Source organism: Chrysemys picta, chromosome 13 (assembly GCF_011386835.1).
Source record: "Chrysemys picta bellii isolate R12L10 chromosome 13, ASM1138683v2, whole genome shotgun sequence".
In the NCBI taxonomy this organism is placed as follows: domain Eukaryota; kingdom Metazoa; phylum Chordata; order Testudines; family Emydidae; genus Chrysemys; species Chrysemys picta.
The window spans coordinates 51,289,831-51,431,977 of record NC_088803.1 but is presented as its reverse complement, the minus strand read 5'-3'; the positions used below and the strand labels follow the sequence as shown (position 1 = coordinate 51,431,977).

The following is a 142,147-nucleotide window of genomic DNA, read 5'->3' as shown; positions in this document are numbered from 1 at the left end:
TCCTCTGGGTGGGTCAGGACACTGCTGAAGGGAAACAGTTGTGGATGACATTCTGGCTTGCCCAGAGAGACTGTGCTAGCGGCAGACAGGGCCACACAGAGATGGCCGGTTACCTGGCAGGCAGAGAGTTCTGGGAGCCCGTATGCCTAGAAGGTGGTGCACTCCCCACAATGAAACGGCTGCAGATAAATGCAATTTTCAGAAATGCCTTAGGCCAGTACTGAGTCTAGTGCTGGGAGTTCTCCTTTGCCCAGAAATGCTTTAGGAAGTCCTGCTGGAACAGAGACAAACATCTGCTGGGAAATTCAGAACAGGCCACAAGGCGTGCCAGGGACAGGGTAACTCCAGAGGAAAGGGACTGTTTGGAACTTTCTCTTATGTGGAGTGTTTCAGGCACTAGTAATGGCTAGAGAAACATTCTTTGCAGCTACAGAGTTCTTTTCAGCCACAGTCCTCCAAGAGCTTTCCTAAGGCGGGTAACTATGATTCCCCCCACTCCAGTGTCAGGAACGAACCCCAGGAGTCCCTGACTTTAACAGGTAGAAGATGCTCGTTTCCCTTTGGGAGGAGTTTGCATGGTGAAATTAGAAAAAAAAAATGGAAGTGTTTTTAAAGGGCCTGGAGAAAAGAGTGCTTCAGACTCTAAGGGTTTGTCTACACGGTGCATTAGCCCGGCACAGAGGGAAACGGAACTGCATTAACGGGTTGGAAACAGGACTTCCCTAGTTCACACTAGGGAGTTTTTAATGCATGCCAGCGAGGGGCACATGGGCTCATTAGTGTGTGACATGCTAGTGTGGGCTAAAATGCACACCCCCTCAGTGGGGTTCACGTATGCCCTTTGGCATCTGCAGTTTGTGTCCGCGATGCCCCTCTCCACTGCTGCCCCAGGAGGAGTTGTGCTGATGGAAATGCAATGGCAGGAGATGTCCTGAAATGAGAGCTGAGATTATGGAGAGCAGCAGTCACTGACCCGGCCCGATGTGAGTCCTGACCCGGCCCGATGTGAGTCCTGGTACCGTGCCTTAGGAAAGATGATTATCAGTTGTCATCGCCCTGCAGCCTGTCCAAATGAGATGGACTCTAACAGGGCACTATTTGGACCCAGTTTAGATTTTGAAAGGGGATCAGGTTCAGGGCTGAAATCTCTCAATGGGTTCCTGTAAGATTTCAGCCCTGGTTAGTGGAAAGCCCATGAGATTGGATGACCTTTTCCCCACCAACTGTGATCACACGTGAATCGGGTCAGGAAAATAACTCCCTCCTGATTCTGGAGCTCACCCAAACCTGATAGGGGAGATGGGGACCTGGGGACTCTACCCGGAACGCTGCTGAAGTGCAGGCCCATCTCTAGTCCTCTTAGAAAGCCCCTGATTGTGGCTCCATTGTGTCCATTGACATTGCATTCCCTTGTCTAGCTGAGGTTTTATGGGATGCTGAGGCTGGGGGACTAGGAACCCAGGATGGACGGAAGGGGACCCCACCCCTGCAGGAACAATGGCGTGCTGGCTGAGAGGACAAGGGAACGCTGTGCTAGAGTTTATGGAGGAGGGGTGGGCAGGCTGGAGTCTATTTGGAAGGCAGCAGAGAGGAAGGAAGAGGCAGCTAAAATAAGCAGATGGGTGGACAGGGAGGAAATTATACTAGTGAAACCGATAAGGGCCAGGGGTGCGGGGGGGAATCTGCTAAGGGGGGAGGGGCAGGCCTCTACAGGAAATAGGAACAAAACCCCAGAAAGACATAGGAAGGTCACTCAGGGGGTATCTAAAGGCAAGGAGGAGGACGTCAAAAAACAGGGGGAAACTCAGACCATCTGCTCACAAAGGGCATTTCAATATCATGCACTCGGCTGGAACGTGGCGGGAATGCAGAGAGCGGCGGGATCTCAGAGTCGAGGGGGCTTGACAGTGACTGGAGAAAGCAGGCAGCCTAGTAGTGCTTGGGGGAGATCTTGGAGGCGAGCAGACAAGTGTAATGGGGCCGAGTCCCTGTTCCACTGACGGCCCTTTAAGCTGCTCTGGTGGGGGCAGAACGAGCCCTGTAACAACGGGGCTTGCCCCTGAACGGCTGGCGTGCTTGGGGCCAGCCAACAGGATTGCTGAAGGAACTGTCCTGTGAGAACAGCCCGTGAGGGGGCCTGAGGGAAGACAGCCGATTGCCCTATGAAGGGCAGCAGGACGTTAGACGGGGATGGGGAGTTTGGGCAGAGGCTAAGGAAAGACTCCGAGATTAGGGGAGTTGCCCCAGTTCAGAGGATTGAGAGTAACCTGCTAGGGCAGGAGGGAGTCAGAAGGCTGAGGTCCAGCCAGGGGATGCCCAGGAGTGGTGAATGCTGCTCTGGGAAGGAGGGCTGGGGACTCCCTCCCTGAGGGGCGAGAGACACTGAGCTGGGCTTGGAGGGCCCCTGTGTTTGCCAGAGGACTGAATAAACTGCACCTGGGAACAGGGCCGGCTCTGGCTTTTTGGCCGCCCCAAGCAAAAAAAAAAAAAAAAACGGGGCGGCCAGAACGGCAAAGCAAAAAACAAAACAAAAAACAAACAAACAAACAAAAACCACCTGCGGCCCGGCCGGAGCGCGGGTGCAGGGGGACCGGCTGGGGGGGGCGGGAGAGAGAGAGAAGGGGGCGGCCAGGGCTACAGCAGGGGCGCTGCCACGCGGCCCCTCCCGCTGCGCCGCTCCTGCCGCCTGCCGCGAGGGCTCCGCTCCGGTCGGCGGGGAGGGAAGGAAGAGGACTGCCCTACAGGGCGCTCTGGTTCTCCGCACCGCCACCCCCTACAGGGCGGCCGGAGCGGAACAACAACAACAACAACAACAAAGCGGCCGTGCCGCCCTAGGATTGGGCAGAATGCCACCTCCAACCATCGGCCGCCCCAAGCACCAGCTTGCTCAGCTGGTGCCCGGAGCCGGCCCTGGGAAGGGGAGTGTTTTAAATAATGTGGGCTGGCCCCTTGTGAAGGGGCCCTGCTGAGGGGGAAACAGAGGGAGGGTGCTGCAGGATGGCCCCTGGCTAGGCCGGGGCGGGAGGGGGGGCAGCTGCCCCTGCTCCAAGCCCCAGGGAATACTCCCTGCAGAAGGGGACAAGTCCAGCCAAACTCGACCCCTGCCCTGGGTTGGGGAGCAATGGGGGGGGGGGGGTAGCTGCAGCTCATTATGCTCCAGCTAGTCTCTGCTTCCCATGGCCCACAGGTGGTCCGTGGGAAGCGGAGGGTAAGTTACAGGACACTAGGGGCTGCATCATCCTTCGACTAGCCCCGAATGTGGCGGGGGGGACGCTGGGCGGAATGAGCTGAGGATCGGGGCTTCTGTCTCACAATGGAGGACAATACAGGCAGTGAGCGGGTGATGGGAATCCGCTGGCAGGGGGAGGTTGGTGCGGGGGAAATGATCCCGAAAGACAAACTCAGGGAGGAGCACAGGGGGGGGGGCGGGAAGGAGTTGTGTGTCCCACACTGCCAGCAGAACCCCCACCCCATTAGGCAAGCTGGAGTGGCTGTAACTGAGGGTGAAATTCTCAGCACAGAGGAGATCACGCAGGGGGGACGATGGATAAGGAGTCTCTCTTCCAAGTGCAGGTAAATGCCCATTTTGTGGAAATCTTATGGTGTGTGTGGGGGGAGCGGTCCCTAAAACACTGCTAGAACGGGGGCCGGGTACAATACAGGCAGGCATTTCAGATTCCGGGGACTTGGGAAGGAGAGGCCAGGGAAAGAGGCAGTGACGTCTCCAGGCAGGAGATTGGGAGTGATTTATGGGCAGGAGAGGGAGATATTAGCTCCCTCCGGTGAGTTATTGGTCTCATTGTTCGCTAAAGGAATGGGGGTGAAGGCCAGCAATTCTCTGGGGCAGGAAGGAGAAATTGGGACCAGACCAGGAGAAATAAATAAGGCACTAAAATAACTCCAGTGCAGCGTGCACATGGCGCTTGATGGGGGGCTGTCCCCCCATGCCAATCTCTTACACCCAGGGAAGAACAGACTGGGGAGACTGCAGGGGTAGCAGGGTCAGCGCTTAGGGGCAGGGTCTTGGGTCCTTGATGACCAACCCTCTGGGCCAGTTAAAGGAGTGGTCCTATTTGCTGCTGAGACACTGAGTCGCTGACCTTGAGCAACAGCATTTCACCTCGTCGTGTCTCTGTTTCCCCATCTTTGTAACAGGGACAACGATACTCTCCTTTGTGGAAAAACAAACAAACAAACAAACAAACACACAAAAAAACCAGAAGAAACCCTTTGAGAGATCCTGTGATTTGTGACTGCTTGGCAAATTGGAACAGTTTCATGTGGCTGCCACCTTGTGCTTCAGAATCACTGTTTTATTAATTCTTTAACATGTATGATTACAAAGAAATCCTTCAAAATGTGAACCAAATATAAACCAGTGCAGTAGTGTCTGCTTGAGTCTGCAACCAGCCTGAAACAACAGCTCTGAAAGGTGTGGGAAAACGCTCCCTATCATCTCAATGGCTGGGTGTAGGCTCCGCTGGCTAACTGTGACCATTTAAATATTGTTAATTATTTCACTGCGATCAAAGCACCCAAGAAAGAAGACAGAGAATCTTGTTATCAAGAGCTGCATCTTCTGCGGGTAGCAACTCTTTGGGTGTCACAAGTGGGTAGGAGCTTGGTTTGTGGGCGGAGAGAGGAAGCGTGACACTACTTATTTTTGTCCCGTTTGCTCCCTGCCTTAAGTACTTGGCGCTATCAGAGTTGGTGGAGGCCCTACAGTCCGCTTCCTGGCATTTCTGTTTGGATGTAACATGGTAACTTTTGAATGTCACATCCTGTCAATTCCAAAATCTCAGGGAATGTTCTAGGCACCAATGGGCAAAGCCCTGTAGATTTTGGTGAACATCGGAAAAGTGGAAGGGGGAAAAGGGGGACCCACGCAGCCCTTTGCATCTGGCTAGCAGACCCAGCAGCTTCAACCACCTCTGGAATTCTTTCCAGATCAAAGAACAGGTCCGTGGTGGCCATTAGCACCCTTCAGCACAGCACCACCCCATCTCAGCACGGTGCATCCTCCCAACAGCGTTTAGCATGGTGACCCCCTGACTGACTTCTCTCTCAGACAGAAAAGAAAGGAGAATGGGGGTGGCACATAGAGTTCTCGCCCTTCTCCCTCCCAAGCCAGCACCCAGACCCATGGGGGAGAATTGGAGGGGAGCACACAGCACAAAGGGAAGGAGATGGGCACACAGAACCCCTGCCATGGGGGATATGCTGGGGGCACACAGAGCTTCTGGCCCATGGTAGAGGGGGAGCCCCTGGCATAGGGGGTGGATGGGAAATGGAGGACCCTGGTATGGAGGAGGGAAAATGGGGGACACACAGAGCCCCTACCGTGAGGGAGGGTGTGTGTGTGTAGTGGGGGACGGTTTGCGGGAGTCCCAGAAACAGAGGGGCATGGGAGGGGGGTACACAAGGAGCCCGGGACGGGGACAGGTGGCAGGGAATGGAGGGAGACAAGGAGCCCCTGCTGTATGCAAGGAGCTCGGCCTGCAGAAGCAACAAAGTGTGTGACCTGCTAGTTATTAAAGAGCACCAGACCTACTCTAGCCCTCCTCCCCCCGAAATACTCAGGGGGGGGTTGTATCCAGAGCATTAACCTGAGTGGGGGAGGAGGAGAGAGAAATGGGGCCAGCAAGCGTGCGCCGTGCAAAGGGAAGGAGGGGGGCAGAGGCTGCGAAGGAAAAGAAGGGGGGCCAGCCGGCTAGCCAAGCCCAGAGGTGCGTGTGAGCGCCAAGGCAGCCTGCTCTCCTAGCGTGTGCAGGTGGAGGCTGCCCGTGTCGCCTGGCTTGGGCAGGGCCTCTGCTCCTGGGTCTTGGAGCGGGCCCAGTGCAGGAAGAGGCTGTTTCGCTGGACAGCAGGATACACAAGGCCACTCTGTCTCTGCCCTGGGAGTTTCCACATTAACCACATACTGTTTGCATTTGAGCATTTTCCCCTCTACAGGCCTGCTGCTGCCGGGGGGTTATTTCCTGCCCTTTTCGCTCTCCCCCCACCCCCCACCTTCCCCGGCTTGCAGAAGCCTGTCTGCTTCCTCTCTTACGCCCCGGGGGCTTTCCATGCTGCCAGAAAATAAATCTCAAGCTATTTTTAACAGAGGGGAAAATGCGAAGGTCTCCTGCAGCCTGGGTCTGCTGTGCTGATAACTGCAGCCAGGCTCCCCTGGTGAGATGAAGGAGGGAGAGGAATTCACAGGGAAGGATGTGGGAGGCAGGCAGGCCGGGCATGCTGCAAACTGAGCTTTAATCTCTCTGCCTTTGGGCAGGATATTCAGGGGAGGGGCAAGGCAGGAGGGCACAGAGGGTTTCTCACGCTCAGATGGGGGCCGGAGGCGTGTGGGGCTGTTGAAATGAGAGCCCTGGGGGATGGGGAGATGAAAGGGAGACGGGAGCAAGGGGAGGCTGGGGCAATGCCAGTTGCGGGGGGGTGGGTGGGGGACAATTCTTTGGAGAGCTCCAGTTACACCGAGGCAAACATGCAAAAGGCCTCTGAGGAATTTGCCCAGAGCATTAACCCGTTTGCATCCGCAGGCGTGGAGCGCACCGGTCTCCCTGCCTGGCTCATCGGGCCCCCTTGCACGGCCACAGCACGAGGGCCTCCGGGGCGGATGAGTTGGAACCCAGCCCCAGCATCCAAACAGCCCAGAGCGCTGAGCCGGACCCATGATCCCGGGGTCAAGCGTGGGGCCTGCACTTCTGGTGTGCAAAGCCCCAAGCTCAGGGGGGACGGGGGGGAGTTGCGTCCAGGTGATGCTAATCCTACATCCCCCCGCTCAGCTCTCCACAGCGGCGATGGCCGTGGCACAAGTGAGGCCGTTTTCCTGCTGGATGACGGCGACGGAGAAGCCCCCAGCAAGACACCAGGCTCAGTCCCCGTGATGCCACCTCCGGCCCTGCCCCTTATGGCCCCTTGCTATTTTTGGCTGCCGTCAGAAGCTGAGCACCGTTGAGAGCAGGCTGGGCGCGGGGTGCGGCAGGGCCCAGTGTGCTCAGGTCTGTCTGGCGCATGGGTTAGCAGCTCCTGCTGCCCAGGCACATCAAAGCAGCCCAGGGCCCCTTCTGCCTTTGTGGTCGCTTGGCTAGTTCCTCTGCAGGGAGCTGGGGCGGGCGCCTCGTGAGCGCCAGTCTGCACACAGGCAGCTGCAAGCGGTGCTCCCTCCTGGGCCCTGACTTACAGGCGAGGGGCCCCAGCTCATCCAGGAGTCCCACCCTGGATGGGGCTTGAATCCCGCTCAGTGGGGAACAAAGTGGGGGAAGGCCTCTTGTGCTAGAGGAAATTTACCCAGCCCCCCTGAGGCTGCTTCCTTGGGGCCTGATTCTGTAGCCCATGTTCACTCTGCGTGGTGCTTGGAATTAGATGGGACTGTTCCCACCTAGCAGGGCCAAGCCTTGGTCAGAGCCAGCATGGCCTAGTGGAGTGGGTGCCAAGCAGGCAGGATCCCAGCTCCGAGCACCCATGGCAGAGTCACCTCTGTGTCTCAAAGACTAACAGATTTATTTGGGCATAAGCTTTCGTGAGTAAAAACCTCACTTCTTCGGATGCATAGGAAGAAGTGAGGTTTTTACTCACGAAAGCTTATGCCCAAATAAATCTGTTAGTCTTTAAGGTGCCACCAGACTCCTTGTTGTTTTTGTAGATACAGACTAACACGGCTACCCCCTGATACTTGACACTCTGTGTCTCGTCTCCCTGCTCTGTGTGTCATGGTGCTGGGATCCCGGGGGATGGGTGGAGTTAATGCATGGTGCTGTTCATTATCTGCGATGCTGCCCCTCCTGAACCAGACTCCAGCAAACCAACCACAGGGGTCAGGGGGAGGGAGGGAGTTACCATGGCTACCACAGCGATGAACTCTCTGGAAATACCCAGTATAGAAAACTCCAGGTTCCTCTGAATCCTGCCCTCCTCTCCATGGGAAAAGCAGAGGGCCCCCCCCAAGCAACAGCCCCCCCCAACATCGGTGCAGAGCCCTGGGATCTGCCGGAGCTGAGAAGTTGCCAACTCCCCTCCCATGGGTGCCCAACCTGAGGCTACAACTGGAGCCACCTTAAAATGTTTTCTGCTGGCAGAGGCTGGGGGCTCTGCAGCCCTAAGTATTCCCTGCAAGGGGGGTGGGAGGAGGCTGCTCTTCCCCAGGCACAGAGGGCAGCTTCTGGGGGCAGCCTATGGTGTCCCAAAGGGGTCACGGTGCTGGAGAGATGGCTGTCCGTGGGGGCCTGGAGAGATCCAGGCATACAGGGTCCACCCAGCCTCCATTGTTCTTGGGGGGCGCTGCCAGCAATGAGTGGACCATGGGTCCCACTCCTCTCTCCTGCCGCCCCCATCTAAATATCACATCTCAGCACCCACAGCGTGTAGCTGCTGACAGAGCTTGCGAATGCTGCTTTCCTGGTCTTCAGTCAGTTGCCTTCAATATATTTGTATCACAGCCACGCTTCGCCTGTCCCCAGGTGGCTCTGAGAGCTGTGGAGACATGGTACAGCACCTCCCAACACCCCAGGGAGGTGGGTGAGGTCATTCTGGCCACCACTGAAATGCACCCATGTCTGGGGTGGCACAGACCAACTGTTTAACAGTACATCAATACTGTATCCATTTGAGGGTTTAGGGCGGGAGGTGATTGTCTGAACAATGTACGTGTCCCTGGCCATGCACAGGGCACTCGGTCAGTTTCTCCTGACACAGGGATCATCACGTGTCTGTCCCCTGCGGTTAACTAGAGAAGGGGCTGAACCTAGCCCCGGATCCCAACCCATTCCTTCCCCCATCTCGGTGGGGAGCGAGAGTTCAGTCTGCAAGTCTGGCTCAGAGCTTCAGTGGGCCAAATCAAGCCAACCCCAGATCCACCCCCACCCCCCCAGTTTTGGGAGGCTCCCAGTCCAGCTCTGGCTGCGAGAGAGAGAGTGAGACTTAGGCCCCTTTCTGGCTCTGATGCTGGCAGGTGGATCAGGTGCCGAGAGCCCGCAGGTCACGCCCATGGCTGGGATATGTGGGCGCAGCTCACAGCAAAGCCCTTAGGAGCTGCCCCCACTTATGCCACAGCTGAAGCTGTTCTGGGCCGTCTGCTCTTCTGTGCTGGGGCTGGATCTGGGATGGGCTGCAGAATGTAGCCTGGCCAGAGCTTGCAAATCCCCCCCCCTCCGCCCCCATAAATAGCCTCCCACTTCTGCAATTCCTCTGCCCCCTCCTCCAGAAACCACAAGGAGGAAGACGATAAGGGTGGGGTCAGCTTGGCTTCCATGGGCGGGGATGGCTTTGAACACAGATAATGCTTGAGGCAGACCCCTCCCCACCCTCCAGCCCCAGGCGCTGTGTGGGGCGGCAGGATGGATTGGGGGGGGAGGGGTGCTGAGTGGGATGGCCACAGTAGCCCCCAGCTTAAACTAGAGAACAGAGAGTACTTGTGAGAGGAGCTGGGGAGGAAGCCTTGAATGGGGTCTCCTGGGGTCAGGGCTGGGACAGTTGCTGTTTTTAATCTGGGTAAGTGACTTAGAAAGAGGCGGCAAACTAGACCAGCTGGATGATGCCAAGGCTGGGGAAAGGGGAGCCCTGGCTGTGGGCGTGGCTGGGGCCTGGATCCTCCGGCGGTGGGAGGAGGTGACAGATAAAATGGGAGCGGGATGATCCCTCTAGGAGCCTGTCTGTTCCGGCTTGATACCGCAGGGGCCATGGGAACCGGAGACTCCTTGCACCTCTTTATTTCAGAGCAGGAATTGTGAGCACTGGTGATCAGCCTTTGTGGGGGGGGGCGGGGGAGGGATTCAGTATGGGCATGGGATGTTCCTAGGGGTACAACACAGGAATGACCTTGGACAAGTCACCGTCCCTCTCAAGGGGCCTCAGCTCGCCATCTGTACCACAGGGACAGAGCTACTTCACCCACAGGGAACGGCGGGAGGACCCATCTGCGATGCCTGGGAGGCTCAGGGTCCCGAGAGCGGGCTGGATTTTGTCCTGGTCCCCGCAGAGCTGGGGCTGGCAGCATTGCCTGGGATCTCTAGCTCTGACACCCGGTGCCTGACCCATGGGCTGGCTCCTTCCCAGGATTTTCCCTAGCACCGAGTCCCCTCGGGGGGTGAGGCCATCTGGTGAGCTGCCTACCCTCCCAGCATCCCAGACACCCTGGGATTTGCAAGCACACATCATCCCTGTGGCAGCTACTGTCACTACCCGCTCCTCCCCTCCCTCTCAGAACCAACCCCGCCCCCCCCTTTCCACTCACTAGCAGCCCCCCTTCCCCAAAGCCAATTATCATCTGGCCCCTCAGTCCATTCCCTCCCCAGGCCAAATCAATTCTCCCCATTCCCCCCATTTAAAAAAAAATTATTCCTTGCACACTCACAATCAGCATGCCCACACTCCTATCCCCCCATAACCAGCCACTCCTCCCAGATACATCAACCTGAACTTCCTCTCCACCTTCAAAACCTGCCCCCGCCTGACATTCCGGTCTCTTCTCTCCCGCAGCAGAGGGGGTGCTCACAATTCCCTCATCGCACACTGGTGGCCCTTGGCAAGGGCAAGGAGCCCTCACTCATTTACTGACTTAGAAATATCTGGGGATTGTATTTTTTAAAAAACCTCTTTCCTTCTTTTCTCCCACTTCTGGGCTGCAGCCCCCTGAGGTGGAGACCAGCCCCTGCTAGGAGATGGCAGCTGACAGCACTGTGGGGGAGGAGATCTGCCGCCCACCAGCAGGGGATCCTGGCCCTGTCAAGGCTGAGAGATGGCTGCTTTCCCAGGTCTGGAGGTGGACACTGGCAGCGGCTGCTACAGCTGGCAGGTCCCTATGTGTACGGTGAGAAGAAGGACTGGAGGCTCCTCAGAGTGGAGAACTAAAGAGGGTGGGGCTCTGCCATGCTCTGGCCACAAAATAAGCTGTTTTCCCATGACTCCAGGAGCTGGGGCTTTGAGGAAAACACTTTTTTTTTGCAAGACTTATAATAAAATCAGTAGAATTGCCAGCACTGCTAGAGAGGTAAAGAAACAGCTCTCTCTTCCTGACACTCGCCCCACAATACCTCCCCTTTGTTATCATTGACACCTGACACTGCCCTTTGTCTTTCATGATATTCTTCTGGGGAGCATTTGGGCCATTCTAGTTCTTCTGGAAGATGCTGCACAAAGTCAAGGGCTGTGGTACGGTTCAGTTGCTGCCACTGTGACTCAGGTCAGTGCAGGAAGAAAGGGGAAGAATAGACGGGGAATGTTACAAAGAAAAGCTGTTTCCAAGCATTGACTGGGGTGGGGGGAGCAGAAAACTGGAATTGGTGGAAACATCTCTAGTCTAATACAGTTTCAACTGCTGGCCCGGCCGTGGCTCCCTACCTCCCCAGGGCAGAGCGCCACTTTCCTCTAGAGAGCCAGCACTTGCGATCAATTCATCCTCATGGGCTGGGGAAAGAGGAGCCGTGCTGCTCTGCCCCTATTACTAATTTTTCACTGCAGGTTCTTTTGCCTCTGGCCTGGGAATCTCTCGGGACAACGAAGGTCTGGTTTGTGGCTCACCTTTCACCAACCCCGGCTGGATTTCAGGGCTGGCCCACCCCCACTGCTCTGACATTGAGTCACCCTTTAGGTGATGCTCTCAACAGAGAGTGACCATCTGGCTCCCGGCCTCTCCTATGTCAAGCCAACGGGCTGCAGCCGCTTCTACTGTTTGTCCAATGCCAAAGGTTTCTGGGTGAGCTACGCTTTGAATTGACACCTCCTGGTGATCCCTTCTTTAATCCTATCCTTCACGGCTCTTTCTGTTCCGGTGATACAGAAAGTCACGGCTGCCCTGCAGGTGACTTGGGATTATTAGTGGTGATGGTGATGCTTTGTACTTAGCCCAGTACCCTCCAAGGAGTTTTGCGGGCCAGAACTCTCCTCCCACCTCCCAGAGGATGGTGAGAATCACTCTGATCATGTCAAAGATGGAAGAACTGAAGCCCAGAGAGACTCTCCCTGCCTGAGGTCCCTTTGGGGCCAGGATTGGCCTGGGTTTCTGAACCCCTTCCTGGGTGTTTGTAGCCTTGGGGAACTGGCTCCTTTTGGGGACTCCTTTCAAAGCCAGAACACAGGGACTGGTTCAGGCATGTTATTAGCTGCTGTGAGAAAGAGGAAGCTGTTTCCCAGACACTCACTGGGGTAGTATTCCCCCCACCCACCTGAGCCATCCTTCTGACATTGTCGGAAAGGACCTGGGCAGGGCCGCCCAGAGGATTCAGGGGGCCTGGGGCAAAGCAATTTCGGGGGCCCCTTCCATACAAAAAAGTTGCAATACTCTAGTAACATGTATTTGGAAATGTAAAAAATAACCAGTGAAATACATTCAAAAATTAATTTGTAATAATTTGAAAATACACAAAATACATTATTGAAAAACATTAAATGCTTTAATGGTATGTATACATTTGCAATTACATAATGGGCTGTCGCTGGGTGATGGTGATGGTTGGTGCCAATGGGCTGTCGCTGCCTCGGGGTGGCGCTGCTGTTGCCCAGGGGTGGGTGGGGAGCTGGGCTCTGGGTTGGGGGGTGCCTGGCTCACAGGGGCTGGGCTCAGGGCTGTGGCGGGGGGGAGGTAAGGGGGTGCCTGGCTCAGAGGGGATGAGCTCGGAGCTGGGGGTCAGGGCTGTGGGGGGATGGGGTCAGGGGGGTGCTCGGCTCAGAGGGGCTGGGCTCGGAGCTGGGGGTCAGGGCTGTGGGGGGGAAGGGGTGTCCGGCTCAGAGGGGCTGGGCTCGGAGCTGGGGGTCAGGACTGTGGGGGGATGGGGTCAGGGGGGTGCCCGGCTCAGAGGGGCTGGGCTCGGAGCTAGGGGTCAGGGCTGTGGGGGGGAAGGGGTGTCTGGCTCAGAGGGGCTTACCATGCTGCTTACTCCCACCTCCCCCCTCTCCCGGAGCCTCAGCGCGCCGCGTCCAGGAGCGGCCCTGGCCAGCGCTGCAGCGGTGTGGTGGCTCCACGGGACCTGAGCTCCCGCTGCTCAGCCCGGAGCTCGGAGCCCCGCCCCCTTACCACGCGGCTCTGAGCGGGAGGAGCTCAGGCCCCGCCCGAACCATGCGGCTGCAGCGCTGTCCAGGGCCACTCCTGGATGCGGCGTGCTGAGGCGCCGGGGGATGGGGGAAGGTGGAGGTGGAGGCGAAACTTCCACCTTGTGCCCCACTCTCCCTGAGCCCTGTGGCAGCTCTCCACCCCACCCTCCTCCCTGAGGCGCCCCCCCCCCGCAGCAGATCCCCCCATCCGCCCTGAGGCGACCCCCTCCCGCAGCAGCTGCCCCCAGCCAGGGAAGCCGTGTGGCAGCTCCCCGTCCCAGCTCACCTCTGCTCCGCCTCCTCCCCGAGCACGCTGCCACCGCTCCACTTCTCCCGCCTCCCAGGCTTGCGGCGCCAATCAGCTGTTTGGCACCGCAAGCCTGGGAGGGAGAGAAGCAAAGCGGGGCGGCGTGCTCAGGGGAGGAGGCGGAGCAGAGGTGAGCTGGGGTGGGGAGTTCCCCTGCGTGCCACCCCCACCTCTTACTTGCTGCAGGTGGCCCTCCCCGTGCCCCCCTGCCCCAGCTCCCTCCGCCTAAATGCTGACGACGACCGGAGCGGCCGAAGATCCGGCCGCTGCGGTCGCCGCCGAAGGACCTGAAATGCCGCCCCCCAAATGCTAGTGCCCTAGGCGACCGCCTAGGTCGCCTAATGGGTTGCACCGGCCCTGCCTGCACCCCAACTCCGCAGTGAGACGTGACTCTCAGCCAGCCAGTAAAACAGGTTTATTAGTCGACAGGGAACACCGCGTAGAACAGAACTTGTTAACACAGAAATCAGTGACTTTCCGCCAAGTCCATCTTGGGGAGTCCTGGGCCAGAAGCCCTGGACTTCCCCTCTTCCAGTCCCCACAAGCAGACTGCCAGCTTCCAGCCACCTGACCTCCGACATCCCCGTTGCTCTTCCTCCTTGTCTGTGTGTCCCTTCCTGGGCAAAGAGTCACCTGGTTGTCACCTGGTTGCATCCCCCTCCTGGGTCTCAGGTTACGAAGGGCACCGGCCATAGCATATGTGCAGACAGCTGGAGCAGCCTCACCTGCCCCAGAGGTCTCAGCCAAAGTCACATACCCCTCTTCCCCCCACCGAGGCATTGGTGCAGCACACAGGGAAACTGAGGCACACGCCGTATTCATGCAAAACAGTAAAACTCACATAGGCTCAACAGTAAGACTCACATACAACGTAACAAGAGAAAATCCCCACTTCGTCTCATAAGATAAAACCCCACTGTCCTTCAGGCTGGCGGTTCCTGTGGGGGACTGTTCTGAGTGTGTGTGGGATGTGTGTGTGTGCAGGGGGGATTTTTTTATCAAAGTGAAATGTTGATTGATGACCTAGCAAGATGGGATCTGGCTGTTTTCATTCTTTGGTTACTCTTTGCATCACTGTAGATCCCAACAGCCCCAGTCAGCGTGCTGGACTCTGTGCCAACAGCCCAGGCCCCAAAGGGCTTCCAATCTACTATAAGAGGAGATGTGACATAGACTCAGGGGAAGGTGACACTGACAAGAACATTCACAAGACAGGCCACCTCTGGATGTGATCCAAATGCCACTGGCAGCAATTGGACTAGGAGGAGAGGGTGCTGGCTTCCTGGACCTGTGTGGGGAGGGTGTTCCATGAACACGGGACAGCATGGAGGAAAAGTGCCTGGTGGAGAAGCAGCTGGATGTAATTGCATCACCTTGGGCCCCGCCTACGGCCCTGCTCCTGCGCTGAGTGCCTCGTGAGCAGAGAGTTTGCCCAGGCCAAGCTCAGTGCAGCGATGGGGCCTGGTTCTGCCTGCATCTGGGCTTTTAGCACTGCCCGGGAGCTGTGGGGGAAAAGACCCTCCTGCTGTGAGAGGCTGAGGGACGTCAGTCTAGCCCCAGAGACGTTCTCCAGCTATTGGGGGTGGGGAGGAAGCCTGAGGCTACACATGTCCCCGCAAAGCTGCCATAGGGAGCTGGGTTGGGGAAGGAGCATGTGCCCTTTATTGGCGTGGGAGGGAGGGGGGCAGAGCACACTTTTCTCCCCCAGCCGCTGCAAAAAGAAACTGAGGAAAGCGCCATGGTCCTGCCTCCCATGGCGTGTGGCCACCTGGGCCCCGGCGGAAGGAGCAGCGTGACTGAGCGTGTTCCCATAACCTACCACCTCTCTACTTTCATCAGCCTGCTCTGCTCCAGCAACCCAAACCCTGCCCTTCCTCCCGGCCTGCAGGAGCCTGAACTGTCAAAGGGGAAATGGCCTGTGAGTCATTGTGTCTGCTGCCAAGGAGCAGGGGTTTGCCTTGCTTGTGTCTGAGGCCAGCTCTGCTGGGTTGGAGAATGTAGGGCCGAGCCCTGGACTTAAGCTCAGATCCCGCATCCTTTGTTTGTCTGAGCTCGGCCCACATACCGGGGCTCTCCCAAGCTGCAGACACCCCACCATTGACTCAAAATACAACCCAGGAGAGTAAAACCAGAACAGCAGAAACTCCCACCCCCGTCCACCCCAGTCAGCCAATCAGCCAGGGAAACACTGCAGCACAAACTCTCCCGACCCCTTGGGTTTCCACCAAGGTACGTCCACACTGGAGCTGGAGGTGGGATTTCCATATCTGCGCTAGCGCCGATTCAAAGCGTGCACTACAAAGAGCAGTGCAGGTGGCGGGAGGGGCGAGTTGCCCAGCGCACAATCCCGTCTGAAGCCCTCCACCGCCGGTGTAGACATTCCCCGAGCACGCTCAGCCCCCGCCCCAACGACACTGGTTCACAACGGTGAGCGCTGAAGGGCAGCAGGTTCCATCTCCGCAGGATCAAGGGAGGGGAAGTGAATGCCAAAGTCAAGGTGCCTGGAGAACCCTCTGCCGTCAGCCCCCTCTCCCTGGAAGTTCCAGCGTGAGTGCCTCTGCTGACCTCAAACAGTGCTAGATGGGGTGATGGGGGACATGGTCTCGCAGGCAGGATGGCCCCAGGCCACTTAGGGCTATATAGATCAACACCAACACTTCAAGCTTCACTTGGAGCCAATCGGCAGCCAGCGCAGATCCGAGGACATGGTTGTCACCTGCCCCCGGCCAGATACGCCTCTTAACCAGCGAGTCTCCACATTCTCCACCAGCTTCCACATGGATTTCAGGTGCAGCCCCAGGCAGAACGCATTGCAGTGATACGGCCTAGAGGCGATAAAGATACGGAGCATGGGCCCATCCAGGAAGAAAGGACACAGCTTCCTGGCTGGACGAGGATGGATAGAAGCTGTGCTGGTCAGTGCTGGTATTTGATGGGAATCTAACCGGACCCCCCAAACGGTGAACCTTGATGGTGATGGATGAGTGAATGCCCTCAGTCAGCGGCTGACAGAGCCTAACCCAGGACTCTGCTGTCGTTGCAAAATCAGGGCCCTCACCCTGTATGGAATCACGGGTGGCTTATTTTTTATTTACCACTCACCTTGCGCGTGACAACACGAACCAAAGACCAGAATCCTTGCCTGTCACCTGACAGATACATATGGAACCGGGGCACCTAGACTGGATCTCTTGCCCTGGGTTTCTGCCCCCCACACAACTGTCTCCTGCCTTTCCCCTCCCCTGCCCACCACCACAGGAACTGAGAGCCCCAAACTGCCACAGTCAGGGCTCCCCCAGTCCAGGACTCAAAACCCCCCACTTTATCCTACCCTCTATGCCACCCTAAAGTGACCATCAGAGCGAGGCAGCTGCCATACGCCATCTGTCGGCCTTTTGCGTGAGGGGAGGCAGCTGATTGCGAGGCGAGTCTTCATCCCAGGGACCCAACTAGGCCTGTGTGTATGTGAAAGCCTCTGGGAATGATAGGGACATGAACCAGGAGCCCCTGCTTCCTGTGACTTAGGGAAATTCATCTCTCCTGCCTCACATGGGATCAAGGGAAGATCAAGTCCGAGCTGTGAACAGTAGGAAAATTGGGGCTAATCGGTTTTAGGGTCAGTGCTGATGAGCGAACGCATCAAGGATTAAGGCCACGCCAAGCATTCTGGGTGAAATCAAAAACCAGCTAAAGCTGGAGACTCTTAAGGGCTGTGAAGGAAGGTTAGACGCCCTACAGAAATCCCTGCGTCGTTTGTGTTCCTCCCGAATCTTTCCCTCACTGCTGGGCCTGGATTAAGATTTCAGCTAGGAAGTGACAATGAATATGAGATGCAATTTGCCTACAGACAAATCCTGCTAGGATTGTTCTCTAGGTGAATGTTCAGCTGCTTCCCCCTGTTGCATCCCCGGGATTAGAGAATAGATGTTTTTAATTTAATTGTATTCCTCTGACTTTTCTCCCTATTTCTTGCCTTCGGAGCTACTATCGCTCTTGCAGTGACCCGACGCGAAACTCCCGGGGAGCTGAGCCAACAGGACAGAGTACAGATCGGAGCAGTACATTTGCTAAAGGAATCTTAAATACTGATCCAGAAAAAGAGGAAGCATTCCCCGAGAGGGCCTGGCCCTTCACATGAAAATTACCCCAAGCAGGGTTTTTCCACTGGCAGCAGAACCACCAAGGAGAAGGGGACAGTCCCCTGGCGGCGGGGGTGTACCAGCAAATGTCCATGCAGAATGGCAAAGATAGATAGGCGGGGGAGCAGCTCGAATCTCTTTCAGGGAAACCTGCACATCTCCAGGCTGGGATTTACCTTTGACTAGGGCGACCAGACAGCAAATGTGAAAAATCGGGACGGGGGTGGAGGGTAATAGGAGCCTATATAAGAAAAAGACCCAAAAATCGGGACTGTCCCTATAAAATCAGGACATCGAGTCACCCTACCTTTGACTGTCCTGTGGGAAGCACCGTTGGTTAAGTCTTGCATTAGGGTTAAGGGAGGTAGAGGACTCTCGCAGCCTGTTTCTCCATATGGATTGAGGTGGGGAAAGTCCTGCCCTGGATTTCTGGGACAATCTGAAATGGCCTCTAGGGACTGCTCTAGGGTGAAGAATAACTGGATTTCGGAGGCCATCTGGAACTTTGACTCTGTTTACAGCCTAGAGAGGAAAGTAACCTGAACTGGACTATGGGCCCGTCTGGAATGGACTGTGTGCTCACCCTTGGTTAAAGGTTGTACGGATGCCCTAGACTGATGGGAAACCCGGGTTAAATGAACACCTGATAAAACAAACGGATTGGACACTAAGGAGTAAATGCTCAGCAGAGCGAGGGGATTTAGTTTGCATTACTCCCATTAACACAGTCTCCCAGGAGCACAGGACCGGCCCTGCTGGGACAGGCCAATGAGCCAGCTAGCCCGGTATTCGGTCTTAGACAGTGGCCCGTGCCAGATGGCTCAGAGGAAGACATAAGCTCCCCATAATGCACCTAATTGTGCAATACTGTAGGGGGAAGAGTGTCCTGATCCCAGCTGCTGATCAGTTTAGTCCCTGAATCATTAGCTGTGGGATATTTTGTTTTCTGAGCTCGTTGAAGGAAAGAGGCTACTTTTAATTTGTGTGTCTAATCCTTCAACAAAAAAATCTTACCAAGCTGTTCGCTGCAATAATCATGTGGCAGTGAGTTCCATGGGATTACTACCCCTTGTGATAAAAGGCATTTCCTCATATGTGTTTTAAATCCACAGCCTTTTCATTTCAATCAATGTTCTTTCTCCTTTACCCTGTTCTCCATAATACAGGGGCAGCATCCGACTGGCCTTGTGACCTGATTTCATCCACTACCAAAATGAATTCCTTGTGGGGTGGGAAACAGCTGTCATTTCATAGCACTTGGCAGCACTAAGCAGCCGGTCAGATCTGGGAGCTAACAATACTGTATCCAACTGAACCAACAAGACAGAGTATAAGTAGGCCATGACAGCATCCAACTCTACAGACACTAACTACTGTGTAATGCTTACTGGCTTGCGTTAGTGCTCGCTACGGAGTGTAATCCCTTCCCCATCGCAGGGAAGGGATATATCCCACAGTCAGTGGTTCCAGGACTGGACCCTTAGGCTATGCACATCTCTGCAAGACAGCACTTCCAACAGCACAGTCCCACCCCCAGAAGACCCTGCTTGGGGTGCTAGCTGAGCTCCAGGTGGAGATCAGGGCCGTGCCCAGCGAGGAACCTTGAACCAGAGCTCACACGGTGTGCTGGGGGGCGGGAGGGAGTGGGGTTCAGCAGCAGACCATTCCCAAGGCCCATAACGGCCCAAAGGCTCCTAAGCAGATAAACCTTTGTTACCCAGAACCAACAGGAGGCAACGAAACTGGGCTGCTGCCCGAGATCATTTGGCAGTGGGGGTTTGGTTATTAGTCTGGAGTACTAGGAGAACAGCTGGAGCGTGACTGTTACCGGGGCAATGGAGAGAGGGGTGTTTCACCCAAAGTTGTGGGGCAGGTAATGGAGGCAGCGGGGGGCTGTTACACCATGGTGGCTAATGGAGGGGAGGTTCACTTTGGGGTTATGGTGGCAGGGGGAGTGATTCTCCTTGGGGAAAATGGGGTGGGGGAGGCTCCCTGGGATAGAGACAGTGGAGGCTGTTTTACCCTGGGGCGATGGGGGGAGTGTTTCACTCTAGGGTGATTGCATCCGCTGGGATTACAAATGGAGGCTGGTGCTAGGCAAGTGTTTGGAGGCAAACAGACGGCTGGGTGGAACTATTGACTCAGCATGAGGAAGGATGCACCAAGAGGGGCCATCTGGCCTCGTCCCAGCCCCTGACCGTGCCCCTCCCCACGCCCTTTGACAGCCCTCCCCAGAGTAGCACTGGGGAATCTCCTGCCCCACCTTCAACATGAAGGGGCTGGGGGCTGGGGAACGAACAGGATGAATGGAGAGAAACATCTGGTAAACAAGGACCGCGCAGGAAGCGGAGAGCTGGCGGGATCCACCCTGCTCTGCCTGCCTGCCAGTCACACTGTCCTCTGGAGTCCCTGGGGAGTTCTTTCTGCTGCCAGATGTTCTGCAGCTGCCTCAGCTGTTTCCTCTTCAGCCCCCACCAGCCCAGCATCCTCTAGGAAGATCTCCCCACCTTTCCTCCAGCCCCCGCTTCCTGAGTGGCACAGTTTGCACAATAATTCAGCTCTTGCCCCTCTCTCTGTGCTCCTCTCTCCCTCTGTCTGGCTCGCACCTCTCTTTCTAATTCCTCCCCCCTCTTCCTTTCCCGTTCCGGCTGCATTTTGCTCCCCATTTCCCTCTATCTATCCCTTTCTCTCGCTCTGCCGTGTCCCGCCTCTCTCCTGACCCTTCTGTTCCCCTCTCTCCTTGGCTGGTTCTCTCAAGGGGCCAATCCTGCACTCTGGACGCGAGGTGGCTGAGGGTTTTGCCTGTGGAAGCGCTGCAGGCTCAGGCCTGTGTCTTTGCTCTTGCATGATACATTTCCAGTGAGGTGCTCTGGAAAATGGACCCACGTGAGCCAGCAGCTCTTTGCAGGCCTCATGTTTGAGGCAGATGGAGGGAGGGGGGAATCTGATATTCACAACAGACTCCGGCAGAATTGGGAAGCAGGGTCCAGAGCCTTCGTTCAAAGTCAGCCTTGTAAAAGGGGACGCTATCCTGCAAGCAATGTGGGGGGATGGGAGAGGGTCATCTGGCAAGGCAGTGGGAGGCCCCATATGCCTCCATAATTACAGGGATCATTAGGGGATTAGAAGTGACACTAACTAACCCTGGGTGTTGGGAATCACGGACTCATTTGCAGAAGTAGCAAAGGGAGATAGAATGCAAGCAAAGGTCATCCACCATTAACTCAGCACAGCCAAGGCTCCCCCAAAGCAGCTCTCTCCTGACAGCCTTGCTTGGAAAATCCTTTTGATGGGGAATCAGCAGAGGTGGCAGATTGGGGGGGCGGCGGAGACTGATGATGCTCCAAATGCTGGTACCCAGTCGGGGCTGGCATTAGACACCTACTTGGAAAATAAAGGGCTGGTTGGTTTAAAACTGAACCTGGCTGAGAAAGAATCGACTCGGGGAGGAATTCAACCGCCCAAATTCTCTCCAGACTGCATGGGCTTAAGCTGAGCTCCCTAAAGCACAAGCAAGCGTGATTAGCTGTCTCTGCTGGAGCTCTGACTAGCGGGAGGTGCTGTGGGTCAGGTCTGAGGTGCATCTGCAGAGCGGTGGGAGGCTAGGGCTGGAGCTGCGGGAGGCGCTGCAGAATCAGCAAGGCAGTGCACAGGAAAAAGGGCCTGTCGTGCCATATCGAGCCATTTTCAATGTGATATTAATGCAGGGAACTAGCCTTCAGCAGCTGATTTTCAAACGCCAGGGTAGGATTCTCCTCTGTGACCAGGATGTCAATCCAGAGTGACTCTAGGGTCCAGGGAGAATCAGGCCTTAGATTAGTTATAATGACTGCTCAGCCTGCTTTAAGCACAAAGGGACAAACAGCCTCGCAGCCCCTTTGCTCTGGTGAGGCTGCAAAGGGAAGGTGCCACAAAGCCCCTAGAACGATGCTTAAGGATCGGCCCTGGCGTAGAGCAGAGCCTGGCACGTGCATAGCGCGTGATAGCCGGCCTTGTGCCATCCCACGTGGGAGTCCTGGGGCACGAGGCAGGGAGGGAGGACACATGACTGGGGCATTCCTACGCCCTGGCGGTTCCCCACTGTTGGAACAGCCCATCGGGGGTATTGCAGCTAGGGTGTAATTCAGGGCAGCTCCTGGCATGTCCCAGAATAGGAGATCAGAGCCTCGCTCTGGGGAAGGGATGAACTGGCCCATAACCGTTTACGAGACAGTCATTGATTCCCATCCGGGGCAAGGGTGCGAGGGCTGAAATCCAGAGCTGCGTTTCCTGCTCTCAGAAAATGTCTGCAGAATTGAGGTCCAGTTTTTATTTTTTTACATTCAAGCGAAAGATGCAGGCTGGCAGCCTGCGGGCTGGGTGTCCGCGAGCTGCAGATTGGGATGCCCGAGGTAGTAAAATAAAACAAGCTGCCCCTCTCCCTACACCATCCCATTTATAATGGAAATGCCAACGGAACCTTAATTACAGCTGACACTGCAGAGCCCAGCAGCAACGGCAGACACTCCACCTGCGCTCCCCGGGGATGGCTTTGAAGAGCTGTGGCTGTCACTGTTCATATATCCCAGGAAACCTGGGTGATAGCTACATTTACTTCCATCCAACTGCCCGGCAGACCGTACAGACTGGAGGAGCAGATAGGATTCAGCGAGCTTAGAGCAGATTAGCAGACAGGGTTTTTCCAAGTGGCAGATGGTGCTGGATGGCTCCAAAGGTGAGGTGAGCTGGATGGGGGAGAAGGCTGGAGGCCAACCATTGCGCTAGATCAAAAAAGAGGAAAATAAATAAATAAATGAAAGAGAAGGGAAATGGATTTAAATCGAACAAGTTCTACAACAGGACCCGCAAATGACGGTTTATAGGGTATTTCCCTGAACCTCCTGCAGTGGGTGCAGATGTTTTGATACCTGGAGGACCTCCAGACGCTAAGGGTCACATTTCAAAACAGCCTCAAAGTGACATAGCACTAACTTCCTAGTGCCTAGGGCCAGGTTTTCAAAGATAGATAGATTCAGATAGGTGCCCTGAGGGAGTTTCAAAAGCACCTTGAGGCCTAACGCCAACTGATTTCATCGGCATCTTTAGGTTCCCTAAATTCTTTTGAAAATCTGACCCCAAATCACTTCTGGAAATGCGACACAGGCTCCTAAATCTCGCAGGTGCTTTTGAAAATTTTACCCTATTTACCTTATTAGGCCAAATTTCCAAACAGGCTTCATTTGGCCTCGATTTTTGCACTCCCAGCCACTGATGATACAGCACATGCATGCCGTAGCATGGCTGGAACCACCTGTGCAGAATTAGAGGCTCTGGTCTGAAAATGTGGTCATGGGTTCTCTGACTCTCATACCATGACTCAGATTCCGCTGCTTACCACCTGAACTCATCAGATGCTCCCCAAAATCCCTGCGGCAGTGCCTGACCCGGTGGCTTCTGGTACCTGAGACTGGCCAGGGACAAATCAGCTGTAGATCTCAAAGAGCTTTACAACAATGAGCATCACCTCCATTTTATAGAGGCACAAGGGAGATGAGTCATGTGCCCAAAATCACACAGCTTGTGGGGGTAAAGTCAATACGAGCACCCAGCCTCCCCATCTCATGGCCTGTCTGCAGAGTCACACCGCTTTGGGTTTAGGAGTATATCATTTATTTCAATAGCATCTAGGGGCTCCCACCAAAAGCGGGGTCCTTGCTGGGCTAGGTGAGAACCAGTCCCTGCACCTGGAGCTGATGGTTTTACTAGACAAGACAGACCAAGGGTGGGAGAAAGGAAATGTTGTTGTCCTCTCCCTGTTTACAGGCATGGGGAACTGAGCCCCAGGACCGAAGGACATTTAGGCCTGCAAATAAGGAGTCACATTTTCAAAAACACGGGAGGCCCTGTAGAAAACCCAGTCCCAACAGGGGGTGCGGAGTTCTTGGAAACTTGGTCCCATGTGACTTGCCCAAGGGAGGCTGGGTCTGAGCCAGAAATTGACTCCAGCTGTCCCACAGCTCAGGCCCGAATCTTGACCCTGCCACCATCCTTCTTCCTTTTTCACATTCTTAAGTTTAACTGGTTTTAGTTTCTCCTGCCTGCCACCCTCCGTGCCCCCCGCTCCCTGGCCTCGCAAGAGCCGTGCGGCTGGGGAAGAATGGTCAGTCCAGGATGGTTTACGTTTTATTTTTTCCTGTAGCGAGAGGTAACTCGGCTCATTCCTTTAGGAAAACATGTTTTTGTTGCATGCGAAGTAATTTCTCCAGGGGCAGAAACAAGGGCTGGTGATAAAGCTCTAAAGATTTCAGGAAGCCCCAGCCAGCCTCCGTTCCCAGCCCCGTCCCTGGGGAGAATCACTCAAGGCACTGCTATTTTCTTACATCATTTCACTAAGTAACAGTGACCTCGGTGACCTCTCAGGGTCCAGCCTCAAAGAATGATTTCGGGGAACCCAGTACCACGGACAAGCCTGAGAACAGGGTTTAGGGGAGACCTCTCCTCCCTTCCCCTCCCCACTGAACTCTTGTTTCTTTACTTTTTCAGGTCAGATCTCTCATTTTCCTGCTAACTTCCCATCCCACTCCCTTCCCAGCTGTTACCGTGAGCCCTGCTGACCCTTCCCTCTCCCTTTCTCTTTCGCCCCCATCAATTATCCCTCCCTCCCCTTGATGAATTTGATCCACCCATTGGCTTTTTACCCTTTGATCCCATTTTGCTCTGTTCCCCTCCTGGCCCGGTCACCCCCACAGCTTCTCAAACGACCCCGATTTCTCTAGCTAGACAGATTTCCGTGCTTTGCTTTGCTCCAGGGAAGCTCTCTCTGGTCCCAGCAGCTGCCCCTCTGTGGAGGTGGAAGGTTCCCAAAGGTCGCAGGACGGACACAGTTCCACTGCATGGAGGGTGTGGGGGGCTGATGTGTGGAGATCACACGGGGGGGGGGGTTCCCCAAGCCATTCGCTCTGTGGATGTGCTTCTGCTCACAGCTGCCGAGGGACATGGCAGAGAGGGGTGAGGGGAAGTTGCTAGTGGATCCACTGCCATAACCATACCTGCCTGTGCTAACAGAGCAGCTGCCTCGTTATTAATTATGATTATTTATTAGTTGTATTATTGTAGAACCCAGGAGTCCTAGTCATGGACCAGGGCCCTATTGGTGCTAGGGGCTGTACAAAAGTGGCCAGTGCTATGCTGTGGGGGGGATTCCTTCCTAGGCCCAGCCCATCTTAGATCCTCCGTTCAAAGCCGGTTGGCACAGGAGCAGGGAGGGGATAGCAACATTTGTCCCTGTGTTTTAATCATGCTTTGAGGGCAGAGGCTCTGGGGTTGACATTAGGCTGCCAACCTCCCATTCTGTGAGAGAAACACTTTGATGCTCAGTTGCTCAGTGGCACCGCCCCGCTGGTGTCGGTGAGGGAGGTTGTGGGTGGAGCTGTGAATGGGATACGACCCAGCATGCTCCTGGCCTGTGCTTTGGGAGCCCCCCCCAGACTGCGGCCTGCAGTTCAGATGCCAGCATTCGAACACAGCCTGGGTTCAGCCTTTGAAAGGGAGAGTTCTTCTTCCGCTTGGTTACTTTACCCTTAACCCACAAACGGTGAAGTAAAAACCATTCCCAGGTCTGGACAGCGACGTTTGTGAAATTCCTCCGGTGGGAGGAGGGAAGCGACAAAAGTCTCAAAGCTGGGGAGAGCGGTAAGTAGCATCCGCGCCTATGTAGATTGTATAGAATTGGCACGGATGTATGTGCACCATCGCCATCTACTGGAGGGAATTAGAACTGCTCAGCTGTGTGTCATAGTCCCTATACTGCTAACAGCTAATGCATGTTCTCCTTTCACTCAAGATTTCTGTCTCTGCAGCAGGAAGATCTGAATTCTGTTCCCGCTGATGCCATGACTACGGTGTGCAGTGTAGTACCAATTGTGAATTCCTTTGGAGGCATATTTCAGAGTGGTAGCCGTGTTAGTCTGTATCAGCAAAAAGAATGAGGAGTCCTTGTGGCACCTTAGAGACTAACACATTTATTTGGGCATAAGCTTTCATGGACTAAAGCCCACTTCATCAGATGCATGGAGTGGAAAATACAGTAGGAAGATATATATATACAGAGAACATGAAAAGATGGGGGTTGCCATACCAACTCTAATGAGACAAATCAATTAAGGTGGACTATTATCAGCAGGAGCAAAAAAACTTTTGGAGTGATAATCAGGATGGCCCATTTCAAAGAGCTGACAAGAAGGTGTGAGCTCCGCCCCAGGCCCCGCCCCCAGTCCATCTCTTCCCCCAAGCCTCCACACCCGCCTCGCCGGAGTTGGCGCTTCTGTTTGGAGGTCAGGAAATCGTTACAGTATTCACAAGCCTGGCAGGATTCTATTTAAACCGGTCAATTTCTGTGTCAACCTCCCTTTGAAAACTGATGGGAAAAAAATACCTCATGGCTATGAATGGAAATGCGCAGCCATCAAATGGTTAAAACCATTGAAAGGCGGCAAAACAAAGTAAACTAAAAGCAGGAGAAGCGCAACCCCCAGACAGGGGCAGGACGCAGGAGAGATGTGAGCAGATAGGCTGGTGACAGAGAGAGGGGCCGGCAAACGCTTCTTCCAGCAGAAGTAGATTTGTTTGCAGCTGAGAACCACTGAAAAATTTGTCTTGGACACAGGGCTAAAAATAGTTGTGATAATCAAGGAGAAATTAGGGCCAACACCTGCAAAGTTGGCAGACTAAAGTTAGACTCCTGAATTGCCCCTCAATAAAGGTGGCCTGGTTTTCTGAGGTACAGGAGCACCTGCTGAGGGGAGGAGCCTATATCTGGTTTTTGGAGCCTGACTTCAGGCGCCCTGATTTGAAAGTACCCCTCATGAGCGCCAATATTATCCACGCCAAATGAAATAAGAACAGAATCCTGCCCAGGGCTGGTAGTTAGCAAAGGATAACACAAGCTACTGACAAATCTCCTGGGGCTGGGAAAACACATGGTCCGTGCTGGGGAGTTATTGAATCTTTCCAGGGAAGAGATGGTTTCACCGAGGGAATGTCTCCTGCTTCTTGCTGTTCCCCAGGGTGGGGGTGATGGTGGTTTTTGCTGTCTGCCTTGAGCATGGTTTGGAATGGGTATGAGGTCTCAGTAGGGCCCTGACCCTGGGGATATTGCATTTGCATGAGTCACAAACTGGAGATCTGATAGAAACTGGGCAAGACCCCAGTTGCCTGCTGCGCAGAGACATCCCTCTTAAGAAGCCAGTAACCCACAGATCCTGCTGCAGGAAGGTTTGCCATGTTCCACCTGACCTCGGACGCTGGAGCTACATGTTGTTTTCTAGCCCCCTGTCCCTCCCAGTGCACCCCTTCGCAACCCAACTGGAATCACAAGGGTCCCTATCAATGGTCCCCTACATTATTCCCCATCCCCCCATGAGGACCCGTGTCTCAGGCAATACTGTTTGATGGAGGAAGCTGTAAGGCATCCTGTGTCGGCTCTGGGTTAGCTCCTTCCCTCCCACGTTGTTCTGGGCCCACTTGATGATCCTGCTCTCTTCCCCCAGGCTGGGTGTGCCGAAAGAGGAACCATGACCCCCAGCTGTCTCCCCGGTGGGGCTTGGGGTTATTTTAGGTTTTGAGAAAAGAGGAAGATTGCGTCTGGTGAGCGGCTGTTCTGACGAGTAGGAAGGCGATACCCTTGCAGTGGAGTGGTGAGGGGTGTCAGGAGGTCTGAGAAAGAGGAACGCCTCTTGCAGTCACAGGGGCACTTCCCTCTTGCCTCCTGTCTGAAAGGTACTGAGGCTACAGCCTCCCGGCATGAGGCAGAGAGAAGTCCAGGCGCTAAACAAAGAAAAGAGGATCTGGCTCACCTGATGCACAAGGGGGGTTTTCCAGCCAGTAAAACCTGTGACTTCCCAATAGATCCAGCTCGTGTCATCTCTGCTCAGTGTGAAGGCTCTTGACCCAGGGTGACACAGGGATCTAGGCATCAGGCAAGAAATGCCTAGAACCTTTAGCATCTCTGGTTGAATGCCGAGGAGGGGTCTCTCCTCCTCCAAAGGGAACTAAATTGAGTACCAGGCTGGATGAGCAATTAAAAACCCAGCTTCTGTTTGCTTACTGTGACCTTTAAAGATATCAAGGTTTTGAAGAGTGGGGTTCGCTCCCATGTCCTTGGGCAAAATGTTTCCTTGTGTGCTGGCTGCTACCCACCACCCCAGAGAGGCTGCATTTCAGTGGCACTTCCTGAACATAGGGTCTGATCTTGAGAGATGCCAGGCGTTAATTCCAGTTGAAATTGGGGGTGATCCGTATGTCTGAGGATCATGCCCTTTATCTGAGCACAAATAACAAAGTAGTTTCAAAAAGTGATGCTTTCTTTTCTTTTCTTTTCTTTTCTTTTCTGAGCTGTCTCTTTGGACATCACAGCAGCAGGCACCAAAGCAGCTATGAGGAGGGGGGAACAATAAACATTTTTTTAAAAATCCATTTTTAACATTACTCTTGTTTTCCTGTTGAGTCTAATAATGCCTTCGTTACTGATGCACAGAGGTACATGTGGTTCTGTGCAGCAGCATTACATAGGTTACAGAAGGTGAATGCTCTCTTACACTCGACGGGTTATTGGAGATCAAAGAAAGGGGTATGGTTTTTAAAAATAATGGGCTTCTTTTGTCATTAAAACTGTCTCTGATCTGCCAGGGATGTGCCAGGAGCTGCTGTTAGGCTGTTAGGGGCAGTTTTGCATTTTGTTGTGATAGATAGATAGATAGATAGATAGATAGATAGATAGATAGATAGATAGATAGATAGATAGAGGGGGTATATGGGGATGGATAGATAGAGGGGGGCGTATGGAGATAGATAGATAGATAGATAGATAGATAGATAGATAGATAGATAGATAGATAAAGGGGGTGTATAGGGATAGATAGATATATAGATAGATAGAGGGGGCATATGGAGATAGATAGATAGATAGATAGATAGATAGATAGATAGATAGATAGAGGGGGTGTATAGGGATAGATAGATAGATAAAGGGGGTGTATAGGGATAGATAGATATATAGATAGATAGAGGGGGTGTATGGGGATAGATAGATAGATAGATAGATAGATAGATAGATAGATAGATAAAGGGGGTGTATAGGGATAGATATATATATATATAGATAGAGGGGGTGTATGGAGATAGATAGATAGATAGATAGATAGATAGATAGATAGATAGAGGGGGTGTATGGGGATAGATAGATAGATAGATAGATAGATAGATAGATAGATAGATAGATAGAGGGGGTGTATAGGGATAGATAGATAAAGGGGGTGTATAGGGATAGATAGATATATAGATAGATAGAGGGGGTGTATGGGGATAGATAGATAGATAGATAGATAGATAGATAGATAGATGGGGTGTATAGGGATAGATAGATAGATAGATAGATAGATAGATAGATAGATAGATAGATAGATGGGGTGTATAGGGATAGATAGATAGATAATCTCCTTTATAGTAACTCTCGTGTATCCACACCCCACATGGTAGTTCCTTTAGAAGACACCTAGTGGTGTTCAGTGAAAACTGCACCCTGGTTTGCCTGTTGCTAGCTGACCCTAGCACTCAGTGAAGTGCTTGCTCATAATGGAGACTGACCCCACGCATTATTACGCTGCCTTGATGACCTGGCCTGTGGAGACCATGCAGGAAGTGCCCTGTGCATTTCTCAGGGACGTTGCTGGGATTACATCGGCTTAAGAGCACGTCATGGCGGAAGGGCTGTAACCCAGCTAATTAACCTGAAGCTGCCGCTGACATCTGCGGGGGAACCTCTCCAATGGAGGCCCTCGGCAGCAACGTGTCCTGTGATTTCTAGCTTTCCTGGAGTGCCTCTCCTTGTGCCCTTTCTATTTCCTTCTTGCATGAACGAGGTCCTCAGCTCCCCCTATGTGCATTATATGCTTCACTAAAGCTCTTGGCCACGTGTTTAAAACATATTTGACGGCCAGCTACAACTTTGAGTTCAGGAGCTGGCCTGTGGACTTCCGATGGGATGAGGCAGGCGGCAAGGACAGCAGGCCTGGCTCCCGGGCTGCGTCCCAGACCACAGCCAGAGAGGGTCTGCTGAGATCAGCTCGGCACGGAGGGCCTAGGACCACCCAGTGTAACTACCTCCGCAAGATGAAGCAGTTGCCTGGCCAGCTGGTCTGTTACATGGTGGCTCACTCCTTAGGCCGATGGCTGCTTTACCCGGGCTCCCTTTACCTCATGCAGAAAGCCCTGCTGCCTTTACTGGTGAAGGGGCAGGCTCGCCTGCTGGAGGAGTTTCACGGGAAGCGGGCCAAGCTGGTGGCTCGCGATGGGAACGAGATCGACACCATGTTTGTGGACAGGAGAAAGAGCTCGGGGATGGAGGAGGAGCAGCGAGGGAAGCAGCTGGTGATCTGCTGCGAGGGGAATGTTGGTTTCTATGAAGTGGGGTGTCTCTCCACCCCACTGGAGGCTGGCTACTCGGCCCTGGGGTGGAACCACCCTGGCTATGCTGGGAGCACGGGCCTGCCCTTCCCACAGAATGACGCCAACGCCGTGGACGTGGTGATCCAGTATGCCATCTGTCGCCTGGGTTTCCGGGTGCAAGACATCATCCTCTATGGCTGGTCCCTGGGGGGCTACACAGCCACCTGGGCCGCCAAGACCTACCCGGAGCTGGGGGCCCTAGTGCTGGACGCCACCTTCGACGACCTGCTCCCCCTGGCCCTAAAGGTCATGCCCAAGAGCTGGAACAAGCTGGTGGTCCGGACGGTGAGGCAGCATTTCAACCTCAATGTGGCCGAGCAGCTCTGCAGCTACCCGGGGCCGGTGCTGCTGATCCGGAGGACTGAGGATGAAGTCACCACCACCCGCATCAGCGCCGCGGACCAGCTCGCTGACATCAGGTCCAACAGAGGCAATGAACTGCTCCTGCAGCTTCTGAAGTTCCGCTATCCCGAGGTCATATCCTGGGAAGGGGAGGCGGCCGTCCGTCACTGGCTGCGAGCCTCCAACCCGAGGCAGGAAGAGGCCGTCTGCAGACGCTTCGAGGTGGATGATGACTGGTGTGTCAGCAAGTTGCAAGGCTACAAATCCCGTCTCGGAAGTGAAGACAGCTTCCCCTGGAGGGTCGGGAAGGACGTGACCCCCAGGAGAAGGCAGCAGCTGGCCTTGTTTCTGGCCAGGAAGCACATGAAGAATGTGAAGGCCACACACTGGTCTCTCTTACTGCCCAATGAGTTCCAGATGCCCTGGAAGCTGTAGGTGGGGAGTGGTGGGGAGATTATCCCAGGAGAGAGAAAGAGGCAGAGGCCAGGACTTAACAAGACGGGTTTCCCTCTTCAATATGCTCATTGTGTGCGTTTCCAATCATTCCCAGCTGAGCGCCCAGTAAAGGTGAAGTGACAAGCTCTACAGGCTTCGAGGGGCTTTATTTCACCTAGGGGGGAGTGGATGGATGCAAAATAAAGTGGGTCAAAGATTACACGACATGGAAAATGATGAGCAAATAGTAGCGGGTCTCTAGGAACGTGTCACAGGCCGGGGAGGAGAAGCTGACTGGTTTTTCATCCCGTCCACCTACCCACCTTGTCCACCTCCCGCCCTCTCAGCTGCTGCCCTGCGGCAGGGCGTTGTTGAGCATGGAGCTGTGACTCATAGACCCGAGAGGTGGGATTGTGACATCACTATGCTAAGTAGTGGGACAGCAGTGGTGAATTACCCCACCCACTCTGTCATCCATCTGCCATTCCCCTGCTTGTCCCTTCTCCCAGTGGGCATGTGGGCTCCTGGGAGTGGGACAGCAGAGATACATCATCACCCCGCCTTTCTTCTTCTCCCCGCCTGCTCATTTGCATGCTGCAATCTCATCGGGTGAGTCAACACACCGCAGGCGGATCAGCTCTGGCTCTTAGACATAGATCACAAGGTGTGAGGGGTCTACGCTGTATGGGACGCCCATTGTGGTTGGAATATTTCGCAGCTAAATGTCACATTGCATTCGAAGCACCAGATTTTGTATAAGCCGGTCAACATTTAGTATAGATGGGAAAGAGATGAGTTTGTCCTCACACTAGGGCCTGTCATTTGCTTAACGGCACCTGCAACGTTGGTGTGGGACAGTGGGAGGTGTTTGCAGGTGGTGGGGGGTGGCAAGTTTTAAAGACTTGATAGGTGGGGTGAGTTTCTGTGCTCAGCACAGGGCTCTAGGAGAGAGGAGCAAGAACGCTGATCTAGGGGGATTAGAGAATCTCTGTAGGGAGAGGAGTGGATGATCTCTCTGGGGAGAGATGGGGAAAACTGGGGCTCTCTAAGGAATGGGATGAAGGTCTCAGGGAGGTGGGGGGAGGATTTAGCTTTTTAAGACCAGACAGGGTGACATCAAAAGTCACGTTCATGTAAAACTGCTCAGTAATGCTAGACATAATTGACGGGTCACCCCAGGCACGACCCACACCCTGGCAGCCTCTGCAGGGCCTGAGGGAGGGAGTGAGTATAGGAGGCACCTTATAGGAGCTGCTGCTGTCACAAAGGACATGGTGAGTCTCCATGGGGGCTGGCTGGCCCCCAATGGGAGGCGGTGGGGTAGAGGCAGCTGGGGTTGCCAGAGGGGAGAGCAGCGTGGACCGAGAGCAGCCTGCCACATCTTTGCCCTCACTGCAGAAATCTCGTGCTGCAGCCAGCGAGTGGGTACAGGCGGCGGGCAGCTCCTTGGAACCTACCAACCCATCTTGCTGCCTCTTCTGGGGAGCAAGAGCTACTCATGTGGGGAATCACGCCCCTGCCCCCACTGGGCAGTAGCAGGCAGCTGCGCTTGCTTGCCACCACCAGGAGCAGCAGACGTGGTAAGTGTCCGAGACTGGGGCTTTGGATGGAAGAGGGCAGGGCCACTAGAGACCCGGGGGTGGAACAGAAGGGAAGCACCACTGGAAGGCAGGGTAAAGAGAGTGTGACTTGGGTTGGAGAAGGCATTTGGGGTTCCTGGCTGGAGGGCAGGGTGCGGGGAAGTCTGCAGGGGACAGAGGATTGGGTCCAGCAGGCCTTGGTGGCAGGGACTGCTGAGTTCCGCTCCTAGTGCTGGGCAAATTACTTAGGGCCAAGTCCTGTGCCCAGCAGGTCCAGAATGCAGCAAACGTGAACCGTGCAGATCTCCCAGCCAAACCATCCCCTGGGGGAAAGGGACAGAAGCCTTAGTGGTGGCTGGGGAGTGGCTCTGCTGCCTTGATGGGGAAATTGTGATCTCCCCAGCATGCAACCCCTTCCCCTGGACTTTGCGCTAGTGAGAAGATATGGCCGTCCTCCACGGTGTGCCTCAGTTTCCCCATCCCAGGTGGGGATAATAATACTTGCTCCCCCACCTCATGCTGGTGTTTTAGAGATGTCGAGTTAATTGTTAGATGCTTTGGAAACGTGCAGTGCCAGGCAACAGTGATATGGCCCTATCAGCCGACACGACTTGCTCTATTTGCTTTTATGAGTGCAGGCCAGGATGGCTTTAGAGGGCCCCTGATCAGGCCCCCGCCCTTTCCAGCAGAGGCGGAAGGATGGGGGAGAGCGGCGAGTGGGCAGTGAAATCTAGGTCAGGGTTTTCTTTTAGAGGGGCACTGAGCCCAATTCATTTCTGATTCCAAGGGACTCAACAGACTAGAGGGAGTCTGTCTGAGCGCAGAGAAATGACAGACTGGAAAGGGTTGTGCCCACCTGGAATGGATTCTGGGTCTGTCCCATGTTCCGGAAGCAGCTGGTGCCAACAGGAGCCTGAGCCCTGGGCAAACGCTGGCTTCTGATTTCAGAGACGGGCAGCAGCAGCAGCAGCGCACCTGTACTCCTAGGGCTACGGGTTTCATTTGCTGCAGCTAGTGCGGCTAGAAAACAAACAGGTCTCACATCTGAGGAAGAAGGAAGTTTTGTGGCTAGACTCTGGCTGAGCAGGTCTGGCATAAGGTGTGCCGCCCTGTGGTGCCCCCTGCTTTCTCTAGACATGTGGCAGGCCCATGGGACGTGGGCTAGATTCCACCTGCCTCTCAGAAAGCAATGGGACGTTCCCTTTGCCCTTCAAGGCTTGCCTTCCCCCCCCCCCCCTTCTCCCTCTCTTCATTTCCAGCTGCTCTTGTAGCGCACTGCATGGTTGGGAAGCACTGTGTGTGCATGTGTGTGTCGGGGATTAGATGTGTGGAAGGGGAGAGTACATGCCGCTCCTGTAGGGGCGTAGGAATAAATCTATCAATTATACATGCTCTGCTCATGGCCCCATGCGCAGGGAACTGAAAGACAACAGGGTCCCGGCCTGATGCAAATGTCACAGTTTGCTGTTGAATAACAGAAAAGGTGACAAACCCACACAGATGACAAATGCCACAGCAGTAAAAAGGGAACTCTGGGACGGTATGTAGCGAACTGGTCTGTGGTGGCGAGAGTGAGCTAAATGCTTCTGCAAAGGGCTGTCTGGAAGTTTAGAAATGAACACATCCGAAAGGGGAGGCACGCATGCTGCCCAGCGCTCGCTGCCCTGCGTCCTGGGCGCTGCTGGAGTAAACTCTGCTCTTAGGAACCAGCTTTAAAGGGACCCTGTCAGGTTATGTGGTTACAGCTCTAGCTGTCAATATCAATATCCATCCCAGCTGCGGAGGTGAGCCAGACAGTAAAGCCATGGGATGCATTGTAGTTACTAGGCAACTTGGTCGGGTCCCCTGCACTCTGCCCACAAATTCATTTCCAGCCCATCTAGCAGCTTCGGACAGACAACATTTCAAATACAAAAAATCAGCCTGGCACAAAAATGGTTTCTTCCTCCCCCCCAGCTGTGGAGTTGCACCTTCCCTCCCTCAAATCTTCACCATCTAGTGGGGCAGAACAGGGACTAATTAGTGCAGCACCAGCACCATTTAAAGCCCAATGTCTTGAGATCCTGCTTTATACCATTGGGAGAGAGCCCCAGCTTCCCAATGGGGGACACACAGCTCTTGCGCCTACCTCTGGAAGGTCTGGAGATATTGGACTTTCAAGTCATATATTTATGTACAGCAAAACTATCTGAGGTTATGGTTCCTCCTGAGCCTTGTACATGTGTGTTCATGTGGCCAGATTTCCAAAAGAGCTCAGTTCCTGACTAGGCACCTCAATGAAGTGGCCAGATTTTCAATATGGCTCAGCCTCGGTGGCCCCCACCCATTGTTTTCATTGGGAGCTTTTGGGTGCGGGGCTGTTTTAAAATCTGGACCATACTAACTCAGGCACATACCTACATCGATGGAGGGATGCAAAAAATAGTCCCAATACAAAATGTTAAAAAAAGTTTTCTGTAAACTATCTGGCATGGACAGGATATGTGATGATGTGGCATAAAGGAGTTTTGAGCATGCATTTGGGATGACCGTCATAAATTCTTGGTAAGCTCACCTCTTGTGAATAATGGGGTTATTACAAACTCATCCTGAGAAAACTTTTATACTCCACGGCACCATACTGTAGCCTTGCATGTGTTACTATTGGAAATAATTTTGGAAAACGAATGCACTTTCCACCTTTTCTATTTGTTTGCCTTTTTACATGTGCCTTATCTTGGGCAATGAAAATAGACTAATGGCAGAAAATCAGAAAGTGAAACTGACTAAAAACAAAACTACAACTGACTAGATATTTCAACAAACCAAACTGCAAAATAAAGAAAAATGCAACCGACAAGGCTTTTCCTGATAACCTTTCGACTGTTCTCAGGCTCTTTTCAGCAAAGGAGAAACTGACTGAGGCACTGATCCTGCAAACACGTAGGCACATATTCAAGTTTAAGTTTGTGAGCAATCCTATGGAAATCGAAGTTAAACATATGCAGGTTTGCAGCCTACCCGTTTGTACAGGGAAACAGTGAAACCGAGTATAAGCAAAGTGCTGCCAACAGCATAAAGGGTACACAATGAAAACAGAGAACAGTGTTCTTTTCCTACTAACTTCTTTCAGTTACCAGCAAGGTGGCGTTACTTCGAACCAGAATAGAGTATTTTTAGATAGAAGTGGGATTTTCACGGCAATGATGCCCCTTTAATGTTTGTGAAGAGCACTGAAATGCTCGGCTGGGAAGTTCTATAGGTATTATCATTTATAACAAAACCGAAATGTCTGACCTGGCAGTGGCCCCTTGGTATGATACAGAAGAGCATGTTGCTATATATTCTGTGCTCTGCTTCTCGGTAACTGGGGTATTTCCTACATTTAGAGTCTCTGCACACGTCACACACAAACGCACATACAAACATGGAGCAAAAACCTCATTTTTCGGAGAGATTTTTTTCTCTTGTTGGATGTTTGTGTGTCCTTAAGACATGGAAGGTTAGCAAAGGGATCTGCATTTCTTAGGGTGGTCCTGATCACTATGGGAGTTCTAAATCCTCTGGCGACTAATGGGCAGGAGACTGGAAATGTTTCATTGTGAATTAATCAGCCTCCTGAGAGTTCATTCCCTCTTGGGAAGGAAATGTAGAATTCCCCTTGGCAGGAAAGAAGTTTGTCTCCTTGTGGTCACATGGTATGGAAGCCATATGGTTGCTAACAGCAGAGTTGTCTTGAAATGACCTTTGTGATCCTGCATAAAGGCTGATAATGAAGGCACAAGATGTGAAGCCAACAGCCAGATGTGGGTTCTCCTTGTGGCAAGTGAAGTCCTAGACAAAGAGAGCTTTGCTATTTTCTGCTCTGCTGGGATATGACTCCTTTGTGAAGGGGTCTTACAGAGGAAGAGATGTTGCAATGACTAACCTGGTGTGAGGGGCCCCTTTGAAAACAGAGAAGGAAATATGGATCAGAGTCAAATGGATTTTCCTATTAATTCTTTTTCGGGTGGTGGAAGAAGGGGGTATTTCCAATGACGAAGGACATGGTGGGGATTTTTTAAACAGAATCACATCATGGCTTTGGCTCATGCCTAGGTCACAATTGGGGTGGAATAATAATAAAAATAACATAAATAGGACTTGTCCTGGCTGCTGTGGGCAGAGAGGATTCTCGTGCTGGTGCTGCCACCTTCCCTTCAAACAAGGATATAACAAGCAAGAATTAGAAAAGGCTGACAGAAAAACAGCCGTGGCCAGTTCTTGTTGCTTTGCCCTTTCTTCTCCGCCTCCCAATTCTCAGACAGACCTGGCTGGAGGGGTGGATGAATGTGTTTTCTGGATGAAATGTATCTCCTAAAAATGCAAAGAAAATTACGCACTGGGTGTAAAAACAACGTTTAATGGATTTGGGAAGAGTATTTTTTAATTATTGTATCGTCTTTAATGAATGTATATGTTGCCCTGTGGGGAACCTCCTTATTCAGAAGATGAAGTCCCAGTTCTTTAGACATTGTATGTCTAGCCTGGACAAAGGATTAAATAATCTATTGACTGGAACTATCTTTTACTGCCCAGAGGAAGAACTAAATGGCATAATGAATCTCTTCCATCTCAAACTTCTTTGATAGGGTGTTTTTCATAATCAGTGCCAGTTTGGGGCTCTAGAATAGCAAACGGATATGTTAGGTGTCCCAACTGTGTTATAGGGTTGTTGCTGTTAGGTTTGTTTCATAATCCGGGAAATTGGCATAATTACTCAGACAGCATATCGTGGGAGTTGTCGATTCCCCTCTCCCTGTACCACCCTGACAAGCTGCAGGCTCACAGAAAGCTGACTGTATTTCTGATGGCACTGCCCTTCCATTGGAAACCTGAAACAGAAGTCCAAGGGAGGTGCTACATGGCTACTGCTCAGGTTGCGAGCCAGCAGAACATGTTTATATTTTGCCACTAGGCACTCCTCAGCATAATGTATCTGAGTTAAGCCTTATAGCTGAGGTAGAGAAGCATCAGCACTATTCCGGAGATGGAGAAACGGAGGCAAAGACGGCTAGATTCAGCTATAGCGCAAGTGACTTTAGTGGGCTGAATTTGGTCTGCAGAGGTGAAGAGACTTGCCAAAGATCCTGCAGAGCTAGGAACAGAACCCAAGAGTTGTGCTAATTCCCCATCCACTGTTGCCCCTATTCAGCTCTGTAGTGGGGTTTGGAGTGGCATATTGTTCTGGTTCAATGTGGCCTACTCAGCTGCAGAAGGGAGCAGCCCGTGCAGGGCTGGAGCCCAACTCGAAGGCACTGTGGGACAAGTTAATGGGTCTACTAGCAGGAAAGCCATGGCCTGCAGAGGCTGAAGAATGCTACAGATGTGCACAGTATTCACACAAGGAATCAAAAAGCTCCCCAGGGTACGTCAACTATCCAGAGGTATCCCCGTGCTGGGCACCAGCACAGCCACAAAATAACCGCTTGCGTGGCACGGGAGCATGAGCATCCTTTGCTCCAAGTCCCCCAAGTTCCCAGCAACCCCTAGCCCATCCAGACCCCCCCAGTTCCCAGCAACCCCTAGCCCATCCAGATCCAAGTTCCCAGCAACCCCTAGCCCATCCAGACCCCCCCAAGTTCCCAGCAATCCCTAGCCCATCCAGACCCCCCCCAGTTCCCAGCAACCCCTAGCCCATCCAGACCCCCCCAAGTTCCCAGCAACCAATTCTCTGCCCTCACGTTCTCATTATCCCCTCAGCCTAGGATGACCAGACAGGAAATGTGAAAAATCGGGACAGGGGATGGGGGGTAATAGGAGCCTATATAAGAAAAAGACCCCAAAATCAGGACTGTCCCTATAAAATCGGGACATCTGGTCACTCTACCTCAGCCCCAGTCCCTGGCCCCCCAAGTTCCCAGCTCCCTCTCAGCCCCCAATTCTCTGCCCTCACGTTCCCATTATCCCCTCAGCCCCTGCCCCCCCCAAGTTCCCATTATCCCCTCAGCCCCCCCAGTCCCTGGCTCCCCAAGTTCCCATTATCCCCCCAGTCCCTGGCCCCCCAAGTTCCCAGCCCCCTCACAGCCCCCCAAGTTCCCATTATCCCCTCAGCCCCCCCAGTCCCTGGCCCCCCAAGTTCCCATTATCCCCCCAGTCCCTGGCCCCCCAAGTTCCCAGCCCCCTCACAGCCCCCCAAGTTCCCATTATCCCCTCAGCCCCCCCAGTCCCTGGCCCCCCAAGTTCCCATTATCCCCCCAGTCCCTGGCCCCCCAAGTTCCCAGCCCTCTCACAGCCCCCCAAGTTCCCATTATCCCCCCAGTCCCTGGCCCCCCAAGTTCCCAGCCCTCTCACAGCCCCCTAAGTTCCCATTATCCCCCCAGTCCCTGGCCCCCCAAGTTCCCCTCATTCCCCTCTCAACCTACCCACGGTCCCTTCACCCCCCGCCAACCACCACCTTAAATCTGTGTTCACGTCTCCCTCGCCCTGACGTCATCGGGTTCCTTCTGACCCCGCCCCCTACCCATGACGTATGCCGGCTCCTCGTTTCGTGCCCCGCCCAACGCCCGCCCTGTCGTGGCCCCACCCACTCAGCGGCTGTTTCCGGTCCGGGGACGTGGCGTCGCTGATGACGTGTTCTGCCCGCGCCTCCCCGGAAGCGGGCGGGTGAGGGGTCGCGCGGCGGGTCGCGTTGTGGGTGTCGGCGGCGGCGCAGGTCCGGGTCCGGGTCCGAGATGGAGAGCGCGAGCCAGGGTACTGCGCCGGGGCTGCCGGGGCTGCCGTGCCCTGAGGGGAGGGGCCGGAGCTGTCGCTGCGGTGGGTGGGTGGGAAGGGGCTCAGGGGGCCCAGCTCCGCCCCGGTCCGGCCGGGTGCTGCAGGGGCGGGGGGTGGGCCCGGCTGAGCCGCCCCTGGCTGAGCTGAGGCGGCGGCTGCTCTCAGGGTTAGAGGCTGGGCCGGGTCTCTCGGTGTGGCGGGCGGGGGGGCAGGTGCCCTGCCGCCGCCCTCTGCCCGGGTCAGGGTGCCTGGGCGCTGGCTGCGGAGGCCTGGCCTGGCTCCCTACCTGCCGTCTGGGGGGCGCTGAGTGAGGAAGGGCGGGACGCTCTCGTTCTCAGGGCTGCTCTGCCCGCAGCACGGTGCGCTGAGAAACTTACAGCCGTGGTCCCTCTGGAGAGCCGCCCCCTCTCTAGGCAGTAGGGATAGGTGGAGAAGGCCTCTCTGGGGAAGCCCATCCCTGTGCATGGCTGAGGGAGGATGTGTCTGTTAGTACCTTGATTATGTTGTCTGGCCTTAGGCAGAAACCCAAGAGATACAATCTAGAAGATGGGTTTCAGAGTAGCCGCCGTGTTAGTCTGAATCCGCAAAAAGAACAGGCGTACGTGGGGCACCTTAGAGACTAAGCGAAAGCTTATGCTCAAATACATTTGTTAGTCTCTAAGGTGCCCCAAGTACTCCTGTTCTTATCTAGAAGATACTAGATCGGAAGAATCAGAGCTGAACTCTGTTTGGAAGAGGAAATGTCTTAACTTCTACGATTTCTCATATATTTGAAAACTCCTCTGGAGCTGGAGCCACGCCTATTTTTAATAGAATGAGAACTGGAGGATGAGGCTGTAAACAAATGTATTTGCAATTATAGGAATGAGGGCATCTGACTCCATTCTTTGACAGAATCAAACCATAATTATTATAATCTGTAGATACTGTGCTGCTCTAGAGCACACTTGCTGGGATGACTTCAAAGCTTTCTTGCTTCTGCAGTGCTAGTGGTATCATCTGTAGTGTAGTGCATGTAATTCACTAAACTAGTAGTTGAGGTCATGACACTTGTTAATTAAATGGAAGCTGTATTGTTGGCTTCCCTTATACACATTCTGTAAATGAGAGATGCACTTCAAGCTAGTTCAGGGGATCTACTGGCACAGATGTTCCCTGCAGGACAGTCTCTCTCTGAAGTGTTACAGGTTCCGATGGATTGCCCAGTTTATAGTTAACTTCCGATCCAGGTCTGATCACTCCTGTGTAGAGAGATGCACCTTGTTTACCCTGCCTTGTATATTAGTAATGCATGTACTCAGTGATTAATGTGTTACTTTAGGCCAAGGAGCTGTTAAAATATTTTTGACTAGTACATTTTTCTTCCGATACTTCTGAAAGATGCTATGTCTATTGTTAGATGCGAACTTTCTCTTCCTCTTTTTTTCTCCCCGGGACTCCCTCTGTATGTACTGTGGAGCACATCTGCTTGCATAACATGCTTTGCTTGCTAGCGGCTTATTTTTTCCGCATTCTGCTTCTTGTCTGTGACAGATATCAACCTTAACTCTCCCAACAAAGGTCTGTTGTCGGATACCATGACAGACGTACCTGTGGATAATACTGCTAGTGCAAGGACCTCTGCACCTGAGGGGCTGACTGAGGCTGAGGAAGAGGAGTTAAGATCTGAGCTTGCCAAGGTAAAATGGCGCTACCATTTCTGTTTAGACTGTACCTCTATATCTGTGAGAAGTAAGAGAGACAAGTGGTAATTTCATTTGCTATAAGAAAGCTTAAGGGACACTAAATGTTTTAGCCTTCAGCAATGGAGTAATGTTAGTCTCTCCTCTGGAATCTAAATCCATCATTCCGCTACTGAAGAATAAAAGTAACTACTAACTTTGTAGACTTTAACAATATGCTTTATTTCATGTTCCCCCTTCTGGTTTTGCTGCAGCAGTTAGCACCTTTATCAGAGTTTTCCTGACATCAAAGTTACAAGGAAAATGGTTTTCCACAAACTGAGGGTAAACAAAAAGCCATTTAATTTCAGGCTCCATTCAGAATGAGAAAACAGGTGGAGTATGGGGGAGAAACTACTCTTGAATTATGAGAACATGGAGTTCCTTTTAATGTTTTTTCCCATCATAGGCAATGGCTTTAGATCTAAAAGCTTTTAAGATATTGCGGGTTTGCAAATTTACATGCAAATAGGCAAATAATGAAGGTGACCTCTTTAAATGTCAGTCTATAACTTGCACCTGAAACAAAACAGGAAGTGAGAGCTACAGCTGTTTTCTTGTAGTTTCTGAACTCACTGTAGAAATCTATTCTGATTGTTTGACTTGAATGCAATTTCAGTAATGCAAAGCAGTCCAGATGTACTGCGTTGTGGCTTGTTAAGATTTGTTTCCTTCTGCCTCCACCTATTTTCTGACACTTACAGTTCTGATGACAAACAGGATTGAAACCAGAAAATAAGCCACAGAAATAGATGGATCTTAGCTTCGTAATAAAAACAAAGGAACAGAATTATAAAAATAAACCATTTCCTTGTATGCAGGATTCTGCAGTTTTTCAGATCTGTTAATAGAATCTACAGTTAACGGAGGATCCAGCCCTAGAAAAGGCTTCTGTGATTTTTTTTTTTGTGACATTAAGTGGCCAGTGGGGTTATTTTTCTGGAAATTTTCCTAACTTAACCTCAATTTTTTTTTTATTGGTGGCATACTAAAGTTAATCTGTCTAAATCTTTTAAATCAAATTTAATTGGTGTCTGTGGAATTTAGATTTCATCTCACTTTTTTGTTAGCAGAGCTTCAGTGTATAAATATATCAGATTTATATTGAGGGAGCTGTGAAAAGTTATTGCCTACTTTTCTGTTTAACCACTTTATTAAAAGTTGTGATCAAACTGAATTTCTGTAACACTAAGGCATGCTTCTAACTGGGAACCTGTCTTGTAGGTGGAAGAGGAAATTGGTACCTTGCGTCAGGTATTGGCTGCCAAAGAGAAGCACTGTGGAGAACTGAAGAGAAAGCTGGGTTTGACCACTTTTGATGGGCTGAAGCAGAACCTGTCGAAGAGCTGGCATGATGTCCAAGGCTCCAATGCGTAGGTGTTCCCTGTGCCATAGATTTCAAATATATATAAAAACACTTTGTAAAAAGCAGTTCCTTCCTCTGTAAAAAGTGAGGTTCCTCTGTGACTTTCTTAGTGGAGAGAGGATAAAGAAACTCACAATATTTGCTTGTCATAGTAAAATGTGACTACCAAGCAAAAAGTACCAGAAATCTAGCACTTGATTGTCTGGGAAATGATTTGGGTAAAGCATCTTCTAACAAATGCATGTCATAGTTCAGAGGCTTGATCGTTTGGAATGGTCCTGGAGTAAGTACTTTCTTTTTAAAGGTTGAAATGCTAACTATTATTCAGTGTTTGTAATGAAAACCAGAATGTTGGCTCAATGGGGATCTGTGTTCCATTGCTCAAGCTTAATGCTCTGAATTTCATATTTTAGCAGGGATTGGAATTAGTTTTATAGTGCATATGGCCCAGTGCATGTAATACTCAGTACAGCTCACCTGATGACACAGAGGTGAAGAGAAAGAAAGAAACTGTAATTGAGCTCTAAATCGTAATGCCACAACTGCCCCATTTATTTTATCCTAAATGGAATATCCCTCCTGTGAGCTCAGGTGAATCATTACTTAATCGTTTTTCTATTAGAGAAGTTGCAGAGATCTCGCCTTTATTAAACAGAACAGTCTAATCTCTTTATATTTTTACACCTCTTGGAGTGCCTCTCCTGCCGACATGCACTTTTGCTGGTTGAATTTGTTGGTTGGGGGTGTTGTTTTTTCTCTCTCTCCCCCCCCATCCCATCCCATCCCTGACCAACAAAAATGTTACCGACAAAAGTGATAGTGTAGACAAAGCCTCACTGTTCAGAGGGAAGGGCACAAGGTGTTTCTAATGTGTAGAAAACCACAGTTTGCTCAATCCCTGCTTCAGGTCACCAGGTTGAGTTCTATAGCTAGGGCCCCTACCAAATTCACGGTCCATTTTGGTCAATTTCACAGTCGAAGGATTTTAAAAATAATAAATTTCATGATTTCAGCTATTTAAACATGACATTTTACAGTATTGTAATTGTAGGTATCCTGACCTAAAAAGGAGTTGTGGGGGCTGCAAGGTTATTGTAGGGGGCCTTCCAGTATTGCTATCCTTACTTTTGCGCTGCTGCTGGCGCCGGCACTGCCTTCAGAGCTGGGCAGCTGGAGAGCGGTGGCTGCTGGCCAGGAACCCAGCTCTAAAGACGGAGCAGCTGCCAGCAGCACAGAAGTAAGGATGGTATGGTATGGTATTGCCACCCTTACTTCTGCGCTGCTGCTGCCAGGGCGCTGCCTTCAGAGCTGGGCACTTAGCCAACAGCTGCCACTCTCCGGCCGCCCAGCTCTGAAGGCAACGCAGAAGTAAGGGTGGCAATACCGTGACACCCCTAAAATAACCTGGTGACCCCCTGCTTTAACTCCCCTTTTCGGTCAGGACCCCCCAATTTGAGAAACACTGGTCTCCTCTGTGAAATCTGAGTAGTATCGTGTAAAAGCACACACAAGACCAGATATCATGGGGGGCGACCAGATTTCATGGTCCTTGACGTGTGTTTTGTGGTCATGAATTTAGTAGGGCCCTACCTATAGCAGACTGCACCCAGGAACAGAATGTAGTGAAGCACCTAAACTTCATGAAAAGGTGTGAGGTCATGGTTTAGACTGGCCAATGAGTCATTCCAGACTGTCAGTATCCCTGACTGGTACTATAGTGGTGAGACTGAGATTTTTTTTCCTGTGTCCGGCAGTATGAAGCATATGCAAACAAGGTGAGTTAAGAGCACCGCCATTGACTGCCATAGGAATATGATCAAGAGGGAAGGGAGGTGTTGCAACCCAAGGAACGCTATCTAATATAAGTGTTCTCATGTTGACTATAATTAGAATCTGAACTGACTGACAATGCCATCATGTGGGGGAAGGACTTTCTTGCTCTACATCTTGCTACCCATTTCTTCTCCCCTCAGTCTCTGATCGTTGGCTGGTTTCAACATGTAACTTACATCTCAGAAGTGTTGACTTCTCCTTATTAAATGTTCCCATTTTAAAATATGATTAATCATCAGATTTTTTTTGTTTCTAGTTATATGAAAACATCTGAGAAACTTGGAGAATGGAATGAGAAAGTGACACAGTCTGAACTGTGAGTTCCTCTGGTCATCAGCATCACCTACTTGCTCCTCACTCTATTCTCCAATTTGTATTGCTCGTTCTTTTAGGCATTAGGGATTGATCGTATGCTTGGGGCACAGTGAAGCCATATTCAAAGCTCTTGCTTATTAACAAGGTACCTGACTTTCAACGGCTGCAGAGGTGATGGAAGCAAAAGATATTGCTATCACCACTTTAGCTGTCTGTTGCCATAGCTGAAGGAAAATTCCAATCAGTTACCAGGCCACACTTTACATAAAATGAAGCATGAAATGTTAAGAATTACTGTTGCCTGTCAGCTAGCCCTTGTTAGGCAAAGTGTGAATGAAGTCCCATGCCGTATCAGAGTGAACCTTGCGTTTCCTGTTTTAAAGCTAATCTGTGCTTTCTCCCCTTCACTCCATAAAAATCATAGCAAACACTTTGGGGTCCAGCTGACTGACTCCATTCTTCTGTGCACAAAGGTAGACAAGATGATTGGATGTGTTCAGTGCTAGGAGGAATGAGGGCCAAACAAACTTGGGCATATATGTGTCAGCTACTGGTAACTGCTACCATGTTAGTGTGACTTTGACAATTTACAAATAAGGGCCTATTGTTAATCTGTTGGATGCCAATATAGGTTAGAATTCTGTGAATTTTAGTTGGCGTGGTGTTGAGTAGAACTTCAATTACTAGCAGACAGTATCAGAGGGGTAGCCGTGTTAGTCTGAATCTGTAAAAAGCAACAGAGGGTCCTGTGGCACCTTTGAGACTAACAGAAGTACTGGGAGCATAAGCTTTCGTGGGTAAGAACCTCACTTCTTCAGATCTGAAGAAGTGAGGTTCTTACCCACGAAAGCTTATGCTCCCAGTACTTCTGTTAGTCTCAAAGGTGCCACAGGACCCTCTGTTGCTTTTAGCAGACAGTAGTTATTACAATGCATTTCTTGTTACCTGGTCATCTGTCTTTAGAATATTTTCATTAGTTAGTATTAGGCATTCATTGATCTTAGTTCTAAAATAATGTAGGTTCTGCCATGTAGTAGAACTTCTAGCAATTGAGATCTTGTACGTTTTTTGGACTTATGTAATTTTCTGTTAAAGATGAGGAAATGGAGATGAAAGTTACATGACTTGCACAGGGTCATGCAAGGCAGTATCAGAGCTGGAAATAGAACTCCAATTCCTGGTTCCTATGCTCAGTCCTATACCAGGCTGCAGTGTAGCTGCTAAATAGAGAGTAGAGGGGAGGGAGTGGTTCCCCACAGGAGGCAAAGTGGGAGACTTTACAACTTTGTTTGAACTGGCCTGATAACTTCTGTACTCCTAGCTTAAATCTGTGCAATTTCTTTGGCCAGCCACCATTATCTGAATAAAGAGGAAACCTGGGCTTGGATGTTTGCCCACATCTAAAAGAACAAAGTGTTTTATAATTCTTTCCTCTAATAGCCATTCCCTCTCCTCCCCCCCCACATCTATCACATGGGAATAGAACTTGTTTCCTTAAACATCTAGAGGCATTAGTGATGTGGATGGTCCAGGAAGGAGAGCATCTGTCTTGAAAGCATTGGCACCTTTTCTAATTTCCGTTGTATTTGTAGATATCTTTCAGCCAGCAGCACACTGGAGGACTGGAATGAAAAATTAACCCAATCAGAAGCGTGAGTGTTTTAACCTTTAGCGTAAACCAACTTTCAAAAAAACACATTGTCACTAACACACTCTGCCCCAAGCTAACAATTTTCTGCTTTGACTAGTCCCATAAAGTACTACCGATAAAACCCTTTTATGTTTACCCAATAAATACACATTTCATATTCAAGTCACTGATGTGACTCCAACTGTGGTCAGTAGTGACATCTTTACCCGCCAACAGCTGTCTACTGACCTGGGAGAAATGAGTTGATTCATTCCAATTTTTGGTGGACGGGGTCCATATCACTCTGACCGTATTCAGAGTTGGCACTGGGTTTGTCAGTGTGACCTGACAAGCCATGAATTGAATAGACAGACTGAGCTATCTAATACCTAGATATGGTGAGGGAAAGTAATGGGTCATTGTGATGCAGCCTGCACTTTTTTCCTATTTGGTGTCTGATCTCAGAATCAATATGGCTTCAGTTTCCAAGGCAGTCAGTTTACCGTTTTAGAGCACCGAGTAAATGTTAAAAACTTACGAACCCCACAGCTATTGTATTCTGCCCGTCAGTCTCAAATAGTCACTCTTCTGATGTTAAGCAATCCCTTCTTTGGGTGGAGGTTCCTCCTTTTCATGCTGTTTTTAGGGTGTTAGCACTGCTGCAGTAAAATCTAGGTCTAACCTGTGATCTTAACTCATGTTAAAGCAGATGGTTAAATCTCTCTCCTCAGGAATCCTAGTAGCTACTGTCTTCTAAAGATAAACTTTGCTTAGCTTGCATAATAGCCTTGCTTCCTGTCATAGTATGGCTAAAATTGCCTGCTTGCGTAGTAGCTTGACTGCGGGATTTCTTATATAATTTGTTTCCTTGTTTGGAGCTGGATTTTTGTTGTTGCTTACCTGACTGAATGAAGTCTTCTCTGGAGTAAATGCTACCAGTATATTATAAAAATTATTCCTAGCCCTCAAACTGCTCATTACATTTTTAATGCAGTCTCCATTTGTAATGGATTGTAGCTGAGTGGATTATGAGAGGCAGATAGGAGCTCCTTAACTTTCCAATTTTGCTTAGATAACGGCAAATGTAGGTTTAGGTCACTTGTAGCTGAACTCCCTTCTGTAAATCGTGGTATGGAATTCAGTTTCTTTTCTGGTAACTTGAATTATATTATCTGCTAGTGTGTGTGTCAACATAAAGGTGGCTTCCTGTCACGAGAGCAAATGAAAGATGTTTTTTATTGTGTAACACGGGGGGGGGGGGGGGAGAGGGGGAAGAGGGGAGGGACATCAGAACTTACCAGAGTGTGGGGTTCTCAAGTAGACTACACTTGCGTTACAAAATGAGAGTAAACCCTGGCTGTTTCGTTACTTGGTGATATTGAGCACTGTTCTTTAAACCCTAGTTATTACCTAAGTCAGTAGTATTTAATCAGAGTTCAGTCCATGGACGTGTTCTCATACAATAAGAAACTTCCTGTTAGATCTGTTTCCTTGCAGTCATTGATAATAAATTGCCAGAAAACAGCAGTAGGGAAGCCTGCCTATGTAGCTTGTTCAAGAGCTGTTTTTTTTTTACACCTAGAATAGTTTTTCATGCCAGTCTTCCTGCTTGGATTGGCACTAGAAAGAATGTTATCCAGCAGTTGGAATGCTAGCAAGCTAGACAATGTTGTTGTCATGTTGGTCACAGTATAGTAGAGAGATAAGGTGACAGAGGTAATATTTTCTTTATAAGACTAACTACTGTTGGTGAGAGACAAGTTTTTGCTTCTCTCTCCAGCCAAAGTTAGTCCAATTAAAAATATTACCTCATCTGCCTTGTCTCTCTCTAGCAAGCTAAACACAAATTTAAAATAAAGTGGGAAGGGATGAAAAGTGAAATTCCTAGGGCATTTTGGGAAACAAGTGCAGAATTCCCATTTCCTTGATCTAGGATTAAATAAATGCCAGTAGTCATATTCAGGAAATACAAGGTTGTTTTTCCTGCCAGGTTTCTTGGGACTCTTCTGCTGAGTAAGTAGTCATCTTCTGTTGTTCCACTGCGTGAGCTGTTAGACGGCATAACTTACAAGCTTCCTGACTGAACTGAAAACAAAGGCCTAACCTATGACACTTGTAGCGCTTTCGAAGAGAAATCCTTTGTGCATTGTTGAGAGGCTTCTCTTGGCTTCCAGTCCTTGATCAAGAGCGTGGTTTGCCACCTAATCAAAGCATGTAATGTGGAGGGAGGGTAGAAGCTGGTGCAATTGCCCAATGTGTACAGGAGGTGGCTGGAGGAGATTGCAGAATCATTTAGTCAGATGAGAGAACTGTCGGTGTCAGATGTTCTGTGATTTCTGTTTTCTCTGTGTCTGACACTGGCAGCTGGATGAGAGCAAGCAAGAGGGAGGTGAGGCTAGTGGGAGAGGGGAGAATTTTATGGGTCTAGGTGTAGGCCTTTGCCATGTTGAAGGGATTTGTCCAATGTTTGGGGTTCCTAATGCTGCAGTGTTGGAACCCCAAACATTGTAGCATTACTTTAAAAAAGGGAGTTTACATTTTAAACATGTGGAATGCCCCTAGTGCCCTCAATTTCATAAAAAATTAAATATGGGGCCAATTTAAGTTTGTGTAATATTGCATATGTGTCCACTGCCATAGTACTGGTCTGTATTAATATGTGCAACCTGCTGTCCTAACTTGCATTGGAGCCTGAGGCTTCTCAATTTATGGGCATTACTGGAGTACAAAAATGTATGTGTAGTGTGATTCAGTTCTTGTCACAGTTCTGTTGGGTAGCACTACTGAACAGTGTGACAGCCTGCTCTGGGGAGATGCCCAGTACCCAGGAGGGATGGGGCCTGAATTCCTTGTATTCCAAGGAAGTTTTGACTCTGCAGGTCAGGTGTAAATTCATTAGCTGCAATATTGCCCGAAAGCCTGTTTTAAAGCAAACAGCATTCAATACCAATCCCTCACCCTTAAATCATATAATTACCACCACGTCTTACAAAACAAGTTGGGCTGTGGAGAAGGATCAGGAATGACACTGGAAGACCTGGATGTTAGACATCCAATATCCTGCGGATTTTAAGTCTTTGTTATCTGAATTTGATGGGCATGAATTTGGCAAATGACTAGATTACACAATATGAATGGTCATTTTTGTTGGGACTGGGGGTGAGGAAATAAAGCTGATTCATTACTGAGCTTTGTGAAGTTCTAGGCATGTGCAGTAACTAGTGTAGTTGAGCCAAGAGGCCTGTTCACGTTATAGAATGTGGGTTGTTGGGCTTAAAAAAGCATAATTTCAGAGGACTTCTTGGAATCTGGCTCAAAGTGCCATTGTGTTATCTCCCACACTCCCATCTGGAGAGTGAGAGAGAGAAATAACTGTCAGCCTAAATTGTCTACTTGAACTTGTTGCTTCTTGCTTTGGTATTTGAGGGATGAGAGAGTAGTGGGTGACTCTTACATGTCCTGTTCCAAAATACTCTAGCACAGTTTATGTAAGAAGGATAACTTCAGACGTAAATACTCAGGTACCAGAAAACCCAGATTTAATTTACCCCAAATTTGGTGTTCCCTTGTTGGTGTATGTAGCTGATTTTTTTTTTCCTCACAAGTTGAAGTTGCTGTAGATATAGATGCTAATTGCCAACCCAAGAGTAGCTTGGGTAGGATGCAGTTGTGCAAGTGGCTTAGCATGTATTTGTTCACCTGTGGTCCCAGAGCATGGCTTGAAATAAAAAGGCTTTGGAGTGCCTATTCTCTCCAACCCTCTTACGAACTTTTCAAGTATGTGTAAAATCAAACTCCTGTAGAGCTGTCCAAGACTTCATTTACCTGTGGTTAAAGGTAACTGATGGGAAACTTTTCTAGCTATTGGTTCTAAGCTGCAATTGCAAAGGTGATGCTCGCTCATTCTTGCAATTCTTATCTATTTCGTAACATGTCAGTATTACCAGTTTCTTCTTCCATCCTGAACTCTGCGACAAAAATGCTTTCTCCTCCCTCAGGGCTGAAAGTTTGTTTGAGAACAATTACTCAATACTGAAAGGGGCAATTTTTTTCTGAAAAGGAAGAGTGGGGAGCTGTAAGCACTTTAAAAAAAACAAAACAAAACCCCAAACTGGAAATTTTGAAATGTTCACTGAAATATCCGCTAATCAGATTTAATGATTAGAGGAAACTAAAATATCAACATGGACTAAATGTGAAGAAATAAATTGACTTGCATTTTCTTGCTAAGATTCAAAGCCGTAAGTACACACGAGACCAGAAGAGTAGCTTTCAGCCATGTCAGTGCAACCTGCTAACCTAGTGCCCCGCTCTCTTTGCCTTGGAATCTTTTCCAAAATGCTGGCAGGTGCTTCTCACTTGGCTGCTTGTAATATTTCCCCCTACTAACCTTCAGTTGTTCAACTTCTTTCTGTTTAGTTATAAGAAGACTCAGGAAACCCTGTCCCAGGCAGGACAGAAAACTTCAGCTGCCCTTTCCAACGTGGGCTCTGTTATCAGCAGGAAACTTGGTGACATGAGGTAAGAGCTCTGTTCCACTTTCACTGTAGCACTGGAGTCCAGGATTCCCACAGTGTTGAGGTTTGGGCATCTGGAATTCATGACTAGTTTTTTTCCCATGTTAGTTCTGTGCACTGCATGAATCTGATACAGCTATTTCATGTAACCCAGTATATGTCGCTCAGGTTTTAATACATATTTTTCTAAGCTATTTCTGGTAAGAGCTCCATTCTCAGGAATCCTTTCTTCATTTCCCCCAGCAGTGTTCTTAGAGGTCTGTCTTTGGTGATAACTCTTATCGCTTTAATTTTCAACACTTCCCAGAACATATAAATATGTTAATATAAACATAAAATTCTCTTGTTCCACAAATTGATAAAATATTGTAGTCTCCCCCATACCGGGAAAAAGTACCATATTGTTCCACTGCAGCTCATTCATCCTGTTTTGAATAGTGGTGTTGAAAAGATTTGAGGGGAGCCCCTTTTTGTTCTTCTGCAGGAAGATGGAACTCTATTTTAACACCAGCATAAAAAGTGAGAAAATGGAGTCTAGCTCTTTGGCTCCATCAGAGATGTAGAGAACCTCAAGGTGGAGAAAACTGAACATGTAATATTATGCAACAAAAATAATGTGCATCGGTTCTCTGATGTATGGAAAGTTAATATTCCTTGCTGATGGGCACAACTACCTAGCACAGTGGGGAATGGGTATTGTGGGGAAGGGGGGTTTAATAAAGGAAGTGACTCAGTCCAGATGTTTGTTACTAATATAGACTAGAACTTTTCCTTTCCATGTTCAGTGACTACAGAGGCTTATAAACCCACTAATCTGGTGAAAGGGAACAGGAGGAATTGTTTAAAGATCTAGAATCAATGTCATGTATCCCAAATTCTTATATCTTTAGATGTAAAAGCTAATATTAGATTATTGCATAGGTTTTAGAGACTTGTATTAGCTACTGTACCAGGAAGGCTGCTAATGTCTCACTGTGTAGCGGAGGAGGTAGCTCCCTGGGACAGCAGAAGGTGGCTTTAGAAACGATGGATAAGCCAGTGTTATATTAGCCATTGGAGCACAAAACCAACTATATTTCGGCTGTCTTACACTTAGATATAGCAGATATTTAACCTCATAAATATCTCTAGTGACTTGAGGTTGCTATAATCAATGAAATAATGCAAGTTAGGAAATTAGGCATTCCCAGGCATTCATGTGCGATCAACTGAGGGTTTCAGTAAGCACCATCTAGTATTGGTTTGACCTAATTTTGAGGGCAGGAAGTATCCGTCAATACAACACCTATCTCAAAGGGATACTGACAAAGTAATTTAATTTCTTTATGAATTTCTTCTACTGAGCTATGAAAATGTGGTGATTCACTTTCTGCTAAATCTTTTCTAGCATTTCATTTGGCGTGGATGGCTAAACTAGTCAATTTCTAGTTCTCTTGTACTAGTCCAATGCTTTTTGGGTTCATAGCTTTGCAAAGGGAAGTTCCAAGTTAAAACAGTCTTCACTGAACTAAGAGAACTCCTAGGCAACTTAAGTTGACAATATCTCTAACTGAGGGCTGGTTTTCACTACCCGCCCGGATCGGCGGTAGAAAATCGATCTCTTGGGGATCGATTTATCGCGTCTTGTTGGGACGCAATAATCGATCCCCGAATCGACGCGCGTACTCCACCAGCCCAGGTAGGAGTAAGTGCCGTCGATGGGGGAGCCGCGGCGGTCGATTTGCCACCGTCCTCACAGCGGGGTAAGTTGGATCAGATACATCAAATTCAGCTACGCTATTTGTGTAGCTGAATTTGCGTATCTGAAATTGATCCCCCCCACCCCCCCGGTAGTGTAGACGTAGCCTCAGATGCCTCAGAGGTAGTGTTCAGATCTGTATAAGATTTAGCCTTCCCTGCAGGTTCAAGGTCAGCTTAGAACTAGGGTTCAGACTGGTTTTAAAAAAAATCCTCTAGATTTTAGCCACACTTTAATTGAAAAATTATCCATTTGGCTTTGGGTGTGGTGCTTGCTCTGATCTAAGTGCTCATATTGCACCCATCAGTATGGTATCTAACAGGGAAACCAAACCATAAGGGCAGATTTGTGTGAGTGGTTCAAATGGAAATAATTCAAAGGTCTTCAGATGAACAATTGCAGTTTTAGCTCATCTCTAAATATTATTATTGCCTGTGCTTGAGTATTAGTTGCCTTGGTCTTCTGTGATCATATTTAGTCCAGAACCTTCAAGCAAAACTAGTATCTAGTAATTGTAGAGTGTAATCCCCTCTGGGAAGGAAGGGGGAAAAGAGTCTCAGGATGACTTCAGCCATTCTTCTTAAACTCCGTTACGTGTGTATTAGTCCTAAGGGAGTTAAATGGTGCATTTTTTGTAAAGCTGTACTTTGCATACAGGTTCAGTGCAAAAGCATTGTGATCATGGTGTTTGCACTAAGGTGTTAGAACAGCAGAAACCCACTTACTCCATTCTGTGCCAGAACTATCTTGCATGGGCCAAACGTAATGGGGAAAGAAGATCTGTTAGAAGTCTTCCAGACAGTTAATGACAGTGTTCAGAAAAGATATTCTGTAAATTACAGTATTTAACTTTTTCTCTAGAGTTTTTTGCAGGATATCAACTCTTCCCTAGACTCTGCATACGTAGCTGCCTAATTTATTAAAATAGTCTTTTTTTTTTTTTAACCAAAAAAGTTATCTTTAAACATGACATTTGACAAAATTCAGATTGGGCAGTTTCTTCATCACAGCTCTCATTCTTCCCAGAGATTCTCCTTTTCCTCTGTGGCTTGGAGTACCCAGGTGGTAAGCATTTGATGTAATCTCTGATCACATAGTACTGGATAATCCGAATTTACTCACTGAGTTGTACGTGGCATTCCTGGAGTAGCAGATATTGGTGCACATCTTCAGTAGCACCCAGGTTATGTGAATTGGGCAGAGAATTAGTCCAGTTTCTAACCTTTCTAGTGTGCATTTGACTCCTCTTCCCTACTAATGACCCGGCAATTTGTATAAATCTTTTCTTTCTCCCATTTATTTTAAGGCAGTAGCAGACTGAAATGGGCAAAATATGGTTCCTTTTGCCAATGTCATAAGTGCATAGTAAATATGGGGATCTACCTACCAAACATGAAGCCGTGGCAAAAGTGTGAATTCTGTGCCTTGTAAGCCCAATCACTTCACAGTCTGATTGGGAGCATTTGTGCTACCACTAACCTGCCATGACGAAACCATGCACAAATATTGTTTGTTCAGCAATGTGAACTTGTTAGTTCTCAATTTAACTCTGTAACCTTAAATTTCCTAGAGCAATGCCAGTGTGTCCATATCAAAATATATAGGCTGTGTAGTATGAATTCAGCAAAAAAAAAGTGAATAGAAAAAGGTACACGTTAATTGTAATTTACATAGAAGAAACTCCCGAATTTCCTGTCTAAACATGCAGCACTAATGTGAAAACACCCTACATTAATGCAATTAACACTTTCTTCTTGGAAGACAAAGTGGTGGGTCTGTGGGCAGCTTCTCCGTCAGAAATATATAACATCAGTCACAGCATTACTAAATAACTCAGTGGGATTTGCTGTGGATTTATGGCCCTATAGTGGAAAACAAATGAAAGTAACCTTTGCTTCTTTCCCATGAAGATTTAATAACACTACACACACAACAGAGGAAGACTGGAAGTAAACCTATATTGCTCTCTGTCTGTACTTCTCTGCTGTCTTAAAAGGAAAAAATCCTGAGACTTTCAATACAGATTCAATTGATATTTTTGGAGCAAAGTCTTCAGCAGCAACATTCCCTCCAAATAGAACTGTAAACTGTTGGTGGTCGTGATGTGATCAGAGATTACAGTGAGTGAGGTTGGTTTCTTGTAGTGAGCAGTTTTCCTCTGAATGGGTGAGATGTTACTTGTTTTCAATGAATCTCAGTGCTAGCCTTTAACTGTAATTGCTTGTTAGAATGCTCCTGGGGCTTTATCTCTGATTGTCCATTCAGCCTGCATTTTTATAAGAAAAGGATCCAGACATTTATTTTCCCATCTGCCACAAGGATTGAGATAACAGAAGGGGACACTGCAGACTGTTTGTCAGCCTTAGTTAGCTGCTGAAAAATGCTAGGAAGGGGGTAATGACAACATAAATGTGCAGAATGGTTGGTCACGATTCCCTTGTAAAACACAGTGCCACTATAGAATCAAAATAACTTGTGTTGAGAAACCTCTTCAGTACATCAGTTAGTTGCCATGCATTGCTGGAGTGTCTGAAATGTAATAGCTTTAGAATTCATCATGTTCAATAGTTAACTTCTGGTACTTGAAGTTGTCTATGATTAAGAGGACTGATGCTGCTCGTTACTCTGCTACATCTTCTCCAGCCGCCTAACCTCTGAGACTAGTCCAGGGGTTCTCAAACTGGGGGTCAGGACCTATCAGGGAGTCGTGAGGTTATTACCTGGGGAGGTCGTGAACTGCCAGCCACCACCCCAAACCCCGCTTTGCCTCCAGTATTTATAATGGTGTTAAATATATAAAAAAGTGTTTTTAATTTATAAGGGGGGGTTGCACTCAGAGGCTCGCTATGTGAAAAGGGTCACCAATACAAAAGTTTGAGAACCACTGGACTAGTCCATATGGTGGCTAGCTTAACTAATGCGAATGGCTGTTCTGCAAGTCCTGTGCAGCGTTGCTATTAAAGCTACAAAAGTCTTAGCCAGTTTAGCTTTCTCTGTTATCTCGGCATTCTCCGTTGATGCAGGTCTCAGGCATTCTTGCCTTGCAGCATTTTACTGTAGTGTATGATTTCAGTAAGATAATCTTAATGGAATGCCCTCTTCATCATTAGAAAGGACAACTTTCAGAATGTATATTTTCTAATATACAGTTCATGTCAATGTTTGAAGGAGTCTGCTACTGTAGCTACTACTACAAGCATATTGATGGTTAAATATTATTTTGAGCTGATGATGACTGGCTGCAGGACAGCTCCTGAATTTATGTAATCTGGAGACATTTTATCAAAGAAGGAAAAGGGCTACAAAAAGCACCAATAGATCTTCAAAAGTTCAGTGTCAGGTGCTAAACAGGCTGAGCCGTGCTTGTGGTAATACATACAGTGTTGGGAGTGGTGCATGTTTGTGTATATTGTCCAAGTTGTTAATCTTTTTACAGGAACGAGTTGTAGAAACTCTCCCTTTCAAACATACAAATAGACAATGTTTTTGCTCTGGCTCTCTCTGTTGAAGAGATGGCGTTAATATATGTTGGGGGCAAAACCACAAAGCATGACTAACTTCTTGGGCTTTGGTGTAATCGGCGCCCCTTGTTCTCCGTGGAAAGTTTTATCTTAAGCGTGTGGCGAGACTACTTAGTTTCTACTGCACCGCACTGCTGCAAAGATGAAGCTCTGGCAGCTACATTTAAATAATATAAAATAGAAAGAGAAATCAGAGTAGCTGCAGTGTTGTTTCTTTGTAAATTCATTTTATGCCATCTCCATGTTCTCATCCTGCCTTAGACTCTCTTGTATTGGCAACATGTAACCATTGTAGAAGCTGTCACGGGCCTGGATGGGATAGTTTAGTCTTGGTGGGTGGAGTAGTGACATGGCACCCAAGAATGGGTGGAAGGCAGTTTGGGATGTGACATAAATTATAGTAAGGCTGAACAGTTTGTTATCATGCCCTCACTAGCCATGTCTGCAGACTCAGGAAGAAAACAGTGCCTTGGCTTTCATTTGTTTCCTGTAAGGTGTATTCACAATAGCACTTTTAAATGAAAGCTTAGCGTGTGGCCGCTGTAGGGGGAAGAGGTGGGTTTTCCAGTGTTTGCTAACCCTTGGTAATATCCAGGTGTGAACAACATGTGGGTTAAAACCTTTTTCTAATGAAGACAAGGCTTGAGCGTGTGGACACAGCTCTGTGGCAGGGATTAGATTCAATAGTGCTGGAATGTGCAGTGCCCTGGCTGTAACTTCTTACTGCAGACGCTACCATTATTGATCTTTGCACAACTTCATACCTCAGTTCACATAATATAAGATCATAGGATAAGAAATGTCTTGGGCAGCTTTCTTAATTCCTCTTGAGGCAGATTTTGTTGTAGATAGGTGGGCTTGCTATCTAAGGCATTTGTGTGCAAGACTTATGGGCAGCTAAGCGGAGCAGTCAGTTGGACACTGGGGCCTAACTAACATTTCACTTTTCTTTCCTGCTGCTGCCGATGGGTTCTTCCAGGGCTCATCCCTTCTCGCATTCCTTTAGGTAAGACGCTTTTCGGGGTACTAAAAGAGGCTTACTTATTTTTTTGCTAATCTTTCCAGGGGACGCTGCAGACCGTGGCCCATCTGCACTGCTAATACAGATTAGTTAGGGAACTTGGTTGCAACAGATGTCCCTGGACTGGCCTTACAATGAGATTGCAATTGGTCGGGAGGGTTGAACATAAATAATTGCAGTGCTGTCATTGAGTCCCTTGACTTGGTCATATTTGTAGTGTAGATGGGGCTGTAGGCAATTTACAGGAGCTTTTTTATGTGAAAGCTGACAGCTCAGTGCGGTTCCATGCTCAGGCTCACTGCATGCATCTTGTACCTCTCCCTGTTACTCCTAAATTCTGGGAGTATCCTGCCTGTTAAAATTAAACCCTGATTAACCGAGTAACTTCGTACCAGAAAGCCAGTCATGGACCTTCTCAGCTCTTTTTTTTTGTGTGGGCTGCCTATGCAACGTCTCTTCTCTCTGAAATAAAAATAATCTAGTCCTGGATCTTGGGCCAGATGCCTTTTCTTGATGCTCTTGGGCATAGCGTGGTGTTGAAAAAGCTTTTCCTAAATTAAGCTTTTCAGTGGGAGGTTTGGCTCTTTGTACTGACATAAGCAAATCTGTCAGCAGTAGAAGCACAAAGCCTCTAAACACCATTCACTCTGCCCATATCTTGCATTCTTCAGTTAGAGATACTCAGGCTAACTATCCTATAATTACAAAACTAGTTTGGGCTGCAGTGTGTCAAAGGGCAGGGGAGAGGGGATTTTGTGGCTTACTTCTATTGCCTCAGCTATTTACAGCAGCCTTAATGTTGTTGGGAACAGTAAGTGTTTGGAAATCGTGCAAGACCTAAACACACATGCTGTCAATGTCTGTTTGAATTGTCTAACTCTTCCTTTTCCACTTTTAATGCTTCCGAGTAGCAGTTATTCCATTCGCCATTCGATAAGTATGCCAGCTATGAGGTAACATAGCAAATGTCTATAAAAGTGGGAGGGTGGGAGGCGTAGTTAATTCCAACCCACTTCTAGGGACTTTAAATTCAACTTTCATTTTGGGTATTGGGACTGTTTCCTTCAGTTGACCTCTAATGTGCATTGTGCGGTAATGTCTCCTGCAGCCCCACTAGTTCAGGGCTTTGAGGCCTGTTGCATAGGTTTTAGTGGCTATGTTAGACTCTCTCCTAATGAGGACTCAAGTGAAGTGTTGTAACCCTGCCAAAACTCAAATTGCCATTTTTATTATTTTCAAAGGTCCCTACAGAGAATTATTATCCTTTTGTTAGAATTTCAATACAGTTGTAACTAGTAGTGCAGATGACATCTCTCTGACCTCCTGCTGTATTCCTGGTTTACAAGCTAATGGTCCAGCAAGCCAAAATACCCTGACTTTTGCAGTAGAACAATGTCTTCCTTATGTGGTAAAATCATAACAGTGTAGAGCTCGAAGGGACCTCAAAAGGTCACCTAATCTATCCCTCTGTGCTAAGACAGGACCAGGTATATGTACACCATCGCTGACAGGGGTTTGCTCACCTGTTAAAAACCCCCAGTGCAAGTGATTACACAACCTCCCCACGTAACCTCTTCCAGAATTTAACTACCCTTATGATCACTAGCTGCTGAAGAAATTATAAACTGATTAAGAAGTTTGGCTTTTCTTTACAATAAAATGTTTAATTGGAAACTCTGGTTTTAACATGTAAGAAAAATGTTCTTAGTCCTCCTTTGCATGAGTTTACTTTTGATTGGGACAGTATAATTTCCCTAAACAGAAATGTGCCTTTGTCTTCATCTTCATAGGAGTTAGCAGTACAAATCCCTTCCACACTTAAGTCATCTCTACAAAGTTGAGAAGCTTAATCCTGTAGTTTACAAATCAAAATTATCCTTAAAGCTGCTCATTTTCTAGTAAAAACTTTAGCTATACTTCAGAATTGAGCAGAATCTGGTATAGACTGTAATCCCCATTCCCACACATGGGGATGAATGAACTGTATGATGGGAGTAGAGCTTTGGTTGTACTCGCACCTCTTGTGTTTCTGGCAAACTAAAACAGTTAAGTTTGTTGTATGGGTGCAAATGTTCAAAATGAGTCTTGTGCGCAAATATGTCTAGGAACAGAAACCGAATTCTGTTCTCATGTGAATGTTCTTGCTAGAAGAGCTTGCACACTGCAGTCCGTCGAGGGAACAATTCCACGTGGTATATGTGCTAAATCATAACTCTTCAATACAGACTACTACTCCTGAAACATTTGTGATCGTTCAGTAAGCAGAAAGGCTAAATTTATCAAACAGTGGATTAAAATTAATTGCTCACCTCTAAGGTTCAGTTCTCATACCACAGGACACAAATCTCTCCCACTGACATAAGTGACTACTTCTGTCGTGTGGTCAGAGAATAGAGTCCCAGGTATTCTCATTGGGTTATAACTCTTAATGTTCCGTTCATCTCTTGCACTCCGAAGGAAGCCCTTCCTTTTCAGTCTAATAGTAGGTAATGGAGAAAGCTGAATGACTTTTTTCAGGCCTGTTGAAAATGTTCAGCTTCCCCTTTGGACTAAAAACATGGCTTTCTTACATAAACAAGAAACCAGTCCTTTGTTTGTGAGGCTTTCCCCTCCTACCTAATCTGTAATCCATTGACTCATAACGGAACTCAGCCTGCCTTTTAGGTTTTTAGCTTGAGTGGCCTGTATTCAAACAATGAGAAAAATATAATGTGGTATAAATATCTGCCTTGCAGACCTTGCTGTATGGCATGTCTAATGCAGTTGGCTAGTTAGAGATAGTGAATCCTAACTTGCAGGGAGATGGCGAGATGACCGGAGTGATAACTGCCTTGGGTGTGTTGTGGGTGGTGGTGCTCTTGCATTTGAATGGCTAATGAACTTTCACAGGCTTGATATTCTCAGCCTGTTCAATTCAAACTAAAAACCAGTTGCTCCAGTAGCTTACCCCTTTTGACTTGACATTGCCTTTTTTCCTTTAAGGAACTCTACGACCTTCAAGTCATTTGAAGACCGAGTTGGAACCATAAAGGTAACTGTCTGTTCTCCTGTTGCTAAACTCCCACTTATATCCATGCTAAGCAAATCCCCATGGAAGAGAGTCTGTGTGAAACTAGCTTCAAACTGTCAAAGGGGCACTAGTGCTTACAGAGAACTTCAGGGGAAAATGGCACTTCGGAGCCCCTGTTCTTAAGAATGTGCAGTCTCTAAGGCTAATAATTGGTAATAGATTATGGGGGGAGAATAACTTTACTGTATGTCAGTACACCCCTTGGAGACGTGGTAACTGTTTGCACTGAGGACACAAGACCAGTGTCATTCTCTTGTCATCTTCAACAATTTTTCTTCCTTTTGCAGTCCAAAGTGGTGGGCGGCAGGGAGAACAGCACTGACCCCCAGTCCCCCACAGGATCTGGCGACAAGCCCCCCCAGGACAACGCTCCTTTCTAATCCCTTGGTGTGGCTTTTTGCACGGCTGTGCACAACTGCAGGAGCCCCACTAGTTCTTCACAACAGCAACAGCGTGCAAATAAAGGAAGGGGGCAGTTCCCATTCTGAAGAGAAGTATTCATACATCCATACACAGACATTGCTGCTGGAGTCAAGTAAAATAAAAACAATGTTTTGTACACAAATATTTTACACTAAAGTTTGTAGATGAAATGTATCACTGTGCTGTCCTTTTGGGAGAGCAGGTAAAATGGAGTTTACTCAGCCTAGTCCAGAAATAGAATTTCTTATGCCAAACATGTGCATTTCTCACTCCGTGATAAGCTGCTTGAGTAGGCAAGATTGTTTCTTTAGGCAGGGTGGGAAGAGCAAATATGGAAGAAGCCAACTGCCTGGGAAACACAAATCTTCAATTTCTGGCGACAGCCCTCTGTTCTAAATGATTTATGAAGAGAAGTAGTTCCTAGTCTCCCATCACTGCTCTCTCCCACTACCACAGAGGTGCAGGGCCAGAGCGGCATTGAAAATCTTCTCTCTCGTTAATATGGGAATGGAGTAAACAGTCATTTTCTCTGGGCTCCCAAAAAGGAAACTGTATAGCAGCTGCCTAGTTGTTACACTAACGCTCTAGCTTTAACAGAACTAAAATCTTTATTTTTAAATGTAATGAACTTCCAAAATAAAAGCTAAGTGAGAGCTTTAGCATCATATAGGGAAATAATACCTTGGACTCTGAAGCTGAATCGCAAGCCTTACATCACCTTATGCTTTATTTGTTTATAATCTTTTTATATAGAGAGAAGTGTGCGGGTTACAAAGTTGGGGTTGGAGCACTGGAGTTTTGCATCATACAATAGTAGCAGCATGCCTATGTGCCAGTTATTGTGTTCATTTCAATGTGCACTCTGTTGCCTGAGTGTATACAACTTGCTTCTCTGTTCTTGGGTGTATGCCTTCGTCGTCCTTTAAGGAAGAAGCTCTGAAGGCAGATTAGGAAAGGACAAAGCTCTGTCTCTAGCAATGTGGGCACTGTACTGGAGAATCCTGTCTCTACCCTGCCATTGTGAAGGTGGTTCAGTTTGGAGGGTCCTAAATATGATAGTACATTCTGTTGACTAATATCTCCACCCATATTTACAGTACGTGCAGAGAATCCTGGAGACTAACTTATTCCTCAAGTGTCTGGATATTTTGCTATTCTGCTGTCCAGGACTATCACTCAGGAGCCATAGAATGAAAGGTTACCCTATGGTGGCCTGATCTTATTCTAGGCAAAGGTGCCTCCACATAAAAACCTAGAGTGAGCAATTCTGTGCCTTAGAGGCTAAGTGGGACTTACTCAGGTCTTTAGGTTTGCTTACATACATATCAAAGTAGTTTCTCTGGTTTGAGTTTCTCTAGGATAAAATTTTTTTTGCCCTCTAGAGAAGCAAGTTTTGACATTTGAATTTGCTGATCATAAACCTCAATAACCACCCTTGTTCCCACATTTTGCAGGTGTTGGGGGGGATGCATACTATGAAAAATTAGAAGGCAGATGTGATAGGAAATAGGTGGAGTGTAGAGTGTCATTTACCAGGTTTTATTGTTTGTGGCTGAAATTACCCTCAATGTGGGGGAAACAGTGTCAGTTAAATGCGGGACTGCTGGAGGGTAGATATTGAACTGTTTCTCTCTACAGGTGAATATTGAGGACATTTGTCAATAAAGCTTTCCACTGGGAAACAAATTAAGTGAATTTTTGGTCCTGCATTTATACTTAGAAATCTAAATGAGTAAGTGCAAAGGGTACGAACCCATCAAGGGCATTATCCAACTAGCAGAGTAATTTTGGGAGGGAGGTGTAAGCTGGTGACTTTTGTGTAATGCATGCCATTCTGGCCACTAGAAGCTTCTGTATGTGTTATGCTTCAGCTGATGAACTGGTACCTCTTGTCTAGTACTTCACTATAACAGCCACTAGCAAACATCAGTTGACACACACAGTATGCTCCCAGGAACTTTTTATGCAAAACTGACTGAAGGGGGGAATAGGGGAACTTGCACGCAGCTTAAAATTGGAGGAGCTGGCCCCCCTGTCAAGTGGAGAGACTGGAGCCAAAAGGAACTTAGTGGAATGGTATGAGCTGACAATTTCGTTAGGCAATGAATGAGCAGAAAAGAGGTCAGTACATGGTATCATCTGAGGCACAGAGCAGAACATATTTTCTACACGAAGGAAAGTAGGAACCAAAGCAGGAAAAAACCATTCTAGTACAACTCCCTTGGGAAACCTTGGGCCGAGTTTTGGGAAGAGAAAAGGTGCAGGAGCATTGAAGGATGCTAGTGCTGCATTAAAAATAACATATGTAAAAATTATCAATGCCTGTCTACTTTTCCTGACTACTGTACCCCTTTCAGGAATCTGATTTCTTGCATACCCCCACGTTTCACCTCACTTGAAAATTATTTGCTTAGAAAATCAGACATCAAAATACAAAAGTGTCACAGCACACTGTTACTGAAAAATTGCGTACTTTCTCATTTCCCATACAATTATAAAATAAATCAATTGTACTTACATTTTTTTAGTGTATAGTATATAGAGCAGTATAAACAAGTCACTGTCTGTTTGTACTGACTTTGCTAGTGCTTTTTATGTAGCCTGTTATAAAACTAGGCAAATATCTAGATGAGTTGATGTACCCCCTGGAAGACATCTGTGTACCCCTGGTTGAGAGCCACTGCTGAAGGCGATGCTGGCAAGGGGTTAAAAAACTGTAGGTCAAAAACCAACTCTGAGGGGACTGAGCCCCAGGCTAGTTCTTCAGAAAGGTCAGTTCACACTCATACCCTTGCATACTGCCTTCAGTTGTACGTGGGCGTTCCTTCATTCCCTCTGGGAATAGTATCCGAGGGGTAGCCGTGTTAGTCTGGATCTGTAAAAAGCAACAGAGTCCTGTGGCACCTTATAGACTAACAAACGTATTGGAGCATAAGCTTTCGTGGGTGAATACCCACTGCGTCAGACGCAAGTGGGTATTCACCTATGAAAGCTTATGCTTCAATACATCTGTTAGTCTTAAAGGTGCCACAGGACTCTTGGTTGCCTCTGGGAATAGCTTAGAAAAGGGGGGGAGGTTTATTTAAACTTTCTCTTCCTGTTCTCCCCACTGGAATGAGCCAGAGTAACCAAGTTAACCTACTGTACACCCCACTGCACACCCCACTGCCTAAAAAGCCCCTCATTTTAATTCTTAAACAGCTCGGTCTTGAATGAAAACATTCCATGCCAGTGGGCTTCTAGGGCTGTGGCACTGTCTTTGCATGGAGAGTGTCAATTGTTTCTCATTCTAGCCACTGATTCATCACGGCTGTCCATCTCATTGAACTGCTCGTATTGGGAATTGATCTCAAATACATCACTCTGCTAGAAATGTACGCTAAAGATTAATTGAACTTGACTTTAAGCTTCCTTCCAGTAATTCTTCCTCAACCTTATTTTCGGCTTCTGTCCCATATTTGAGCTTTGGCAACAGTAGCAACAATTCTGGAAGTTCTTCAAGCGAGAGAAACTTGGAATATGGAAAAGCAGCAGCTGAAACACCGGCTTAATTTTTTAGCATGATAATCCTGGAAAATAGCTTTTTGGAAACTATGTTGACAGTCATGTGTGACTTAAGCAGTGCAAGGAAAGGGGAAATTCTGACTGTGATTAGTCTGGAATTGCTCCAAAGGCTGCACGACCTTTGGAGAAGGATGAATATGGAGTAGACATGTTTCAGGGAAAGACAGCGGAGCTCTGTGACCTCCTAGGGAAATATTTTCTCCTTTCAGAGTGCAGCCAGGTGGCTGAACTGGAGACTTTCATTTGCTGACCACAAAAGCTGTTTGTTTTTATTCATTTTTGCTGCCTGACTTCCAAACATGAGCACTTCACTCTGCAGATGCTGGATTCTTTGGTGGTGTAGAAAAGGTGAGTGGAGGGGAGACCCAGAGCACCAACTCATTTTTCAATTTAATTAAACGGTGGCTTGACCAACTACACACAAGGTGAAAGAGTAAGACTGTCAGCTCCCTGTGTTGTCAGATGTGGTTATGACCTGCCCAGGATGGAGTTGATACACAGGATTTGGGGTTTAATCCCATCTGTCTGTTTGGCACTACTGCTTGTATTTGATCCGGTGGTCAGTTGGTACAAAATGCAGTGCCATCTCCTTTCGTCCAGGGTCAAGCAGAGCTTTTCCCACTGCTCTTCAACGTCTCTTTGAATTGGTGGTAATTTGAGGAAATATCATGTACTTCCTTGTATTTTGGACACTGCAGTAGAAAGAGCCTCTCTGTTGCAGTGGGTGCATGGTCTTACTCATCTCTTTTCACCTTGTCCCATGAGAGGAAGGCAACTGCTTTCCTCAGTGAACAGGATTTGGCCTATTGTCTCCAGTTCTCCCTGTCCCCACCTCGCCATGAACTATCAATATATCTTTCCCATCCAAGGTCAGGCAGAGAACTTGTCAGTCCCTGGCACATCTTGCAGGCTGAGCAATAACAGAAGGATGTTTGCTTTTTCACAGCTGTTAACTCAAGGATTATAGTTGAAGACATTTTATGGCAAGGCTGGGCTGTCAGAGTGAGGGCAGGGGGCAGATTCCAAGCAGAGAGTACAGCTCCCCAGGGACAGCTGCTGTAGGGGCTAGCACTGATGGGAGAAGAGATTTGTGTTTGTACAATACCTCCATCAAAGGATCTTAGTGCTTTACAAACGCTAATGAACTGTCTGATTACACCTGTGTCATTAGGGAATTGTCCTTCTTTTGCAGAAGAGGAAATGGGACTGAGAGCCACAACTTTAAAGGTATTTAGGTACCTTCCTCCCATTGATTTTAATGTGAGTTATGCACTTAATTACCTTTTAAAACTCTGGCCCTGAGCAGTTACATACACTACCCAAGGCCACCCTACATAGAACATAAGAATGGCCCTACTGGGTCAAACCAAAGGTCCATCTAACCCAGTATCCTGTCTTCTGACAGTGGCCAATGCCAGGTGCCCCAGAGGGAATGAACAGAACAGGTAATTATCAAGTGATCCATCCCCTGTCGCCCATTCCCAGCTTCTGGCAAACAGAGGCTAGGGACACCATCCCTGCCCATCCTGGCTAATAGCCATTGATGGACCTATCCTTCATGAATTTATCTAGTTCCTTTTAGAACGTGTTATGGTCTTCGCCTTCACAACATCCTCTGGTAAGGAGTTCCACAGGTTGACTGTGCGTTGTGTGAAGAAATACTTCCTTTTATTTGTTTTAAACCTGCTGCCTATTAATTTCATTTTGTGACCTCTAGTTCTTGTGTTATGAGAAGTAGTAAACAACAGTTCCTTATCTACTTTCTCTATACCAGTCATGATTTTATAGACCTCAATCATATCTCCCCTTAGCCCTCTCTTTTCTAAGCTGAAAAGTCCCAGTCTTATTAATCTCTCCTCAGATGGAAGCCGTTCCATACTCCTAATAATTTTTGTTGCCCTTTTCTGAACCTTTTCCAGGTCCAATGTATCTTTTTTGACATGGGGTGACCACATCTACACACAGTATTCAAGATGTGGGTGTACCATGGATTTATATAGAGGCAACATGATATTTTCTGTCCTATTATCTATCCCTTTCTTAATTATTCCCAGCATTCTGTTCACTTTACAGTTACCACTACAGTGCTAGCTGCATCTTTGCCCCCTTTCTGGTCTGTATGCACCCCCCCCCAGTCAGTTGGCAGGCCTCAAGTCTAAATGCCCTGGGGTGGAAATCTGCATTTCTCCTACGTTTAGACCAAGCCCTCGGCTACCACACCCTGTGTACTAACTTTGCTTTCCTAGTAGGTCTGACTGGGTGTGGTACCCGAGGTTCTTTCTTGTGCCAGTCTGTGACCAGTGGTAGTCAGTGACAAAACAGTTTTCTTAAAGCCAAAATACTGTTTTAACAGTAGGAACAAAGCATTTAGAGAGAATTTTAGACACAAACTACACATGTCTATCTTACCTTGTGGCATGTCCCCCACTATTGACAGCCAAGATGCCCTGCCCCCGCTAGGACCTGTCTGTCAGTCTGGTCCGACTGAACAACTCTCTGCTCTCCCCCTTTTAATCCAGCTCCTTTGTTCTTGTGACTTCCTAGGCGTTGGCCCTAGTCACCCAAACCGGTTCTGTAAATTGGCTGGAACTAGGCAGTAGAAACTTCAAAGCTAATATAGGTTTCAGAGTAGCAGCCGTGTTAGTCTGTATCCGCAAAAAGAAGAACAGGAGTACTTGTGGCACCTTAGAGACTAACAAATTTATTAGAGCATAAGCTTTCGTGGACTACGGGCTGTAGTCCACGAAAGCTTATGCTCTAATCAATTTGTTAGTCTCTAAGGTGCCACAAGTACTCCTGTTCTTCTTAAAGCTAATATAGTTCAGGCATTAAGAACAGGAGTACTTGTGGTACCTTAGAGACTAACAAATTGATTAGAGCATAAGCTTTCGTGGGCTACAGCCCACTTCATGAGATGCAGAGAACACGAAAAGGTGGAAGTTTCCATACCAACTCTAAGAGGCTAATTAATTAAGATGAGCTATTATCAGTAGGAGAAAAAAACTTTTGTAGTGATAATCAAGATGGCCCATTTTAGACAGTTGACAAGAAGGTGTGAGGATACTTAACATGGGGAAATAGATTCAATTTGTGTAATGACCCAGCCACTCCCACTCTCTATTCAAGCCCAAGTTAATGGTATCTAGTTTGCAAATTAATTCTAGTTCAGCAGTTGCTCCTTGAAGTCTGTTTTTGAAGCTTTTCTGTTGCAAAATTGCCACCTTTAAGTCTGTTACTGAGTGACCAGAGACGTTGAAGTGTTCTCCGACTGGTTTCTGAATGTTATGATTCCTGATGTCAGATTTGTGTCCATTCATTCTTTTGCATAGAGACTGTCCGGTTTGGCCAATGTACATGGCAGAGGAGCATTGCTGGTGTTTTCTGAGGAGTGGCTTATTGAGCCATTGTTCCCTTTCTCCCCCTTTCCCCCGCAACAACTCCTTTATTAATCTAAATCAATATATTCACACAGTAAACATCCCAATAACCAGGTCACCATACAGTATTCATAAATTATTACAGAGCAGCATCACTTCTCTTACTCACTCACAGGGGTGGGGGGAGAATCTCCCCATTCCCATTCCTCTGGTTTTTTTAAACATGATTATTGTTTCTCTGAATTTATAAGTGTTTCCAGTTAATGGTCTGCCTTTTAGCTGGGGTGGATATGTAATCCCAGCAAAGCTTGTCCGAGCCTGGGGCTAATGTTACCAGGTTTGATGCCTTTTAGTTTCAGCGGATATTTTCTGCCTCACTGGTGCTGTTGACTGTACAGCAGTGAGCCTGCATTTTGGACCCCCTTCCACGGCGGAGACGGTGCCTCTTTCACAGCCGTTGCTATATTTTTTTTCATTGCATTGCATCACTTTACTGTTGTAAGGAAAATGTTCATGGTGCAAAACTCTGGGACCCAATCGACTGTGTAGTATTTCTGAAGCACCTAACATTGGGGCATTAATGTAGTGGTATCTAGTTAGCGGGCCTCCATCCGTGCAGCTAGAAAAGCAGACAAGATTACAGTAGTTGGATGGAAAATATTTTAGCTCCATGCCCCTGCGAAGATCAACAACTCACGTAACAAAGATGTATCAAAAATTCATCACAGCCAGGAGAAGTAGGTACTTCATCAAACAAACAAACAAAAACTAGTTGCAGAGAAATAAGTCAGGAGAGCCTCTTCCCTGTGCCAGCATGAAATGAAAATTCACAGAGTCCTAGAACCAGGAATTACGACACGCATCCGCCAAGGGCTGCAGAGATGGGAAACGGAAAAGCAGGGTATGGCTGAATTTCAAATGGGCTGGTTGGTAACTTCAGTTTTCAATAAATCATCCCACTCTGAAAATATTTTTAGTAATTGAAATACAAGGACATTAGTAATGTATAAACAAACTCCACCACATATTGCAACAGTCCCAATAAAGCAAAACGCTGACCAAGAAATCTGATTTTTCTTTTCTTTTAACTTCCAAGTGTGAAGTCTTCTGCAGTCACTGGAGATGATAAAAATGTACCTAGGCCCTTGCCCTCAACGTGGTGTTCAGTTTTGAAGGACCAGAGAGAGGCATAAAAAATGATTCGGTGACTTCAAAGAGAAATGTCAATTAAAAGGTGGAAAATAAATAAATACTCCTTATTAGCCTGGCTAGAAGAGTAAAGGGGGATACAACTGTTGTATATAAAATAGTGAAGGTTACAAAGGCAGCCCATTTGCTCCTCCTGTTTGTCTGATCCCAGGTGCTGAAATTAAAAGGCAACAAATTCCAAGCAGCTAAAAGGAACTACTTTTTACATACACAACATGCAATTAAGGGGTGAAATTTACTACTCCATGCTAATGTTAAAGCAAATATTGTTTGAAAAAAGAATGTGATATAAATAATAATAGCAGCTCTGTTTTAGATTAGGGAGAACAAAATTACGAAGGCCATCTGTCTTCATGCTTCAAATGGATCAACAATGGGAGCGAGGATGAAATTAAAACTTCTGGAGTGCAAGCAATTTGGAGCAGGTTCACATATTTGTTTGTAGAGGGTTTGTTTCCCCAATGCACTGGGGACCTGATTCTGTTGGAGTCTTTGGATGCTATAGGAACAGAAATATTATTGAATAATAATGAAGTATCTTCCATTCTGGAGCAGGCCACAGTTGGAGACAGGATGGACCGTGTATCTGTCCCAGCATGTGATCAGTTCAAGGCATACTAATGAGTGTGTATATGTGTCTCTTCATTTGTTTAGAGCACAATAAGGTGACAGAGTAGCTCAATTCTGCTTGGTGGTTCTTCAGTGCATACCAGGATGATACACCTCTACCCCGATATAACACGACCCGATATAACACGAATTCGGATATAACAGTGCTGGGGGGGGGCGGGGCTGCGCACTCTGGCGGATCAAAGCAAGTTCAATATAACGCGGTTTCACCTATAATGTGGTAAGATTTTTTGGCTCCCGAGGACAGCGTTATATAGAGGTAGAGGTGTAATATGCCCATTGATGTATTGAATGAATGGCACTACTGCAGTATAACAGGATTCAGCCTGATTAGTCTGTTAGTAAATGCATTATAATTTATTTCTTAAAAATGTGGGTCAGCGTAGACAAATGGGAAAAAGCCGGTTAGAACTGTGAAAGGCCAGAAGCTGTGCTAGGGCATATACTGTGGAGATGTCACAAGGCCCAGATATCAGAGAACCAAAGATATATGAATTTGAAGGGACCTCAAGAGGTCATCTTGTCCAGACCCATGCGCTGAGGCAGGACCAAGTAAACCTAGACATAGGCACCGACCTCCCCTCTTTCCCGTGGATGCTCGACCCCCTTCTGTCCTCGGCCCCACCCCCACTCCACCCCTTCCATGAGGCCCTGCCCCTTCCCAACCCTTCCCCAAAGACCCCACCCCAACTCCACCCCCTCCCTGCCCCTATTCCAACTTCTTCCACAAATCCCAGCCCCAGCCCCGCCGCCTCCTCTGAGTGCGCCACGTTCCCGCTCCTCACCCTCCTTCCCGGAGCGTGCTAACGCTGCCGAACAGCTGTTTGGCGGCGGCCTTGTGGGAAGTGCTAGGACTTAGGCGGAGGAGCGGGGACACGGCGCACTCGGGCGAGGGGAGCTTGGCTGTTGGAGGGTACAGAACACCCACTAATTTTTCCCCGTAGGTGCTCCAGCCTGGAGCACCCACGAAGTCGGCGCCTCTGAACCTAGACCCTTCCTGACAGTTGTTTGTCCAACCTGTTCTTAAAAATCACTGGTGACAGGGATGCCACGCACTCCCTGGAAACCTATTCCAGAGCATAACTATCCTTGTCAAGGCTGCTTCCCCACTTTGAACTTTAGGGTACAAATGTGGGGGCCTGCATGAAAACTTCTAAGCTTAACTACCAGCTTAGATCTGGTCCGCTGCCACCATCCCACAGCTAATTCCCTTCCCTGGGAAGCCTTGAGAGACCTTCACCAATTCCCTGGTGAATACAGATCCAAACCCCTTGGATCTTAAAACAAGAAGAAATTAACCATCCCCCTCCTTTCTCCCACCAACTCCTGGTGGATCAAGATCCAAACCCCTTGGATCTTAAAACAAGGAGAAATTAACCATCCCCCCTCCTTCCTCCCACCAACTCCTGGTGGATCAAGATCCAACCCCCTTGGATCTAAAAACAAGGAAAAATCAATCAGGTTCTTAAAAAGAAAGCTTTTAATTAAAGAAAAAGGTAAAAATCCTCTCTGTAAAATCAGGATGGGAAAATAACTTTACAGGGTAATCATAGAATCATAGGTTTCAGAGTAACAGCCGTGTTAGTCTGTATCCGCAAAAAGAAGAACAGGAGTACTTGTGGCACCTTAGAGACTAACAAATTTATTAGAGCATAAGCTTTCGTGGACTACAGCCCACTTCTTCGGATGCATATATATGCATCTAGCCTTAGGTTCAAAGTACAGCAAACAGAGATAAACACTCTAGCAAAAGGTACATTTACAAGTTGAGAAAACAAAGATAAACTAACACACCTTGCCTGGTTGTTTACTTAAAAGTTTGAAATATGAGAGACTTGTTCAGAAAGATTTGGAGAGCCTGGATTGATGTCTGGTCCCTCTCAGTCCCCAGAGCGAACAACTTCCCAAACAAAGAGCACAAACAAAAGCCTTCCCCCCCCAAGATTTGAAAGTATCTTGTCCCCTTATTGGTCCTTTGGGTCAGGTGTCAGCCAGGTTACCTGAGCTTCTTAACCCTTTACAGGGGGTAAAAGGATTTTGGAGTCTCTGGCCAGGAGGGATTTTATAATACTGTACACAGGAGAGCTGTTACCCTTCCCTTTATAGTTATGACAATCCTTATAATTAGAAAGCTTTCCTCTATATCTAACTAAATCTCCCTTGCTGCAGATGAAGCCCATTACTTCTTGTCCTACCTTCAGCAGATATGGAGAACAATTGATCCCCGTTCTCTTTCTAGCAGACCTTAATGTATTTAAAGACTGTTATCGGGTCCCCCCTCAGTCTTCTTTTCTCAAGACTAAACATGCCCAGTTATTTAAACTCTCCTCATAGGTTTTCTAAACCTTTTATAATTTTTGTTGTTCTCCTCTGGACTCTATCCAGTTGTCCTCATCTTTCCTAAAGTATGGCACCCAGAACTGGACACAGGACTCCAGCAGAGGCTTAACAATGCCTAGTAGAATGGGATAGGTACCTCCCATGTCTTACACACAGTCCTCCTTTAACACACGCCAGAATGATATTAGCCTTTTTAGCAACTACATCATAGTGTTGGGCTCATATTCAATTTGTGCTCCACTACAACCCCCATCTCCTTTTCAGCAGTACGACTGCCTAGCCAATTATTCCCCAATTGGTGTTTGTGCATTTGATTTTTCCTTCCTAACTGTAGTATTTTGCACCTTTGCACTTGTCTTAATTGACCTCTTAAGGAGTAATAAAGGGCAAACTGGAACTGAATGGGAAGGGTGTCAATGCAAGTGAAACCCTTGGATCGTTAGGTTTTGAACGATTACTCAACTCTGCAGGGCTTCTGTTTGAGACCCAGTGCTGTAACCCAGCTATGCAGTGCTTAATGAAACACTGGAAAGGTTACCCAGGGCTCCCTGCTTAAACAATGGTGGATTCATATTACCAAACACATAAACTGGAAGGGAGTTCACAATTTCAACATACTACATGGACAATGATATCACCACCAGGAGAATAAACAGAAGAATCAGACTTTGAGCCTCAGTTGTTATATGTGTGTGTATATCTAAACAATGAAAGTGATGCCCTACTGTGCTATGGCCGCCATCTTTTCTGGGGAAAACATCCCAGTCATTTAAAATAAAATACATGCCACCGATTGACAGTCCTGATTAAAGGTGGGTTACAGTAAAAAAGGAGGCTTTTAAAGGTACCTTAAAATATGGCTTCAAATTAGCTGCATTTAATTGTATGCACTAAATGCCCAAATGCCAAAAAGTAACAAAGATGCTTGACAAATAACGAACTTTAAATGTCTCTGGGTGACTTAAAATACAAAACAAACGTGTCAGTCAGCTCTACTCGAATGCTTTGAGGTGAGCTATAATGGAGCCGTAGTGGAGCTTGGAAGTGGCCACGGAGTGGTCAGATACACACTTCTTCTGACATCAGGAATCAAAATACTCAAAAACCAGTGGGAGAACACTTTAACCTGTCTGGTCATTCAGTGACAGACCTGCGGGTGGCTATATTACAACAGAAAAACTTCAAAAACAGACTCCAACGAGAAACTGCTGAGCTAGAATTGATATGCAAACTAGACACAATCAACTCCGGTTTGAATAAGGACTGGGAATGGTTGAGCCATTACAAACATTGAATCTATCTCCCCTTGTAAGTATTCTCACACTTGTTATCTAACTGTCTGTCTGTACTGGGCTAGCTTGATTATCACTTCAAAAGTTTTTTTTCTCTTAATTAATTGGCCTCTCAGAGGTGGTAAGACAACTCCCACCTGTTCATGCTCTCTGTATGTGTGTATATATATCTCCTCAATATATGTTCCATTCTATATGCATCCGAAGAAGTGGGCTGTAGTCCACGAAAGCTTATGCTCTAATAAATTTGTTAGTCTCTAAGGTGCCACAAGTCCTCCTACACTTCTTCTAGCATCCAAAGTGATTTTGCAAGAAACGTAGATCCGCGGTGATATAAAATAGTAAATAAAGCATATTCCAGGGGGGAAATCTTCACTTGACCTGCTCCTGTACTGAGTTCTCCATCTGAATTCCATAGGACGTTGGTATTTGGTGAATGCTAAGCCATTAAAGCAGACTTAAATGGAACCTGTTGGTGTGATTTTGAGAGGGTTGAGAGTGATATGTATATATGTCACTGGCGCCACCATCCTCCATCAGGCAGTGGCCCACTTGGAGGAGAAGCGTCTTGGCCTTAAAGCTAAAAAGAGAGAAAGAAGGAAGGAAAAAGAAAGAATTTCTCCCAGCAGGCAGCTGACCCATCAGGAAATATCTGTACCTATGATGGGAAGATCTGTGGTTCCAGGATCAGACTCCTGAGTCATCTCAGGACCCATATGTAAATCTGTGGTCGAGATCATCCTCGAATTGAGGGATCGCTGATGATGATACATCTCACTGATCTCATTTCTCAAAACTGAATCACTTTTGCTCAAACTTAAAAAAATGAAATCCCTGCTGAGACAGAGAGAGAGCATGAAATATTAGTTCCAAACAGTTAAAGTTTGTCAAAGTTGAGACCAAGAACTTAGCAAGACTCAGAATGGGACTGGACATTTATATGGATAACAAGAATATCTAGAGCCCCTATCCATTATGCTAACAAAAATTCTGGAAGGGATATTAATCTTTGTGGTTCGGGGCTTAAACTAATCTCTATTAGAGATTAAGATGAGATCAATGTGGGGGTCTGATTATCCCACATCTGCTGCTGCAGAGTTCTTACACCTTCCTCTGAAGCATCAGGTGTTGGCTGGTGTCAGAGACAAGATTCTGGATGAGATGGCCCAGGGATCTGATCTGGTCTGGCAATTCTTACGTTCCCAGGCTATAAGTAAGGCTGCGTGTCTGTCCCAGAGGTCACAGGAGCAGCAGCAGTTTGGGTGTGTGGGAGGGGGCGCTTTCCTGGGGTGGGGGGCTCCCCAGCACCCACCGGCATGTCCCTGAAGCACCTAGGCCAGGGGTGGGCAAACTACAGCCCGCGGGCCACATCCGGCCCCTCAGACCATTTAATCTGGCCCTCAGCTCCAGCTGGGGAGCGGGGTCAGGAGCTTGCCCCGCTCCACGTGTCTCCCAGGAAGCAGCCGGCATGACCTCCCTCCGGCTCCTATGTAGTACGTGGAGGCGTGGCCAGGTGGCTCTGTGCGCTGCCCTGTCCCCAGGCACTGCCCCTGTGGCTCCCATTGGCCGCAATTATTGGCCAATGGGAGCTGCAGGGGTGGCGCCTGTGTACCGGGCAGTGCGCAGAGCCGCCTGGCCTTGCCTCGGAGCCGTAGGGGGGACATGCTTCCAGGAGCTGCTTGTGGTAAGCGCTGCCTGGAGCCTGCACTCCTGAGCCCCCCCTGCATCCCAATCACCTGCCACAGTCCTGATCCCCCTCCTGCCCTCCAAACCCCTCAATCTCAGCCCAGAGCCCCCTCTTGTATCCCAGAGCACCTCATCCCCAGCCCCCCGCCCCTGCACTGCAACCCGGAGCCCCCTCCTGCACCCTGAACTCCTCATTTCTGGCCCCACCCCAGAGCCTGCACCCCCAGCCAGAGCTCTCAACCCCCCCCCCCCCCGCACCCCTACCCCCAATTTCATGAGCATTCATGGCCCACCACACAATTTCCAGACCCGGATGTGGCCCTCAGGCCAAAAAGTTTGTCCACCCCTGTCCTAGGCGGAGGGACCAGGGGGCTCTACACGCTGTCTGTGCCTGCAGGCCCTGCCCCTGCAGTGGGATGAGGGCAGAATGAGGGGGAGGGGATGTGATGCAGGGACAGAAAAGGCTGGGGTGGGGGACATGGGACAAAATGTGGGGGGCAGAGGCTGAAAAAGGACAGGGCAGAATGGGGAACAAGGGAGACAGCCCCAAACTCCTGCAGCCCCACCAATCTCACCCTGGCCTGCCCACTCAGGGTGATGCCCCAGGCTCTGCCTCCCAGCAGATCCTACCCTCTTTCTGCCAGGCACTGACCTACCCTTCTGTGCCCGGCTCTCCCAGCCCCACAGCTGCTCCTGACTCCAGCCCAGCCCCACTTACTTCTGGGGCAGTGTCAGAGGAAAGGCTCCTGCCATCCCCCTCACCTTCTGTTTGGCTGGGGATGATGACATTGGTGACTTTTTCCTTGCTGAGAAATGTCAGGCATGGAACTCCGGAGAAATAGAACAAATGACTACTACCAGTAACACGCTGGGTATTTTTAATATGCAAGTCTGAGGCTGGAGGATCTGAAAATGGTTGAAAGAAAGGTGCTGCCCTTTGGAGCATTCAGTGTATCATTATACATTTCAGGTATCAGGAGGTAGCCGTGTTAGTCTGTATCCACAAAAACAACAAGGAGTTCGGTGGCACCTTAAAGACTAACAGATTTATTTGGGCATCAGATTGAAGAAGCGAGGTTTTTTACCCACGAAAGCTGATGCCCAAATAAATCTGTTAGTCTTTAAGGTGCCACCGGACTCCTTGTTAGTTTTATTATACATTTCACTTATTTAATAATAATGTATTGATATAGCACATTAAATATAGGCTGAGCATTCAGTTTGCTATGTTGCATTGCAGTTAGACCCAGGCTATTAGAGAGAGGAGCTAGGTGAGGTCATATATTTTATTTGCCCAACTTCTGTTGGTGAAAGAGAGAGGCTTTGGGGCTTACACAGAGCCTTTCAAAGCTTGTCTCTCTCACCAACAGAAGCTGCACCAATGAAAGAGATGACCTCACCCACTTTCTCTTTCTCATAACGCATTGGCTATGAAAATGAAAGTGAAACAATGATAGGAAGTTAAGGCGGTCTGAGCTGTATCACTCAGAGCTCCCTGGTGGTCTAGTGGTTAGGATTCGGCGCTCTCACCGCCGCGGCCCGGGTTCGATTCCCGGTCAGGGAACGTGATTTTTTCCCACCCAGCCTTCCTAATTTTAAAGCCCTACAGGGAGCCCTTCTAAAGGGCGCAGCAATACACTGATTTGCCTCCTTTCTGCATGCTGCTTCATGCTGGCCTTTAGCTTCTGGCGCAGCGCTTCAGAGGCGCTGCTCCAGCCTTTACTACCCAGGCTTGCTCCCAATTTGCAGAGACGGGAGGGGCCAGAGGCGAAATGATGTTTTTTTCTGACGGGCTTTGCCTCAGTGACATACATCCTTGAGTAAGAGGCTTAGACGGCTGCAAGCGGCGAGCTCCCGCAGCAGCCATGCAACCTTGGGCCAATCCCCCCCGTGCAAACCTGCCCCGCAGCACGAGCAGCCGCTGCAGCCTGCCTGGGTCCCCCCCAGCCTGCTGCCCCCTTAGTCTGGCCAGGCGCCGCCTGACGCAGCCCCCAGCTGGTCCCTGTCCAGGCGTGTTTCCCTGCAGGCATGACAGCGCGCGTGCACGGGGCGGGCGGCGCGGGGACTCCCTCCTGCGCGCGCCCCCGCCCCCCAAGCCAACCAAACCCCGCCTGGCCCCCGCCCCGCGGGAACGTGGCGCGCTCGCGGCCGGCGTGCTCGCCCCCGCGGAACGGCGAGGGCGCCTGGGGGAGCGCGCACGCAGCCTCCCTCTGCCCGGCTCCTCCCCTCCCCCTTCGCTCCTTGTCCCGCTCGCTTGTGGCGCTTGGCGGCTGCTGAGGAGACGCCGCCGCCGGAGCCCGGGCCGGCCTGTGAGGAGGAGCCGCCGCCCCGCACCACCCCCCGGGAGAGCCGCCTCCGCCCTCCTCGCCCGGCGACACCCCCTCCCCGGTGCTGCCCACCCACCGGCCCGCTGCGGCGCGCGCAGGTAAGTGAGGGGAGGGGCAGGGTCGGGGAAGGGGGGGTCGGTCCGTTCGCCCCGCCGCCCCCCCAGGTCTGTGGCGCCTCAGAGCCTCGTACGCACCCAGGGCCGGTGCTGGAGGCCAAGATGGAGCTGATGCTGCTGAGGGGGAGGGTCTGACGCTGCAGCACAGCGCGGGGGGGGGGGGCGTGAGGAGAGCGAGGGGGGGATGGCCGGGGGGAATGGGGGGGCGAGGGGAGATGGAATGGGGCGGGGGGAGATGGCGGGGGGTATAGGGGGATGGAATGGGGCGGGGGGGGGCGTGAGGAGAACGGGGGGGATGGCATGGGTGGGAGATGGAATCGGGGGTGGGGGGGAGATGGCGGGGGGCATGGGGGGATGGAATGGGGCGTGAGGAGCGGGGGGGGGTGGCATGGGGGGGGAGATGGCCGGGGGGGCGAGGGGTGATGGAATGGGGCGGGGGGAGATGGCGGGGGGCATGGGGGGATGGAATGGGGCGTGAGGAGCGGGGGGGGATGGCATGGGGGGGGAGATGGCCGGGGGGCGAGGGGTGATGGAATGGGGCGGGGGGAGATGGCGGGGGGTATAGGGGGATGGAATGGGGCGGGGGGGCGTGAGGAGAACGGGGGGGATGGCATGGGTGGGAGATGGAATCGGGGGTGGGGGGGAGATGGCGGGGGGCATGGGGGGATGGAATGGGGCGTGAGGAGCGGGGGGGGATGGCATGGGGGGGGAGATGGCCGGGGGGCATGAGGGGGCGAGGGGAGATGGAATGGGGCGGGGGGTAGATGGCGGGGGACATGGGGGGATGGAATCGGGGGTGGGGGGGCGTGAGGAAAGCGGGGGGGATGGTATGGGGGGGAGATGGGGGGATGGAATGGGGGCGTGGGAGGCGATGGGGGGAGATGGGGTGGGGGTGGGGGGGGGAGGGGATAGAGTAGGGGATCTCATTAGAAAGTGAAATATCCCTCATCCCACCCCCAGTTGCCACCACCTTGCTTTCTGCTTGGTTTGGATCATGAAACAGAGACAATTAAACATGATCTATCTTTGTATTGGGGGGGAGGTAGCTCTTGGGGGCAGTATGTGTGTATGGGGACAAGGGATCATCTCAGTTTGTCATAAATGCCATATAATTACAGACCTGTTTAATAATAATTAAAAATTATGGACATTGTATTTTCCCTGGGAACCTCTTGCTTCGGGGGGATGGGTGGGGGGAATGAAGAAAGCCCAGCTTCCCCTTCCCACACTTCCATACCTGGTACCAGGGGGACTTACAGTGTTTTTGTGTGCTTGTGTCCTCTGCCTTTGGACTTCAAAATAACAGTAAAAAGTCCTCAAAGACGATATAAATAATAACTTTGCATTTAGGGCTTGTGTTAACTGAGACTCATGATGACGAATGACAGCTCAGGGGATTTCAGATGTTGTTTCCCCCTATGTTGCTGCTTGGGATTTTTATAATTAGCGGCTGCTCAGAATATTACACACTTGAGTTTTGTTAAATGATGCATTAAGAACCAATCGGAAACCTATCTTTGAAACAGGAATTTGGAGAGAGGGGAGAACTCATTTATTTTGTGCTGCTTTTTGTGATGCTTGAATGAAGAATGTTAGACTCCAATGGTATTCCGTCTGGATGTAGTGATGTGGATGGGGCAGTCAGTTTACTAACATACTTTGTTGTTTTGCTTATGCTTTAGCTATATTTCGCAATTGTATGCATGGTAACACAAGGCAGTTGGCTTATCATTGGAGTATAATGTACAGATGGAGCCATTTCTCCCTCAGAGAGAAAGGTGAAAGCCATCCATGCCTGATGCTGGCGCTGTGTGACACACAAGGAGATTTTCAGCTTTTGTATCTTGCTTGTATTTGATTCAGTGAAGCATCAATTTGCAGAGTGTGCAGAAAGTCATTGCTATGGGTTTGTCTGTGTGTATTTAATGCTCTCTCTCAGGCTGTAATCTGTATAATAAAATGTGTATGCCAGTGTGAATGACAAATTCAAAATATCTTCTTGGAGAAATACAAAGATGAGCCTGAATTTACAGTGGATGTCTGTCTCTTCAGTCCATGGTGTGTTATTACTACAGTTTCTTTTGGGAAAAGAAAAAGTCAAATTATAGTATATCTGACGTTATTATAATCTGCTACCATTGAAGCAAAAACTTGTAGGTTGGAGCCAACTTAATGGTTGGCTTTGGTAACATTTTAGCCATCTCATTGGGTATATTAAGCTATGATAAGCATGCAAATCTAAAAAGAGCCAAGGGTTTTTTATTTCACGTGAAGTGCACTGAGGCAGGTCAAATGGCTATCGGATATTGTCAGTTGTTCATAAGAAGCGTTTGTTTTAGATTTGTTAAGCAACGCAGAAATTCAGTTAAACTGTAAGAACAAGCTCATGTTTCAATATCCACCATTCACACTGCCCAGGGTCATTGTGTACATATATTTGGTTGTTAGAAGTGGCCTGGTCTTAGACTGAGTAGCTAGTGCTGGGAGGATAGATGCCAGTGATACTGATGAGCAGGCTCTGTAATAATTATAACGGTTGGTTTGTGCTGCTTTTCTTAATGCAAAGCTGGATCTGGGAAGAAATCGTATCTAATACACAGAAGGTAGAATTAACTTTAGGTTCCCTATATGGTGCCTTAAGAAAGCAGTGTAGGGAAACTTGTGCTACCTATGTCCATGGTGTACTTGTTCTGTGGATAAGCAGGTCTTTGGGCTTCAGGATTGTTGATCTAGCACCTTTTTATGAGCATTAAGCAAATAAATATCCTCCCCTTCCTTGCATATTTCATCTTAATGTTAAATGTAAGCACAATCTGAGCAAAAGACTGTTTATGGTGGTGGTGATGAAGAGAATAAAATGACATGTTGTAGATGAGTCACTTTAGTCTGACACCATTTATTTTCTGCTACATGTTTTTGATACATCATATTGGTAAGTCATAGGTAGTGGTGTCTAAGTACCTTGATGCCCCCACACAGAGGTGACCTAAATGCATGGTGTATGTGTGCTCTGTAATTTAATATATGTGTTTTATCAATATGTGCCTGAAAGAAACAGCAAGAGACAAAACACACTTTACTAAGTCATTAACACATGCCTTGGCTGTGCAGGGGTCGGGAGGCCTTTCAAAGGAGTATGACTAATCAGTGTATCTCCTGCAGTCTTTCATAGTTAAAATACCAAGAAACCTATATTTTGATAAGTTAATGCACTTGAGCTACAAAAATAAAGTACGGTAATTGGGGTAATTTCACTGAGTTTGTAAATGAGATGGTGAGGCTGTCATACCAGAGCAGTCACTGGGGATTCATCACCCAAAGATGATTAGCAGCCAGTCAGATAGTTGCTCTGGACAACTGATAATCTGATTGATAATTAAATTACTTATTGATTGGGGCCAAGATTTTCTTCCTGTGCCTGTATTTAAAGCATTTATAAAGTCATCAGTGGGAGCTATTGAGTGCTTAGTACTTTGGAAAATTAGGCAGGTACCAAAAATGTGATTTTTTGGGGATCCTAGCTTTAGGTTTCTAGTTTTGAAAATCTTGACCTAGTTGAATTATTGCAGTTTAATGTGTTCGGCAGATAGTATTTCTGATTATTGATGCTAGTGCCTTTGATCATCATACTTGCTTACTTTGTAAACTTCAAATATAGGTAACAAAAATCATAGCATCATAAAAACGTAGGGCTGGTCATGTAATGAGAGGTCATCTAATTCAGACCTGTGCGCTGAGGCAGGACCAACTAAACCTAGACCATCCCTGACAGTTGTTTGTCCAACCTGTTCTTAAAACCCTCCAGTAACAGGGATTCCACAATCTCCCTTGCAAGTGCATAACTGTCCTTATAGTTAGAAAGTTTTTCCTGATATCTAATTTAAATCTCCCTTGCTGTGGATTAAGCCATTACTTCTTGTCCTCCGTTCAGTGGACAAGGAGAACAATTGATCCCCATTCTCTTTATAATATCGTTTGACATATTTGAAGACTGTAACCAGGTGCCCCCTCTGTCTTCTTTTATCAAGACTGAACCTGCCCAATTTTTTTTAAACTTTCCTCATTGGTCAGGTTTTCTAAACTTTTATCATTTTTATTTCTCTCCTCTGGACTTTCCAGTTTGTCCACATCTTTCCAAAGTGTGGCACCCAGAATGGGACACGGTACTCCAGCTGAAGCCTTACCTATACTAAACAGAGTGGGACAATTATTTCCTGTGTCTTACGTACTACACCCTGGTTAATACACTCCAGAATGATATTAACCTTCTTTGCAACTGCGTGACATTGACTCATATAATTTGTGATCCACTATAACCCCCATATTTTGTTCAGCAGTATTACTGCCTGGCCAGTAATTCCCCATTTTGTATTTGTGCATTTGATTTTTTTCCTGTCTGAATGTTGTACTTTGCACGTTTCTTGATTGAATTTCATCTTGTTAATTTTAGACCAATTCCACAATATGTTGAGGTTGTTTTGAATTCTAATCCTGTCCTGCAAAGTGCTTGTGACCCCTCCTAACTTGGTGTCATTTTGCAGATTTTATAAGCACACTCTTCACTCCATCATCCAAGCTGTTAATGAAAATACTGAATAGTACTGGACCCCTGCAGGACCCTACTAGATGCATCCTCTGTTTGACAGCGAACCATTGATAACTGCTTTTTGAGTATGGTCTTTCAACCAGTTATGCACCCACCATATAGTAATTTCATCTAGATCACATTTCCCTAGTTTGCTTATGAGAAAGTCATTTGAGACTGTGTCAAAAGCTGTACTAATAAAGATATATCATGTTTACAGCCCGCCCCTTACCCCCTCCTCCCCGGGGCAGTAACAGTAACAAAGAAGGATATTAGGTTGGTTTGGCATGATTTGTTCTTGACAAGTCATGCTGGCTATTTCTCATAACCCTGTTATCCTCTAGGTCAGTGGTGCCCAAACTTTCCTGTTGTAGAATTTGATTCTACGCTCTCTTTCACATATAGTGCCACTCTCCCACAAGCATAACCTGTTTTATCCTTCTGATATATTTTGTACCCTGGTATTACTGTGTCCCATTGATTATCCTCATTCCACCAAGTTTCTGTGATGCCTATTATATCAATATCCTCATTTAATACGAGGCACTCTAGTTCGTCCATCTTATTATTTAAACTTCTAGCACTGATATGTAAGCACTTTAAAAACGTGTCACTTTTTAGCTGTCTGCCATTACATGACGTAATTGAATGTAACTTCTTTTCTTTTGACTGTTTCTCATCAGATCCTACCTGTATTTTATCATCTTCCATCCTCTGTCTCCTCCTTATTAGGACATAGGGAATCTCCATTTATACATCCTCCCTTAAGGGATGTCCGAACCACGTGCTCCTCTGCACCTGTTGGCTTTCCCCCAGCCCTTAGTTTAAAAATGATGATGGGTGTTTTATGAGTTCTGGGCAATTTATTAAATAATTTGTTCATTTAATTGTGTGCATAATATTTTAAATTTTATAGTAACGGTTTGTTAAGGACCCAGAGATTAGGATCACTTTTTAAATACCAGCAATCATAATAAACTAATTGGCTTTAATCTGAAACTTGATTTGGGCCACAAGTGACTGTTCCTTTATGTTTTGCTTACCCATTAATACTTTACAGGGTTGCACCATTATGCTTTTGGGGTCAGTATAAAGGCAGGTTCAGATAAGGCTAAAGGATTGTACTTCTATCCAGAAAACTGAAACACATGGACCTCTCCATATTAATCAGAGTTCCTTTGTGAGCTATCCAACACAGAATAATGAAAGGACAGCTGGATTTTTTTTCCTCCTAGATCCTCACTAATTGTCTTCATCTTCTTCACTTTCACCTGTCTCCTCTTCAGCTGGCTGAATAGGTGAGTGAGTAGCACCAGGAAGGGGAATTTATTTGTAGGGGACAACTGCTATTGTCTCCCTCCCTTCCTGGGTGCTCCAGCTTTGCTGGTCTGAGGAATGAAGATTTCAAAAAGTGGTGGGGTCTTCTGTTTGGCAAGGTGTTTTCACTATTTGAACCCAAACTTCTTAACTTTAACAGAAAGAAGGCGCAAAGGACCAAGATTCACCAGTCCCCCTGCTAACTTTTGTTTACAATTACACTTCTCAGTTGTCTTGAAATACTCTTTTCTCACCTCTTTCTGGATAAAAATCCCACACAAACAGGGGAAGTGATGTAGGCCTATATCAAGCAAATAACTTAAGCATGTGCTTAACTTCAAGCAAGTGAGTAGTCACATTGAGGTCAGTTGGTACAGTTAAGTACTTGTGCACTTAAAGTTAATCACAGACATATACTTTACTGGATTGGAGTGACAGTGAAACATGGTGCAAAGTGATGTCCAGTGCACTAAGGAAACAAATTGTAAAAAAGTGTGTTTTGCTCCTTTCATTTATAATATCCTTAAATAATTTGTGTAACAATAACTGGTAGTTTTCAGACTAAAGTTTGATTTTAAGTAGCTTCCCTTTAAATATTTCTTGCTTTGAACAAAGTTCCATGTGGCACAGTTGCAGCACTTCAGTGTAACCACTAACAATGGCAGTGCGAGGGGTTCTCCCATCAGTGTAGTTAATCCACCTCCCCAAGAGGCACTAGGCAGGTCGAGGGAAGAATTCTTTTGTTGACCTCATGCGTCTACATGAGGAGTTCGGTCGTCTTAACTATGTCACTCGGGGGTGTGGATTTTTCACACCCCTGAGTGACATAGCTGGGTCTAATTAATTTTTGAGTGTAGACCTGGCCTTATTGTTTGTATTTTAACAAGCGGAATAGATATCTGTAAATTTTGCTTGACCTACTTTTTACCTTGATGATGATCATCTATTAACACCTGGCTGGAATCTGTATTTCAGGTGAGCTCTTGAGATTTAAAAGTCAGTTTCTGAGGGCTAGTTGACATTGAAAATTTACATCAGCATAGCAGCCTCTATCAGGGGCATGAAAAATACACATCTCTGAGAGACATAGCTATTCCAACCTAATCCTCGGTTTAGACCGTGCTAGGTGGATGGAAGAATTTTTCCAATGACCTAGCTGCCACTTCTTGGGGAGATGGATTACCTTCAGTGATGGGAGAATCTCTCCCATCACTGTAGTGAGTGTCTGCACTGAAGTGCTACAGTGTTTTAATTTAGACCTACCTTGAGTCTGTATGCCTGGGTGGATCTCATGTAGAGACATGTCATGTATAATTTCCTCAAATCAGATTAGGAAGGAATTTGTAGGAAAACAAGTTTGTACCCTTCCAGGTTTCTTGGTTTTCTGTTGCTCAAGCCTTACTTTGAGAAGCTAGGTGCCACTCCATGTGTAGGCCCATTATGTCAAATCTCCACTGGATGAGTGGGCTTTATAAATAATTTAGTTCTGGTCCTTCTTTTATTCTAAATAAGGTTATTGCATGTTACAAAAACAACTTCGATTTCCTTAGTTGCTTCAGAAATACTAAGATGTACTGCTTTATTTTTTGTGTCTTACCAAAGGACACTGCAAGCACGAATCAGATACAGATGGAGTTGAAAGAAATTCTGTTATCAGAAGTAATAATGAGCATTCTGGGATGTGTTTTGCACCTATTACAGGAAAATAGAATTCTAAATAAATTTCATATTTGAAATTTGTCAGTAAAAATAAAATTTTTGATGAAGTGCATATTATTCTCAAGATGTTTGGTTTTATTAATATAATCACTGACAAAAGCACAGTCTGTTTTATTTTTTTAAAAGTCTTTAATTTTTGGTTGTATTTTTGTGAAGGGTTGGACCCCTGGGGATGTCACCTGATGTGCTGAGATACCACTGAGTCTACCTGTTCTGCCAGCCTGGGCCCCCTTTAACCTGTCTTGCTGAGCAAGGCTATTAAAGCCTCCTCTAACACACACACAGGCAGGGCCACACCCAGCTGCAGATCAGCTCTGGGAAGACTCAGCATAAGGGACTTGCTCCAACATTCTGGTGCTCACTCCTTTTAAGGGACACAAACTCAGAGGTTTTATGAAATCCGCCTCCTCCCTCAATGTGGAGGAAGGTATGCACCACTTCTCCCCCTCCCCCCCAGTTAGAAATTACAGAAACTTGGTTATATTATAAACAATACAAGTTTTATTAACTACAAAAGGCCCATTATAAGTGGTAAAAGGAGTAACAAACAGAACAAAGCAGATTACCAAGCAAATTAAATCAAACATGCAAACTAAGCTAGTTTCACTAAAGAAATTGGTTACAAATAGTGCTTCTCACCCTAGATATTGTTGCAGGCAGGTTGCAAAGTTTCTGTGGTTCAGAGTTCCATTTATATTCCTTTTCAAACTGGTCCCCTGTCTCAGTCTGGATGCCCCCCCCCCTCCCCCTGGCCTTCCCTTCCCTTCCCTTCCGGTGGCTTTTGCAGTCTTTCTTCTTGGACAGATAGGCCATGGAGAGGAGGAGTTTGGTTTACCTTCCTCCCCACCCATGTAAGGCAGGAATTCTTTGTTTCCCAAACTTTACCCCACTTCCCTTACAGTAGAAAGTTACCAGAAGTCCCAGGTAATGTTTAGTATCAGGTGACAAGACAAGGTATCACAGCGTCCATGAGTTATTGGCAGTATGGAGCTTCTACAGGAAGGCCAAACTTTTCACAGTCCGTTATTCTCACTGATGGGCCATCCGCCCTGTCTGGCTTTTCCATTGTTGTACCTGAAGAGTTAGCAGTGGGCGTCACCTAAAGTAGCATAGAATCATAGAATGTCAGGGTTGGAAGGGATCTCTGGAGGTCATCTAGTCCAACCCCCTGCTCAAAGCAGGGCCAATCCGCAGACAGATTTTTGCCCCAGATCCCTAAATGGCCTCCTCAAGGATTGAACTCACAACCCCGAGTTTAGCAGGCCAATGCTCAAACCACTGAGCTATCCCTCCCCCCTAGTTAGTTGAAATACAGATACTTAGTCAATATTCCTAACTTCAGATACAGAAATGATACAGGCATACAAATAGGATAATCACATTCAGTAAATCATAACCTTTCCAATGATATCTCACATGAGCCATCTTGCATAAGGTATATCTCGGTTATGTTATATTCCAGGGGTTGGCAACCTATGGCACGCGTGCCAAAGGCAAAACACGAGCTGATTTTTAGTGGGACTCACACTGCCCAGGTCCTGGTCACTGGTCCGGGGGGCTCTGCATTTTAATTTAATTTTACATGAAGCTTCTTAAATGAAAACCTTTTTAAAAAACCTTATTTACTTTACATACAACAATAGTTTAGTTATTTATTATAGACTTATAGAACAAGACCTTCTAAAAATGTTAAAATATATCACTGGCACGTGAAACCTTAAATCAGAGTGAATAAATGAAGACTCGGCACTCCACTTCTGAAAGGTTGCCGACCCCTGTTATATTCTTATCATAAGCATATTTTCATAAAGAATATGGAATGATCACATTTGCAACAAAATATTCCCTTTTACTCTCCATTTTTCATATTTTAACATGAAGCCAAATGCTATTTTCTGTCTTAATAACGGTAAAAGAAAATCTTGTTAATTGCTATCTTGTAACAATATTTCTCCAGGCTTTGAAATATTAAACATTTGACCCATACTCTGTAATATATTTGAGCTTTTGCATAGATTGGGACACTCCTCAAAAGCTCTTTTGCTTTCAAATCAGTTGATAACGCCATAAGAAGAAACTAAATTGTAGGTAAATAGGAAAAGTTGGTGTTTATTTTTGCTTTTTAACCATTGAATCAGCTGTTTGCAGGAAAAAAATGCTGACATACAAAAATTGCCAAGGGCAGTAAGTAGAGAGAAGAGTTTATATAACTATCTAGAAATGTGTCAGGTACTGGAAATTCATACCGCTAGTACTTAATAGCCTCAAGTGCTTCCAGTGAGATGCTTTTATAAATTAAAATCACAGCTATCATAGCTAAAAGGGACTATTGTGATCATCTAGTCTCACCCCTTATATAAGGCAGGCCACAGAACTTTCCCAAAATAATTCTTACATCTTTAAAAAAAAAAAATCACCGTATTTAAGGTACTGTGAAGAGTTAAAGCAAATCTTTATAAGGCTAGGGGAAAAAAGCATGTTAGAGGATTTTAGTCCTTTTTACCTCCAAAGTCATGGATTCAGTGTAATTTTGCTTGGTTCACAGTTCTGATAGAAACATAGGAGAAGTGCTGTCAGCAGACAAATTTAACATGTAAGATCTTGCTCAAATATTGTACTGGAGAGTGGCAATCTACTTCCTGCGTGAAAGGCATGTGATGATCAAGAGGTCTGAGGGGCAAACAAAAATAGCTAAATGTTCATGTGTCTGTGAAATCCCGCAAGGAGCTCTTGCAGTCAATGTAAAATCACCATCTACATTGCCTTCCGGTATCTTAGCCCTTTGTAAACTGTACGAAAATGTCCCCACCCTAATTACTAACAAACTAGATTTCTGATTTCACTTCCTTATTCCTGACCTACTGTGCTTTATTCCCTCTGTCTTATCCCATAGACCTCCTGATTTCCATTCTCTTGTGGGGAAGAGTTCCTGTTATACTTGTAAGTACCATTTTGCTACAACACTTAGTTCATGATTTTAACTTGCAAAGTCTGAGTAGGCAAGTGGATTTTTGTCAATAGTTGCTTGAAGACTAATATGTTTACAATTGTACAATACATAAACTATAGTTGAATTAAGGGATTCTGGTAACAATATAAACTGTGAGCAAAATTAACTTGTTTTGTTCCTGTCGCCATATCTCTGAGAGAATTGTAACATTAATTTGTGTACATTTGAAATGATAAAAATCCGACTTCTCTCCTTCCCTTAATCTCTTGCTGTCATCTCATGTGCACCTCCCCACCCCAACCTCCTGTGTCCTGTCTTATTTTAAACCACATTCCTTTCCTTACGTTCTTTTCTTGGTACCCTTTACTATAGTACCTTAGTTGTCCCTCTTGAGTGTTTTTTTTTTTTAACAAATCCTACAAAAGAGATTTCACTCTTCCTTCCTTGCATGTGGCAGGGTTTGTTTAAAAAAAACCAAAACACAAAATTAAAATGTGAGGTTGTGTAAAGGTACTATTGTAAGAGGGATAGTAGGGGAAAGTGGGTTGTGCATTGCATTTTTCCCTCAATGTGTTTGGTCTATCTCATTTTCCCTACTTCCCTAGTTTGACAGTTTGAATTCAATAATACTTCTGTGGCACCTTTCACTTGGGAATCTCAAAACATTTTACAAACAATACATTGATGTGGGTTCTCTGAAGGCCCTACTCTTCGTGGGGGGATTAGCGGTAAGTTAATATATAGGGGTGATGCTTGCTTCTGTGGAGAGCAGTATGGCATGAGGTTACATAGGATGCTTTTTATGTTCTAGTGTTGGTCAACACCAAAAAAGTAGATACAGAATTTCTCTCTCACTCAAACTAGCCTCAAAACCAGTCATCATTTTGGCAGTGTGACCTCTCTTATTTTCTTTAGAGGAAGAAAAGTTTACATTTAATAACTTGATACCTTACAGAACTAAAACCAATATAAATTGAGAATGGGAGTGACTTGTAATGATGCAGTAGAGTAATATAAGTGCTCTTATTATAAACCCCTGAAGATTATTTTAAGTGTGGTTCTGCTCTGAAAACTGAGTTTATAAAAGTGGAATCTAAGGGTTCTCCATCTTACTGTCCCAATGATTTCTAGATCAGATTTGCTCGTTTCAGATGCAGAATATTTTTTCTAACTACCCAGCTTGCAGACTGAAACTGGGATCTGAAATTCAAGATGTGCTATTTCTTGATTATCACCAGGAATAAAGATTCTCAGCTACACCATTGTCTTTAATGTATGTCCTTTGTTACATTGTGAAACACAGTTGCCTTCATTTGGAGCTTTTTCTCCGCGCACGTGTCCCCCGGTCTCTGCACTTGCCAGGCAGGTCTTCGGTGACCTAGCCCTCCGTCCGAGTCGCATTCTGTCCATGTGTGAAACAAACTAATTCCTTCCGGGGGTATACAGTCCAAAATGTCCTGCAACCCTCCTTGGCCTCAGTCTTTAACCCATCACAGTACCCTCAGTTGGTCCAGCTAGGTTGCAGGGTTCCTACTCTAGTACTGAGCAGCATCTCTGGGGACTCCTTGCCTCTACTTGGGGCCTCAGTGACCCCAGCCTTCGTGCTGAGCCACCCGTCTTGGACTTGCTAACCACAGCTCCCTGCTAAGTCAGTCCCAGTAGTGTGGCTCCCTTCCCTGGAGTGCCACAGTTCTAATTCCCTTCCTTAGGGTGTAGCCACTTCTCCCCAGTGGTTGGTGGGAAGGGGGCCTGTCCCACCCCCTGCTTTGGGTCCAAACCAGGGACCGTTTACGTATAGCAGCCTCATACTGTGTCCCTTTACTAATTGCTGCTCTGGTTCCCTGGGCTACTTCCCTATAGCCTGTCTTAGTTGAGTCCTGGAAGCGACTCAGGAGCTCCTTCATTGCTCCCCTGGTGTGAGAATTAAATATACATTCTCTGAGACCCTTGGGAAGACCAGATTTGATTTACCAGATATTTCTGAGGTCAAAGAAAGTGGGTGGAACCCAAACAGAAACCGAAAACCAAACCCACGCTTTTAATTATCTCTGTTAATCATGAAGAAGCAAAACAGAAAATAAGCCATATTTTAAAATAACCCTTTTGCAGACCATCTTTAAGATTTTTGAAAATGCAACTACTGTTCAGAAAAATTGACTTAGTCCTGCCATCCAGGAATCATTTTTGACCGTTGCCTTTTTACAACACAAACTGCTTAATAGTAGTTATGAAATAGGAAATGTTTGTGTGGGAGAGGGGGTGCGGCGGTGGGGGTGGGAGCAAACTCATGGTTTGTACATGAATAGTTGCAGTAGATTCCTGGTGACTTCTTAAAGACACGTAAGCTATTCTGTTTCTAGAGCTGGTTTCTATGTGAGGGACCAAGTTACCAGACGGAGAGGGGTTGGACGGTGAGTAGCTTTTCCTGAGTCCGAGGGTTGTCTCTCTCTTCGATCTTGCTGTATCAAGAGGGGATCATTACAGCCTATCATTTCATGTGGCGGGGAGACCTTGAGTAGGCCAGTATTAGGGGAAGTAATTGCTTTCATTGCTTATGCTTAAAATTGGCTCTGTTGCTCTGAACAAAAGAACATCAGAATGGACATACTGGGTCAGACCAATGATCCATCTAGCCCAGTACCCTGTCTTCTGACAGTGGCCGGTGCCAGATGCTTCAGAGCCAGTGAACAGAACAGGGCAATTTATTGAGTGATCCATCCCCTGTTGTCCAGTCCCAGCTTCTGGCAGTCAGATGTTTAAGGACTCCCAGAGCATAGGGTTGTGTCCCTGCCCATCTTGGCTAATAGCCATTGATGGACCTATCCTCCATGAACTTATTTTTGAACCCCATTGTAGTTTTAGCCTTCAAAACATACCCTGGCAATGAGTTCCACAGGTTGACACTGCGTTGTGTGAAGAAGTACCCGGTACTTCGTATGTTTGTTTTAAACCTGTTGCCTATTAATTTCATTAGGTGACCCCAGGTTCTTGTGTTCTGTGAAGGGGTAAATACCATTTCCTTATTCACTTTCTCCACACCATTCCGGATTTCATACACCCCTATCACATCCCCCCTCAGTTGTCTCTCTTTTCCAAGCTGAACATTCCCAGTCTTTCTAATCTCTCCTCATATGGAAGCTGTTCCACACCCGTAATCATTTTTATTGTCCTTCTCCATACTTTCTCCAATTCTAATATCTTTTCCTGAGATGGGGTGACCAGAATTACATGCAGCATTCTTGATATGTTGAACTGCTCAAGAAGGGACATCAGTATCCCAAAGGGTTCTGATGGATCTTTTTCTTGCTTTCTCACATGTCAAAATAGACCCATCATGAGTAAGGTTGTGTGCTCACATGGGGAAGGGAAGTGCAGAACTGAATGTTAGAGAAAAGAAACTGAACACAAACAAAGCTAATTCTTCACAAAGAGACTTTCTTTTTTGAACAGTCAGGGTCTTGACTAACCTCCTTACATCTATTACCAATAAGATCTTGGGTAGATGCAGCTGAGAATTTTAATATTTCTGTTTTTACTGTTTTGTATGATTTAATTTCTTCCTTTCCTCTCAGCTTGATCAATGAAAATAGTCTAGTCAGTTTTGCTTTCAGGTTCTCTTGCACTAGTTCTGCAATGCTCAGATTGAAATGGTGCAAGGCAATGTTTGTTGGGGAGTGGGAAACCAAAAGCCTGTTGCTATTGGAATTAGTAACTAAATCATGGAAACATTTCTTTTGGGTTTAAGTTTTGTAAAAAGAAGCTTTTACATAAGAATTTAATTTTTGGGCCAAATGTGAATGGATAGGATCCCTTTGTTTTATGTTTATAAAGGCCATTTAGCATTATTTGAGTTTTTTTGTACATCCATTTTTTCAGTAATTCTTTGTTACTTTATAGTACCTGCAATGATTATTTATGAAGGCAACAATTATTTATGAAGGCAGATAAAATATTTGCCTCTTTTTTTCTGTCTCCACTACTGTAGGAGGTAGATAGGGGGAATTTCCAGTAAATGTGTGCCTTTTCTGGTGAAGTAATTGCTTTTACTTGGCAGACCAACTTTAATTAAAGAATGTGTTAATATCCTGGAATATTATGACGACATTATTTTTTTCTTAGTCCACTCTAGTGGCGATTTTTCTTTAGATATGCTCTACAACACTAATTTTAATTTGCTTATAACTTGTTTGTAATTATTTTTGACTACTCAAAACTGGCTCTGGAGAAAGAAGCTTGTTGGATCAACCTCTCTCCTTTCCAGATAACTCAGTTAATCTCATATAGCCATAATTCGACACATGCAGTTTGTTAAATGGAAAGATCGAGACGCTTACACAGTCTGTTTTTCTTCTAGATTTTTATATGGCACCCTCCACTGAAGCATGTGAGCACATCCCAAAACGTGCATAAATCTGTCTCCTCCAGTCACTAGAGACTGGGCTTTTTTGTTTGATCTGATGTTATTTTGGGAAGGCTAGGTTGGAATGGATTTTGCATTTTGCTTTTTTGCATATTGGATGTTGCGTTCCATCTAGCTTCATTTCTTTCAGTACTTGGGAATCCCATGCTTAAATTGTTGCAAGTGGCAGAAGAGTTTGGGAGAGAGTACTTTCAAGGTCTGGCTATGTTTTGATAACTTCCAGTGTAATTTGCTCACTTTTTCACAGGAAGAGTATAAATTGGCACATTCTTTTCTGACCAAAATAGTAATACTAGTACAAAAACTGTGCAGACCAATATAGGGAAATTTTAAAGGGGGGGTTTAGCAAACCAAAACCTTAATACAAAAAACAACTTACTTTGCAGGTTTTCCTGGACCTCCAGCTATTTTTCCCCCCTTTAAAACGAGTGCTTTCTTCTCCATCTTAATTATAAGTTTGCTACACTATCCATGCTGTGCCACCACTATGCTGAGTGGAAATTACAGTAATGTCATAAATAATAATTTCACTTCCCTGCAGGATGAAATAGGAGGAATGGGATTTTAAACAATGAATGCAAATTTAAACAAAGATTTTTGTATATTTGGTTTAATTGGGGGAAAAGGTGAGAGTCAGGATGGAGCACCTAAATGGGAAGTTAAACTACATTTAAGGTATTTCTTTCCTCAAGATGTGAAAGCTCTTCTTTAGTAGATTTGAATCTTACTCTTCTATAGTGTACGAGGTCACAAGTCTTTATAACAAGCTGGTCAATCAGCCTTAAATGGCTAGATTTTAATCCACTAAGCTTATCATGGAGATGGCATTTGTGCCGCTGTAGTTAAGTTTCAACATAGCCCGTTTTATGGGTTAAGGGCTATAAAAATCAATCCAGACTTAAAATTTAGCAAAGGAGCTGTGTTTATCCTGGCCTAATTTTTTTTTCCTAGAAACTATTTAGTAGTTTGCGTTGCTTTTTTAAAGTATTTTTGTAACTCGTACTACTTCAGAGAAGTGGCTCAGTATTTAGAGCAGTAGTCTTTCACTGCTGGAGACCTAGGTTTTATTCCAAGTGAAAAATGAGTTTGGTCTTCTCATGGTCCCTCTATTTTCATCACAAAATTTGACACAGTGAGACTGTGTTGAGAAGTCCGTGACCAGAATAGTAGGGTTGTTGTAGATCAGGATTTAAGTGGAGGATGTCTGTTGCAGCCATGTCTGGCTCAGTCACTGCCATTTATTTCTCACTTTCTGTAACACAAAAATAGTCTACACATTAATGTTTAAAACACAAACTTCAGTTTAAACTGACACTTAGGTCAAACAGTTAGTGGCTTGAAGCATAATGCTTCACAATACTAGTATCCCTTTGGTTAAAAAGGAAAAATCGTTCTCTACCAGGTGACTTGGAGGGCAGGTGGCCTAGTGTTTGGCACGCTTGGCTTTCTGTTCCCTGTTTGGTTGAGGAGCCTCAGTCTTTAAGGCTCCCTCTCCACTGGGTCCCAGCCCAAGGCCCTGTGTGTGTCAACCCCTGAACCTTGTGGGGTCCTGTTCAGTTTGTGGCTTGGCCCCTCTAGTCCAATTTACTGGGTGTCTTGTCTCCCATAGCACCCTTTCATGGATCTTGGGCAGTGCCCTGCCATGGTCCCAGGCTCCTTCAGGCAGGCAAGTTGGTGAGGCCAAATCCCACAATGTCTCTGAGCTTTTCTCACTTATTTACCATAGATGCCAGAGTCTCCTAGGTCTCCTTTGCAATATCCCTTGGCTGAGGAGACCGTAGTTACTCCCAGATGGCTGCCTTGGCTGGCAGGCTAGCATCTCTTCTCAGGTAGGGAAGGCTAGCTCCTGCCTCTTCTCCAGGCAGCCCCGAGCTGACCCAGGTTCTCTCCTTCTCTCCCCCCTCCATACCTGGCATTGGCTGCAATTATAGTGGGGTGGGGCTAGCTGGGCTCTCTTTAACCTGTGCTGTGTTGGCAGGCAGTTTGTTTGCTTCATCAGTTTCCTCTATTGTATATACACCTCTACCCCGATATAACGCGACCAATATAACATGAATTCTGATATAACGCAGTAAAGCAGTGCTCTGGGGGGGAGGGGCTGCGCACTCCGGCAGATCAAAGCAAGTTCGATATAACGCCGTAAGATTTTTTGGCTCCTGAGGACAGCGTTATATCGAGGTAGAGGTGTAGTTAAGATCTATCCTCTTTAATGCACAGGAACATAGTACTTAGGGTTGGAATAACCTAATAGATGTTGCATCTTCTTGCAAGGGCAGCATCTATTCCTTGATGAAGGTCATAGCAGACTGAACACTAGATCTTAACCAAAAGGCTTTGTATTGTGATTTTGAAAAGGACACTGCTATGGGAAGTTACAAGTAGCACTGCAAAAGAGCATGTGGAAGTACTGACTTCGAAGTTGCAATGAACCAAGCCATCTTCTCAATCTGTTTATCAATATACTTGCAGTTACTATTTTATGGCAGGTAAAACTGTCCATATCTAGAGTGTTTAAACAGTAAGCCTTTCTGTGCATGGTGGTTAGCTTTCAGCAATTTGTTTAATCTGTAGTCTATTTCATCTGATAATACTGATCCTTTTTACACTTCATTAGTCAACCTTTTTCATCTTTTCATCAAACTTTTGACATTTACAGATGTCCCCTCAGAACAATATCTAGTTACAGTAATAGTTTTATCTAATCAAACTTGTGAGCATATTATGCTTGCTGGTATAAACCCATCATCAGTGCAGTGTTATATGAAAAGTGTTTTCCCCAAAATCCATGTTTATGGTTGGGAGTTTCCCTGTATGACAACTCAGAATTATTTGAATAGTTAATACAGTCACCTTATTTGCACTGATTCTTTGAATTCATGTGAATTTATCCTTTTCTCACTGTTCTGATGTATCACATCACATCACAGGATAAGATATTTTAAAATATCTTTAAAAAGAAATTACTTAAAAAAACCCTCTTCCTGTGTGTGGGAGAAGAGTGGGGCAGATGTTAGAAATAGGCATACTTTTTCTTTCACAAGGAAGTGGAAATACTAAAGAGAATCAGGAACATGACAGGAAAACTGATGGACTCAGGAATCTGTAGAAAAGCTGGGAACATATGGCTTGATTGATTCTTCAAAGAAGAGATCCTGAAAACATTAGTTGGGGCGAAGCAGAGAAAGTTATCTTTTAATGTGCAATAGTTGCATTGATTCAAATAATTAGGGCAAATGAGGCAGACAGAATTTTTTTGAAGAAATAATACACACAGTTGACAGGACAGGGATACTCCTCAACCAAAATTCATGTAGATTTTAAAAAACTTTTTACATTAATATTAGTATATTATTGTATTTTGCTTTGCTATTTTGTACTCTTGCTTGCAGTTGCAATCTGGCATTCTTTGATCTTTTTGTTTGATTTGTATACCTGTTCATCCATCACATGCCTTTTAAGCACTTATTCATCCTCACTGGCCTTTCTTACTCCTCCTATGTCTTTAAATGGGACAACCCTGGAGCATATGTAAATTTTGTCTTAGAACATTTTCCATTTTGTTTTGGGGTTCTTTCCTTCTGTTTCAGCTCCATTTGTTTTTATTCTGAACACAATGTAATAATGAGGGAAGGTATTTACAAGTAATTACAGGCTGGGTATTGTGTAGATCTCTGGGTCAGTGGATCTGGCCTGTTGAATAATGGGATTGGACATGTGGATCAAAACGTTCCTGAGTCACTAAATTAGAATTACCAGTTGCAACAGAAATCAAGCGAGTAAAATCCCAGAAATTTGTACTGCAGATGGCCACTGAACTGAACAGTGAATGCTATGTGCAAGTGAGAATGGAGATATGATTTCTGGAAAGATAAGATTATAAGGAATATCCGGGACAGGGATTGTTCATATGTTTGTATTTTACCAGAATTAAGTCTGTTAGTAATTTACTATGTTGGTTTTGATGAGTAGTTTCCAGCTGCAAATTATTTTTTTCTGCTGCTCCATGGTTAATTCTTGAAGAAAAGAGAGACCATGAAAATCTTTTTTTTTTTTCTTTCACGTGTGCTCTTTGTTTTTTCCCCAGCTAGCTTTTTTATTTCAGAAAAATGTTTCTTCTTGCCACCATGTGGGCAGGTCTGTGCTGGTATCTTGTATTTACCTTGCTTAGTACTCTTCTCCACTTGTCATTGGCAGTCAAACACTGCATGCACTCTCGTATGTGGTAAAACTTTTGTCAAAGGCAGGAGAGTGAAAACAGCCCTTATAGACATCAGTTTGATGCATCTGTCTTGGCTTGTTCATAGATTTTCAACCGTGTTTTAGTGCTGTACTGCAATTTACCTGATCTCCTCAATTCACCAAACTTAAATTTCAGGTTGAAACAGGTTTACTAATTACAACACTTGTGGGAGCAGAGCCTGGAAAAATCTTATGATACACCTAGCTAGAGGCTGGTACAATAGATTTGGGGTGTGCCATATGCAAGGTCCAGGCCCAATGTCCTAATGAGAAGCCCATCCCAGTTCCTAAAGATCCTGGGAACCCCAACCCTAATTGACAACATTATCAAGTTTAATTAATCTTAGCAGATTTCTTAATAGCACCTGTGAAACATCCTGTGACGTTGCACTCCATATGATAGTATGAAAATATGCTAATGAGTGAATATAATGTAACTGGAATATGCTTCATGCAAAAGGTCTTGTAAGTTATCATTACAAATCTTATAATCTGAGTGTGTTCATCCTATTTGTATGAATGTATCATTCTTGTATCTGAAACTAGGAATATTTTAACTCTGAGGTCCTATTGTATTTATGCAATATATGGGCCATTAGTGGTGGTTTAGAATCTTGATGGCTCCCATCAACTAGGACAATTGACTGTAGATGACTCTGTTTACTTCGGCCGGGAAGAATGAAGGCTTGGGGTCTCACAGGACATGTGAGCATGTCACCTGGTACTGGAATCCATATTTAAGGTGGTGCTTTTCCATTTAGAAGGAGGGGTGGGGACCCAAAGAGACAAAAGATTCTCGCTTTGTGTCAAAGGTATATAAAGGGGTAGAACAGAACAAAGGGGGTTGCAGTCATGAGAAATCCTCTAGCTACCACCTGAGCTGAAACAAGGACTGTATAGGGGAAAGGATTGGGCCCAGACTAAAAAGGAGTCTAGTCTGTGAAAGAAGCTTATTGGAACATCTCTGAGGGTGAGATTTTATCTGTATTAGGCTTAGACTTGCATGTTTTGTTTTATTTTGCCTGGTAACTTACTTTGTTCTGTCTGTTACTTGGAACCACTGAAATCCTACTTTTTATACTTAATAAAATCACTTTTTGCTTATTATTGAAACCCAGAATTAGTGACTAATACCTGGGGGAGCAAACAGCTGTGCATATCTCTCTATCAGTGTATAGAGGGTGGGCAATTTATGAGTTTACCCTGTATAAGCTTTATACAGAACAAAACACATTTATTTGGGGTTTTGGAACTGGGTATCTGGGTGCTAGATAGGAGCACTTTCTAAGCGGTTTTCAGTTAAGGCTGCAGCTTTTGGGGGATGTGGTTCAGACCTGGATCTGTGTTTCCAGCAGGCTAGAGTGTCTGGCTCAACAAGGCAGGGTTCTGAAGTCCCAAGCTGCCAGGGAAAACGGGTCCAGAGGTAGTCTCAGCACATGAGGTGGCAGTCCCAAGGTGGTCTCTGTGACCGAACCCGTCACACATCCATCTTGTCAATTCACTCTTTTGCTTGAGGAAACTGAACAGAGGCACTAGAACTGCTGTCAAGTTAAAGGAGACACTATGTCCATTTGTATTTGGAAGTTATCTTTGGCCATGTCTGCACTACAGATGCTACAATGGCACTGCTCTGGCACCATAGTTAAGCTGCTATAGTCTGTAGTGTAGATGCTTTCTACAATAATGGAGGGGTTTTTCTGTTGCTGTAGGTAATCCATCTTTCTGAGCGATGGTAGCTTGGTTGACGGAAGCGTGTTTCCTTTCACTTAACCACATCTACACAAGAGGTTAGGTCAGCATAGCTGTGTTGCACAGGGGTGTGAATTTTTCACATCCCTGAGTGCTGTAGTTACGTTGACCTAACTTTTAAGTGTAAACCAGGGCTTTGCAACAATAAAGGCTAGAAACTGTTTCTAAAGGAAAGTTGTAGTCTACTGATAGTGGTGGCTTAAACACTCCCATGTCCCAGAGAGATTTTCCTACCCACAACTATCAGGCGAGCAAGGGGATTTATCAAGACCAGGATAGATGTTTACTGGGGTTCTTCATTCTTCATTAGTATGGGGGTGCTATTAGCATCAGTTTTCTTAATTAACTGTACTCAGTGTTTGTGAAAGATTGACCCCTGTAAAGAATTTGTCTTCTGTTGTACAGTAGAATTGATTCTGAATGCCCAGCAGTGATATAAGCTTCTTTCTGTAGTTCTACTAAAATAAACTCCAAGTTTGATGTAGAGAGACACCTCTGGGGCAAGTAGGTAGTTCACACTCAAGCTCATTCAATCTTTGGTTTCTTGGTGTCTGTCAACAAGAATTTTTGGTTTTGAATGATAACTGAGATGTATACTCTTGCCTGTTGGAAATTGGACTGAGACCCCCACCTTCCAGTCATTTAACAAAAGCTACTATACGCTTTTCGGATGGCAACAACTTTTAGTCACTATTGACCTGGAAGAGCTTTGCCTCTAAAAAAGGCCACTTGTTCAAAAAAACTCTGGATCCCATTTTTATTTTCCTGAGTCATTGTCACATTATGTAGCATCCTGCAGCTTCTCACATCCATTCACTCTAGTTGGTGCTTGACATTTCTCTTCCTTATCACTTATATGTGTGACCAGTGAACAGCAGCAATCTTTGCACCTTTCACCTAGAACACTGAAAGGGAAGCAGCTTATGTTGCTGAATCACATTTTTTCTCCTTGTATGCTAAAGCATGAGTTACCGAGAGCTTCAAGGCTGCTTGTTTCTAGCCATGATCTGGCTCTTGTGAGTCCTATATTGTTAAATATATATATTTTACAATGCTGTGTAACAAGAATGAGAGAGGAAAAAAAACTAAACCCAAAACCACTGAAAGGGTGAGTTTCCAGCTGTCTGTCTGTCTCAGCTCTGAGGAGAGGATTTTTTATTCATATCCTAAGAATGGTCCTACTGCCAAGGGAACTGCGGCCAATGGGAGCTGCAGGGGCAGCACGTATCAACTATCAGTTTCTGCAAAAGCAAACAAGACATCTTATCTTTTTGGAATCCTAGGTAGTGTTGGAGAAGTTTTTTTTATTGATTTTTCAGAAAGCTACAATAAAAAATTCAAAAAGGTAAATTTCTTACAACCAGTATATATTTCTAAATACTGCATGCTTCACGGGATTGGCAATAGATTTATGCAATTACAACATTTTACAGCTTGTCAAAACTACAAAAACAATTATGAACCTGGAACCCTGATGCATATTCCAAGGGACTATCCATCAGTCAGCAGCTTTGGAAAGAGGTGGACATGAGAACTCTTAACTTTACTTCTGCTGTGTAACAGATTTTTTGTGGTAATAATATGGCCAGGTTTTAGCACAGCATTAAAGAATTCATACTAAGGACCACTTACATTAGAAACATAGAATCACAGAACTGGAAAAGACTTCAAGAAGTCATATAATCCAGTTCCCTGCACTCATGGCAGGACTAAGTGTTGTTTAAAGTCCATCCCTGACAGTTGTTTGTCTAACTTGCTCTTAAAAATCACCAATGATGAGATTCCACATTCTCCCTAGGCAGTTTATTCCAGTGCTTCACTACCCTGACAGGAAATTTTTCCTAATGTCCAACTTAAACCGCCTTTGCTTAAGCCCATTGCTTCTTGTCGTACCCTCAAAGGTTAACGAGAACATTTTTTCTCACTCCTCCTTGTAACATCCTTTTATGTACTTGAAAACTGTTATCATGTCTCCCCCCACCTTCCCCCAGTCGTCTTTTCTCTAGACTAAACACAGTTTTTTCAATCTTCCCTCATAGAAAATGTCTTGCTTACAACACTCCTGCTAATACATCTCAAAATGATGTTCGCTTTTTTTGCAACAGTGTTATACTGCTGATTCTCATTTCGCTTGTGATTCACTGTGACCCCTAGATCCCTTTGTGCAGTACTCCTTCCTAGGCAGTCGTTTCCCATTTTGTATGTGCAACTGATTGTTCTTTCTTAAGTGGAGTACTTTGCGTTTGTCTTTATTGGATTTCATCCTATTTACTTCAGACCATTTCTCTAGTTTGTCCAGATCATTTTGAATTTTAATCCTATTCTCCAAAACACTTGCAACCCTGCCCAGTTTGGTATTGTCTGCAAACCGTATCAGTGTACTCTCTATGCCATTCTCTAAATCATTGATGATTTAGATACTCATTCTGCAGTAATCCAGTATCTGTCAAGGAAAGGTTTGATTGCATTAGTATGGTGGTAGTTGAAGATGTTCATACATTCACAAACTTAATACATACATGCTGTCTGAATGTGATTCACTTTTGGTTGAGCAACTTACTCTCATGCATGCTATAGGAGAGACTCTGATACAGATGAAGTATTGCCAGGTTACTGGACTTCAAAGATTGTGATCAAAGGTACCAAGATTTGGTAGGCCAAGGGTAAAACTCAGTTTGATAGTGCAAACTCCAAGTCTAGAGTTGGATATATTAAAGGTATTGAGATGGATTAACTGTGTTAATGAGATCGTGCCGTTTAGGATTTGACAGTTGTGTAAACGTGTAACTGGCCTTTTGATTTATGTGTGAATTGTAAAAGTAGAACTATTATAAGTGCAAACATTTACCTTGCAGCAACAGTAGAGCTGTTTCTGGTAGTCTGGATTCTAAACCAGAGGTACTAACTTTGTAAATTGCTTGGTTGGCACTTTAGGGAATTAATTCTAACAGCACTGATTTGTTAGTGCTTTAAATTTGAAAAATTTAAATACAATGAGAAACTTGATTTGCTTAGTTTTCTCCTCAGTTCCCCAATCTGCTGTATTGTGCGGGTCTTTTAGTGTGGGAATGGGTTTTAACAAAAAAGAACAGATGTTCTGATGGCCCTTTGCTTTAAAAAAGAATATTTGAGTCCCTGTAGGGATCCAACTAATTATCAGGGCATCAATGAGGAATTGAAATGGCTGTTTAGATAAATTTATATCTGACATAATACACTTAAAAATATCTAATTAACATAAACACAAAGAATTTTTAATGAACAAACCCCCAACCAGAATGTGTTTAGTACAGCAAAAAATACATAGGCATACTTTTCAGTAGAGGTGACTAACACATGGTGATGATCTTGATATCTGGTGTGCAGATGGTTAAAAATGATGCTGTTTAATCCAGGGGATTACCTGTCTTCATAGTCTTCTAAGCGAAACCTCTTCAAGGAATCCTACCTGATTAGAATATGTAGCAGATGGCGGGTGAGTGTGTGGGGATGCCACACGTCTTAAAGATATAGAGCATCTCTTAAAATATTGTTAATCAGAATACTTGAAAGGGAAGGTTCTGTAGAATAGACAATATTCTGGTGCATTCAGTTTTACAGTGTATGGTAACCTACACTTGGGGTTTCACCTTGCCTGATTAAGGTCATAGTGTGTTTAAAAAAAAAAAAAAGTGCCACATGTATTCATCATCTTTAGATTGCCAGTAAAGGCAAAAACCTACTTGATAGACCATTCCTTCAAGAGCTAAATTAGTGTTTACAATTTTAATAGGCCAAACCTTCCTAAGGCACTCAGATCTAAATCCTACAGATCTCTGGGGGAAAGTTTGTAAAAGAAGTAATGGGACAGTGAGAGGTGGTAAAGAAGTTTCACTTAAGATGAAACTGCCCACTGATGAGTACATCACAAAAGTAACTAGACATAAGGGGAACTTGTAGGAAAGGTGCAAGGAGAAGGTGTTGGTCCTCAGGTGAAAAGGGCAGAAGAATCCCTTACAGTCAGTGGGTACTGGTCAGTATGATTAGCTAGCTACCAGATTGATAGATTCAGGACCAGCAGCCCCGACCTTGGCAGTAGGACCATTCTTAGGATATGTCTACACTGCAATTGGTGTGATTGCAGTTTGTGTAGGCATATCAGCACTAGCTTTAACCTAGCTAATGTGGCTAAAAATAGCCGTGAAGATGCAGCAGCATGAGTGAGGAACGTGAGTACATACCTGGGGGGTCAGGTGGGCTTGTATGGCCTGTGCCACGGCTCCATCGTCACTGCTATTTTTAGCTTCACTAGCTAGATTAAAGCTGGCATGGGTATACCTATATGAGCTGCAATTAGATCTCTGGTTGCGGTGTGCTAGAGGGGGCAGAGTAGGCTACAGCCAGGTTGGCTAGTGCCTGCAGATGGGGACCGAAGCATGCCATAGAGCACACTCTTCCTGAAAGTTTCTCCTACCTTTCGCTCAGCCTAAGATAATGCCCAAATAAACAAATCTGCTGTACTTTGTGCCCAAGCATTTAATAATTTTCCTCACACATTGAGACCTTTGATGGTTTACCACTATCCTTTTTCGGAAAATTATGGGTTCTTTCCTTCCCTGCACCCACATTTCACTCTTTTGTGTGTTTATCTCTTGCATCCCCAGTTTCTTAAACCAAATATTTTAGGAATGGATGTGTTTTAGTCACTGAATATTGTCTGTCAAGGAAGCTAGAAATCAATACATTTTGTTAATTTCTTAAAGCTGCTAATTATTAGAGTAAAGGAAATTAAATATCAGGTTGCTGGTTTAGCAGAGAGGATCAACACACAGAAATTGCCCTGAAAATAGTTTAATGAGGTGTAGGGCAAGTTTGAAAGACCAAATGGACAAGAGTAGTTAACCCTTGACACTGACATAAGCAGGCAGGGCATAAAACCCCAAATGGCTTGTGGTCATTGACTGACAGATTGGTTCAGGTTATATATGTGCTTTAATTATGCTTGTGAATGGCATTTGAATTCTTACTGGAAAGGTAGTTAGATAAGGAGGGATGTAACTAATACTAGAATTGGATTACATTTTCACATAAATCTTATCAGTTTGTAAATAACAATAAAAATGTATCTAACTATCAACAAAATATGTAGCATTGTTTATTTTGTATATTTTTCATCTTTCAGAAAACTATAAGGAATGCTTATTGTAGATAGCAAGATTCTTAATATGATCTGTGATTTTTCATAATCTTTCCCTTTTATTTTTCATAAAAATAGCATATGCAGATATCAAAGAGCAAAACTGTAACGCCTTTTTAACATCTAACTTTGTGTTTTCTCATGTGAAACATTTGTCTGAATAACATTGAAATTCTTTTAAGTGTTAATCTTCAATTAATTCAAAGGGACCGCCAAAAACGTACCCAGAAAATAATGAAGTAAATAACTTCTTAAAACTTATTTCATATAAAACTTATTGGTGACTTTTACAACAAATTACATCTTGAAAACATTAAGTCTTTGATTCTGTTCTCAGGCTTCTTGTCGCAGTGATGTTGTGGGAGGTCTTTTCTTGAGAGGTCTCCTCAGTTGTGTAGAGAAATACTCATTCTTATTCCAGTTTCTCTGGACCCAGCATCTGTAGCAGGGGAACAGCTATATTACCATAGTGAGAGAACCTAAAAGATATTTAAAGAATTAAGAGAGGGAGAATGGCATTTATATCTATTTTTGGCAGAGTCGATGCTGCAGTCAGATAATGTTGAACCACCTGTCAAGAAATCAGGGAAAGTTCTTCTGTCCCTGCCAGTCGGTCAATTATTCCCATGCTTCAGCATACCTAGGATTACTATATTTAAACATTAAAAAAAGAGGACACTCCACAGGGCCCGGGCCCCGGCCCCGCCCCAACTCTGCCCCTTCCTCGCCCCAACTCCGCCCCTTCCCCAAAGTCCCTGCCCCCTCCCCTGAGCATCCCACATTCCCCCTCCCAGCCACGCAAAACAGCTGCCCGAGTGCTACTGGCTGCACGGTTTGCCGGGCAGACCTCCAGACCCTGTGCCCCTGGCTGGGCGCTTCCCCGGCGCAGCCGAAGCCCGGGAGGGGAAGCACCGGGCCAGGGGCGCAGGGTCTGGAGGTCTGGGGGCTGCCTGGCAAACCGTGAAGCCGGTAGCGCTCGGGCAGCTCGGCTCTTCAGCTGCACAGAGCTGAGGTTTCTGGGGGAAGCTGCAGGAGGATTCCCCCGCGGCAGTGGTGGCGGCTGCTCCTCCTCATATCTTGATGGTGTGTATGCAGAGAAAGAAATTTGCAGAATTCTTGTGCTTTTGTTTTAATTCTGCTGTCTCACGTGTTTTTTCTTTCTGTTGGATGCTTCAGCTGAGACACACAATGCCCTGGAGTGGAATGGAACATAATCTGAGGGTACTAAGAGATTCTCTGCTGTGGTGGCAGGCTTGATGATTTTGCCTATGGGATGGAAATCCATCCAGTCCTTTCTGTGGAATTGACCATGAAAACTAAGTGATGAAAGCTGCAACCTCTCAAAGAGTATTTGTTTTATCTTGTCTTCTATGAGCTGAAATTACTCATTTCACTGTAGAAGGTAAAGGGTTTAACTGGAAGAGTGTGTGAGGCTTTAAATACCCATTTCAAAGGCCTATTTAATCTGGGGTGGGTTAGTTGTAATGACATAATCCAAAAATAACAGTCTCCTCTCTATGCTCATCCTTGCTCCAGGGCTGCAGCTAAAGGATGGCAAATGCTAATCTCCTAATGTTAAGGCCATGACGTATTTGTCAACGGTTTGCCACAGCTTAGAATTCCATTGGGGTTTTTCATATTTGTATGTGGACAGAGACGTTAATTCAGGTTCAGTATTTTGATTCAACTAGAACAGGGGTAGGCAACCTATGGCACGCATGTCAAAGGTGGCACGCAAGCTGATTTTCAGTGGCACTCACACTGCCCGGGTTCTGTTTATCCATTGCAGGTTTATAGAAGTGTGACATGCAGTGTAAGTGCTAGCAAACAACTCTTTCTCTATTTTCTTAAGTGGATTGGCTGAGCGGATTGGATAGGGCCAGAGGAGTGGCGTCTTTACCCGGAGGTCTTTGACTCAATAATCGGAGCCCTATGTCACCAATCACTCAGCCTCTTTGCTTCCATATTCAACATGAAGATTTCCCATTTCTTCTCTAGGTGAAGGGACCGCTGACCCCGTAGCCACATATATGTTTTCTTGTCCATGGCCAGAAGGATTGCTGTATACCTTTTCCTTGCTTGCAGTACTCCCCTAGGCAATTCAAAGAATAAAGGAAAGGGCAGAGTAATTCTAGTGGCCCCTATTTGGTCAATAAGGCCCTCCCTGGTTTTCAGATGTAATTGAGATGGCATCTTACTATCCGCTACTTCTCCCACACAGGAAGGATCTTCTGTTGCAGGCAGCTAAAACAAGGATAGTCAGAGGATCTCAGATGAGCATTTTAGCTTCTAGGAAAGGATTGACAAATAGGACATATTTGAGGACTTGGTTTAGATTTAGGACTTGGTGTGAAGACTTCATGTAGAACTGGCCAAGAAAAAGGCAAATAATGTATCGGAATTTCTGCGGAGAGGTCTTGCATTGGGCTTAAACCTCAAACAAAAATTTCAATAGCTGTAATTTCCAGTATTTTACAGACAAATGCAAGATGATCTCTCACCGGGACATTGGAAGGCTTTTTGGAGCAGCCTCCTTGGCATCTAAATTCAGTGTTAAATACCCTAAATAAACCACTTGAACCTCTGTCACAAATATCTGTTTCCACAAAAAATGTTTTTTCCAGTTGCCACTGCTTCAGCAAGAAGAGTTTCAGAACTAGAAGCTTTATCAGCTGAACCACATCACTGCACTTTCCAGCAGGACAAAGTTGTTTTAAGAACTAAGGCAGTTTTCATTCCTACAGTAAAATTGGTATTCCATAGGCACAGGTCCTTTCGTCTTTCTGTCAGCATCCAAGTCATCCTATCAAAAACTGTGGCATACACTGGTTGTTAGGAGACCACTGCAGATCTAAATTGAATGCACTAGCCATTTCAGAATACCATTGTTGCTTTTTGTTTTATACTATTCATCAGTGAATTGATACCTTGGCTGCTTTCTGACATCTCCAGTGACTAAAATGGTGCATCGCAGAATCTTACAAGGCCGGAAGCCTTCCTGCTCCCACAAACGTCCATGCTTATTCTCTGAGTAATGGCTGCTTCCTGGGCTGAAAGGTCATATGCATCCTACAAAGAGGGAAGGCAGTCGCTTGTTTGTCAGTACCCCTCTTTACAAAGTTTTATAAGCTGGATGTGCAAACCTCGTGTGGCTTTTGATCAAATGGTTCTGCGTGCCATGATATCGCAGTGACCAGACAGGAGTCTTACTCAGTTGTGTATACTTAATTATACTATACCATCCTTGGCTACTTGCTGATATTGGATGTACCACCTCTATGGGATCTGCAGACCTCCCTTGTACAGACGAATAGGAAAATGTATTTTAACATACTGAAAGTTTCTTTTGTTTTAGTGGGAAGCTCTGCAGACCTGTCTTGCCCACAACAAGCATTTTTCATTTCCAGGAGACTAATTTCTTTTTGTTCTTGACATTTTCACTTGCCATGCGTTAGGCCAGTATTAATACCTGCTCTACTGCAAGAAATCTTAATATATTAAGTTTCTGGTGTTTCAATAAGCTACTAATCCTTTGAGAATTTAATACATGAGCAACAGCTGTAAAAGCATCTTGAACTGATGGAATTTGCAAGGGGATAGCCATTCCCATCTTGTCCTGATGGATCTGATTCTGCAATAGAAAACCATTGTAAACAGTCTGTGGTGATCTCAGTGGAGAGGCCAAGGATTTAGTGAGCAGGGAAGAGATTGAACTACTCTCAGCCAGGTGTGTGTGTGTGTGTGTGATCAGGGTGAGGATTGACGTACATTGTTGGAATGATGTGGTGAAGCTTGTATTGCACCGTGCATGCTGTGGGTAACTAGAGGAATTCCTCTGTTCAGGGCTGTCAATCTGACACCTTTCCTGAGTCTTTAAAGTTCATTTAACCAAGACAAGTAATTTATTATTTGTATTATCCGCACCTAGGAGCCCTCATCATGGACCAGGACTCCATTATGCTAGGCACTGTACAAACACAGAACAAAAAGATGGTCTCAGCACACAAGCAGCCTAATAGTTGTCAAGTTTTTTGTAGGCATTGTGGAAAAGGAGAGTTTTGAAGGAGGGATTTGGAGGAGGAGAATGAGGTAGTTTTATGAATATTTAATATATGCACATCAGCTGTTTACCTCAACTCATTTCATGGTTCTGTAGCATCTGACTTGTTCCATTTCATTACCTGGATTATAAATGAATGTGTTTAAGTAGAGTCTGAGTATATGTTCTATCATCATGTTTATGTTGAGCCCCAGCTTCTATTTTTTCCCAGTTCCAGAAATGTGTAGTGGTTTTGATTTGCCTAGATTTATCCTGATAGTTTGTTATTTTCACTGACCGTGCAAAGCTGCAAGATCTGTGAAAGCAAGGTAAATAGCTTTGTTTGGAACTTTTAGCATCTCTTCAAAGCCCACTTATATTTTTTTAAAGAAAAGATTAAAGTTCATATAAAAACTCTAGTGCAGTTGGCGGTTGATCATTTAACGAACTTAGAGGTCTGGACTTTGTTTGGTTATAAGCATCTTTGTTTTAGATGGGATTTTCAATAGCTCTGTCCTAATGCATGGGAGGTTTCTTCCACTCAGGTTAGTTCAACATGGCAGACCAGAGGCAACGTTCGCTGTCTACCTCCGGAGAATCGTTGTACCATGTTCTAGGACTGGACAAGAATGCCACTTCTGATGATATAAAAAAGTCATACAGGTAAAGGGTCAAAAGTCTGGTCCCTGACACTTCACAGAGCATGTTTGCTAACCTTTTCAGATAGTAAGAATGTCATGTTCAGAGTGTTATGTAGTCTGAGCTTATATTTATCAATACTTCTTAGAAGAAAACATCTAGTTTCATCTTATGTCAACTGGGGTGAGAATATATAGAGTACTTCACATGAGCTGTTAGCAGATTTTGAAAATTCAGATATTGGAATTAAACTGCTTGTTTTTTTGATCATTGAATTCTTGCAGATCATTTCTTTCAGTATTTAACTTAATCATGTTAACAAATGTGTAGGCAAGTGTGTTAAGAGTTAAACTCTTTGCCTAGAAGTTATGCAATTTCTTGCCAGCTCAACAAGAAGCATAATTGTGCCCAATCATGTCTAATTCCCTGAGCAAAGGAACATGCACTGAAGAGACAAATGATGTACATTAACTTTTGTATCAGCAATGTGTTTTAGTATCTGTAAAAATCAGTTCACATTTTTTCACATTAGACTTGAAATACTGATTTTTTTTTTTAAAAGCCAGGTTTGACTTTTAACCTTAAAAAACAAACAAACCTGAAACTGCTTTGCATTATCCAATTTTTTAATCTTATTTTTGGGGGCGGTGGAGGGACGTCACAGTGCTGTTCTTGTGTTTAATTGCAACTCATAAATATTGTGCTACAGTTCAGTATGGTTATAGTTAACAAATGGCAGTGGCTTGAACATTACACTAGGGGTCAGTAGTAATCTTTGCCTGTGGATGCTCTTAAAAGGAAAACTATTTTCTTTCATTTTTGTCTTTTTTTTTCAAAAGGGCAAAATTAAAGGAAGTTACCTTTATAGTACTAATAATATTGACATGAAAGTAAAGATGACCCACAAGTATCCAAAGATTAGATAAAATGCTCTCAAAATTAATTTAAATTTGACACAGTAAAAGCTATTAGCCTGACACATGAAACAAGTTTTACCTTATAGGGAAAATGACAAACAGTTTTTCTTTAGAGTGATCATTTTCCTTACAGAAACTAACCAGGTGAAGCTGCTTGTGTAGTTTTTTACAGACTCTTTCTAAGACCACATGCTTCCTGTGCTGTTCATGTTTATAAATTTGAGACTTATTCCCTCATTTCATTTCTCTAGAAAAGCAAATCGCTTTCCCAGCCCCACTACACAATAATGGTTTCACATGAATGATAGTGATGTAATCGGTATTAAACTACAGAACACTGTGTAGTGGAGCCATCATCTCCGAACTCCTTCAGCATCCCATGGACTTGTTATAGAATTTATATATTGGAAATGGGAAACATTAGCTTTATTTAACATAAAGATGCAGGAGTAAGTCTGTTTTATAGATTATTTGGAATCTGTGATATAGCACAGTACATGTAAAATCTCTCTCTTCACTGAGACTATGGCATTACTGGTGAAACCGAGAAATAGCCCTCCAAGTAATATTGCCATTTCTAGGGTCAAAGTTTTTAGTGCATGCTCATCTTAGATCTGCACATGCATGTCAAGATTTGTGTACACACATGTTCCAACCCTCATTTTTCAGGTGCCCATCAAGGTATTGCCACACCTAAGTCTAGCACATGCAAAAGTTTATACAGCCTTTCCAATGAGTATTTCTGAAAATATGGCAACTAATTTAAGGTCTCATATGGCAAATTTCTATAGCAGGTTAAACAACCATTTCCCCCCACCACAGAAAAGGGCCAAATATAGTTTGGTGGCATTACCCAGATTTTGTACCACAGAATTACAATGGCTCAAATAAAGTGTGGAAGATTGGTTTCTCTTTTCATATCTATTAATAGGGTATTTTACCAGTTTTTCTTCAGAGATTCTTTTTATTCTCTTCCGAGTGTCTGAACTTTCAAATTTAAACAGCATTCAAAGATCAAAAGAACCTTTTTGTTCCTGAATTCAGTGACCTCAACAGGCTATATAAACTTTCAGATCCATTGTAGCCACGTTGCTGAAAACTTAATGGAGTCTATAATGATTTTCTGATATCTGGTAACTGTGAAAGTTAATTCCTCCACGAGCACATCTTGAATTGAACAATAGGCTGTTTCAGCACAATGATTTGAGCACTGATCCCAAATAATTGTCAGTTCTATTTTTAGTTTACTAGACGTTGCAGGTTAGATGTGGCAGCATTCTCAGATGTGGCCTTCAGAACCCTGTCATAGATTTGTTGTGCTTTCTATACTGTTATGTATGTCCCCCTTCAGCTGGAGCATTGCTACTCAGAACTTCACGGTACAAATTGCTGGATCAGATGAGCAGAAAAGAAAGCTTCCTCTGTTTTTGTACTGAAGTCTCAATCTGAAACTCACCCTGTGAGCTCTGCTAGGCTAGTGGGATAGACCATATAGAAAGATTACACTTTTGTTACCGTCTAAAGGAGACTCAGTGGGGCAATGGAAAGATAGAAGTGAAGTAAACCGTAATTCTGTAAATACTCTTGTCTGAGACTGGAGAGCCTGTCCGCTTTGATGGGAGGAAAGATGGACAGGTCAATCTACCCATTGTAGTAGGATGAATTACAAAAAAAAGCCGCTGAGAATTTTTTTCTCCCACCCCACAGGAAACTTGCATTGAAATATCATCCTGATAAGAACCCAGATAATCCAGAGGCTGCAGATAAATTTAAAGAGATCAACAATGCACATGCAATATTGACTGATGCCACAAAACGAAACATCTATGATAAGTATGGCTCCTTGGGCCTGTATGTAGCAGAGCAGTTTGGAGAGGAGAATGTCAACACATACTTCGTCCTATCCAGCTGGTGGGCAAAGGTAAGTGAAATAAAGATTTCTTTGCACTTATTCTGAACAGTTGCTTAGCCATTCCATAGGTGCTGTACTACTGTTGGTAATTGGATATTCATGGTATTTTATTTCATTTATTTGATATTTCTGGCACCTATCCAGAACTCTAGACAGATCCCAACATTTAAAACACCATTAGAAAATCTGTCTTCATACAATACTTTGATCCATCAAATTTCCAGTTACAAATTCCCAGTTAATAGACTCTTCCACAAAAAACTGCACACCATAGCTAGTCATTTAATAGAATCACACCTCCGTCACCCTCCAGTTTCCTTTGCCTCTGAACCCTCAACCTCCCTAAATGATTAAGAGAAAAGATAAGATTAGCAGTGTGGCCAGGAAGATTAACAAATCTGAGCTCTCGTAGACTAATGAGGGAAGCAAATTCAAAAGCTGAGGGACCCCCTCATGGAGAATGCCCTCCCATTTGTGTTGAGGTCTCTAGCTTAGGCATCTGCATTGATTTTAACTGTGACAACATGGCCAAGGAAAGAGAGGCGGTCCTTTAAGCAACCAGTTTCTGAAACATTTTAAGGCTTAATAGATTAAAACAGGCACTTAGATAACTTCCCAGAAATGTATTGTTCATCAGTATCTCTCTGTATTGATGGTGTGTGCTTCCTGAGTGCTGCTCAACTGCTAGGCAACAACATTCTGCACTATCTTGATCTTCCACAGGTTCTCAGGGTGCTACTGCAGGTAGGGCCCATCACAGTAATCTGTCAAGTGACACAGGCACAAATAACAGTAGCCCGTTCTGCATTGTCGTGAGAGGCAGATGGAAACTATGTTTGGTTGTGGGTTTGTTTGTTTGTTAGCAACAGCTGCTACTAGATTTTACAAAAACATCCCTGGACCTAGTAAATTCCAAGATTGCAAAGGTGAGCCACAAATCAGAAACACACTCCTTTATACAGGCAAGCTCACTAAGTATTCCCATCTTTTCCCTCAACACCCACCATTGCTTCAGCCCATTTGCCCTCATCACTATTCAATTTAATAGATAATGGATTATTTATTTATTCTGCTGTACCTAGCCAGTTCTGAAATGATGGAAACAACAGAGCTGAATATTATTGTAGTCAGTAACACTGTGGCTCATGTGTCCTCCTGAACTCTCTTAATAATCTCATATGCACATTGAACAGGAGATGTAATAAATGTTATGTCGAGAGTTTCTGGCAATAAACATGGCCAGTTCCCAAGAATCATTGTGTTTTACTTGATTCATGTTTATATTGCTGCACTCATATGCATGCAAACCCTGATATAAAATTGTGAGATCTTTACCACTCAGAAATGTAGAGTGTTTAAAAGAAAATATGAGATGTGAGTTATGTATAATCTATAAATCATTCTCTTTTTTTTTTTCTTGGATGGAGGAGGAGGATGTTTGTCATATGCAAATATATCATAATTAATTACATTTCTTAGGAGCTCCTCAATTCTTAGTAGGAAATCTGAACTCTTCTAGCTCGCTGTGCTTTAGGACAGTGACATTACTTACCATTCTGCATGGTGGATTAAGATTGTTTTCCAGACTCGATGATTCAGGCATTGGGTATGTGTTCCTGCGTAGTTGCCAACACCTTCATCTCCTGACTCCTTTGGGGTGAGAAAATAGTTGTATCACTGATGGATCAGTGACTGTATAATTGGCTGAAATAAAAGAATCCTCCAGGATAGCAATGCAAAAAGAGTTGCATTTTAGCATCATTGGGTCCCACTATGAACACCACAGGCACCTGGTGAGGGGCAAGAGAAGACGAACTCCTATTAGTATTTTGTGAGTGGTTCTTAGCCTTATCTGCACATTAGGATGCAGCTGAAACAGTAGTTCAGTATAACCCAATTTCAGGCATTTCTTTGTTCAGGATGCAGTATTCTGCTGTAAATAACGTGAGATTCTTACCTTTAAGTAGTGTTGCTTTGTCCCTTTGTATCCTGACCCTAGACCCTCTTTTGGGAGTAGGTGGAGAGGAGAAGATTCCTTTCATTAGCTTTGCCTCTAGAGTGCTTTTCCTCAGGTTACTCTTCCTGTATATCCAGTCCTTCTCAGCAGCCCGGTGTTCACACTAGACTAGAATGTTAATAACTATTTTCTTAATTAGGAAATAAAAGATTGCATATTTGTATTTGTTTGATTCTGTTCCAGTGATGAGCCTTATGTCTAAAGCAGCTGGATCTCTGTTTAAATAATTAACCCATTTCAACTGACCTCTTCTGCTGTAGTGAGAGCTCTCGGTTAGGTAACAGGAGCTATCCACTTCGTTAGAAGATGCAGCTTATGTGTTGTGTACATTCTTTCTCTTCCTCTCTTTTCTGCAGGCCCTGTTTGTGTTCTGTGGGCTCATCACAGGCTGCTACTGCTGTTGCTGTCTGTGTTGCTGCTGTAACTGTTGCTGTGGAAAGTGTAAACCTAAACCTCCTGAAGGCAGCGAGCAGGAATACTATGTCTCTCCAGAGGACTTGGAGGCACAGTTACAGTCGGACGAAAGGGGTAAGTTTCATTAACAGCAGGTGAGGAGTAGGTCATTGGAGATGAAGTAATAATCCAGCCAGATTCTTGTGCTTACGTATAGTGGCCCTTTACACTGAAAGCACATTAAATTAAATGTCAGAACAGCTTTGCAAGTCGCCTCAGGCATGTGGGAAGAAGGATGCTTCCCCAGATAAGCATGTCCAATATGATCAATCAATCACAGAATCTGAGCTTTCATTTTAAAATTGTTTATATCCGTGCAAACCTTGCGTTCTGTTCATGGTTTTTTTACTGATGCCTCAGTTGCTGGACCGTGTGCCGCTCTCTTCTCAAATTATGGGCAGAGTGAGCAAATGAAGGAGCAGCTTTAATATCCCGTTGAATCCCTGAGGCTCCCAGCTCCTCTAGACTCCAATTACCATGGAGCTATGGGGAGGAAGATGTACTTCACTCCACCTTTTCTGCTGCTTTGCGGCCTCCTCCCCTCGCTGGCCTTAGACGCTTCTCCTCCCCAGTTCCCACAGATGTCACCTCTAGGCCCAGAGACGGAAACAGAAAGTACCTGGTTGCTTATCTTCCAGGGATGGGCTAAAGATCCTAGCAGCTGTTAACAAGTGAAAATATTCTCTTTCAGTCTTCAGCTGATCAATCCATGGAGCTATGTAAACTTATTTCTTTGAGGCAAGAAAATGATTTTGAGTTAAAAGGAAACAGCCTGAGTTGGGTATTATGATTTAGCTCACTTAGTCTAGAATTAATGCCTTTAAGAGGGAAAGCAGTAATGGCTGCTCTGTGCATGTATGGCTCTTGATAGATAAATTAAAACATCATTCCTTCAAATAAAGTACCTAGCATGCAGGTGTTATCTCATTTGATTTGAACGCCAACTGAAAATTAACGAATTAAGATTGTGCTTCAGAAGAGAGGGTGTGGAAGTGTACTGTTGATACTGTCACTGAGAAGTGTGATTGGCTGCTGCTTGCCAAAAATCCATGGAAACTATTTTCCCCAATGCAATAAAACATTGCTTTCACTTCTTTTCAGAGGCCGCAGACACACCTATTGTGATACAACCAGCATCAGCCTCAGAGACGACCCAGCTCACAACCGACTCTCACCCCAGCTACCACACTGATGGATTTAACTAATGATTTAGAATGGATAAATAAATACACGGCCAACTCAACACTAGAATCATGAACATTAGAAATAGCGAATGGAGAGGGGGAAAAGTTTTGCCACAGTAAGAAGGCAGTCTCCAACCTGCCGAGAATATTTTGTAATCCCTTCAGCCTTTTGTCACCTTCAGTGTCGTATCTTGATGATACATGAAGTGCTGTAGCATGCAGTATTTAAAGCAGTTTAGCTATGGTCTTATTTGTTTGTTTTTCCCTTTTTATAGCATGTATGGAGTTATGTTAAATGTCTGTTTGTGTTATGTATTGAGGAGTTTTCACAATAAGAGTATGATGGAGACATTCTGCATTTTAAAGCAGTGATACCAGCCTAAAACAAGATCTTTTTTAAAGTGAGTGAAATCAGTCACACACAAGCTGCTCTGCTTCCATACAGTTGGACTGTGAAGTCCTTAGAGTTCATCATTTTTATGTGAGTGCAACAAAGATCTTAAGGTCTTTTGTTTTTAGGCCTTCCTGTGTCTCCCTGCACCTCTATCTAAGCAAGTTTATAATGCAAAGAACCAAAAACTGCCAACATTGTAAGGCAGGAATTCTTTAATGATGATTTTCAGCCTAAATAAAACTACCCTGGACATGCTTCCCTCATTTGTTTTTTACTCTTCAGACATGAAATTGATGGACAGCTCCTTATGCATAATGGGAATTCTTTGATAGTATAGGCCCAAAATGTAGATTGTGACAAAAATCAAATGTTAATAGCATTATTTTTAGGGACTTCTTTATTTCAAGCAGAAACTGTTGGAGTTTAAGCATTCCCTTGCAGTGTTTATAACCAACTATTGCAGCCTCTTATTAGTGCATGAGAATCTTAACGTGAAACTGATTAGTCTGTTTTCATTATCCAAGTGAAGGAAATGCAGAAAGTAAACAAATAGCATCAGTGGTGGAAAGCAAATTAGATTTTTAAAATTCTCTTTTAATAATCTAAAATGCTATTAGTAAGACCATTAGGAACACTTATTTTTTAAAAATGCTTTTAACCTGACAATGTCCCTTTAATTTTTGTCATGAACAACTTTTTGGAAGGTGTAAATGGCTATTTAAGGACAAAACACCTCACTTTGTGTTTACATCAAATAATAGTTTACACACACACTACTCTGTTTAGATATGTTTACTTAAACATTTTATTTTTCTGCACATAAATTATTGTGGAAACTATTAAACAATTTCCTGTGCTATCTTGAAATCAGATCATGTCTGAATAATGTTTAAAACTGTGGTTTAATATATGAATTTTAGGTTTGCTCAGCTGTCACAGAAACATTTACTTTGCAGTTGAATTGCTTATATATTTTGCTTTTAACGGATTTCTCTTTAGAAAATGTTGAATAAGGATTTAGGGGAACAACTAGGGAGCTTTTGGTAGTTACTTACTGCCTCTTCTGCTTTGATCTTTTATGTCTTCATCACTTCTCCTCTCTTCCCTTTGCATCTGTTTCTTCACATCACATGCCCCAACCGCACTTTTTCAGGCCCTACAAAGTGACTGACATCCTTCCAGCCAACATTCCCTTTGGGACTCTTCCATGCTGCTCTTTCACAAGGCAGAGGCGTCTCTTTGGAGAAAGTGCTTAGCACTGCTCAAGTGGCCCTGCCAGCCTATAGAAGAAGAGCCCAGGAACTGAACTAAGGTTTCTTGCCATAGCAGGGCAAAGCACTACAATTGGGCTAACCTAGCATAGTTTCTTTGTTATGAAGGTTGTAGCTTGTGCCTTGTCCAGGTGTGCAGGATTGTCCATGTGATTATCTTTCACTATAACCTTGCACATAGTGAAAGATTACTTAAAACCTCTGTCTTGAAATCCTGCCAAATGTACTAGGCAAAAAAAATAAAATAAAATTCAGCTCTCCGTGCTGAATCAGGTTGTTCTAAAAGCAGTCTCTCTCTTCACACCCCTCCCCCCCCACCCCCCCAAAAGGCTGGTTCATGAACACAACTGCATGCATGTAAGTCTGGTGCAGGCAGAAGTGTGCTTTTGACTATGTTGGATCCTGGTGTGGTGTCAAAAGGGAATCTATAACTAAACAGATTTTAGATAGCAGAGTCCTTTATGAGCCATTTGCCCCCTGTAGCATTTGAGTACAGTTGATAGTCCTACAAACTTGAAGTTACTTGGACACTATTACCAGCATATCTGGGGCAACCAGTGATTTACTGCTCTGCTCTTTGTTTTGGTATTTAGCATCAGGAAAAAAACTGTTTTGCAGTCTCAAGAAATCAGTCACAATCTGATCTTAGATCCTTGCTTAAGTAAAGTCTTTATTTAACCCCTTTGGATGGGGAATAAATTTCCAGCTCAAAACTAGGGTCACAATGGCCTTGTATAGACACTACCTAACCCTGTACTTAATGTTATGTTCTACTCTGGAGTACATTAGGATATATATGCAAACTTAATTCCCTAGAAGCTTACTGGCCAAAGCTGCTTTTGTGGTCTGTACATGTCAGTGAATGCTACTGGCTAAAAGTTAACTACATTTATCTGAACAGCTGACAAAAGGGGGCTGGTAAAATGATGGAAAGACTCTTTCCACATGTATTAATTACACTTCAGAATAGTCTTCCTTCCTCTTGTCTAGAAGTACTGATGCAAAACATCAGTTCATTTGAATTGTCACTTTAATGTGAAGAAGTTGTGACTCCTTGTATCAGGGATCCAAGTTAGTGTTGATCTTTAGTTATTTTTGAAATTGCAGATATTATTTCTTAGTTTCTGTAGCACTTCATTTGCATCAGTAAAGTCTCAGGATGTTTCTGTGTGCAATGTGAGAATTAAATGTAGGACAAGGCTTCTTAACTCGAGCTTCAAACTCCACTGAAGTCAGTTGTAAGAACTTACTGCATTCTTTGTCACCAATGTCACCGTCTAGGAGCCCTGTGTACTTTTAAATACAAACTAATCTTAAAACTGTGAAATTGAGGAAGATCAGAAAAACAAAATTAAAGATGACACCCGAGTTCATGTTCTGCACTGTTTGGAAAAAGAGCCATGATAGGGTAAATTTAAAAGTGCACCACAGTGGTGGTGGTGGGGGTGGGACGACAAGATTCAGACTAGTAACACATTTATATATCCTTGATTATCCACTATATAAGTCCATAATTTCCTCCTTTTTAATTACCTAGCAAGACCCAAATTCAGAAAGTGGTAGTTTCCTTTCAACAGTTGATGTGTCCACATCCATCTACAGTAAATTAGCAGACCGTGCATCATTGTATGTGGTTATGTTGTAAGGGAAACACCAGAACGCTGATCTCAGGACATAGTGCACTCCCTCCCTTCCTTTTTAACATCTTAAATCTTTTCAGTGTAAGATTTGTTGTAGGAGTGTCATCCCTTTGTTTTTCCTGATTTCTCAGTTTTTATATGAAACACATGGTTATTTTAAATGTAGTTTATTTCAAAAAAGGATGTTAAACTGTATTATGTAACCAGAAGACTTGAAAGTTATCCATTCTCCTTTTCATCTTTGTTTTTATTTTAAAAAGGGCCCTGCCAGTAAATAACTTGCCACATTTATTTTTAATTGACATATATATTATACATGAACACCCCGAGCTCTAAAACTACTACTTGCACTTTTGTAATTGCAAAATGGCCAAACTTTGTACACCCCCCCCCCCAGTGAGTACAAAATGTAAATAGTGGTTCCTTAGCTAACATCTGACATGCTAAGAAGCAGCAAACATTTCCAAACTTTATGGGACGCCTGCATTGTCCTTACCCGAATTGGAATAGCAGCTGCACTTGGAGGCTACAACAGGCACCAAAACCTGGGAAATTAAAAGGGAAGTGAACTTAAAGGCCATTATTACTGGCTTAGATGCAGAATGTTTCCTTCCAAAACACTTAACCTAAGCAGCGTTATTCTGTGTTAAATGTGTTGCCAGAGTTAAACTGAAACTTGTTTGTTTGTTTTCAAAGTTACTTTATAAGAGAAATTCTCTGTTTCCTGAGGTCTTTGTTTAGGTTGTTTAGTCTTTCCCATCTAGCTCATAAAACCTCTCCAGAACAATAGCTCCCTTAGTAGATAGAAACATAGCTGTTGGTATCCAGGAGGTGGGATTTTTGAGACAACCCAGTCTGGAGAGTACACTAGTGACTGATATTAAGGACCACCGACTTTACTTCCAAGTTTTGTTGTGAATCCTAGAGAGAATATATAAACAAAGCAGCTGCTTCAGTATCAACAAATACTTAAATACCATCAATTTTTCATAATGGCAGAACTGCCATTGAAGTAGCTGGTGATGGATTTATTGGACGCCATTCTTTCTCTGGATGTGAAAATCCCCAAACTTCAGCTAATGCAACAAATGACAAGTCAAAATCTTCACTTGTGGTGAATGAAGGGGCACTGTGCCTGTTAAATGCCAGTTTAATTTCATTGGTAATGTATGTAGGAAGTTAACTATTTATCTGTATATAAATTTGTTTATGTAAACGTCTTAATGGCATTTGATGATGTGTAGATTTCTGCTAATTCCATGCAGTGACATTTTAGAGCCATATCTTCAGTCTTATTTTTAGATTTGTAACATTTTTAAACTGCTTTAGATATTAGTGCTCAGTGTTTAAAATATATGATGCTCTTTGAGATTTATATGTGCAGAACCTGTTCAGAAAGAAGGTGTTAATGTGGTACTAGAACGAGGACAATAGTTTTTAAAACCCATCCTGTCAGAGCCAGTTTACGCTACAGATGTAACTAAGTTAGGGAGTTGATTGAAGTTTGTTCCTGATCCATTTTATACAGGTCATTTTATGTAATGTGGTGGGACCTGTGTGCGCTTTTACAGGGCTAGACTTTGAGTATTGGTGGTGTACACAGCCCTGAGAGAGGTGCCCTGTTTCCTTAACTAGGCTGTGCCCTTAGAATCTGTCTGATCCCCTTCAGTGTTCTTGACGTTTCCAAATAATTTAGGAAATAGGTTTGTGCTGCAGTTTTCCCTACCTAGTGCAACTGGATATTGGCTCAGCTTTTACAAGGGATCCTTGCTAGGTAGATTGATAGGCTTCTGCCACTCTGCAGTTCCTCCGTCTTACTGACAGCTCTGGGTGCTGTTCAGCCTGCATTAATCCTTGGACTAGCGCACTAAACCCAGCTCCTGTACAGATGTTTGTAGTGTGAGGTTGGTACAAACTGAACATACATAACTATTTGAATGCCACTGCTCCCTTCTATAGAGGGAGCCTTCTAGTTTGTAGCATACCATTGAACTGCTTATACACCTTAAAATAAATACCACTGATAGCTTGGAAAGTTTAATTTTGTTGGCTATATTGGGAAGGGAAAAGGCAGGAAATCTTGTCAGTGTTCAAGACCTGTGAGAACTGATAGTCTGCTTCACATACCGCATTTGGAGACTTCAGTGTTATCTAAATGAGAGACTACAAGCCTGAAGTCCCTGTTTCATTCCAAGAAGGTGCTTTCTTCAAAGGCTAAACTACATTAGGGCAATTGTTTGTCTTTTGCCTGCCACGCCAAACTCCATAATTCGGGAAGACACATTTTCATTTGAAAGTAAAATGCCAATATTACATGCACCATTCTGTTTATTGCTAGAGGGAAATGCTGGGTATCGGTAGGTTACATACAGATATAACCCGAATAGACTTCTCAAGAATTAATGGCTGTCTTCTTCCCTACTACATTTTCACAACCAACAAAGAATGTTTCCTTGTTGTTTGTGGAAAGTTGCTGATCATATTTTGTGTGCAGCAGTGGTTGCCAAAAGATTGAAAGACTTATTTGAATCCTGTCAACTGCCCTTTGATCCTGTCCCATGAGACTGACTGGAGGTGTAACAAAATACATCGATAGTTCCTGATTCCTGTGCTGGTTTTAGGTACCCTGTGCAGTGGGGGATTCAACGTAGTTTGCAAATCAAGGAGGTCCAAACCTTGTGCTGTAAGTATGGGATTGCAATATCGTGTGTGTGTGTGTATGTATGCACGCACATATGAATATATTTATACAACATGTGTGCACTTGGTACTGCTGCTGTCTGGTGGTAAAACATTAAATTTGCTTCCCAGCACTACTCTTATGAACTCTCAGCCAGACAAGTGAAGAAGTTAGTTTTGTGTGCCCAGAATCACAACTTCTCCTTTCAGCTGCAGGAAAAAGAAGTAGCTCGGTCAGCGAATGGCAGGTGAAGAAAACAATGAACAGATCCTATTGTATGAATAGAATTAGATGCAGTGTTTGAATGAGAATGTCATGCCATATGTAAGGGGGAGGGGGAATCCTCTCAGCTTCTGTGTCCACAAAGTCTTCCCTCCTTGCTAGAATAACTGTATCTTGAATAATAAGATGCCTTTGCACTGTCTGGTTCAGTAACCCCAATTTTTGTTGCTTACAAACAGACTGAATTCAAAAGGGTGGCATGGAATTGATTATGAATTGTAACGTAAAACTAGTGGTGACTTCAAAGCCACACAGATTATGGCCAATGTTCATGTTACTACCACCAAATTACTTCTAGTCATCTTGGTTAGAGAACGCCAGGTGGTCCTCCTTGGGCCTCATTTCCCTTAAGGTGTTTCCTAACATGAACACAAAGTACATGCACAAATCACATTTGGTTTTCTATTTGCTAATGGCAATCAGCACAAATGTGAAAATCTATAGGAATCAAGGAGGGGTTCCTTTTGCTACTTAAATGTTTGAAATGACATTTGTGTCTGTCACAACAGATGAACCTTAACATTTGCCAAGCTCAAACTTTTGCTGTTAAGGTTTCCTTTTTTGGTGCATGTGTGCCACTTTAGCCAATTGCTGTCATTCCATTCATTCTGCCACTTTTTGGGGTAGAAGAGGAGGCGCTATTGGTTGCCTTGTCACAGACATCCAACAAGGTTTATATTTATTTTGCATGTGAGCAAGGCCCTGAGATAAGCAATCCACTGTGGGTTTGTCATATCGGCCTCTTATGAAGCCTGTGGGAGCTGAAGATGTAATGAGAGAATGCATTTCACATTTGCACTGTTTTTCAGCTCTGGTGGGGTGAGGGAAAAGCCCTTGTTTAAAAAAACGTTAGCAGTTGTAAAAACAAAGGATTAAAGCATCTGAAAAGCAATTATATATGTATAGACATATATATATTTTGTTATGTACCTAAAGGACCATACTTTGAATTGTATGTAAGTAGATGTGGCTGTCTGAACTTTGTGGATTGTAACACTCGATACTACTGAGCTCCTGTACATACATACGGTTAAAGCAGAAGGAATTATTTTATGTTTTAGCATGGTAATGTGTAATGTATGTCTCAGTATAAACTAAAATAAAGATTGCTAAATTATCTGAAACCACTGTTGTAAAATAAATGTTTTCAATGCAGAAACATTTGGGTTTTTTCTTTCCTCTTTAATGCAACCTTCTTTAGCTACCGAGAGCATCACTCTGCGACGTCAACCACAGCACAGAGGGTGTTAGCCTAGCACCTTTGAACACTTGTCCACATCATGAACATCACCACACACTTGGTGGTTGCTACTCAGAAGAGCTTGGAATAGTAGGGGTGTAGGTTGGATTTCAGGTGAAGGGGGAGTTTTGCCTGTAGTCAATTTCACTAAAGGTTTTTCCGTTATTGAATGTGTACAGACCTGTTGGCTCTTGACTCATGTGAGTATTTAAATATCCTTCTTGAAATAACCAGGTTTAGGATTCTCGTACACTGGTGTTTCTCAACTTTTCCTCACCTCCGATCCCCAAATCACTCACTTTTTTCTCCCATAACTCTACATCCTAGAATCTATTGTGCTATTTTGATTCAAAAGGCTTTTGTGATATGTAATGCAACATTACATTTTAGTTCCTTGTGTCATACATGCAATAAGTAGGCACATTTAAAATACTGAACATGTAAAATACATGAAGACAACTTAAATTTTCAAAAGGGAAAAAAAAAGCAAAACTTGCCATAAATGTCCAGAATTGTTGCATATACTTATAAAGCTTTACCAACAGACTGTTGGTTTTTCCAGAATTACATATGGAAAATAAACCTCATGACACATTTATTCTGTTTGCTTTTATGAATTATTTGTATATGTGCTTAGATTAACATTCTATTAATCTTTACCGGAGTAATCCTTCATAAATGTTATTTTATCATATAACAAGAGACCATTTGAATAAAATGGGAACTAGCATACATCATGTGAAGCCTGTAAGCTAGCACATCATATCTTTGCCTTGATAGAGCTAAGAATCCATAGTGTCTGGGAAAACAGTGCACATGTCTGTCAAGAACACATTAAAAAGGAGAGGTTGCCTTTTCCATCTTCGATACGTGGTCGCCGACACCATACTATCTGAGCACCTCGCAATCATTTAATGTATTTATCCTCACAACACCCTGTGAGGTAGGGCAGTGTGATTGTCCCCCTTGTACAGATGGGGAAATCAAGGCAGAGAGGATAAGTGACTTTCCAAGGTCCTTCAGGAGGGTTGTGGCAGGGGCTTGAGCCCAGATCTCCCAAGTCTTAGGCTAGTGCTCTAACCACTGGATCATCCTTCCTCACTTTGCAATCTCTTATTTGCGTCACAGTAATGGATGCTGTGCAAGATCAAGATTTATCCTGCGGTTAGTCTACTGCTGCTGTGGTAGGAGAAGTAGCCATTATGCAACCCTCTCTCCATCCCCTAATCAAACTGCTGAGCTTGTCTCCTCCCTGTTCTTTTAACGGCTCTCAATCTCGCATTGTTTATATTTCAGCAGCACTCAAAGGTCCCCAGTCACATTTTAGGGCTTCCTTGCACTAGGGGAACCCCTGTTGCAAAGAGCTTATGTGTACTGGATGCCTGGATGTGTGCACCCTGGCTCTGTATGAACTAGTTTAAATGTGCTTGAGTCCTTTTTCGCTTCACCACCTACAGTGGACGTCTCTGTTGGGTAATACACTGACACTGGGCTATGAAGTCAGACCGAGTGAGCCTTCTTTCCCTCCAGAGATGAGCAAGAACCTTAATAGTAACATGAGAGGGGAATAGCCTTAGCCATCAAATTCCTGGAGTCCTAAAGTGGAGCTGAAGCAGAGCCCCAGAGACCACCAGGCCAACAGCTGCATCCAGCACTTAACATGTTTGGCAGGCTGCTTTCCCCTTACATATCTTCCTGGGCTCTTCCTCGGTGCTTCCTTGTTCTGTTGCTTGAGTGCTGCTGGGTTGGGGGAGCAGGGAGAGTCGAGGGCTGCATTGGCTTTCTTGTCATGTCGATCCAAATGGAATACAACTCCTATCGGAGGGATCACCCCATCGACAGCCTGGAGAGGCAGCTCATCTGCCCTATTTGCTTGGAGATGTTCACCAAACCTGTGGTAATCCTGCCTTGTCAGCACAACTTGTGCCGGAAATGTGCAAATGACATATTTCAGGTGAGTAATCCCACTTGCAGCCTTCTGCTCCTGGGGAGAGGTTTTTTTTATTTATTTAATCCAATTGATACTGCAGGGTCCTGCATCTGTGTTTGTAAGTAGGCGGGAAGAGGTCACACGGTTGGAATATGGATGGATTATTTGGGTAGGAAAGGGGAGTGCCCCCAAATTGTCCTCTTCATCAACCCTTTCCAGCTTCTGCTAAATTTTCACACACACAATCCTCTCAGGAAAGGAAATGAATCCACTGAACTCCTTTCCCGCTGGTCAGGGCTGTGTTAGCTCCCTCTGTCAAGGGACCTGGGAGCCTCAGAAACAATGATTTTAACAGCCCAGTTTGCTGTGAGGTAGGAGCGAACTATCCCCTGTTCATAGATGGGGAGCGGAGGCAGAGAGGTGAAATGAATTGGCCAAGGTCACACCGGGAGCCTGTGTGCAGAGCCAGGACTAATGTCGATCATCTGAGTTCCAGTCAAGTGCCTTGACCACAAGACCATCCTTTTACATCTGTCCCATGTTTCCCCATCCTGCACCCCCCTCCCAAAACAAGGAATAGTGTCTATTTATAAAGTTAATGTATAGAAAGCTTGAGCAGAAAGTTGGGAGGGACCCAGCTTACGTTACTCATGCATCTGATTCCCCTGTTAAGGGACCAATGTCCTTTTAAAAATGTACGAAAATGCGAAGTGCTCCATTTCTGGGGCAAGAGAACATAAAGAGGCGATCTAGTAGTAGCTATGATGGTTGTCTGCTCCAGGCAGTCATAACATACACCTAGCAGTGTTGTAGAGAAGTTTGTGCGTAACGGGCCTCTAACAAAATGACTAAAGTTTCCCAAAAAGTCAAGCGATGTCTGTAAGCACAAGAGCGAGAAATGTGGAGGAGCTGACTATAGACATGAGGGGCTGCAGTTGCCAAACATGTTTAGAATAGTTTTTCCTGTGTGTTCATAAGGGATGGGCTGGCACGTTGGCAGCTCAGTAACACATCATTTTCTTTGGTGGCAATCTGGGCATTCATAATAACACATGGCATTTTATTAAGAAGCACCACCGCACCTGAGACAGGTCTGTAAGTCTTACTGTCTCCATTTTACAGATGCGAAGATGGAGTCACGGATGGGTGAAGTGACATGCACAAGGCTATGCTGGGAATCTGTTTGAGCCATGATCACAATATAGATGCTTTTAATCCTGTGCTTGGGCCATGGGATCAGGATCTCCCTCAGCATAAAGTGTTAATGTTCTCACATCACAGCAGGCAGCAATGTTGGGTATGGTGATGGTGATACCCTGAAGTTTTAATAGCTTTTTAACTCCTTCATGGCTCTTTGCATGATCACCACTGACATTGAAGGGCTAATTCCTTATCTGATTGAAATTAACTGAGAAGAACTGAGTGGAATAACTTAATGTTTCAAGAGAAGGTTTTCTTTCTGGTAGCAGTACCAGAATTATCTTCTTGAGTCATGTGCGGATGGCTCAGCATAGCTGAGGGGTTATGCATATTCTTATTCCAACCTTCTGTTGTCCTGGGGGATTTTCATCACCTGCCTTTGGGCTATTAAATATCCTGTGTTTACACTTAGCTGCTGCACTGCAATCCCTCCCTTTAAAAGTGCACCCTCTTCTCATTTTGCTTCCTATGTGACAGGTTGGCAGAGGGTGCTTCGGGTCATGTGATTCCTATCAAACCAGTCTGTGGCCAGCTGAGCAACCCACCTGTAACGGCATCTAATGAAGATCCTTTTTGTCTTTCAGTCTCGTGGGACAACCTTGGGCTCCGCAGGCCGCTTTCGCTGCCCATCCTGTCGCCATGAAGTGGTGCTGGACAGGCACGGTGTCTATGGCCTGCAGAGGAATCTACTAGTGGAGAACATCATTGATATTTACAAACAGGAGTCAGCGAGGTATCCCAACACATTGTGTGTGTGTGTGTGTGTTAGAGAGAGAGAGAGCGAGCGAGAGAACATCAGTACAGCCTGCAGACTCTGTAACGTGTCTCCTTGCAAAATATTCTTCAGCCATTAGAGGTCTCTGTGTACTGTCTAGAGTTCCAGACAGGCTCCACTCCCTGGTAAAGAAAAGAATCAAAGCTAACAACATCAACCTGTGTGGAAGCCTGGTTGTGTCTATAGTTGTCACTGTTTTCTTTAATCAATGTCTTCTGCGTAAGAGCGTTGATTCCATAGATTACGACAGACTCGACTGCCTCTGTGTAAACGAGATGGCAACTCCAGATCAAACCTGCTCACTTTATAAGTCAAAAAAAGAGTTTTTCTAACCGTTAACTCACTGTGGGATCTGAGAGAAAAACTGGGGTCTTTCCTTTTCATGCGTCATCACCTTGTACTAAAGGTCTTACAGGCCAAACTGCTTTCTATAGTACCTTTGCCTCCGGGGCGTTTGCACGTCTGCAAGTAGAACTTAGCAAACGAGTCTGTTGATGACCCACAAGCGGGAACAGAACCCTGCTTCCCCGCTCTCAGCTGGGTTGGCTCTGCAGGGCTAACAGAAGTAAAAAAGGGGGGAAGCTTCCTTACTAAAGTCAGCAGAGCTGGGGTGCCCCGTTGATGTACGTACGCAGCGTGAGAGACAGTCCCTGCCCCAAAGAGCTTACAGCATAAGTAGACAAGACAGACCAAGGGGGTGAGGGGCACAGAGTGGGAAGTGACTGGCTCTCAGTTGGGGACCGGGAGCAGAACCCAGATCTCCTGACCTCCTCCCATCCACTGGATGCTGCCTCCCCTTGCTCGTTTCCTGTTCCTGCTGATTTTGGTAGGATGGAAATGAGGTGAGCCTCTGTGGTGCTAACACCAGTGCAGAACTCCTAGCAGAGGGCACTGCTCACCTAGCGCTGCAGCTGGTTGGTTTCCATTGCTCCGGAGGAGGGGTGGGCAAACTTTTTGACCCGAGGGCCACATCGGGGTGTGAAACTGTATGGAGGGCCGGGTAGGGAAGGCTGTGCCTCCCCAAACAGCCTGGCCCCTGCCCCCATCTGCCCCCTCTCACTTCCCGCTCCCTGACTGCCACCCTCTGAACCCCCAACCCATCCAACCCCTCCTGCTCCTTGTTCATTGACCACCCCCACCATTAACCACCCCCCGGGACCCACCCCCTATCCAATCCCCCCTGTTCCCCATCCCCTGCCCCCCTGAACCTCTGCCCCATCCAACCCCCCCGTTCCCTGTCCCCTGACTGCCCCCTGGGACCCCCTGCCCCATATCCAACCCCCCAGCCCCGGTCCCCTTACCATGCCGCTCAGAGCAGCATGTCTGGAGCCACACCTCCCAACGGAGCCTGCCGCGCTGCCCTGCAGGAGCACGCAGCCCTGCCGCCCAGAGCGCTGCCCACGCGGCGGCATGGCTGCGGAGGAGTGGGGACAGCAGGGGAGGGGCCGGGGGCTGGCTTCCCCGGCCAGGAGCTCAAGGGCCAGGCAGGACGGTCCCATGGGCTGGATGTGGCCCGTGGGCCGTACTTTGCCCACCTCTGCCCTGGAGCCTGGGTCTCAGTACTGACTTCTCAGCATCTACCCTATTGGGCTTCAGGCCTTGGCACTGGTAGGAGGAAGAAAAAATAAAACCCCATCTGGACTTTCCGCCTTTCCGCCTCTCTCTCATATGCCGTCTCCCCCCATTTAGCTCCAGACCTCTGTTAAAGACAGAACACCCAAGCTGCGAAGAGCATGAGGAAGAAAAGATCAACATCTATTGCATGACGTGTGGGGTGCCCACCTGCTCCCTCTGCAAGGTCTTCGGGGAGCACAAGGAGTGTGAAGTAGCTCCCCTGTCGGACATCTACATGAAACAGAAGGTTGGCCTCTCCCTGGCATTTGCTCACAGGGGTGCCTGGTACCTGGATCATTGCTACCATGGTGGAGGGGAGAGCGTTGGGCCGCTCGTTCTTACAGAGCGCAGACTTTTGTCCACTCCAGGCTCTGCTGCAAGGGTCCTAGACAAAATGAAGATTTAAAATTATGCCTATATACAAGCAGTTCTCCCACTGCATCCAGTGTAGGTCCTGCCCACTAGAGAAGACCATTCAGAAGCTTCAGGTGCTGAGTTCAGTGTTACTGTTCATTCACCCCACTAGTATATAGGGACCATGCAGAACATGCAACAAGATAGACCAGAGGTTCATTGGGGTGTGGGGGAGGTAGGGAGATGGTGCACACAGTATGCCAGCACTGTCCACCTAAGGATCTCAAAGACTTTTATGCTCATTAATTAAGGCTCACAACACCCCTGTCAGGCACATGTTATCTCCTCCTAACAGATGGAGAAGCTGACGTATGGAGGTAAGACCATGACTTCCTCAAAGTCACACTGGGATCAGGATGCTGTGGGTCTCCTGATTCCAGTCCTACACTCTAACTTGCACTTGGTGAGAGAAATTCAAAGCCAGACTGTGTGTTTTTGGGGGGGACAGTGCTGTCAGCAGATGTACAGAGACTTAGATGGGTCTTGGGGTGGGGTGGGAAGATACTGATGTCTTATTTATCCAGCACCCCCTGGAAGAGGTGCTCGGGAACACTACACACATGGTGACAGCATGAAGCCATTCTCTCTTGTCTTTGAAAATGTGACGCTTGCCTTCCACCACAGCAGGCACCTGTGCTGGGAACCAGGGTGGTAGTGAACGAGGGAATGGGCTGTCACAGCGGCGGGCTCTTTGGAGCTTGGACCATCTTCTCCTGGTGTCTTGTGTGTTGCTGGCCATGTTCTCGGTGCTGAATGGTAAATGATCTGAGCGCTCTCTCTCTTTCCCACAGTCTGCGCTGACAGATGGGATTGGAGCCCTTGTGGCCACCAATGACAGAATCCAGGTCTTCATCGATAACTTGCAAGGCACATGCAAGAACATCGAGGTACTGCATGCAGGTCCTCAGGATCCTGTTTGGGGAGAAGGAGGGGGAACCCCATAAAACAGCTCTGAGCTCAGAGAGGGGAAGCTCGTTAGGCCCAGATAGTTTGGAGGCTCCTGCTGTTGGCACAGATGCATTTTTCCTTTAGTTTGCTGCATTTGAAGACGACCTGGAAAGCCAAAGTCCCGGTCTGCTCTGCATGGACACTCCATGTCAGGAATTTGCTGTTATGTCCTAATAGTTTTTTCTTTGCACTGTGATACAATGAGTGATGTTTCTCTAGCTGGCTTTTGTGGGGCTGCATTTCAGCGGCCAAGTGCCTAAGATATCGTTCTAAGGTACCTTCCATCTGAGGCTGTCAAAGGGCTCTACTGGCAATAATGAATTAAGCCTCCCAACCTCCCCGTGAGGTAGAGAAGTTCATTATCCCCTTTTGCAGTTGGGGAGGCTGCGAAGAGTGGGGATGTATCTTGATCACACAGTGGTGGATCTGGGATTAGAACCACGGAGTCCTGACTCCCACAGCTAAGCTTCTCAGGAATTTTTTGTCAAAATGACCTGTAGTTTCAGCAAAGTCAAAGGTCTTCGCTGTTTTTCGTGTTTGCTCAATATTTTTAATTTTCCATTGGGATAAAGGATATGAAATACTTCATTTTGCTTTCAGTCAACCCAGCTTGAAATATTTTGGTTTGGTGAGCTGACCTGAAACATTTCATTTTGAGTCAGTCCGACATTAGACTGTATTTGCCTATAGAACTGTGGCGTCTCATGCGAGATGTAGTTTGGGTGTTTTATGTTCCCATTCTCTCATATGGGGCAGGCTCCTTAGCTGGACTGCATCTCCCATGATGCATGTTGATCTCAGCTGACTGAGCAGCATAGTGCATTATGGGAGTCACTTGACTGTGGCACAGGAAATGAACTCCAGAAATGATGTTTCAAAACTGGCATTTTTGGGAAGGTTTCATTGGGTGAATTTTTTTTGAGATGTCAACTTCATCCCAACTAAAGCCAATGTCAAACTATCAGAATTTCCCACGGGATGGAAATTCCAATTTTCACTTCACTCTACCCAGATCTTTGCTTTAATTATGAAATCATGCTTCGTCCTCTATAGCTTTGGGGGGCGTTGGAATCCTTTTTTTTTTTTTTGAAATGCTCAATACAAATTTCAGCTCTAGTATTACTAATGAAAAAGTATATTCAGCCCAGGCCCCTCACCTCATGAATCAACTGTCGAAACCGATGTCCAAGCCAAGCCAATTGAGCTGGTGACTGTGCTCTTTGCATCCTTCGAGCAGGACAACGGCAAGGCCCAGAAGCAGGCTCTGTGTGAGAAGTTTGACCGCATGTATGCCATCTTGGAGGAGAGGAGGAAGATCATGCTGCAGAGGATCACCTATGAACAGGAGGAGAAGACCCAGCACCTGAAGTCCCTCACCAGGTCGTACAGTGAACACACCGAGTCATCCTCCAAGCTGGTGGATGCAGCGTTGCAGTCCATGGAGGAGCTGCAGATGGACGTCTTTGTGCAGGTAACGTAGCAGGAGGCTGAGTGGCCGTGGTCCCCTTGTTCAATCTTGGGTCTCCTGTTGCCACGGAGAACCGGCATGCTTTGTTTCCCAGAGCCAAGAGATGAACAGGGTAGGGGGAAGTCATGAGTAGGACAAGACTGGCTTTAAAATACAAGCAATCATTGCTTTTCAAGGTGGGCTTGCAACTCAGTGCCATGGGAATGGAGTCATGTCTTCCTTTCCCACCACCACCTTGATAGCTTGGAGTCACCCTCTTGCTTGAGATCCTTCAAGTCCAGGAAGGTGTGGCTCTGGAATAAGGAGTTGGCACCACTTTTAAGGCAGAGGAAACTAGGCTCTTGAGCAGACAGCTTCTGTAGGGAAAACCCTAAGAACAGCCAGGCTCGAGGAGAGCACTTGGGCTGGGCTTTGTGCTTGTTTGTTGTTGTTTGCATTCACAATTAAGCCAAACCCTAAATGTGGTGTATGGGATTTATACACAGTGTGAATCCTTTATAAGGCGCAGGATGGGCAGGGATGGTGCCCCTAGACTCTGTTTGTCAGAAGCTGGGAATGGGCGACAGGGGATGGATCATTTGATGATTCCCTGTTCTGTTCATTCCCTCTGGGACACCTGGCATTGGCCACTGTAGGTAGACAGGATACTGGGCTAGATGGACCTTTGGTCTGATCCAGTGTGACTGTTCTTATGTGGGAACTCCATCTGTTCTGTGTGTGTGTGTGTGTCTCACACACACACACACACACACACACACACACACACAAATGTTCACACACTCGCCAAGTTTTTACCTTGATTTTAGTTCTATTCCCATAATCTCACCTTTCTTCTCTTTTCCTTTTCTGGCTACTCAGAATTCCAAAGTTCTCATACAGAAGTAAGTAGAACTCCCTATTTTTATGTTCACATTCTGACCCCAATTTCTCTGAGGGACTGGATCATCTGGGATCGTATCTTCATTTCCTTTCCCAGAATTTCCGAGGTGACCCAGAGCTGTGAAGTGGAGGCGCTGGAGTCTGGTTATGACAATATGGAGCACTATGCTGTGGATTTCAATGCCGAGGAGCGGGTGCTGTATCAGTTGGACTTCATTAAAGGTGAGAGGAAATGATCCGGGCTGGTCAGAAATGGGAGCCTTGGAGAGGAGGGTTTGCTGGTCTGTCTGTATGCTCACAATGCTCCGTTCACCGTGATATCGGGGGCTACTTCAACCAGTGTAAAAACTTCCCGCCTTTTCTTGATTCTAATGTCACTTGTGTCCCAGTTCTGCCACCTTGTCCATTTCACTGGTCGCTGATTTCAGTGGGACTATGTGTACTCCTGAATATCAGCAAGGGTGTCAGAATCCAGCCGTTGTCCTGTCTTTGTCGGGGAGGAGCCGAGAGCCTTTTTCCTTGCATTGGACGTTTGTCCCTGTTACACCTACCAGAGGCCTGTTGGCTGCTCCTCTGAAAGCCGCCTCCTTGGGGTTCTCCACTCTGTGTCCTGGGATGGACGCATTGGAGGTGCAGTGCTGTGTTCGTTGGGTGCATTTCTCATGAACGAGTGAAGGAAAGAGACAGGGAGGCAGGGAGGGAGACAGCTGGTGAGCAAAGAGAATGAGAGATGCGGTGTAGGATGCCACAGAACCAGCACCTCATGGTACCTTTGTGCTGTGTTCAGTTGGGGAACCTTTTCCTCCTAAAGGGAAGCACCCAGGGTTGAATCCAAAGCCCACTGAAGTCAGTGGAGAGGTTCCTATTCACCCCAATGGGCTTTGGATCCGGGTTCCAGTCTCTATTCCATTCTGGGTACAGGAATCCAGCTCGGCTCCTTCCCCGTCAGCAGAATCCCCATTTGAGTTGTTCTTCCCCAGAATCCATTCACGCTGGGGAGGGACTGCTGGGTATTTTCAGTAATTCTCCTATTTCCCTGTAAATGGATAGACCAAGGGGTTCCCCTGCTCTGAGACGTCCTCAGCTGACAGTTCAGCTGACGGCCGGCCCCTATGAAATCTAGGGGTCTGTGCCCATCTGGACTAGGTGCTGTCTGCATCCCTTTCACACTGCCAGGGCTCTGTATTATCCTTGTAAAAAGAAGAACAGGAGGACTTGTGGCACCTTAGAGACTAACAAATTTATTAGAGCATAAGCTTTCGTGGACTACAGCCCACTTCTTCGGATGCATACAGTGGGCTGTAGTCCACGAAAGCTTATGCTCTAATAAATTTGTTAGTCTCTAAGGTGCCACAAGTCCTCCTGTTCTTCTTTTTGCGGATACAGACTAACACGGCTGCTACTCTGAAACCTTTTATTATCCTTGTAGTTGATGAGTCTGAAGAAGGGGCAGAGGAAGGAGAGGAAGACGCGGTGTGGGGGGATGCTGAAGGTGCAGCAGCAGAGTCTGTGGCAGAAGGGCAAGTGGCCAACAGTGAGGGCAGAGAGGAGCCCCTGAACGTCCCTGCGGATGGAAAGGAAGAGGAGGCCGAAGGAAAAGCCCTGATGTTAAAGGAGGCTGAGAGTGAAACTGCTGGGGAAGCTGATGCCGTGGCCAAACTACCAGGTTCATCTCAAGCTGCGGAGTCGGATGTCCCAGCTGGCAAAGAGGGAGCGGAGAGAGAGCCGGGCACTGCCCAGCAGGTAATGGCTTCAGGACTCTCCTGATCACTACAACAGGGATGCGGAAGGACCCGGGACACACACGTGCTGTGGTAGGATTGTCCTCTCAACAGCCAGGGACACACTCATGCGTGACATACAAGTGAGGCGTGTATGCATAGCCAAGCGTGTGTGACGTGTCAGTGTGCACATGTGTAATATAATCCCCGTTAGGGTGGTCTAGGCCAATGGCCCTCATCTTCTCCAGACCAGAACCCGCCTCTCCCCCCATTGAGCAACCTGGTGGTTGTGACTGTCCTGAGACCTGTTTGCACCCCCCCAACTTAACCACCCCATCCTACGCTATCCTGAAAGTGCTTCACAGAGGAGCTGCAGAGCTGAGGGGAGTGGAGGAGCTCAGGATTCATGAAATCCTGCCCCCAGCCCACCCTTGTTCCAGTGATAGATGGTGTCATTAAAGACCCTGGACCCTGAAGCAGCACCCTTCTGACCCATTGTCAGAGATGTTTGAGAAGGAAAAATCCTGGTCAGGTCATTCGGCCCATCTCCCCCACGTCTTGACAAGGTTTCTAGAAGGCATCTGGTATAAATTCCTTCCCCACCCGAGCATTTCCCTTACAGCTTTTCTCGCCGCCTCCCTTTCCCCCTCCCTGGTGTTTGCTTTTTAGAAGGATGCAGCTGGTTCAGATGGGGCTACTGTATCATGCATCATGGGAGACTCTCGGGGGTCCGGGGCAGAAGCTGCCGTGTCTAGCAACGCCTTGCCAATGATCGCCCCAAATCTTGCCCTCCAAAATAATCCCACGGGAAATGCCCTTGACACCCCAGCTGAATCCGCAGCCCAGGGCAGGGGAGCTACTGAGACAGAAGAAGCCACTTGCTTTGTCCCAGCCGAGACATTCAGCACCTCGGACAGCTCAGCCGAGAACAAGAAGGAGGTTGACCCAAGCGACTGCGGTGCCAGTCCCGCCAAAGGCAGCACGGAGGGGGGACTAGCTGTGGCATCTGTCTGCAACCAGGTCAGTGAGATCCTCAGTTTGAGGCTATCTGTTGTCACTCCGGCTGGGTGTCCATTGATTGCACATTAGTGTGGGTGCGTTAGCAATACATTGTGTGGCACTGGGAAGTGATCCAGGAAACCTTCCAGCTGAGAAGTGGGTATATTCACCCAGGAAAGCTTATGCTCCAATACATCTGTTAGTCTATAAGGTGCCACAGGACTCTTGGTCGCTTTTTACAGATCCAGACTAACATGGCTACCCCTCTGATACTTCCAGAGTTTTACACCCAGAGAGAGAATGAAATGGAACTGGGAACAAGTTTTCATCCACGTGTTTTTTTTCTTAATGGGAAAAAAATGCAGATTTGGCACCAAGGAAACATTTGTGTCAGTTTCACCTCAATTGTTGTGGCTGGAATTCCCCCCGCCCCGAAATAATCCAAATAATCCACATTTGATTTGAGCATTTTCAAAATGAAATGTTTCCATGGTTTTGGTCTGAAATAAGCAACAGAGGGTCCTGTGGCACCTTTAAGACTAACAGAAGTATTGGGAGCATAAGCTTTCATGGGTAAGAACCTTGCATCTGAAGAAGTGAGGTTCTTACCCACGAAAGCTTATGCTCCCAATACTTCTGTTAGTCTTAAAGGTGCCACAGGACCCTCTGTTGCTTTTTACAGATTCAGACTAACACGGCTACCCCTCGGATACTTGGTCTGAAATGACATTTTTTGTTTAGAAATGTCTTTTAATGTTATTAAAGGAACAATACCAAAAGGTTTGTCAAGAAGCCTGAAACTGAAATGAAACATTTCATTTTGGGTTGAAGAAAAACATTTAGTTTGGCCTGATATGATCTTTTTATGGACTTTTTGATTCACTGAAAATTCACTGGACATTTTTTCTTGAGTTTGACCAGAAATAATCCCTCCCCTCTCCCCAATTTTTGGCATTGTCAGTGAACTGAAAAACCTGTTATTCTCACAGCTCTAAATGTAAGTGCTGGGGGGAGGGGTTCCTCTATTATTCAGGAAATGTTCTGGAATCTTTAATTTCTGGATAGTCACCATGGATGGGTGGGTGGGATCTTCATTCAATGCCTTACCCATGGAAGGCTCTGAGACCAGTTCAGCACCGCCCTACCACTGCACTGCAGCAGCTGTGATGGGTCTGACTCCAAAACCTGGTGTAACTTGTGTCCTTTAGATCCAGAGGAGACAGTACTGCTGGCCAAGCTGCAGCAATAAATCCCTGCAGAAGTGGGAAGGGAAGAGAATGCGAACTGGTGCACGGGAATCGTCCCCCATTGCTGGTCACCTTTTCATATATTAGTCTTCCCTATTTTCATACTGGGCACTTACTTTTGCAGGCAGAGTTCTCCAAATGCCAGAAACAATCCTCTGACTGTTAGAATAATAGAATTATGGAAAAATAGGGCTTGAAGGGACCTCAAGAAGTCACCAAGTCCAGCCCCCTGCACTGAGGCAGGATCAAGTTATCCCTGACAAGTCTCTGTCCAACCTGGTCTTAGAAACCTCCAATGATGGAGGCTTGGAAGCCTATTACAGAGTTTAACTATCCTGATAGTTAGGTAAACTTTCTAAATTTCCCTTGTTGCAGATTAAGCCCATTACTTCTTGTCCTACCATGAGTGGACACTGAGAACAATTGGTCACTGTCCTCTTTCTAACAGCCCTGAACATATTTGGAAGACTGTTATCAGATCTCCCCTCTGCCTTCTTTTCTCAAGATGAAACATCCCCAGATTTTTTAACCTTTCCTTATAGGTCAGGTTTTTTATCATTTGCTAGCTCTCCTCTGGACTCTCTCCAGTTTGTCCATATCTTTCTTAGAGTGGCACCCAGATTTGAACATAGTCCTCCAGCTGAGGCCCCATCAGTGCAGAATAGAGTGGGACAGTCACCTCCCATGTCTTACATACAACATTCTTGTTAATACACCCCAGAATTATATTCACCTTTTTTGCAACTGCGTCACATTGTTGGCTCGTATTCAATTTATGATCCACAAAAGCCCCATATCCTTTTCAGAAGTACTACCACCTAGCCAGGTATTCCCCATTTTGAAATTGGGCATTTGGTTTTTCCTTCCTAAGTGAATTATTTTGCACTTGTCTTTATTGAATTTGATCTTGATGATTTTAAACCAATTCTCTAATTTGTCAAGATCATTTTGAATTCTAATCCTGTCCTCCAAAGTTCTCGAAATGCAACCCCTCCTAGCTTGGTGTTACCGGCAGTTTTTATAAGCATACTCTCCACTCCATTACCCACGTCATTCATTAAAATATTGAATAGTACTGGCCCCAGGACTGGTCCCCCTGGGACCACACTAGGTATGCTCTCCCATTTTGATAGCAACTCATTGATAACTACTCTTTGAGTACAGTCTTTCAATCAGTTATGCACCCACTTAATAGTAATTTAGTCTTGACCACATTTCACTAGTTTGCTTATGTGAATGTCATGTAAGACTATGTCAAAAGCCGTTCTAAAATCAAGATATAGCATGTTTACTGCTTCCCCCTCATCTGCTAGGCCGATAACCCTGTCAAGGAAGGAAATTAGATTGGTTTGGCATGATTTGTTCTTGACAAGTCCATGCTGGGTATTGCTTATAACCCTATTAAAGATTCGTAGCTTCCAAGGCCAGAAGGAACCATTGTGATCATCTTGTCTGATGTCCTGGGTAGCACAGGCCAGAGAACTGCCCCCAAATAATTCCTAGAGCAGATGCTTTTAGAAAAACATCCAGTCTTGATTTTAAAATTGTAATTGATGGAGAATCTACCACGAACCCTGGTAAATTGTTCCAATGGTTAATTACTCTCACCATTAAAAATGTATCATTTATTTTCAATCTGAATTTATCTAGCTTCAATTTCCAGCCATTGGATCGTGTTATACTTTTCTGCTAGATGGAAGAGCCCATTATCAAATATGTGTTCCCCCATAAAGATACTTAGATGTCACCTCTTAACCTTCTCCTTTATTATTATCCGCTAGCTGCATACAAACTGATGGACAGTATCTTTCCAGGTGTTGAAGTTAGGCTGACTGGATTATAATTCTTCAGGTCCTCTTTGTTCCTCTTTTTAAAGATAGGCACTAAGTTTGCCCTTCTCTGGATTTCTGGGACCTGACCTTTCTTCCTCGAGTTCTTGAAGATAATTGCTAATGTTTCCAAGATTGCTTCATCTAGATCCTTAAGTACCCTAGCATGAACTTAATCAAGCCCTGCTGACCTGAATATATCTAACGTATCCAAATATTCTTTAACCTGTTTTTTCTCTGTTTTGGCTTTCATTGCTTCCTCCTTGTTGTTAATATTAATTGTGTTGAGTATCTGGGCACCATTAACCTTTTTAGTAAATACTGAAATAAAATAGGCATTAAAATCCTCAGTCGTCTTGGTGACATCAGTTATTAGCTCTCCTTCCCCTCTAAGTACAGGACCTACACTTTCCTTCATCTTTGTCTTGCTCCTAATGTATTTAAAGAACCTCTGTTCACCTCGGGATGGTTATTACACTTCCAGGTCTTTCTGAAGATCAGCCTTTTCAAAGAGAACCTGTCCAGGATCAGGGAAGCAGCCAGTGGCTCCCTTTTCATCCTTCTCTCAACTGTGAGATACTGGGCCAGATTCTATGTAACTATTCACCGACAGCCATTAAGAACTTGAGGTGCACTCATGTGAAGAGTTAACACCACTGACCACTTCTTTGCCAGCACAGACTGTGCATAAATGGCCCTGTTTTAACAATGAAACTATTCTTCCCATCCCCAGTGGAAATAGCGGGTTTTTGGTATTTCTTACATTTTATTTTACAGCTGGGAAAAAATGTACTTTTAAAAAAAGACCCCAGAATAACTCCCAAGCGTTATCCCTGACTAGCTTCGTGATGATCAAACTTTATTTCCCTTCTAGGCTGGGGAACCTGAACTGCTCTTGCCTGCTCCAACTAAATGTATTTTTAGACTCTCTGTTCCCGTCCTCCTCTTTCTGAAGGATTGTTACGATATAATGATGCTCTGCACTTGTGCAGCGCCTTTCATCTCAAAGGCTCTTGCAGAGATGGGTGCTCGTTTCCCCTTCTGTAATGGAGCTAATGAGGCACTGTGAGGACAGATTCTCAAACAGTGGCCCGTGCATGCATCCGGTAATTGCTCATGCAAATCACTATTTGGATGGATTTGCACCAAGTTACTGAACTTGCACTCACAGATTAAACACCCAACCTGTCTGAAAGTCCATTCCACCCTGAACTATCAACCCGGGGTTGTTTAGATCCCAGCTAAGTGGAAGGGAGCGGAGGGGGCAATATGGATACAGTTGAGAACCACTGTTCAGGGTCATCTCAGTGTCCTAGTGTCTCTAGCTGGTTCTCTAAGAACAGACGGTCAGAGAGAAGCACTCCATCATTCACCCGCTGAGGCCAGAGGTGGGTAGGACACGATGTGGCATAGACACACAATGAGGGTCACCACCAAAATGAATCCGGCCGAAAACTGAAAATGGGGTGAGATTCTTAAAGGCCTCTTTTGATGAGTCTTGAATGCTCAACGAGAGGGGGCTTCACATCTCTACGTGACATGGGGGCTTTGGTGCTGGAATGAATGGGCTGCCTCACAACGAAGGGCAGTTGAGAGGCCTGGGGAATAAGACATATCATGATTGATTGTATTACCCTAGACCAGGACCTCATTGTGGTAAGTGCGGTACAAACCTAGAACAAACAGATTGTCCCAGCACCAAGGAGTTTACAGGATTGACAGGAGTCTATGGACTGGTCCCTGCCTTCCTTGCTTCTATGTTTCCTACAGAGTGGGCACCGCTTGCTGTTTGTTGTACATCCCCATTCCTTTGCCTTCATTCCCATCTGATCACAGCCTTGTGTGTGTGTCTCATTCTCCACCAGGCTGTAGCTTTGTGCCTTTCAGTGCTTGCCTGGGGGATCATCCTGACACACCTTTGGAATTCAGTGGCCGTGTGCCTTCTCCGGGGCTGGGAGTGTGGCGTTTCAAGCCAGGTATAATACCCTGAACCACAGATGGTTCCTGAGCTTCCTCATTCCCTCCCCCTCTGTTAGAGAGCAGGTTAGAGAGTTACAAGGGATGGGATGAGGCGCTTGCCTCTGCTCTCTGGAGCAGCACTGAATATAGGCTCCTTCCTGCTTTTCCAGGACCCCTCTGTGGTGGATGGGAAGAGTGAAGAAACCAGTGAAACTCCATTTGGGAGTAACTTCAATCCTGCTCTGTGATGTCAAGACAAGGTGGGTGCAGAGCTCCTTCTGCTTCCTGGGGTGGGCGATTCCCCACTGCCCCCAAGCCCTTGCCCTCCTTTTTCATGGGAAGAGCCACCCTTGGCTGAGACTGGGCAGGGAGACACTGGGTAATTCGCACTGGTTTCTTACCTCAATAATAGTAATTAATACATTAGCATCCTGATATTCAGAGGCACCGAACACCTACAAATCGGACACAAGTTCTAGGTGCCCAGCACAGCTGAACGTCAGGCTTTTTGTTTCTAATTTGTAGTGAAGTTCTCGGCCTGTTTGGCTAGTCTGAGCTCCTGCACGTCAGAAGGGTCCCTTCTGGCCTCAGCCATCTATGGCGTTTGTGCTCTCCAGCCAGGATGCTTTTGAGGGAAACGTGCCAAAATGTAAAATCCGCATTAAATATGTCATGGGAAAGCCATGTCAAATCCTTCGATATTTCGTGTGTCTGCCTCTGCCATGCAGTGTCTTCCTCCCTGCATTTCAGAGCCCTGGTGTAGCAGGAGTGTCTGGGGAGACTGAAAGGTTGTTAGACGCCCAGTACTGGTGTTCATTTGTTTTTAGCATTAAACTCCATTTCCGTGAAATGTACTCTATGGACATTGATCTTACTGTGTGAATGTCTTTCATTCAGACACTAGAGAAACCAGGTCCGACCTCTAACATGATTGTGTTGGTTTTTCCCAGGCCCACCTTCCACGCTCAATAGCTTAAACCCAACAGAGTTATAGTGTCTTGTTTCCCTGGTGACATTTTCTGATCTGAAATCATACGTCCACCCATCTGGATTTTTGTTTGGAAGAAGAGAAGGCAGCTAGACTGGATCATGGGAGGAAGTGACCCGTGGCACTGTCTACATTTAGAAGAGCAAAGGCCAGCGTGGTCACTTACCAGGAGCCCCAGGGCTGCAGATAATGTGCAAAGAAATGTACATCTAAATAAAACCCAGAGCCGACTCACACTCACTGTCTGCCTGTATCGGTGCCAGTGGCGGTGAACAGGGATTGCCGCAGCTATCTCGATTCTGCACCGTCAGGGAGCAGAAAGTGAAGGACTCCAGGAGTCTGCTGCGGGCGTTTGCTCCTGGCTTTGGGCAGCCCGGGATTGGAGAAATGGGCATGAAGGGAGGAGGGAAGGGAGGCGAGGTTGCCACGCTAGGGTGGCTTTGTGGGCAGCCCCTGGGTTTCAGCAAGGGATACTCCTCTGGCCTCACGTCCGGGATTTTGCCTGAAATCTCAGGTGGGTCGGATGGAATTAGATGCTGGTTGAAAAGCGCTTGGAGTCCCAGCGTGTCACTGGGAAAGCAGTTGGGACACCCCAGAGGGGGTTGCCCGGGGGGGGATCTCTGGCAGCCTTTCGCTGTAGTTACCCCAAAAAGCTAACTGGAGAAGTCCCTGCAGCCGGGAACGTGTCTTTCTAAACAAACACCGCCCCGCCCCCCGGGACAGACGACACCCCGACCGCGCCCAGCTCCGCTTTGGGTAGTTGCAATGACCTCTGCTGTGCCGCCGCTGGCATCGGGGCCGCGGGGGGCTCAGAACCAGGGCGGATGTTGGCTTTGCCCAGGACCCGCCCCGCCCCCCGCAGGATCCGTGCCCCGCCAGCGCTGCCGGCCTGGGGCGCATTCGGGGACTCGTCTCGCTCTGGTTCTGAACCAGGGTCGTGTGGAGCCAATGGAACGCCGGAGTCAAGCCGGGTCCGAAATGCCAACAAACGAGTTTCCGTGTAAATCCAGCCCCTGCCGGAGGTTCGAACTGCCCCTCTAGGTAAAGGCAGCCCTGGGGAGCCCCCCTCCGTGCGTCCCCAGCACCTCAGGGCGCCGCTGTGAGAGGCCGGCCATCCCCCTGGCATCGTGCCTTCGCAGGCTGGGTGCCGCAAGCCCGAGGGCTCCAGCCGCGGCCAGGGCCGGCGGGCGTTAAGCGAAGCAGGCTTGTTAAAATAGAGTTTATTGCGAGCTCGCCCACTGCGATGCTTTAATCCACGGCACACAGAGAACACAGGTAACAGCGGCGCGGGACGGAGCGACAACACACCTGGCCCCGTGGGACGCACACCTGGCAGCGACCCCCCGCCGCCCAAAGAGCGAAGGAGGAGCGGGGGGTTTATACCGCCCCCGACCCTCCTGCCCCCGCGCTCCGGGTCCCCTTCGCGCCCCAGGGGCGCCGGGCCGAGACCCCCCCCCCCGCCCCAGCATTGACACTTGTTACAAGAATAAATTTAAATGTTCAACCTAAAAACACCCCCAGCCCCCGCCCCCTCTCTCCTCCCCAGCCGCCCTCACTTCCCGATGTTCTGGAGCAGCAGTTTATTGCTCAGGGCTTTCTGGGCCAGTCTCTCCTCCCGGGACATCTCCAGGAACTCCCGCAGGAGGTGGAAGGTCAGGTCGAGGGAATTGGGTCTGCCGTCTTTCCGCCTGGAGTAGGGCGATCGCTCCTTCCTTCGCAGCTCCGGGGGGCTCTCCGCGCCCCCGGCCTCGCAGGGACCGAGCGGTGTGTGCAGAGAGGGGGGCCCCGCTTCTGTGCCCGCTGAAGGCGTCGGGGGCTTGGCCCCCAGCCGCGGTCTCCTCGGCCACAGTGCCCAGGCTGGGTCGGTGACTAGAGCGAGTTCCGGGGCAGCTCCCCGGGGCCGCTCCAGCGGGGAGCCCTTCTCCGACGGGAGGAACAGCAGGACCAGGACGGAGGCAGCCGAAATCATCCTGATCCTCATCGCCTCTGCTTCTGGGGCTGGGCGCCTGCGAAGAGAGCCCGGGAGGGGTTACCCAGAGCCAGCGGGGCGCTGCGAGCCTCCGCCCCGGGCAGCCCCGACCCAGGCACCTCCCCCGTGCGAGCCGCATCGAGCTCCCCGAGCTCTCCCTGGGGCGGTTCGCCGCGCGGCCAGGAGCCAGCCCTGTCCCCTTAACACCTGGCAGGGAGGCGATAGAAACTCCCCCAGATCTCCGCCCTCAAAGCCGGGCGCCCCAGGCTCGCCCCAGCCAGGCCAGCCCCCCGTGCTCCCCAGCCCTGCCCCGGGGGGTACCAGCCACCCCAGAGCTTCGGTCACATTGACCGGGGGAGGCGCCGCTTTCCTGCCAAGTTTGCTTAGCTGCGGCCGCTGGACTAGGGGCTTCGGGAGCAGAGGGGAAGCCAAGGAGCGCCCCGCATCGCCCTTGGAGAGGCTGTCTGCCGGGACGCACCCTGGCCTGGCCCCGGGCACAGCGCTGCGGGGGGACTCACAGTTGCGGTTCTCTGGAGAATTCAGCCGCTGGTCCCAAGCGCTTTACACATCGAAACCATTGCGAGCCATACAGGCAGGGCTATATATACCCCCCGCCGCCTGCCCCACCACGTGACGGGCTGCTCGGT

At 46.3% G+C, this 142,147-nt stretch overlaps 4 protein-coding genes, 1 long non-coding RNA gene and 1 other non-coding gene across 41 annotated transcripts; all 6 read left to right on the top strand.

Moving 5' to 3' along the window:
- Positions 1-9,284: 9,284 nt before the first annotated feature.
- LOC135975380 (uncharacterized) lies at positions 9,285-12,074 on the top strand. The gene is made up of 2 exons (XR_010592397.1): positions 9,285-9,486; positions 10,623-12,074. It is a non-coding gene; the product is annotated as an uncharacterized LOC135975380 (long non-coding RNA).
- A 16,918-nt stretch (positions 12,075-28,992) lies between these two features.
- On the top strand, positions 28,993-30,877 carry ABHD16B (abhydrolase domain containing 16B). The gene has a single exon (XM_005291749.4). The coding sequence runs from the start codon at positions 29,383-29,385 to the stop codon at positions 30,727-30,729; it is 1,347 nt and encodes a 448-aa protein (XP_005291806.1). The 5' UTR covers positions 28,993-29,382; the 3' UTR covers positions 30,730-30,877.
- A 7,947-nt stretch (positions 30,878-38,824) lies between these two features.
- On the top strand, positions 38,825-61,891 carry TPD52L2 (TPD52 like 2). Of its 34 annotated transcripts, none has more exons than XM_024106763.3 (10): positions 38,859-39,020; positions 40,602-40,720; positions 41,987-42,135; positions 44,218-44,277; positions 45,869-45,928; positions 50,326-50,427; positions 56,662-56,688; positions 57,615-57,656; positions 59,686-59,734; positions 60,061-61,891. In XM_024106763.3, the coding sequence occupies exons 1-10, from the start codon at positions 39,002-39,004 to the stop codon at positions 60,151-60,153; spliced, it is 720 nt and encodes a 239-aa protein (XP_023962531.1). In that variant the 5' UTR covers positions 38,859-39,001; the 3' UTR covers positions 60,154-61,891. The 34 variants fall into 34 exon arrangements, with proteins under 34 accessions (XP_065422288.1, XP_065422278.1, XP_065422294.1 ...); XM_024106760.3 differs by having other exon boundaries at positions 40,575-40,720; XM_042846694.2 differs by having other exon boundaries at positions 38,893-39,083.
- A 13,895-nt stretch (positions 61,892-75,786) lies between these two features.
- On the top strand, positions 75,787-75,858 carry TRNAE-CUC (transfer RNA glutamic acid (anticodon CUC)). The gene has a single exon. It is a non-coding gene; the product is annotated as a tRNA-Glu (tRNA).
- A 618-nt stretch (positions 75,859-76,476) lies between these two features.
- DNAJC5 (DnaJ heat shock protein family (Hsp40) member C5) lies at positions 76,477-121,479 on the top strand. 3 transcript variants are annotated; one of them, XM_065566200.1, is made up of 6 exons: positions 76,478-76,719; positions 87,252-87,298; positions 107,477-107,594; positions 110,195-110,408; positions 112,773-112,944; positions 113,971-121,479. In XM_065566200.1, exons 3-6 carry the CDS (start codon positions 107,488-107,490, stop codon positions 114,072-114,074), a joined length of 597 nt encoding a protein of 198 aa, XP_065422272.1. In that variant the 5' UTR covers positions 76,478-76,719; positions 87,252-87,298; positions 107,477-107,487; the 3' UTR covers positions 114,075-121,479. The 3 variants fall into 3 exon arrangements, with proteins under 3 accessions (XP_065422274.1, XP_065422272.1, XP_065422273.1); XM_065566202.1 differs by lacking the exon at positions 87,252-87,298 and having other exon boundaries at positions 76,477-76,719; XM_065566201.1 differs by lacking the exons at positions 76,478-76,719; positions 87,252-87,298 and adding an exon at positions 106,821-106,981.
- A 3,754-nt stretch (positions 121,480-125,233) lies between these two features.
- On the top strand, positions 125,234-139,759 carry LOC101933685 (tripartite motif-containing protein 54-like). Its single transcript, XM_065565147.1, has 10 exons — positions 125,234-125,423; positions 127,155-127,326; positions 128,285-128,380; positions 129,679-129,912; positions 130,768-130,790; positions 130,886-131,010; positions 132,218-132,531; positions 133,179-133,529; positions 138,714-138,803; positions 139,494-139,759. Exons 1-9 carry the CDS (start codon positions 125,251-125,253, stop codon positions 138,789-138,791), a joined length of 1,566 nt encoding a protein of 521 aa, XP_065421219.1. The 5' UTR covers positions 125,234-125,250; the 3' UTR covers positions 138,792-138,803; positions 139,494-139,759.
- Positions 139,760-142,147: the final 2,388 nt, after the last annotated feature.

Bases quoted from the DNA above. Each gene is read 5' to 3' on its own strand.
- DNAJC5 (XM_065566202.1), top strand. From the start codon at position 107,488: ATGGCAGACCAGAGGCAACGTTCGCTGTCTACCTCCGGAGAATCGTTG. The intron at 107,595-110,194 runs GTAAAGGGTCAA...CCCACCCCACAG, and splicing joins GATATAAAAAAGTCATACAG to GAAACTTGCATTGAAATATC. The intron at 112,945-113,970 runs GTAAGTTTCATT...ACTTCTTTTCAG, and splicing joins GTTACAGTCGGACGAAAGGG to AGGCCGCAGACACACCTATT.
- ABHD16B (XM_005291749.4), top strand. From the start codon at position 29,383: ATGTGCATTATATGCTTCACTAAAGCTCTTGGCCACGTGTTTAAAACA.
- LOC101933685 (XM_065565147.1), top strand. From the start codon at position 125,251: ATGAAGATCCTTTTTGTCTTTCAGTCTCGTGGGACAACCTTGGGCTCC. The intron at 128,381-129,678 runs GTACTGCATGCA...TCCTTCGAGCAG, and splicing joins GCACATGCAAGAACATCGAG to GACAACGGCAAGGCCCAGAA. The intron at 133,530-138,713 runs GTCAGTGAGATC...CTGCTTTTCCAG, and splicing joins TGGCATCTGTCTGCAACCAG to GACCCCTCTGTGGTGGATGG.
- TPD52L2 (XM_024106759.3), top strand. From the start codon at position 39,002: ATGGAGAGCGCGAGCCAGGGTACTGCGCCGGGGCTGCCGGGGCTGCCG. The intron at 40,721-41,986 runs GTAAAATGGCGC...CCTGTCTTGTAG, and splicing joins TAAGATCTGAGCTTGCCAAG to GTGGAAGAGGAAATTGGTAC. The intron at 44,278-45,868 runs GTGAGTTCCTCT...TTGTATTTGTAG, and splicing joins AAAGTGACACAGTCTGAACT to ATATCTTTCAGCCAGCAGCA.